Genomic DNA, 117,460 nt, shown 5'->3' with positions numbered 1-117,460 from the left:
CTCTAAATCATTATAAAATTTGTGTTTTGTTCTTAAATTAACTTATAAATTTATGTAATTTGGTGTTTAGGTTAATTATCCAATTTTTTTATATTTATTTTTTACTGAATTGAGTCTTTGTTTCTTTTAAAAAATTCAATTTGGACTGTGGAAGTATTTCTTTTATTGTTTTTCTCTTCTTTTATTTCTTGTTTTATAGTGTTACCATTCAATATTTCATTCAACCTTCTAATATCTCATTAAATCTTGCAAAAGTTAAAAAAATGATATTTAATCACCTTTTAAAATAGTGTTAACACCAACAAATGACAAGTGAATGGTTTCTAACGTGACAAACAAGTTCTACTCTGAATTATAGTGTAACATTATTCATCATTTGTTAAAGAAATGTTTTATCTAACTTTCATATAGTGTTGAAAAAAATATTTTATATATGATTTTCATAATCTGCAAAGACAATACTTTATAATTTAAATTAGTTATAAAACACAATTAGGAGGCTCTTTGCACACTAATCTCCAAATAGGTGATAAAAGTTTTTATATTATAATAATTATAATTAATTAATGAATTAGAATCTAAATTAATCTCTAACATTATTTGTGAATTATGAAGGTCTAAACTAAATGAATGTCTAAACTAAGCTATTACACCTATGTCTCTTTAACCAGATCCTATCTGAAAAAAAAAACTTTTAATTACCAAAATCTATATATTAATGATAATCAATTTCGCTAAAATTCATTATATCAATAACATAACATATCAAAATAGAAACATAAAATAATTTTGAAAAATCAATATCAATTTCAACAAATCATCACTTATCTAACTTCATAATCAAACCTTGTTTAAATAAAAACAAATTGAATACCTTATTTTATATTAATTAACAAAATCATCAAATTTTGATTTTTTTTTTCAAATACAAGTCTAAACAAAATATTAAATTACAACAACATACATAAGAGTTTATTGGTTAATTAAAAAAATTCAAACCATGATTCATCAAACATCAACTCAAAACATCTCTACAACCCACCAAGATTGAAGAGAAAACATTGTAAGCTGAAGAAACTTAGTAAATGATTTCTTTCCTAGTGTTTCATATTAGGGCATGGAGAGAGGAAAAATGAAAAGAAGTGAAAAAGAATTGGAGAAAAAGGGATTCTTTTGTTTTTGTTCTAGAAAAATCAAATTATTTCATTGAATTGCTATATGCACCCTTACCTTCATAATCTCACCCAATTTTTCTGTTATTTTTTATTGCAGCCCAAACCTCGTGACCAAACTGTTTTTAATATATACACTTAAAAATCACTATCTCCACCCCTCAATTAATAAATCTTTTATCTTCTAATACAATTTCTAAACCTAATTCACAAGTATTATATATACACTTTAAATACAAAAAAATAAATAAATAAAGTTTAAGCATACATTAATTGAGACACTGTGTAAAAAGGAAAAGAACAAAGGCAAGTAGAAATAATATAATGTATTATGATAACTAAAAACTGAGTATGCAATTTATTTATCTTATGAAGAAAACCACGAAGAAAATGAATATAATTGATTATTTTAATGCAATATTTTTCTCTCATTTTACCAAAAAATTGCTATGATAGCTTTCACAGTTTTTTTTTTTAAATAATTTTCGTTATTTAATTCTTTTTGACCATTTATCTTGTGTTTCGGGGTAGATATTTTCCAGTGTGTCTTTGTTGCTCCTGGCTGTTTGGGACGCTTGTTCTTCTCCAATTGTTGTTGTTCATACTCTCCAAAGAGGGGGAGGTACCTGCAAAGATACTCCGACGCTCAAGTCAGATGTGAGTTATGGAGCCTCAGCTCTCAAGAGAGTGATTATGATACTGCTCTGAAATATTATTTAGGGTCTCTAGAACATAGAGAGAACGTACAGCTCCTTTCTTGTCATTGTATTTATAAGCCAAATAAAAATAAGCTTACCTAAAAATGTGGTTAGTTACTCAGAAATATCTTAACCGTTTAAAATATCTAAGATATTTTATGTAATAAATATAATATCTAAGATATTTTATGTAATAAATATCTTACTACATAACATGCCCCCCAAGTCCGAGTTAACCGTTCCGTTTTACGAACGTGGTAACTATAGGACTTATGAGTTTGAGGGAGGCTGTATTCGCTGTATTAGAGAGCGTGTTTCTGGTTGTTGCTCATCTGTGGTCTGAATGTTTCAAACCAAGGATGACCGAGCGGTTGAGTTTGAAGGACCAAAAAGATGTGAAGCCGAACGGCAAAAAAGCTGGAACGAGTGAGGCCGAACGTGAGGACCTGGATGGCCGAGCGGTAGAGGCTGTATAGCCGAAGGTCATAGAAGCTGAATGCTGGAACGCTTGAGGCTACGGACGGTAGAGGCTGAGTGGCATGTGAGGCCGAATGATTGAAGCCAAGCGGACGAATGTCATTGAGGCCGAATGGACAACATCAGCGGCGTCGAACGGCCGAATACTTTATCGTTCGAGGCCATGGATTAATGATTGACGAGCGGTTGAAGCCAAGGGGACGAATACCTTTGAGGTCGAAAGGCCGAATATCAGTACGGTAGAACGGCCGACTGCTTTAGTGCTCTTGGCGATGGTCGAGCGGTCGAGATCAAAGGGCGAATACCTTTTGAGGCCGAACGGCCGACTGTTTGAACGCTCGTGGTCGTGGATTGTCGAGCGCTTGAAATCAAAGGGCGAATACCTTTGAGGCCGAACGACCGACTGTTTGAACGCTCGTGGACATGGATTGTCGAGCGCTTGAAATCAAAGTGAACGCTCGTGGGCATGGATTGTCGAGCGCTTGAAATCAAAGGGCGAATACTTCTGAGGCCGAACGACCGACTGTTTGAACGCTCGTGGACATGGATTGTCGAGCGATTGATGTTCTGGGTGTTCTAGGGCGAACAACTACCAGAGGGAGTGTATCCCTTTTTTCAATGCTCTTGGGTGTTCTAGGGCGAACAACTACCAGAGGGAGTGTATCCCTTTTTTCAATGCTCCTGGGTGTTCTAGGGTGAACAACTACCAGAGGGAGTGTATCCCTTTTTTCAATGCTCCTGGGTGTTCTAGGGCGAACATCTACCAGGTCTAGGAGTGTTTTCCCGGTTTTGAGTGCTTCAGCATGGACAAATCTCTGGTGTCCGCCTATGCATGTAAGATGTGCTTATCTGCGCGGTAGAATTAGAGAAAAAAGAGTAGCGAGACAAACCAATGCATTTACAAGGTTTGGAAAATTTAACATAAAAAACATATTATGTTGTAAGGCCGATCGGTTTAGATAGTAGATCGCTCGGTTTTCGGTTGATCGTCTACTGTGACCTGCATAAGATATATAATATATAAAATATAGTTGAGACCGTTCGATCGCGATTTAAACCTGGCGGTCGAACGTCAGTAGGATCGAATGGTGGAGCGGTCGTGTCGATGGATGGCCGAGCCGTAGAGGCCGAGTTGCCGAACGTTAGTGAGGCTGAGTGTTGGACGCTTTAGGCCGAACGTTCGTGAAAACGAATGCTGGAATGCTTGAGACGCAAATCGCCGAACGACTAAGGCGAAAGGGTGGAGGCCAAGCGGCCGAACGTCATTGAGACCTACAGCTGAACGACTGAGGCAAACGGACGAACGTTATTGAGTCCGACTGGCTGATCATCAGTGGGGTCGAATGGCCCAATGCTTGAGTGCTCGTGTAGATGTATGGTCGAGCGGTAGAGGCCGAAAGACCGAGAGTCAATGAGGCTGAGTGGCCGAAAGCAGGAACGTTCGAGGTTGAATGTTTGAACACATGAGACCGAATGGCCGAAAGGTTGAATGTTTGAACACATGAGACCATGTGTGGTTGAGCGCTAGAGACCGAACGCCAATGATGAGCGAAGTGCCGAACGCTTTAGGCCGAACGACCGCGAGAACGAATGCTAGAACGTTTGAGACGCGAATGGCCTAGCGCTAGAGGCCGAACGGCCGAACGTTAGTGAGGCTGAGTGCTGGACGCTTGAAGCCGAACGTCAGTTAGGTCAAATGGCCGATCATGAGTAGGGCCGAACGTCCGTGAGATCGAATGCCCGAACGTTTGAGAGCAAGCGGCCGAACGTCATTGAGTCCAAATGACCGAATTCTGAAATGCCTCATGCTGAAATTGCCGAACGTCAATGAGAGCTATTGGCCGAACGGTTGAGGCCAAGTCGCCGAACGTCATTGAGACAGGTGGCCGAACGTTGGGGCCAAGCTGCCGAACGTCAGGGAGGCTCAATAACCGAGCATCATTTTGGTCGAATGACCGAACGCTGGTGGAGCCGAGTGTCCGCATGCTGGAGTATTTGAGGATGAAGAACCGACAATGGAGTGCGGCTCGTTCTTGGTGGTCGAACAGGAAATGGTCGTACGACAATGAGGAAGGTTTTGCCGATCGGTCACGATACACACTCGGTTTTGTCGGTCGACCAAGATGGACGACCTTGGAGTGCGGCTCATTCTTGGTGGTCGACCAGGAAATGGTCGAAGGTCGTTCGAAGTTTGAAGTTTGGGGAATAGGAATTTGGACGACGTGGAGGCAGAATCCGAAGGGTGCGTGGATGCCGTGGGTGCTGCGGAAGATGCGGAGGATGGGGCGTGTGGATGTCGTGGGTGCTGCGGAAGATGCGGAGGATGATTCATCCCCAGGTTTGGGATGGACTAACGGCGCCTCAGTGACAGTGGTGCCTGATGGCGCTACGGAGGCTGATGGACGGACCCGATTTGGGGGTTGTCTCTGCGCTGGGTCTGACCCACAAAGGGGTGCGATTTCGCAGAGGTGCTCACTGGTGCGATTTCGCAGAGGTGCTCGCGGTGGCGTCAATGGCTTGCGGAGGAGACTCCTAGCGGTGATGCGGCAGCTTCATCTTGATGGAGTAGCTTTATCCGAAGAAGTGATTCGTCGAGGCCGAGGCTCCTCTTGTGGCTTCTGTGGGATGGCACTCGCCCCCACGGTGGGCGCCAAAATGTTTCGGGGTAGATGTTTTCCAGTGTGTCTTTGTTGCTCTTGGCTGTCTGGGACGCTTGCTCTTCTCCAATTGTTGTTGTTCATACTCTCCAAAGAGGGGGAGATACCTGCAAAGATACTCCGACGCTCAAGTCAGATGTGAGTTATGGAGCCTCAGCTCTCAAGAGAGTGATTATGATACTGCTCTGAAATATTATTTAGGGTCTCTAGAACATAGAGAGAACGTACCTCAGCTCCTTTCTTGTGATTGTATTTATAAGCCAAATAAAAATAAGCTTACCTAAAAATGTGGTTAGTTACTCAGAAATATCTTAACCGTTTAAAATATCTAAGATATTTTATGTAATAAATATAATATCTAAGATATTTTATGTAATAAATATAATATCTAAGATATTTTATGTAATAAATATAATATCTAAGATATTTTATGTAATAAATATAATATCTAAGATATTTTATGTAATAAATATCTTACTACATAACATCTTGTCTTATTTTCATTTTGTTATTTCTTTTCTTCCTCCTTTTTCATATCCATTCGTAGGTTAAGTGACGAGTTTTTGTTGAGTTTGATTTTTAGAGGTGGAATTTAGTATCTAATCCACAAGAGATGGTTTTGTAACACTCTTTGTAACACTCATATTTAAAAAATATTCATATATATATATATATATATATATATATATATTTATATATATATATACTCATATTTAAGTTCTATATTTAAATACTAATCTGAAATAATTATAGTTTATTTTCACTTACAAATTTAAATTATACAAAATAATTAAATATTTTAAAAAGAATAACATTTTATAAATTATAGGATTTATGAGTGTGTTGTATATATATATATATATAATATATATATATATATATATATATGAATATTTTTTAATAGAAGACAACGTTGTTGATTTAGAATTATTTATTGAAGCCATCAAAAGTGCATTCTAACAATATCTTCCAATTTCACAGTGAAACATTTCTATCAACTTGCAAGAAACGAATCTTCAACAACCAACTCATCATCTAATTATTCATCCACTAGTGAATGACATTATCATGCATCACTTCATCTTTCGTCTTTTACATGAAAACCAACTTACTTCTTCTCATACCATTTTTTTTAAACTCTCACATAAATTCAAAATAATAATAACAACAATTTTTTTTAATTTTTTAAAATCTAAAAAGCGAAACAATCTTGAGAATGAATTATACAAATATCTTCTGATAAACAGTTTTCTAATGTCAACCAATCAAATATACTTTATATTTTTATCCGCATTTACTCTATTATTAATTAATAATCAAATTGAATACATTGGACTTTAATTGATTGTGTCACTAGAGTAATTAGTTATATGAATAAAAGAATTTATAAATAGTACTAAAAAAATTAAATTTAATAAAAAAGTATTAAAATAAATTAAATAATTTACAAATATATATTTTATAAAAAATAAATTAAATACTATAAATATACAAATAATAAAAAAAATAATAAATAAATGACATTATTATTAGTTAGTAAATGAAAATAGTGTGTAATTAGAATGATAAATTTACAATCATACGATTCTTTATAATTTATTTACCGTATTTTATATTTTTAAAATAATTTAATTCTTTTATTAAATATATTAATTTAATATTTTATCATTAAAAGGAAAAGAAAGCCATTTGAATTCAAAGAAAAATTTGGTTGTAGGAAAAAAGCTGAGAAATGGGAAGTGAGAAAGGAGAAAGCTCGTGCGCGTCGCCATGGCTGAAAATCTCGAAGGAAGTTGACCCTGCAGCTGCCTCCCAGACCTTGCGCTTCGTTGATCGCATGGGAGCTTCCACCGCCGTTCCCCCTAAGTGGGAAGCGCGTGGCACCTACGGCCACCTCTATCGGAACTTCATCAAAGTCCTTCACATCCAACCAGGACGAATTTCGATCTCCGTTCACGCCAAACCCCCCCTCTGTGTATGTAAACCGTTATGTATCACAAAATTTAGATTCAAGATTCGATGTTTTTACCACTGTTCTCCAATTATAACTTGGAACTCGGGTTGTACCTCGTAATTTGTTCGGTAGAAACTAACACATTAGTATGTGTTTTTTTTTTTCTTTACTGGAATTGCAGAATGGCTATGGAACTCTGCATGGGGGTTCTGTTGGGACTTTGGCTGAGATTCTGTCAATTGCTTGTGCTAGAACGGTAGTTGCTGAAGACAAGGAACTTTTTCTTGGGGAAATTAGCATTTCTTACATGTCTGCCACTCCAGTAAATGTGAGTATATAATCTGTCTTTATGCTTTCCATGGTTGTCTATTGCGATACATCGTTTTTACTTCAAACAATTAGATGCTGGATAAATGATAGAGTCCGCCAGTAGAATAGTTCGGTGGTGTGCTGCATGAGGAAATGCAGTTCTTTATCTTGAATTGTATTTTGAAACAGCATAGCAAAGCTTGAGGACATTAGAAAAGAAAGCAAACCACTTAAAACTTTAAGTAATTAGTTTGAGATGTTTGGACTCTTATAGTTATAAAGAATGTTGCTCAGCATCATTCAACTTCTGTTGCTCGGTTTCTTATCATTCGCTTAGGGGATTGCTTTGGATCAGTGTGATTAGGACCTCATTGACAATACTTCAAAGGTAACTATGCCTGCAATAGGATAACAGAATTTTAATAAGACAACTACAGACAACCATGAAAGCCTGATCCAAAATTCTGGAATTTCTTGTTATTATTGTCCTTATTTGAACTCTTGAGAACTTGTAAAACTGACCTTAAAAGAACTGCTCCCACAATTTCGATTATTATCCCCATTCCCAAACAAGAAGCTGAAAGGCAATAAGTTTATGACTTCTGGCACATCAGGAACAAGTTTCCTAGTCATTCAATGTGTTTTACAGGTGATCATGAATTGGATTTTTCAAAATTCAGATCCATTTTAACTTAATGGAATTGAATTGGACTTTTCCAATCCAATTTAAATTAGATCAATTCCAGTTTGTTTAGTTTTTCCAAATTAGATTTAAATTTAAATTTAAATTTAATTGGCATGACTTGGACTCAACTAGGCCATACCTAACCTAACATGGACTCAGCTCCGCTAAACCTACCTTGACCGACGAAGCCTAGCATGGGCTCAACCTAACCCAACCTGGCTAGACTTGACTCAAACTAATTTGGGCTCAACCTAACTAAGTCTCAACCTGATTTGGCCAGACCCAATCCATTTCAATTATACTTAGGGCCTAAGCCTGACCTAACCTGCATAAGCTCCTAGCTTGAGCCAACTTGACTTTGGCTCAATCTGACTGAACTTTTATTAACTTGGATCCAACCCAATGTTGGCCTAGGTCGACTCTGCTTGACTAGGGCCTAGGTTGAGTTGGCTCAACATGGACTGGGGTCAATTGGATCCCAACTAGGCTTGGGGCCGTCTTGGCTCAACAGGCCCCCACTTTACTAGGCATGATGTGGGCTGCATTGATATGGCTTGATGTGAACCTAGGCCAACCCGAGTCGACTCAATTCGATTTGAGCTTGTGTTTGTGTGTTTAGGCAAATTTGGCCTGATGTAGACCCAGGCTGATTCATTTTGACCTAGGCTCATATTGACTCGACTAGACATGGACCTGACTTACTTCGTTTGGTATGGGCCTTACTTGACTCAACTTAGAACTGGGCTTGTCTAAGCTCAACTTAGGCCACCTTGGCCTCAACTCGATTAAACATGAAGTGAACTTGCCTCAAATTAGCATGATATGACCCAACCTGTCTCAAGCTTATCTATATGGATTAGGTGCTTGAAGTGCTCAACCCGGTCAACTTGACCTTGACCTAGCCTGACTTGGGTCTAACTCAATCAAACATGACATGGGCTCAATTCTACTAACTTGACATATAACTGGTCTGACATGACTTGGGCCGAACCTGATCCCATTTTAGACAAAGCTTGTCTTGTCCTAGGCTAGCTTGACTCGAGTTTGGCTTGGCCTAGCATAGCTTGGGTTTGGCTTGGCCTAGCCTAACTTGGGTTTAGCTTGTGCTAACTTGGGTTTGATCCAAACTAGCTTAACTTTAGTGTGACCCACTTCGATTGTCCTGGACCGAGCCCAACCTAATCTTGCATTACTTGGACTAGTTGGCTCTACCTTTCTTGAGTTGGAGCCAACTTGACCCGATCTTGCCTTTTCATAACTTGAACTAACCTAGACTCATCTTGATTTTGGATTTTTAAAATTCGAAAAGTTATTTAATGTATAATCTCTAATCCAAATCCAATTAAACAGATTCGACTTAAAATCCAAGAATAGGAATTTGGATTTGAGATAAATATATTAAAATAGACTTAAAGTAATATGGATTGGGTTTGAAAATTTGAATTTTTTGCCCACACTATAATATGTGATGTTGGTGAGTTGCATTAACACTTTTGGTGGATGACTATTACATTTCATATTAAGGTTTCCTGAATTGCCCTTGAGTTTGTGATATTATTTTTGGATGAAGATCCTCTAGAGTTCACGGTTCAGCTTAGACGTGAACCAATTAAAAATCAAATTTAAATTTTGATTGAATAGACAAAAGTGCACGGATAACAAACTTTACATTTGTAATAAATCAATAAGCCCTTGGTTGCTTTCAATAGTAATTACTTCCTTCAGTTTACTTTCGAGTCACTTTGCATTTTATAGCATCCATATATATTAATACTCATATCACATGATGCTTCTCTTGCCAACTTTGTCATCTATTTATACTGTGCCATTTTCATGTTCATAAGCCATCTTCATGCTTGAATCCTTTGATAAATATATTTTTGCACTTTACGTTTATCCAGGAAGAAGTGTTAGCAAATGCCTCCGTAGTGAAGTCCGGCAGAAATTTGACTGTAATTGCAGCTGAGTTTAAATTGAAGAAATCTGGGAATATGGCATATAGCACTCGTGCTACCTTCTATAACATGCCTCTTTCCAGTTTATGAATAATTTGGATTCGGTTTAAACCGAATAAAAGTATACTAAAGAATAATATATTATTTTACTTATAATATTATTTGTTTTACATTGACAGTCAACAATTATATAAGAATGATTTGCTTTTAGATTTTTAAAAAGTAGGGAAAAATATTATGATAGCATTGAAAGCAGATTTTATCAAGTTCTTGTACATCTAATAGGATTGCTTCTCCAAAGTTTATATGGAACATATTTGAATTCACCCATTCCAGTTACCACACTATGAGGTTAATCCATCAAACATCTATGACCAATAAATGACTACTAGACTAAGAATCTCCTATTACTTTTCACGATATAATCATCCTTCTCTACTTGAGATTGAAAGTTATTAATAGTGTCATAATAACCTTTAATACAAAGGATCTATATTAATAAATACACTATACATAACCATCTTAAGGACTTCTACTTGAAATCCTTATAATATCATATATAATTCACAGTCATAAACCAATCACATACCACTTTAAATCATATCAACATGTATCATCCATTACACAAACAAAATTTCCAATATAAATAAGGGTGAAATTTTATACAACATATTTTAAACAAACATGAATAAATGATTAGAGAAAACATTCACAATATCCCTAATCCAACAAATTACTGAGAAAAACAAGATCCAGAACTGTTGGGAGAAATGACACTCAATGCCCTAAACCACCGTGCAACGCTCATAAGTTAGAGAACTCACTGACTTCGCAGCGCTTAGTGCCCAAATGGCCGCTCAACGTCCTGAAGCTTAGTGGCTCTCGAGTTTAGCAGTGTTTAGCACCACACATGATTGCTTAACGTTATACAAGAAGACACTGACTTTGAAACTTGATCTGGATGCACTCAAGACTTATCCAAATGACCAAATTGGTACTCTTAGCACAATAATTAATTTGAAAACATGTTTATAACTCATTGAATATCAATTTGCTCAATTGGCTAGGAATTTAGTTTACTTGATCAAACCAACTACTGAAAAACACAAAGAGTAGATTTCACATTGTTAAAAGTGGACTTTAAGCCTAACTCAACCCTACAAAACCGGCTTGTAGGGTGAGGTTTGCACCCACTTATAAACTATGAATTGGCCTTATCTCTAGTCGATGTGAGACTTCCAACACACCCCCTCACGTCGAGGTATATACATCTCGAGCGTGAGATTAGACATTTTTAATGGGTGGTTCGATAGCAGCCAGATAGCGAGTGGAACAATATGCCCAACAAACAACAAATATCGCTAGGATAGGCTCTAACCTGACTCTGATACCATGTTAAAAGTGGACTTTAAGTCTAACTCAACCCCACAAAACCGGCTTGTAGGGTGAGGTTTACACCTCACTTATATATTATAAATTAGCCATATCTATAGTCGATGTGCGACTTCCAACACACCCCCTTCACGCCGAGGTATAGACATCTTGTGCATGAAAGTAGAAATTAATGGGTGGTCCGATAGCGGCATGACGGGTGGAAACAGAAATGTCCACTTAGAACTCGTTAGGATAGGCTCTAACCATGACTCTGATACCATATTAGAAAGTGAGTTTTTAAGCCTAACTCAACCCTATAAAACCTGGCTAGACTTGACTCAAATTAATTTGGCTCGACCTAACTAAGTCCCAATCTGACCTGGCTAGACCTAACTCATTTCAATTAGAGCTAGGCCCGACCTAGCCTAACTTGCCTAGGCCTAACTTGAGCCAACTTGACTTTGGCTCGATTTATCAACTTTTATTAACTTGGATCCAACCGACTTGAGAATGTTATCAAAGTGGGTAGGGAAAAATATTATGATGTTGTCAAAGTGGGTAGGGAAAAATATTATGATGGTCTTGAAAGCAATTTTTATCAAAGTTCTTATACATCTAATTGGATTGCTTCTCCATAGTTTATATGGGACATATTTGAACTCATGTACTTGAGAATGTATCATATTTCATAGTTTTATTACATTCCTAAATATGTTCACATGGTTTAATAGTTATGATTAGAAATAAGAGATATTGAAGATAAGTGTCTCACTTGCCAACTATTTTAATGTGCTATTGAAAGGGGAAAACGGTGTAGAATACAAAAAAAAAAAAAAAATTAGAAATTGTTTTTAACAAAATGAACTTAACCCCTCAATGTAAATAATGTTTAATGTCATAAATAATCGCATTGAAATGTAATAAGTAGTTGATTTAATTACACATTTAATCAGTCAACTTCATCAACTCCAGGAAATTTATTATTAAACTTTTTTTAATATATTGTTCTGTGCAAATGTATAAATTGAATGAATTTTACCAATTCGTCTGGTCTCATCATTGAAGTGAGAAATAAAATATGGTCCAAATAAAAAGATTAATATGTAATTAATAATAAATTAAATAATATACATACAAATTTAATAAAAAAGTAAAATAAATTAAATGATATAAATATGCATTTAATACAAAATAATTAACAAATTAAATGACATGATTATAATATCTTAATTTAATATTTTATTATTAAAAAGGAATGAATGCCATTTGAATACATAGTGTTTGTCAAAGAAAAAATCGGTTGTAGGAAAAAGGCTGAGAAATGGGAAGTGAGAATGGAGAAGGCTCGTGCGCGTCGCCATGGCTGAAAATCTCGGAGGAGGTTGATCCTGCAGGTGCCTCCGAGGCCTTGCGCTTAGTTGATCGTATGGGAGCTTCCACCGCCGTTCCCCCTAAGTGGAACGCGCGTGGCACCTACGACCCCTCTTTCGGAACTTCATCAAAATCCTTCGTATCCAACCAGGACGAATTTCTATCTCCGTTCACGCCAAATGATAGGAAATAGAGTGAACAATTATGGTATTCGAGGTACCAGGCCTCCAAGCAAAGAAGATAGAAATTTGGTAAAATGATATTCCCCTTTTCCAAGTTTTATTATCATATTTATATTCTCTGCATCACTAACGGTTTATTCGTATATCACGGTAACCATGTAAATACAGTAAGAAAAGGTTCTAATAGAAAAGATTCGCACAAAACGAACATAATACTCTCTCTCTCAGTGTACATATTCATCCCAATACGTGGGTCTCCTAGTATTTCTCTTGGGCCTAGCAGTTGATCCACTCTCCTCCTGGATGCATATTGTATCATTCCTCGCGTCTTGCAGAAGAACCTTGTCCTCAAGGTTGAAAGTACGTTGAATATCTTTCCAAGGCTCCCAAGTAGCTTCTTCTGGAGAAAGACCTTGCCATTGCACCAGAACTTCCAGGTGTGGAGACTCACCAGAAGTATTCTCACAGGTTCCTAATATGACTAATGGACTAAGTAAAGGCCCATTATTATAATTACTTGACGGGAGCGTTCCAGCTACTGAAGGTGGAGGCCCATGATGTGGTTTCAAAACAGAACAGTGAAATACTGGATGGATTTTTGAAGTCTCAGGAAGAGCCAAATGATAAGTCACCGGCCCAATCCGATTAAGGATTTGAAATGGTCCAAAATAACGTTTCGCCAATTTCTGTGGAGTCTTACCAACAAGAGAAGTTTGGCGATATGGCCTGAGTTTAACATAAACCCAAGATCCCACCTCATACTGAACATCACGGCGATGAGAATCAGCCATTGCTTTCATGCGATCCTGAGCCTTTTGTAAATTTCGACGTAAAGTGGATAAAATGTCATCCCGTGAACTAAGTAATTGATCCACAGCCTCCACTTGTGATTGACCCAATATATAACCCGGCAAAGAAGGAGGAGATCGGCAATAGACAATTTCAAAAGGGGTGTATCCAGTTGCCGAGTGAATAGCAGTGTTATAACACCATTCTGCCCAAGGAATGAATTGACTCCATTTGACTGGTTGTGCATTACAAAAAGCACGCAGATATTGCTCAAGAGTTCTATTTAGAACTTCAGATTGCCCATCAGTCTCAGGGTGATAAGCAGAAGACATCCGCAATTGTGTCCCACTAGCTTTGAATAATTCTTGCCAAAACTTACTGAGGAATATAGGGTCCCGATCAGAAACAATACTCTTTGGCATGCCATGTAATTTGCCCATGACATCAATGAAAAGTGTAGCCACTTGATATGCTGAAAACTGTGTAGGAAGAGTGGCAAAATGGGCTGCTTTGGAGAAACGATCAACAGCCACCAAAATGGAAGTGTGCCCACGGGAAGATGGAAGGCCAGTAATAAAATCCATGGCCAAGTCTTCCCAAACGCGATTTGGCAATGGAAGAGGTTGAAGCAAACCAGCCAGTTTTTGAGGAACATATTTAATTTGCTGGCACACCACACAGTTTCGAATGAAAGTCTTCACATCCTTAAGCATAGAGGGCCAAAAAAAATTCTCTTGCAATCGATGAAGTGTCTTAACAAGACCCACGTGTCCCCCTAAAGGGGTTGCATGAAATTCTCTCATAAGGGTCTCACGAAAGGGAGACGTTGCAGGCAACCAAATTCTGCTTTTATAAAAAATCAACCCATCTTTCAATTTATAATCTGAAAATGCAGCAGGGTCCTGATTTATATCATGTAAAAGTTGGGCAAAACTGACATCACCCTGTAAATTAGCCCTTAATTCCTCCAAAAACTGAAAGTGAGGAATAGTGATCACATAAGAAAGACCCAGATTATCTTCTGCAGTAATTCGAGAAAGAGTATCGGCCGCCACATTGGAACTACCAGCACGATATTGAATCGTATAATTATATCCAATGAGTTTACTCACGTAGAATTGTTGCTCTGGAGTCTGCACAGTTTGAGTCAATAAATCTTTTAGAGGTTTGTGATCAGTCTGAATGATAAAATAGTGTCCCAACAAATATTGACGCCACTTTTTAATGGCTGCAGTTATGGCATGCAACTCCCGCAAATATGTAGAGGCCTGCATCATCCGAGAACAAAACTTTTTACTAAAAAAAGCAATTAGTCGTTGATCTTGAGAGAGAACCGCACCCATAGCTATGCCAGAAGCATCTGATTGAATAACAAAAGGCTTCGAGAAATCTGGTAAAGCCAAGACTGGGGCTGTGGACATCACATGCTTCAGTTTATCGAAAGCTATCTGAGCTTCGGGAGACCACTGAAATGCATCTTTACAAAGTAAGTCTGTGAGAGGAGAGGCTAAAGCAGCGTAGCCTTTAATGAATTTGCGATAAAACCCCGTTAGTCCCAAGAATCCTTTCAATGCTCTCACGGAGGTAGGTGGTGGCCACTGTAACATTGCCTCAATTTTTGATGAATCTGGTCCTACCGATCCCGCACTTACCACATGGCCCAAGTACTCAACTTGTTGTAAAGCAAATGAACATTTGGATTGTTTCAAATAAAAATGGTTGGCATGTAACAATTCAAAAGTGATTTGTAAGTGTAATAAATGATCCTCCCATGTAGTGCTATAGATCAGTATGTCATAAAAAAAACGATGATAAATTTACGCAGATGCGGTCGAAAGAGGGCGTTCATGGTGGCTTGAAAAGTTGCAGGCGCATTCGAAAGACCGAATGGGAGAACCCGAAACTCAAAATGCCCATCGTGGGTATAAAAGGCGGTTTTATGAATGTCGTCCGGCTTCATGCGAATCTGATGATATCCTTGTAGTAAATCCAATTTGGAAAACCAAATGGCAGATCCCAATTCATCCAATAATTCATCAATGGTGGGTATGGGAAAACTATCTGGAACAGTGATGGCATTCAAAGCCCTGTAATCAACACAAAAGCGCTAAGTGTTATCTTTCTTCTTAACCAAGAGGATCGGAGATGAAAATGAACTGGTACTAGGCTGAATCTCTCCTGAAACAAGCATTCGGGCCACTTGAGCTTCAATTTCTTGTTTTTGAGAATAAGGATAACGATATGGGCGAACCTTCACAGGAGCAGAGTTGGGTAATAAAGTAATAGCATGGTCAGTGGGTCGTTCAGGGGGTAAGGAAGAAGGCTCCTCAAATAAGGATTGGAACCGATTCAATAAAGTGGAAAGTTCATGATTATCGGTTGGAATCACACAAAAGTATGCAGCAGAATTTGACACAGGCGGCGGCAACACAGTAAGATGAAAACATTCAGCAATATGGCCCCACTTGGACAATTTACGTAAATGATGAACCGACAGTGGCAAAGAATCATTATTAACGTCACCTATCAATTTGGCCATTTGGCCTGACCAAGTAAATTGCATGGTAAGGTGTTCATAGTCGGTTAAAACAGGTCCCAAACTCTGAAGCCATTGCACTCCCAACACGGCCTCAGGCCCGCAAAGATCAATTAAATGAAAATCCACCATAAAAGCTTGATTCTGGATTAAGAGAGGGACCTGAGTGCAAACCTGAGAGCAAGTCAAGGCATGTCCATTGCCAACCATCACCGATAGTGGTTTCGTAGGCTGAAAAGGTAAACCCAATTCATGGGCTTGCTTAGATTGAAGAAAATTATGCGAACTTCCGCTATCAATGAGAATGCGAACGGAATGCTCCAGTATTTGTCCGGTGACGCAAAACATTTTGGAATTAAAGTGCCCTGATAATGCATTTAAACTCAACTGCGCAGAGTCAGGGATAGTGGAAGCAGTAGAATCGTCTGGAGGAAGATCGGAAGATATAGTCTCCTCATCGTCATGCACGAGAAGAAAGAAACGAGACTTGCAACGATGCCCAGGATTATATTTCTCATCACAGTTGTAACATAGCCCACGTTCACGACGATTTTGCATTTCCGAAGCTGACAAACGCTTAAATGGAACAGTTGGCGTAAGTGGTGTGGGGAGGAGAGCTTGGCGTGGTGTCGATGGTAGAGATCGTGCAACGGGTACAGTGGAACTCCGTTGAGGCTGGGCGATAGAGTTAAATTTGTCATCTTGAAGCTTGGCCAACTCCGCCACTTCCGAAAACGACACCGGCTGGAAGGCGAGCACCTCACGCTGAATGTCTGGACGAAGACCAGATATGAAACACTCGAGCAAAAAAGAAGGAGGAACGTCGGTGACCCGATTTGCAAGGCCTTCAAAATCATTGAGATATTGCAAAACAGACCCAGTCTGGTAAAGCTTGCAGAGTCGTCCCTTCACATTCTGAAAACGAGATGGAGCAAAGCGTGTTTCCAACGAGTGTAAGAAATCCTTCCAAGAACGAAGGAAGTGATTTCTCTCCATCCACTGAAACCAACTAAGTGCGGGTCCATCCATATAAAAGGAAATGATCTGAAGACGATCGACTTCTGGGGTTTGGTGATAGTCGAAAAAATGAGTAACGGCAAAAATCCAGTCTAACGTGTTGGACCCATCAAAACGAGGACAATCCAACCGAATCTTGGGAGTTTGCTTCGGAAAAGATGATTGCGTTACGAGTTTCTGTTTGATGGAAGTAACCTCTGAAGAAAGATCATCGATGCGAGCTGTGAGTCGTGACACTTGCTCAATGAGAAGGTCGATTGCAGACGGTTGAGAGGTCGTCATTGAAAGCACCAAATGATAGGAAATAGAGTGAACAATTCTGGTATTCGAGGTACCAGGCCTCCAAGCAAAGAAGATGGAAATTTGGTAAAATGATATTCCCCTTTTCCAAGTTTTATTATCATATTTATATTCTCTACATCACTAACGGTTTATCCGTATATCACGGTAACCATGTAAATACAGTAAGAAAAGGTTCTAACAGAAAAGATTCGCACAAAACGAACATAATACTCTCTCTCTCAGTGTACGTATTCATCCCAATATGTGGGTCTCCTAGTATTTCTCTTGGGCCTAGCAGTTGATCCACTCTCCTCCTGGATGCATATTGTATCACCAAACCACCCATCTGTGTATGTAAAACGTTATGTAAGCACAAAATTTAGATTCAACATTCATGAAAGATTCTATTCATATGATTGGAGAATATTTCAATGTTTATTTTCTTATGGAACTACATCTCTAAGTGTTGTGATTTGGTAGTGATTGCTTCTACCATTGTTATGAGAAGATGAGAAAATTGGAAATGGGGGATTTGAGGAGTATTAAAGATTACATCCAATTATATATTATAGAACTAAACATGTTTTTAATTTTTTTTTTAATTTTAAACTTTCATTTCTCATTTTTTAAATTATATGGATTTAGTTTTTTTTAACTAAATTTTATTAAATTTATTTAATGTTTTAAAGATTTTTTTAAATTAACATGGTAGTGAAAATGTGTCTATAAATAATTCTAATGCTATTTTAAAACGGTAAATAAATTTAATAAAATTTAGTTAAAAGGATTAAAGGAGATACGTCTAAAGTTAGAATACTAAATTTTGTCAAAAAGTTTTAAGGAGAAATTATTTTCTAATTTTCAAGGAAAAAAACATATTCATATACTATAATCTTACTTTATTCTTATTGGATATCTTCTTCAACAGTGATGTGAGGTGGTTGTGTTTTTTTTTTTATTTGAAGTGTTTCATTATTCAATGTGGGGCAACGAACATTGTGATAATTTTGCATGTTAGTTATTAGAAATCGAGTTATTTGATTATGTTGCTCTCTGGAGGCTGAAAATGAAAAGGCTTTGTTGCTTAGGGTGATCTTTTCTTTTTTAGCCTAGGAAATTAAGAAGATCTATGTATCTATGCTTTGAATGTTTTGTTGGTTGGATGATGGCATTTGCTGATGAGTTCCTTGCCCTTTGAATGGAAGAGTTAGTAATACACTCTTCTAAATACACTGTCAACTGCTGATTAACATTTACTGGAAATAAAAAAGTTGTGAGTCTCACATTCATAATTCTATAGTTTCTTATAAATTCCAATTAGCAATATATAGTAGAGTGATGGTGTGAAAATGGTATTGTATTGAATGAAATGATTCTCTTACCTATTACACCCCTTCACTTAATCCTATACTTATAGGAGTAAGTGAGTGGTACACACCTCACACACACTCACATACAGCACACTCACAACTCACATCTAAATACAAATACAATAATTCTAACACTCCCCCTCAAGCTAGAGCATACATATTGTATGTACTAAGCTTGGAATAGATGAACTCGGTGTTGAACTAGATGATTTGTCTTCAAGAGTGTGAGGCAAACATAGATGGACAACAGCAGCTTGTGAAACTTCAACTTCAAAAGTGGATGAAGGAAAGCATTGGTGGCCAATGACAAACTGCAAGGACTGATTCTCCAATCAATGATGGATGAGTGACGGGATCAACAGTGGTAGCTGAAAGCTAAGAGCTACAAAACTGCAGGGACTACACTAAATCCTCATCAATGATGGCTGGGTGACGGGATCAACAGTAGTAGCTGAAATCTACAAAACTGCAGGGACTACACCCATATACATGTGACTTGCAGTGTCTTGGAAACGTACTCCCCCTTAGTGTGAACGGCGGAAATGTGGAATATCACAGTTGCTGGACCACTAAAAATAGAAACAAAATATTAAGCTATAATACTGAAACAAAGGCATCAAAGATCCAAATTGGAGGTCCAAAATTCTTTGCTGGACAACTCCCAAGTGGTGATACGTAGCAGTGTATCACAAGAAGATCGGGCTAACTCTAGCACCGAACAGCGGCAAACTGTGCAAGAAGATCGGGCTAACTCTAGCACCGAACCGCGGCTGTGCCGAACAGCAGCAAATAGTGCAAGAACATCGGCAAACTTCGCTTGGACAACGACAAAACGGCGCTGGACAGCGGAAACGGCACCTGGACAGCGGTCAATAGTGGCTGGACAGTGGTCAAAAGGGGCCTGGACAGCGACAAACGGTATCGGAAAGCAGAAAAACGGCGCGTGGACAGCGGCATACCGCGCGGACAGCGACAGACCGCGCGGACAGCGGAAACGGCACCTGGACAGCAGCAGACGGCGCGGACAGCGGCAAACAATGACTGGACAGTGGCAAACGGCGCCTGGTCAGCGGCACACGGCGTCGGACAGTTGCAAAACGGCGCCTGGACACCAACGGCAGAGACGAAGATGGCAGCAACGGCTGCTCTGATGGTCGAAACAAAGAGAGGGAGCTCCGACGACGGCTATGGAGGTGTCGCGGGGAAACTCCGGCACCGGGAAGGCGGCGCGTGCAGAACACGCGGCCGAGACTGGCCGAGAAGAAGCGGCGCGTGACAGCTGGTGCGGAGGTTTCGGACGCCGGCACCGGTGGGGTTGGTCGTCGCGTGAAGAGGCGAGCCAGATCCAGTGGTCGCTGGTCGGAACGGTGACGGTGGCCGGCGACAAGGCGGCGCGTGGCTATACGCGTCCGAGATCTACCGGAAAGAGGAGCCGCGTGGAGGCGCGTTGAGAGGAATCTGGTGTTGTCTCTGGCGGGGTTGGCCGTCGCTCGAGGAGACGCTCCAGATCTGCTGGTCACCGGTCGAAACGGTGACGGCCGGCGGCGGACTGGCCGGAAAGAAGAGCTCCGTGGCGGCGCGTTCGGAGGATTCTGGTCCTGTCTCCGGTAGGGTTGGCCGTCGCTCAAGGAGACGGTCCAGATCCGATGGTCACCCGTCGAAACTGTGACGGTGGCCGGCGGCGGCGGCGGCAGCGGCGGCGGCGGTGGCGACGGAGTCAGCAGCGATGGCAGCGGAAAGTGGCGGCGACAGCAGTGGCACACTCGGTCTGAACGGGTGCGCAGAGAAGAAGAGAAAATGGAATTTGAGGGCTGTCACCGGAAACTGTAGGGGCTGCCGGCGGCCATGGCGGCCGGCCGCCGGCAGACAGTAGAGACCCTAGAGGTAGATCAGAGAACCTGCTCTGATACCATGTGAAAATGGTATTGTATTGAATGAAATGATTCTCTTACCTATTACACCCCTTCACTTAATCCTATACTTATAGGAGTAAGTGAGTGGTACACACCTCACACACACTCACATACAGCACACTCACAACTCACATCTAAATACAAATACAATAATTCTAACAGATGGAATGAGTGTTTACTAAATATCACTCATCTGGAGTTCTAGTGGCTCTTTCATTTTAGGAAGGGTTTTCTGTTGATTTTGAATTGCATAAAACACTACGTTTGTTTACTTTGTTTCTAGAACTCAAAAGTTTGCACAAAAAAACATGTCTGACAAGGTTTCGTGAACAGACTCTTGAAGATCAGAAACAAAGTCAAAATGAGGTGACAGTTTTGTAATTAAAAGTGAAAACAAGATATAAAAAACTGAATCCCCCTCCCTTTTTTTTATATATATATATTGATCAAGCATGATTTTGTTTGTACGAAATATTTTTGGTTCGTTGCAAATTACAGTCAAGGGCTGTCATTTGGGTTTGTTATAGTTTCATTTTATATGAGAGCAAATAAATTCACTTTTCTCTATTCAAAGTTAACATTTTGTTCTGTGGAAACTAACAGAAAAGTATTAAGTGATAGTATGTGGATTTTTTTTTTCATTTTCTTTACCTCGTAATTTGTTCGGTAGAAACTAACACATTAGTATGTGTATTTTTTTTCCCATTTTCTTTACCGGAATTGCAGAATGGCTATGGAACTCTGCATGGGGGTTCTGTTGGGACTTTGACTGAGATTCTGTCAACTGCTTGTGTTAGAACGGTCGTTGCTGAAGACAAGGAACTTTTTCTTGGGGAAATTAGCATTTCTTACATGTCTGCCACTCCAGTAAATGTGAGTATATATAATCAGTCTTTATGCTTTCCATGGCTGTGTATTGCGATACAACGTTTTTCCTACAAACAATTAGATGCTGTATAAATGATAGAATCCGACCGGTAGAATGGTTCGGTGGTGTGCTGCATGAGGAAATGCGGTGCTTTATCTTGAATTGTATTTTGAAACAGCATAGCAAATTAATTTGGACCAACCCAACTAAGTCATAACCTGACCTCGGTTAGACCCAACCCAATTCAATCAAATTTGGTTCCTAACCTTAACCTAACCTAACTTGTCTAGGTCCACGAACAAATTTGACTTATCGACTCAACATGAACTTGGATGATATTGGTCCAATTTGACTTTTACTAACTCGGATTTAACCAGATGTGAATTTAGATTGATTCGGCTTGACCAAGACCCAAGTAGGCTTAGCCCGACATGGACTTAGGCCATTTGAACCCATCTAAACTTGGGTCATCTCAGCTCGACAAGGGTCCACTTTACTAGGCATGACATGGACCCACATTGACTTGGATTTATATGAACCTAGGCCGACTCGGTCTGACTCAATCCAACTTGCATCTGTGTTGAATCAGAACAAATTAGGTCTAGGCCGATTTCACCTAATGTAGATCCTAGCTGACTTGTTCTAACCTTGGCTCATATTGACTCGATCAAATATAGACCTAGGCTTAACTCAATCAACTTGACCAAGATCCATCTTGACTTAGGTCCAACTCAACCCAACATGACATTGGTCCATCCATAATTTTGCCTTAGGCCCAAGCTAACCTGATTTGAGGTAAAGCTTGTCCTATCTTGTGCCAGCTAGACTCGGGTCTATCTTAACTTAGCCTAACTTGAATTTGGTCTAGCCTAACTTAACTTTAGCATGATCTAGTTTGACTTGCCTTGGACCTGATCCAACCCAACCTTACATTACTTGGGCTCAATACAACCTAACATTGCATTACTTAGGCTCAAGTCGACTTTACCTTGCATGAACTGGATCTAACTTGATATGGTCTGGTCTTCCTTGACCTAACTTTTCATAACTTAAACTAACCTAGACTCATAATTTTGGATTTTCAAAATTTAAAAAGTTATTTAATCTATAATATCTAATCCAAGTCCAATTAAATGGATTGGACTTAAAATCCAGTAATATGGATTTGGATTTCAAATAAATATATTAAAATAGACTTAAAATAAAATGAATTTGGAAAATTATGGGTTGGATTTAAAAATTTGGATCTTTTGTCCACCCTACAATACTTTTGGTGAGTTGCATTGACATTTTTGGTGGATGACTATTACATTTCATATTAAGGTTCTTGGATTGCCCTTGAGTTTGTGATATTATTTTTGGATGAAGATCCTTTATTGTGCACGGTTCGGCTTAGACGAGAACAGATTAAAATTCAAATTTAAATCTTGATTGAAAAGATAAAATGTGCTTGGATAACAAACTTTACTTTTGTTATACTTATACGCCGTGGTTGTTTTGAATAGTAATTGCCACCTGCTCTTTACTTTCGAGTGCACTTTTCACTTTAAAGCATCCAAATCCTTCAATATCTCATGTTACATGATGCTTCTCTTGCCAACTTTGTCATCTAATTCTAATGTTCCATTTTCATGTTTATATGCCATCTTCATGCTTAAATCCTTTGATAAATTTGTTTTTCACTTTTCGTTTATACAGGAAGAAGTGTTAGCAAATGCCTCCGTAGTGAAGTCCGGAATAAATTTGACTGTCGTCGCAGTTGAGTTCAAATTGAAGAAATCTGGGAATATGGCATATAGCACTCGTGCTACCTTCTACAACATGCCTCTTTCCAGTTTATGAATAATTTGTATTCAGTTTAAACCGAATAAAAGTATACCAAAGTATATTACATATAATAATATTATTTATTTTACATTGATAACCAAATACTATTTAAGAATAAATTACTTTTAGATGGTTAAAAAGAAGGGGGGGAAATATTATGATGGCCTTGAAAGCAATTTTTATCAAAGTTCTTGTCCATCTGATAGGATTGGTTCTCCCAAGTTTATATGGAACATATTTGAATTCATGTACTTGAAAATGTATCATAATTCATTTCAAGTTGTCAATCTCTTCTATAACATTACTAAATATGTTCACATGGTAAGAGCTAATAATTAGTCTGCAATTTTAAATAAATTATAATAAAAAAATACGATAAAGCACAAGCTAATAAATTATAATATTATTCTCAAATAGCCATAACTAATTATAAGAAAAAGTATTAAAGTTAAAAAGAAAAATTCCCAGATTTTATTTACAGAATAGAAGAACAAAATTATCTTCACAAAAAGAATATGAAAAGAAAAAGGAAAGAATGTTATTATTTTCTAAATGAAAACTAAAAAAGAATATTATATTCACACTAAACACTAATAAAAATAATTATCCTTAAATTAAGTATTATTGAGGGGGAAAGAGAGAGCAACAAATACTGCGTTGGGAAAACAATGAGGGAGAGTGGGAGAGGAGAAGGAACGGATATGGAAGAAAAAGAAGAAGAGGAAAGGAGGATACATGTATCGGTAATTTAATGGTCATGTATGAAAACCTGATAAAAATAAAATTTTAAACAAAAGTAAAAATAAAGTGTTTTATAATTTAAAAATTAAAAACATATTTAACTCTAATATTAGATATAAAATTAAGAAATTGATAACAATACTATATGATTCAAATTAATTTAAATGTATTTGGATGAATTTCGTTTGGAATACCATAAAAAATTCTTCAAAACAATTGGTTTTATGGTAAATGCAAATCAATCCAGTCAATGAATTATAGAATTACCGTTAATAAAGAAGTATGTGATCTCTATACACAAGCTATTCAACTTGGGGTAATGAACAAATTTAGTGACTATTTAGATCAATATAACATTCAAGACACTAAAATTAAAATAACATTCTAAATTTGTTAAGTGTTGAAAATTCATTCAATCTTAATTAAAAAACAAGTAATTCGTTGAGTCTAATTGACTTAAAATATGTCTATTCATTAATACTATTTTTTTCATTTAAACCTTTTTATATTAATATTATTTAATATTTTACCTTAATGTATAGTATTCTAGTCATTTTTATTGTATTATCAATTTTATGATATGAAAATTCCTAGTCCACCATTCAGTAGACATGAAGTAAAATTTATATATAAAATAAGAAATCAAATAAAATTGTTACTGAGTGAATAAACTTACATCAAATTCTTTTACTTAATTAAATAAATCTTATTAAATACTGAGATATTTTTTCTGTTGCCCATATTTATCCTAGCCCACGTGACATTATTAGTAAAATATAAAAGGACAGCTTCTTTCTGTTTCTCTATAACTTTTTTTCATGCACCCCATAAATTCTTACATTTCAGATTATGCAGTTCAAAATCTAAGTTTTATATTCTCAAAACTATAAAAATCAAATTACATTTTTTATTTATTTTATACATACAGTCCAACATGTATTTTCTATTTTATATTTCAAAACATAATCTAAAATATAATTTGTATTTTAAATTGTACATTTCAAAATAAAAAATTTACAGAAAAAGTACACAAATAGTGCATATTTGATTTAACAATTAGAGTCATAAACTACTCAAAATAGCTTTAACTTAAATGCAGATCTCAGATTCAGGTTTACTATTATTTAATGTAAAACCAAACATGCGCGTTTCTCAAGGATGTATTTGTATGGACAATCGCCTAAATGTCAGATGCTAAGCACGATCAAAGAGTGAGAACATGTTAAGATTTTGAAATGTAAAACAAAATAACAAATATTCAATTCTATTTATTAGTTACCTGGTTGATGCTTGTGTTGACAGACAATGGAGGATGTTTACTGTTTACATTTGCCTTCAAGCATAATCTATACATGCACACCACGATGAAATGCTTTGGTTCATAAAAGGAGTGAATATAAACCTCGTGTCCCAATTGCACTGTCAGAAACTGCTTCCAGCCACAGCATGCAAAAGGAAGATTATATACACTCAGCGTGTCTCCAGAGCCAAATAGCTCTGGCACTTCAAAATCATGTCAACAAATTTGCAATGCCTGGCCACTCCCAAGAAGTGTTCCATAAGAAAGTGGCATTTTTTCCTATGAACTGGTGTTGCTATGGAAGAAGATTGTATGGATGACATTCAACTGCAAAAAAGTTCGAAACAATTCAAACTCGATTCTGAAAAGAATGAAAAGGACAAGTCGTGATGCACATACCAAAGCCACAATATTGGTTTACATAAAAATGGCATTGACAAAGGCATCCGCATCAAAGGGTTGAAGGTCTTCAACACCTTCACCAACACCTACAAATTTTACAGGGATTCCAAGCTCATCAACCACGCTGACCTGCCAACATAAATTAGTCCTTAGCATGATCACCCCACCCCAGAAACGAATAGTACTACCAATAGTGAAAAATCATTCCAAAAACTATTAAATATCCATTAAGAGAAAAATAAAATGAAGAGAATACCACACAGCCACCTCTTGCAGAGCCATCCAATTTGGTCAAAATTAAACCAGTGACACCCACAACCTGTCTCAAGATCAAAGGATTCAGAGAAATTTTTTGAATAAAGCCACAGCAAGTTAATACGGAACCATGAGGCAAATATAATACTAAATGTTGAGATACTATGAGCGAGAATATCTAAAAATATGTAAGGCAATGAATAATAAGACTGATTGAGGAACTCGTATACCTGAAAACTACAACATATTAGTGACTGACCACCACTCGTTTCGCCGTAGTATGTTTGCTAAATAAATAAACCTCTAAATCTTCATTCCCTTACTGATATTTTTTTTCAAGGATGTATTATGCTTTATATTCTAATGTATTCCTTTTGTCCCCATTTCAGGGTGTGTTTATACTTTTTCTTTCCAGATTGAATTGTGCACTACATCTATTAACTCTAATATCAGAATTGCATGTTTAAACCATAACCGTGATTTGGCCTCAGAAAGCATTGCACAAGAAGGACCAGAATCTATCATAGTATACATATTTTATATTCCCTAGTTTTAAGAGGGAAAAAAGTTAAAAGTTGGCCTTTAGAAATAAATTAAGAAATTGAATTCCATTACTACATAAATGTTCCCCCAGCATCAAATGATCCAGTGAAACTACCGAGGAATTTATATATATTTAACTCTAGGTACAAAGAAAGCACAACTCATTGACTACCGGTTGCAAGATTTGATCTAGATTTGTTCTACAATCTCTTCCCATTTTCTGTTTCAATTACAATATTGAAATGCAATCTGTAGTTTGAATGTCAAAGATCCAATAACTCTCCCAAAGAAACAATCTAAATATCAAATGGTATTCTCATATACTGATAGGAGGGATTAAAGAAAATTTTCCCCAAACTCAACAAATATAAAATTTAAAAGGCAGAAGTAGAATTTACATCATTGAATTCTCTTGCTTGTGGCAACATATTCAGACCAGTGGTCCCATCCAGAACCAGTAGGACCTCCTGCAATCATTGTCAAAACCCTCGTTTTATGATATACTTCTGAGTTTGTTCGGCAAGAGTGAAAAAGAGAAATGGAAAACACGTTCAAGGAAAGACGATTTTATTCACACATCATGATTTACTAAACTAAGAGAACTAAGGACAAATAAATAAGTACTACATAAAACATATACAGTAGTTATATTAAGAGATGTAGCAAAGGATGCTACAAAGATAATATAATAATAATAATAAAGAAAAAAAGGTGTTAGTTTATGTCAGGTTTAATAATGCTGTTCAACAATCGAACGAAGAATAAATTTAACAGAAAACGAAGTAGGTGTATTAGAATAAATCCTTTGACACCATCTCACCAAAACAGACAAAAGAAAAATACCATCCACGTTATAATTATTCATCAACTTCCACCTAAAGGTCTAAAAGCTTACTCCAAAAAGTTGCCGGAAAATAAAAGAAGATAAAACGTTTTTAAGATATTTAACCATAAGTATATACAAAAAACAAGCATAGATGATCGAGTGCTCAGCAGTTCCCAAACATTTACCAGCAGCAAGATTAAGTTGGGGGAAAAAGTTTAAAAAACTTGGCTTACATTGGGTGCACCGGGAATGACTTTAGCAACAGATTTTTTACAGGAAATCAACTCTTCCATTAAGCTGTAATTAGTGTGTAAACCTGAGAACATAACATGATCCCCATTGCTAATATATCTAGATAGTTCATTAAACACAAAGAGCAAGTGTAAAACTTGTACTTACGACCAGATGTATCACATAAAACTATATCAAAACCGAGCTCTTTTCCCTTTTTTACAGCCTGTGAAAGCACTGCAAGTAATACAGTAGGAAGAAAATTTAGTATCAAAGCCAACGCAAAATATATCCAAATAAAGATGCTATAAAATTTAAAAGTGATCAACAGCAGATCCAAGATCCAAATTTAACTCCTTTTGTACCTGATGATGCTTTTGCTTTCTGTGATTCAGCCACAACAATCTCACATCCAGTCCTTTCTGCCCATATTTCCAACTGATCACTAGCAGCAGCTCTAAATGTATCACCAGCCGCCATCAATATCTGGAAGATTTTTAAAAGTAAGAAAGGAAGACCACCATGGAATTCTAAATCCTAAATTGTGAAGCATAAATATGTGACAAAAGGTAATATGATACAACAAAAGATATTAAAGCTCAAACAAGAGAACACCAAAATCCATCAATTCCTTTCAATCTTGAAACGATAAATTGATTTTAAAATTATAACAGGTACATAGGAACATAAACAACATTTTCTATATTTAAAAAATGCAGACCAAGGAGTTTTAATGCATTCTCTTCTCTGAATAAAAAGAGGTTGATCCCTGGGGCAACAGTAGAGTTGCTTCCTTGTGACCAGGAGATCATGGATTAATCTTCAAGCACCAACTAAGACCAACTTCATATATTTTGATAATATCAAACCACGGAGGACTAAATATAAGCAACTAACAGTCTTCAAGGACTTCCCTGGGGAATTTGGAAGTATGATCACAACCAAACATTATCCCATAAGATAGTGTCTGATAAACTAATTCCAGTGGTTTCTGTTAAAAACCAAATTTCAGGAAAGTAATTAAGAAGAGTATTTTTTTTAATGGTTTCTACAAATATTTTCTTAGTTCTTCATTATCCCCTTGTGATTGCATTCTCTTCCTTATGATCCATTTTTCTTATTTGAGATACTCGGCATCTTTCAAGAATCCAAAGAGAAAGTTTTACTCCTGACTCCTGAATTAATAAAAGAAATAGTCATTCTGGATAAGGGCAAGGTATTGTCTACAATCAAACAAAATATAATTGAAGAAATGGAAGGAAAGAGAAAATTAATATTAATGAAGGATGGGCTAATCTCTCTGCAAGTCAGAAGTGGAAACCTCAAAAAAATAGTGGGCAGAAGATCAAAGAGAGGTGTAAAAGGTTCTTGGTCAAGTCATTGTTTATGATATTTATCTGAATAGTTGATAGGTACTCATTGACTCCCCAATGACATCACTATACAAGCTCTTAAAATTCAGAGAAGAGAAATCCCAGCAGGTCCTGTTGACCAACAAACTTTCAGTTGGAGATCAAAACAAAGACCAAAGCAACACTCAGATAATATAATACATAATCTAACCTTGGCCCCTTCATTCTTCAATCTATAGGCCAGCTTTCCTGCAAATAAAAGCTGAACAAGTTGGCATGGTTTTGGATATCTAAACAGCCAAAGAGAATTTGATTGATTATTGGAGGAGGGAGGAAGAGTTTCATCAAATGATTTTATGAATTTATAATGTATGCATAATAACACTAACAATAGTCACGGTGATCCATAGTTTTATTCTTTTATAATTTTACATCCAATTGACACAATATAACCTTTGTAGGCATATTCATTAACTCTGGAGAAATAAATCTGACGTGGAACATAAAGAAAGAAAAAAACTGCATGTTGTCTAATGTCCCAATTATTTATTTCAATTATCACGGAATGGAATCAACAACTTAAGAATTTTTCTTACCCAAAGATGTTGTTTTCCCTCCACCATTAACACCAACAATCATTATTACAGCTGGCTTCCTAAACACGAAAAAAAATTAACCCAATATAAAGCACAAAAGTGAAGACAATAAAATTTAGTCTCATAGCAAAAGTAGAAAATGCTCACACCTGAATCCAAGTTGAAGTTCGGTTTTACTTCCCTTGGAGGTTAACAGTTCCAAAACATTCCTCTTCAATGCTTCCTAATGCCATTCAAATTAATGCACAACACATTCCATTTCATAAAATTAGAAAATGCCTGATATATTATCAACTAACCTGATAAAATAGGGGAAGGGAGATTTCAGTAACTAGTTCTGACCATGTTAAGGCCCAACCACAACCCAGCAAAAACAGCATATCAAGCATTGTTAAACTCCGAGACAGAAATAAATCAAAATTACAAACTCATAATATAAGGTAAAATAGGAAGAACTAAATAAAAAGTAAAGCATTAAGTACATTAGGAGCACACAAAAATGCCCTTCCAATAATAATAAACATTTATAAAGAATTATCCTCTAATATATTAAATGTTCATCAACCATTTCAGCCCTTTTTCTCAAAATCTAATTTATTTTCAAAAACTCTTTCCCTCCATAGAATCCAATTCATACACACAACCAACAAACTCTTAAGCACGTGCTGAAAACAATAACATAACCTTGAGTCCTTTAAGCCATTTGAAGCACATTTGAGGCGTGTTAGCAATTAATAAAATTCAAAGACTGACTCTCTTCAATCAACTCTGTTCAATTTATACCTTTATCTCATTCCCTGATTTAAGCTTCCCTGAAAATATATCCTCGCGCAAATTCTCTACAATCTTAATAGTGATTCTCGGGCCAAAATCAGACACTAAAAGAGCCTGCAATAAACAAATAAATAATTTAGTTAAAATGCAAAATTTTTGGTAAAATCCTAACTCTGTAGTTTATGAAAACTATACTCAAAGAAAATAATTTAATTAGCATGCAATGCGTGTTTACATGAATTTTAAGATTGTCGAGTTTTATGATAGCTTTTGTGAAAATTCTTATAATTAGGATAATCTTTTTACTATGATATCAATTAATGTTGCATGAGAATCAATTTGGATCAACCGAAGTAAGACTACTTTAAACAACAAAGTTTAAATTCTCCATAAGAGTGATCAATGCAACTGCACACTCAGAAACTTGCAACTGAACTCGAAACCATTAATTGAGCTAGGAATTACATGCTAGTTAATTCATAAGGTTGGATAATTTTTTCCATAAACTACATATAAAAAAAAATAAAACAAGGTTTACTATGATCCAAAATAAACTTATGCATAAGAACTAAAAATAAATTCATAAAAGAATTTAGTCGAGAGAATTTATACACATAAATTAATATCAATTTATAAAGAAATTCTTAAAAATACAAACATGTTCCGTTCAGCGTTGCACACACACAGTATTTAGGATAACGTGAATGCATGAAAATTAAATTCTAAATAAAATATATAAAACTAAAAAAAAAATGTTTAGAAATGAATAAGAGGAACCTCTTCGAGTTCGTCAAGGACTCGGTCCGTGTCGGCGAGGTTCCAGTAGAGCAGAAGCTCGTCGATGACGGCGAGGTTGTTTCGGGTCTTGGAGAATCCCGTAAACACCTTTTCCACGTCACTCTTCGCCTTCTCCTTAATCAAACGCCCCAGTTTCGTGAAGAACCCGGTCTGTCCCGCTGAACACCTGAACCGAGCCGAGCCGGTTCTAAAATTGGGGGCTCCGGTTCGAGGAGCGACGTTGAAGAGGATATATTGTGAATTGGAGGAAGGTTGCGAGATAACGGGGAAGCGAGAGAGGGAAGAAGAAATGGTAGCCATTTCTGCAACTGCTGAGTTCTGCGCGCTGAACCAGAAGAAGATAAAGTGAGCCAAAGTGACGCCGTTTTGAAATCTTTTATAAACGTCCTTGTTACATAAAGTTTCTTTCTTATGTCTTAAATTTTGACATAAATAGCATTTTAATCTAATCTTTTAATAAATTATTTGTTCTCTATAATTTAAAATCTATTATTTTAGCTTGATTTTTTTTTAATTGGAGACTAAAAACTATTTTTATTCCAATATCTTTATCTCTTAAATTTAGCATATTTTTAAAAATTTAATAACATTTGAATAAATAAGGGTTAAATATGTTTTTCGTCCCTTAAGTATCAGACGATTTTGTTTTTTGTCCCTACTCAAAATTTGATGGTTTTTAGTCCTTATAGTTTTGAAACTCTGACTATTAGTCCTTAAAATTGGACGGTGTTAAGTTTTAGTGGATGTGGCAAACGGCGATGCCACGTGAAATATCAGCTGCTCTCTTCACTCTCTGCCACGTTGGATGTTTAAGTGTTGAACTGAGATTAAGTCTGTTAATTACGTTCTTTTCGTTCAAGAGCACTTCGTGATCTTTTATAAATGAGATTTGAAGAAGTTGGGTTCTTCTTCGTGGCTGCAGTGGGGGCAAAGAAGTTGGGTACATCTGAAGGTTGGAGTTGGTGTTCTTGAGGAGGTAAGTTCATATGTTTTGGTTTTGCTCTTCTTTTGTTCTTCGTGTCCATATCAGGATTTGGGATATAGGGTTTGGGTGGGCAGGAAAGCTGATGAAGGGATTGCTTTGTTGTAGTGAAATGAAAGGTGAGAGTGGAGGAAATGGTTGGACGCGAAGGTCAATTGGTTCGGGAAAGTCACAAAGCTGTGGATCATCTTCACGGTTACCTTCTAAATTGTGTGGTTGTGGTGAAACATTGTTGGTTTTGAAGGCAACTACTGTGAAGAACAAATGAAGATTGTTTTATAGATGTAGAAATTGGGCAGTAAGTGATTAAATCTTTCATTTCATTTGCTGAATTTTGAATTAATGTTGTGTTGTTTTGATTGCAGAGTAATTCAAGTTGTAATTACTTTGAATGACATGATGAAGGAGTTTCTGAAATTGAAGGAAGCTTTGAAAGAAAACGTGAAGAACTTGAAATGTGTTTGGAAAATGAAAAACTTGTATTGGATCTAAGGAAGAAGAACGACAAGTTGAAAAGGAAATTACAACAAGAGAAGAAAGTTGGGAAAATGATGTTGTTGTTGTTTGTCTTGTCATGGGCGTTAACAATTTTCTTTTGTATTATGTTTTTGTTGAAGATGAATTGTAATTAAGAATTATGGTTGAATAGAATGAGGTTTGTCTCGAAATTGTGGTTGTTGTTTGTTTTCCCTTTAACATTCAAGTGTTACTGTTACTGGTATTTTGATTTATGTTAATAAAGAAAACAATTGACAACATAAGAAAGTAGAAGCAGAGTATCTGTAAATGTGGAGTTGGAATAAATAAAGTTAACTTGGCAGATGGAATACAACACGAAGCAGGATATAATATGAAGTGGTCCCATACTATTAAATAAGATAAGTTAAGTGGTCCCTTTCCACTACAAAAAATATTGTAATAACAGTACTAAAGTAAGTTAAGTGGTCCCTTACAATTACATAGGATGGTAGATGTTAAAAACAACCAATGTACCCACTACTGCTATTGTTCCCTGAGTGAGTCACTGTGACTTACAAAATTCATTAAAATAAAGGCTTGGCTACAATAAATCTTCAATTGATACTAGCTTGGGACCCTAAATGTTGTGCAGTTAGTCGTGAGGATGTTCTCTTCCACCTTGGTGACTTGATGTAGGTCCTGCTCCATTGCCACTTCTTCTTCCCCGTTTTGATGTTCCTCCTCCTTGGTGACTTGATGCAGCTCCTGCTTCACTACCACTTGTTTTTCCCCTTGTTGATGTTGCTCCTCCTTGTGACGTTGATGGAGCTGGTTCTGGTTGAGAACCTCCTGCACTGGAAGTGGCCCTTGTGCTGCCAGATCCTCCTACAGTTGAAGTGACCCTTGTGTTCTGTAAATGGAAGTAAGCAACATTGCAATTATCATAGTGTAAATAAGTTTGAATGTGTAAATAAGTGAAGTTGTAAAAGATTGATTTTATACCTTTTTCTTTTCCCTTTTACATGTTCTCACATTATGACCAAATTCACCACAGCTGCTACACTTCATAACAAGATTCTTCTTTGACAATTTTGTATGAGTCACATATTCATCAGCCTCCCTTCTTAGTTTTTTAGGCCTCCCAAGGGGTGTTTTATAAATTGGAGGCAATAGGGAACCAGATTCAGAAGTAGACCACAATTGTTGTCCATTGATTGGAACAATTTCAGGGCCATAACAAGTCTCATAAGCCTCTCTCTTGTAATAAGGATGTACATAGTCCCTGCAAATCACAAAAGTTTGTCATTAGTCCCTGGAAATCACAAAAGGTCCTGGTCAATAATAAATATTCCAATTGCTACGAAATAAAAATAGGAAAACATTAAAATGAAGATACCTTTTGTTGATCAGAGATGAAAACCCAACGTTGAAAATCAATGCCTCCAATATCATCCAGAAGTAGTGTCAAAAACCATCTCCAACTTTCTTTGCATTCATTTTCAACCACAACAAAAGCTAGTGGGAAATATTGGTCATTCGGGTCTTTGCCCACTGCCACCAACAACTGACCCCATATGTTGTCTTCATATGACAACCATCTACCCCTATGAAGGGCCTACAACTTCCTAAGAAGCCTTGCTTACAGCCCTCTAAACACATATAGAATGACCCAAATCTTGGAGGCAAACTTGGTTGGGGTTGATTGACTTTAATTTTAAATGTTCCAGCCTTCACTCTTAGCAATTCACCCACATAATCATATAGACGACCGTATTGTCGCTCTCCATCACCAACCAAAGAATCCAAGGCAATTTGTTTGGCCTTTCCAGCTTTCCAACCAATTATTCCAACACTAAATGACTTCTTAATGTCATCAATTATTTGGTTGACTGTCATGTTAGCCACATTTACAAACCTATCTACTAATACTTGTGCAATCCAGTTAACATTTGCACTTTTGTTTCCAAAGACCCTTCCACAACTGTGTCGTCCAACCAAGGTTTTCACCCTAAATGTGTGCTTGCCTCCTACCTTGCTAGCCATAATCAGAAAACTACATTTGTTTTTACAAACTGCCCTTACTCTATTGAGATCATTCTTCACAAACTTAACCTCTTTTCCATTTAATACACTATGCTCCAATAGTGCATTTTTAAATTCCTTTAAAGAACAGAACTCCATCCCCAATTCAAATATGAAGTTCTTGTTCATATCATCTTTTCTATACTTTTTAAATTTCCCCTTTGAAAACCTCACATCCTCATCACTATCTACATTTGAATCCAATTCATCACTATTGTATTTATAAATGAACCTTCCCCAACATTGCCTCTTCTAGTCACACATTTCTTCTTCTTTTTCATTCTATTCCACCTATCCAAAACTGGATTAATGTTTCTCCGAAATTGGTCCACCCTATCATTCTGAACACCAAACCCTTCATCTTTATTAGCCATTATGTCTTCTTCACTGTCATCCATACATTCTTCAGCTGAAGCTTCTACTTCCCCCTCAACAACATTCCCCCTTCCTCTTCTTCCCGAAGATAATCATGTTCATCACCACCAACAAACTCTTCTTCTTCCTCACCCATTTGAACCTCTTCATGTTCATCATCACCATCACAGTCTTCTTCTTCCTCACCCATTACAACCTCTTCTTGTTCGTCACCACCATCACACTCTTCTTCTTCCTCACCCATTTCAACCTCTTGCTGTTCATGACCACCACCAAATTGTTCTTCTTCCTCATCCATTTCAACCTCTTGTTATTCATGACCACCACCAAACTCTTTTTCTTCCTCACCCATTTCAACCTCTTGTTGTTCCTCACCACCATCAAACTCTTCTTCTTCCTCACCCATTTCAACCTCTTGTTGTTCATGACCACCATCACAGTCTTCCTCACCCTCTTCTACAACAACATCACCCTCTTCCAGACCCATTCCACCCTCTTGTACAATCTCATCCACTTTGGAAACCACTTCCTTCGTGTCTATGTTTCCTTTTTCAACATCACCCTCTTCCACTTCCTCAGCCACTTCACCACAACTAAGAAAGTGAACTTCCACTGCCTCACTAGGAACATGTTGAACATAGATTTCTACCTCTTCCTTATTCTCCTCTGCATAGTTAGCCAAGTACAGTGCTTCACTGTCATCACTCAATAATCTTACATTATTCATCAGCCTTTGTTTGGACCCCTTCCACCATAGTTTGAAGTCTGCATCATACTTAAATTCTTTAACAATTCCAACTGCTTCAAAATACGACCAACGATTCGGATCAAGTCCTTTGATCACCTGTATCTTTCCTCCAACATACTGTAGCCCCTTATTACTAACAAACTTCCCCATGTGATGCAAACAAATGTCGAAAACCATTTCTAGACCTACATTCAGACATCAACGCTTTACGCACAAATTGGAACAACCATAACCGAAACAGAAAAACAATAGCTTAGCTTACCTTTACGCTTGTCTTTACGCTTGTCTATCATGACCACTGCAACGACCACCGCAAGGACCACCAAGATACAATGCTTCCTGTGAAAGGTTTCGAGTACAATGCTTCGAGTAAAACTACTTTTCCCCCCAATTGAAAAATTTACTTTGACAAATTGTGAACCCTATATCTGATTTCAATCAACAACGTAATTAACAGACTTAATCTCAGTTCAACACTTAAACATCCAACGTGGCAGAGAGTGAAGAGAGTAGCTGATATTTCACGTGGCATCGCCGTTTGTCACATCCACTTAAACTTAACACCGTCCATTTTTAAGGACTAATAGTCAAAGTTTCAAAACTATAAGGACTAAAAACCATCAAAGTTTTGAGTAGGGACTAAAAACAAAATCGTCTGATACTTAAGGGACGAAAAACATATTTAACCCAATAAATAAAAAAATCATACATTTGAATATTTGAAAGTTCATTTTCTTTGTATGAATCCCTCTCATTGTGGTGTATTAGAAACACTAATATTATATTGGTATGACATGGAGTTTTAAGTGGGTTTGGTTGTAAAGTAGTTTTAAATTTTTTATTATTTTAAAAATTGAATTGGTTGATTTTATTGATTGGAAAATGGAAATGGTTACTACCACACCACCCATGGTTGTAATGGTTGCTTATTTTGAACAATGGACGATGGTTGTGGTTGTATACATTATAATAGGCAAATAATATTGGAAGAATTTTACTAATATTTTGAAAAATAATGTCTAGCTTCTCCATGCATCTTTCTCTCTTCTTCTTACACCTTCCAAAATTAAATGTTACTTATTTGACCAACTAAATTAAATGAACTTACTATATTTATTTGTACTTCTTATCGTTCATCTACTCTTCTTCATTGTTCTCACGTTTTTCTTCTCTTCGTGGTTGTTTTGATGGTTATGTGTTCGCTGCTTTGGTGTTGGTTATGCTTCTTCATGGTGCGATCTTTTTATCTATGATAGTTCTTGTTGGTGTGACCTTTGTGATGGTTGATAACAGTTGAAAAACTGTTATTTTCATGATTAAAATTGACACTAAAAGCAACCTTTACACTTAGAAACTAGCTTGAAATCATGCTTTTCTTCATGTTTTTAGAAATAAGAGAGCTGGACAGGTTTATGCTTGATTTTAGTGTTTTTGTGCAGGTTTTAAGGTGAATTTGGTGAAAGAAGTGAAGAAGGAGAGAGTTGAAATCAGAAAAGACAACAAAAAGTGCAAAAAGGAGAAGCCGAAGTCACCGCTCAGCGGTATTTTACCGCTGAGCGGCACTCAGGAGCTTGCGGGAGGTCCGCTGAGGGGCAAAATGGCCGCTGAGGGGAGAAAACAAGTCACGCACTCACCGCTGAGCGGCACTTTAATGGGCTTGGACTTGACTTTTTGTAATTTACGAATGATATATAAACTTTAGGGTTTCCTAGGGTTAGGCATCTTTGGCAGAAACGAGGCAAACACTCTCTCTTCCACCCCTTTGAAGGAGGATCTTGGATGCTGAGGCTTCCTCTTCACCTTTTTAGGGTTTATTCTTTCATTCTTTCATTGTAATTCATCTAGGTTCACCATGAATATGGTGAACTAAACTCTGTATGTTTGTTGGGGAATCAATGTAATCTTTTGAAGCTCTCATATATGGAATCTGTTTTTACATCTTTTAATTAAGACTTATGCTTTCTTTTCATCATTAGTTAGGGTTTTTCCTCTTTGCTTAATGCTTGCATTGTTTAACTCATTCGATGCATGATTATTGGTTTTGTCGATACGGGCACGTACGGGGAAGTCTAGATCTGGGGAATTTCTCCCAATATGATATTGGTTGTCGTTAAGCTCCTGCACTTATGAACTGATCATTAGGAATGCTAGGAATTGTATGAACTCGTGATTAGGGAGAAGCCTTCTAGAAAGGTACTTTAGAGAGTGGCATTAACAATGATGATTTGAATGTTGAATTCCTAAAATATATGAGAGTGGATAAGATGAAATTGACCCCCAACAACATATTCATACATTAATATCATTGAAAGTGTTTATCTTTTGCTTTTTGCCATTGATCAAAATTCATGCATACATGTTTATTTTCTGTCTTGCATATTAAACCTCAAATAGTTCGTCTTTTAAGTCTTAACTAATCAGTAACCAACACAACTAAACTAGGCCGTGAGTCCTTTGGGAAGAACGATACTTGGTCTTACCAAGTTTATTACTTGAACGATTCGGTCATACTTGCCGATTGAAAACAAGTTTGTGACATCATAATTTGGTGTTCATAAATTTGTCAATCAATGGTCTGTGTTCGTGAGGTGTGTGGGAGGTTCAAGTAACACGCATAACCAAAAACCTTTATGGATTCTGAAAATCGTAAAACTCTTAACCAGTTTTTGAAATTCGATTAAAAAATTATTGGATTTCGAAAGTCAATTAAGAAATCAACGAATTCCGAAAATCGTTGAATCCTTAATCGGTTTTCAAAAGCTCACAAGCTCTATCGAATGTTGAAAGTCGATTTAAAGTTTAACGAATTTCGAAAATCATTGAATCTTTAACTAATTTTCAAAAGTCGACGAGCTTTAAACCAAATTTCAGAAGTTGGTTAAGAGTTTAATAAATTTTGAAAATTGTTAATAGTTTTCGAAAGTCGACGAACTCTTAACCAAATTTCAAAAATCGGTTAGGGGTTTATTGACTTTCGAAAACGGTTTTAACAGTTTTTGAAATCCGTTAATCTCCTTAATTTTTTTTATTTAATTTAATTTTTTTGTTATTTAATTTTTAATATCTAAACCTTTTATTATTAGTATTAATATTATTATTAGTATTTAGTGAGATATTGAGTAGTAAATATGTTTATCATAATGTATTATTTGAGAAACTAACTCTCAAAAATTATTGTCCATATAAATTTAAATATATGTTAAAATTTAGATGAATATAATAGTTTTATCAACAATTTTTTTTCATTTCTCTTTGTTTGGAACATAATAATTATGAAATTAACATAGATATTTTACATGAAGAACTTGTTTGTGATAAATGTAAGTTTAATTATTTGTATAAAAAATGAGTAATTTTGAAACAAATAATATCTTTTTAAAGTGTGCATTTATTATGGAATATCAAATGCCTCCAGCATTACAAAAATGACTAAAACAAAATAAATTTAATACTAATTAAAAAACTACAGAGACCATAGTAATTTAAACCAAGTTCAATTCATTTAATAGGATGAGATAAGAAGCTTATAAACATTTTATGCAAATGAGTAACTGAGTCCAAGAAGCACCAGTGGTCTAGTGGTAGAATAGTACCCTGCCACGGTACAGACCCGGGTTCGATTCCCGGCTGGTGCATTGTTCTGAGTGCTGTGATGATAAAAGCATATGATCGATGGGTCGATCACTGTTTCATCTCAAAAACATAGATGAAACATATGCACACCTGAGCTCTTTCTTTTATTATGTCTGTTCTGACAGATTAAGGATGTTCAGTTCTTTCTTTTTTTCAGTTCTGACAGAGATTAAGGATGTTCAGTACATTAACATTAGAAGCTCAGAGAGAATATATAGAGGGATTAGTTCATGGATATTCTGTATTAATGACATATAATATGACAGTACTCCAACCTAAAAGCTTACTTAACACTGAGTGTTTTTGGATCATTTTTATGTTACTTAACTTTCACATCTCTATTTAATATTAGACTTTCAATTCATATTTTATAACATGTCATATTCTTAAAAAAAAATTCAAAATCATTTAAGTAATAATATTCTTCACCATGGTTTGTTTACATCATAACTCTCTTTTTGTTTTTCTCTTTTATGACAATTCCAAACAATTAAGGTTTAATCCTTTACTACATCCCTATTTATGTACGAATTTCTCAATTGGGTCCTCGTTTTTTAAAGTATATCAAAATGGTCCTTAATTTTGAAAATTCATATCAATTGAGTCCTTTCCGTTAAGTTGGCTGGACGGCGTTAAAAAAATTGATGAGTGAGATGCTAAGATGACGAACGAACGCTCGTCCAGCAGCGAACGAACGCTCGTCCACCAGAGAACGAACGCTCGTCGACCTCTTACTGCTGGACAACCGTTCGTTCCACACTGGACGACCGTTCGTTCTCTGGTGGACGAGCGTTCGTTCGCTGCTGGACGAGCGTTCGTTCGCTGGTGGACGAGCGTTCGTTCGCTGGTGGACGAGCGCTCGTTCGTCATCTCAGCATCCACTCATCAATTTTTTTAACGCCGTCCAGCCAACTTAACGGAAAGGACTCAATTGATATCAATTTTCAAAATTAGGGACCATTTTGCTACGCTTTAAAAAACGAGGACCCAATTGAGACATTCGTACATAAATAGGGATGTAGTAAAGGATTAAACCAACAATTAATATCTCATGCAACCTGAGCTTTCTCTTCTTCTTTTTTCTGTTTACTTGGTGTTGCTTCAAAATCTGCACCAGTGATCTAGTGGTAGAATATTGTCTTACTCATGTTTCTGTTTCTGTTTTACATATTTGGCTGAAAGAATCTTATATTATATGATAATGAATTGAATATAGGTAACAAATAGGTAATGTGATACACTATCGTTGAAGGTATCAAATTAATACTACTTTTCAAGATAATTTCAGTATTGTCAAGTCAGTATTCAAGAAAGTAGATAGAGTTAAAGTAACCTTGAATCGTATATCAACGAATACGGAATTGATTTTCAATATTTGAATCTTATGAATGTTATACAATGCTCAGGAATGAAAGTGAGAAACTATGCTAATGAAATTAATGTTTGAAGAATAAAGAGGAAACTTAGAAACAATTATGATGAAAAAGGCTAATTCCACTGTTTTTCCAAAATAGATTCATCATCGGTTATACACATATAATTGTTCAATTGATTATTGTTCAAGTTTCAAATTAATTAAAGTACATTCTTAATTAATTTGAAGGCGATCATGCAATTAACCAAATTAGATTATCAATCAAATGCAAGACATTTCTAGATTATTCAGAATGAATACATTCTGAATCAAATTAATCATGTCTATTCTTAAATCTCCTAACCAAATTAAAAGTTAATTAATCAAAATAAATTCTCAATTAATTATAGATAAAATTATTACCACCAATCAAAGTACATTATCAATTGATAGCAAAAACTCGTTTAATCATATAAAAGTTCCTAAATTCAATCAAAGTAAATTCTCGATCAAACCTAGAAACCCTTGAACTCATATGATTAATATGCATGTAGATTCAAACACCTTATGATGCAAAGATTATTGCTTTTAATATGATTGAGAGATGAAAGACATAAAAAGATAGTAACTCAATTCAATAATCAAAAGAAACAATTGCATTAATTCAACATAACCTCAGAATCCATAATGAAATTATGGTGGAATAGCCCTAGGAGCTTAGCCCTCCATGAATGGAGTAAAATACATGATAAAATAAAAGTGAGAGGAGTGGTGGATGAATGCTTCCAAGTGGAGAAGTCTGAGAATGAATTGTTCATCCCCTGAGTCTCTTTATATACGCTTGATTGGACTTGCACTCTGAATCTTCTATTGATAAGATCTTTTATCTTATATTTAATATCTTTTAAATATTCAATAGATTTAATCAGTTTTTGATAATATTTTGATAATATCTTTTCTAGATTCAAAAAGATTTGGCAAATATTATCTTATGATTTTTATTGATATAGTTAAATAAGGTAATTATTTAACAATATTAAATAAAATATCGTAAGATATATTTTCTCCAAATTATCTTTTAAAATAAATTTGCCCAAAATTACATTTCAATCCTTTTTATTTTATTTAAAATTACACAGAAGTCTAGAATTTTTCTCTAATTGCACTTTAGTCATTTCTTTCTTTTCAAAATTGCATATGAGTCCTGAGTTGACCAGATTGAACCAGCTTTGACCATTCAAATTCTTGCTTTAAATGAATAAAATTTTAACTTCAGCTACACAAATAAACATTAGAACATCCAAAATAATTTATGCAACTAAGAATCGCATTTTAAGCATCTTTAATTCTCAAACACAATAAATTCAATCGTCACAAATTCACTTTAAATCTTTAAGCACATGAATCTCTTCGAAAATTTGAATTTTAAAACATAAATGTGGACATAAATATGCACTCATCACACCACCACAGTTATCCTTTTGCACTCCTAGGCAAAACTGACTAATTTCAAGACTTTGTTCTGGGTCATTTTGCATTTGGAGCAAATGAATGAACAACACCAGACATAGATCAATCATCTAGAGATCACTTTATCATGGACATGCAAATGAAATTGCTTTATTCTTCACACATGAGTTAACATTTTTGTGTTCCAACTCTTAAATAATAAATATACCACATATTTATCATAGGTTAAAATTAGATAATATACCTCAAAATAAATTAACAAATACATGTGTAAAGAAAATGAAAAAATATAAAATTAAATAAGATAGTTTTGAACAAAAATATTTATAATTATTGTCACATCATAAAATTAAGTTCTATTCATATTACATGATTTTAAAATTATTTGATGGCATGTTTATAGTTAAATGATTGATAATTATTAACTTAAAATTAACTTGTTTAATGAACACCTTGTTTTTTTTAACACATTCTCTTATTATTATATGTAGATACTTCACCTTTTGCCCTTGTCATTTTTTTTTTTTGCAATAGATCTTCCCACAAGGCTATAAAAATTCAACTTTAATGATATAGTAATATAGTAGACAAATCTAGACCGGGACATAAAACTCTTCAATCCTATGTCATAATTAAAATAACAATTAAGGTTTATTTTATACTCTTCTAAGATTCAATTTCACAAATTAGCATAAAATATAACCAAGTGTATTTTTTCTATTATTAGTGCAATCAATGATGTCTAGATTAAAGTAGTTTATCTCCTCCAAGTCATTACTTTATATATATATATATATATATATATATATATATATATATATATATATATATATATAAACATGTAATTTTTTTGTTCCTTGGAGATATTTCATTTTATTTGTAGTTTTTCAATGATCAACCTCATAATTACTCTTCCAAAACTCTAATTGTAAATGAAAGGTTAACATAAACCTAAATATACATAAAACTTTCAACAACTTAATCATATGAAATATTTTCATATGTTCCTATGAAAGGTCATCTTTCAAGACACTAACCTTATTCAAATCTACTTTTCACAATGAAAGTCACATATGGTGAATAAGATCTTATGTTAAATCTCTTTAAAACTTTGTTGATATAAGTATTGAGACAAATCCAACATACCTTGAGACATTTCTCAATGGATCTTAACGTCAATGGTATAACATGTTTCACTCATTGATGACATACCCCATAATCATGACCAATCATACTCAAGAAGAGTTAGAGTCATATGTGGAAGGTAGGCATAAACTCTTATCATCATGGGCCATGAGTGAGTTATTAGTTTATTAGGTTTATTTTAGACCTTGTTTAATGGTTCAAGTAATTTTTTTGGACCTTGTTTTTTAGCCTTAGGTTGTAGTGTAAGGTTTTGGGCCTAAAGGAAATGGTCCTATGGAGACACATGGATCTAGGTTAAAATCTCTAGCTTAGAGAGCAAACCTTATAGAAGCTTATGAGTCTTTGGCTAGAATGGTCTCTAAGTTGCTTTCTTTTTGTGAGACACATGCTCTTGTCATGGCATGCTCCTAATGGAGAGAACTTCTCCTTATTAGTGGTAATGTGTCATGCTCCTAATGGAAATAATTTCTCCTTAGTACTAACCATGTGTCATGCTCCTAATGGAGAGGATCTCTGGAGAGGATCTCTCCTTAGTAGTGGTCATATGTCATCCTCCTAATGGAGAGGATTTTACTTTGGTCCTTAAGTTAGAGTATTAAAGTTTTGCTTTTAGAATTTGGAGACACCTTTAGGGTTACCTAAGCTTATAAATAGCGGTCTCTTCCCTCGTGTAAATTCACCTTTGAATTTATTATTGTTATGCTACTAAATTTGTGTCATATTACTTAACTTACGTCACCAATATTAGAGCACCCCATCTAAGTTTTCTCTAATCACCCTTCCTTCTTAAGAATTGACCAACCCAACCTCTTTTGAGAGCACCTAAACACCGCCATATACCCTTTCTTGAGTTATATAGCTTGGAGGAGGAGTCACTATCTCACTACATCAAACCTACCATATTTGCACAATATTCCCACTGCCATTAAGTTTTCACAACCACCAACCCATTTGGAAGTATTCTTGCTAGAGTCATACAACTTGGAAGAGCTTATTCCATCATTTGGTAATCAGAGCTTAGGTTATTTTTGTTAATCATTGTGTTTTTCTAATCTTGTCTTGTTATTACTATCTTGGAATGGTCAAAATCAACATCTCTTTTTTGTGGTGTAATTAGATTTTAAAATAGAAAAGAATTTGAGATAAAAAAAATTGTAAGTGAAGAGAAAGGTGAGAAAGTTATAAAAGCTTAAGAGAGAGAAACGAAAAAAAGAAAGAAAAAAATATAGAGAGTGGAGGGCTGCGCTTGTTACTGTTTTTTAAGTTATATGTAATATCATTAAGAGCATGTTTGAAGAAAAAAAACAATTTTAGATATATATATATATATATATATATATATATATATATATATATATATATATATATATTACAAGACTTTTTATTTTGATACTTTTAGACATCAAAATGAATGAAAATTTTCAAGACTAAACTTATAAGTTATAACAGAAGAATACTTATTTTGGAATTGAATTCGGTTGTGATCTAAGTTGATCTTGATTTTATGTAATCATTATAGTAAATTCTAAATATAATATTTTGTGACTTAAATATATATTTTTGTCTTAAATTATTTTTAAAAAGTTGTATGTTAATTTTAAGTTAAATTGTATTTTTTTAGTTTTTATATTTTGTGAAATTTATATAAAACATTTGTTTAATAAATAATATGTAAATTTTATATTATAGTTTATTGTGTAATTTCGTTTATCAAATAAAAAAACATCTCATACCGTTTGCTTGAAAGTATTGTATATAATTTTCATGAAATACATAAACAAAATAAATATATAATTTAGTCTAAAAGTGAAACAAATTTTTTGAAAATAATTTGAAACACATCTAATTTGAAAATAATTTGAGTTTTTTTTTTTAATTTTTCTCTTGGATTAATGTTCTTATTAACTGTGAAAGGAATTAAATTGCACGATATCTACGTATTATTCAAATTATCGCCATTAGTCATCATATATGTCCGAATGAAAATTACTATAGACATTTTAGTTGAAGAACTTGTTTGTGATAAATGTAAGTAATATTGAAATTTTTTTTTTCTTTTTTTTGTGACGTATTTAATCTGGGATTTAAAATGTCTCCATCATCATAGAAAAATAGACATTTAATTATCTTTTTAGTCAAATAAAATTTTATTAGATACGACTAAAATAAAATAAATTTTATTAACATTTATTTATAATATAAAACAATGTTTATTGGTAATTGCAAACGAAAGCACCAGTGGTCTAGTGGTAGAATAGTACCCTGCCACGGTACACTGATGGGTCAATCACTAATTCGTCTCATAAACGTAGATGAATGCTAAATTTTGTTTATATTATGTTTTAATTTAATTTTATGGAGATCCAGCCGAGCCCAAGTGAAATTATTTTGACGCTCACTTGATAAGAATGCAAATGCGACTGAGTAGGTTAACCCAGTAGATGTCATACTAACAATCTCTAACAATGGCAACCGATATTTATTTGTTTTGTAAGTTGAATCTATTAGCAAAACAACATTAAATGCATTCAATAACTTGATTGCATAAGGATGTGTCCAAAAGAGATCACTAACAACTTCAAAATCCTCTGCACATCTACTTCAATGTATGTAATTATCCCGATCCAACATCATCATCAATTGTTGCAGCTTAGTTCTCGACCCTCTCAATGAGCGTTTATATGTATACCTTGCTGTGTAAACTTGTTTTATTGTAGTTACATTATGCTCATTATTTTGTTTCAGAGTCAACAAAATATTTGCTGGTGTTACTTGGATTTTAGTCATATCAACAAGTACTGCTTGTTCAGTAGGATTTAACCTACCAGCATAAGGATGCCCGACTAAAGTTTTTGCTAAATCGTGGTTATTGTATCCACATATCACTTGTAATACCCACCCATCGCCATTACCAGATGGTTTGCCCCTTAACTGGAAAGGACACTCACATTTTCGGGTGCCATATGCACTAGGTTGGTCGGGTTTGTATTTTCTATATTTTCTGCCTCTTTCACATCCTAGCAACACAAACGTCTTCCTCCCAGGTTGACCGGTAGCTTTATCGGATCTTATAGTCACCACAACAAATCCTAGATCATTTGCAATCCCTTTTATCCATTCAATTAAGTTTTCACGAGAAGAAAAACTTTCATTTGTTGTGAAATTATTCGTCTGATCTTCCTCAGCAACCTCATTTATAAATGATGAAAATTCTGATTGCATGGTACAATTTATTTCAGAATCGATCCCATAATGGTATTCGTCCATTTAAATTATAATCACCTATAAAAACTAAAAAAATAATACAATAAATTTATAATTTATAATTATATTATAAAATAAAAAACTAATACAATAATTATACAATTATAAATTTACTGAACAATATAATCTAACTTAAATCACCAAGTTAAATAAACATAAAACTATATAAAAAATTATTAAAAATTATATATTAACAACAAATAATAATTATAAAAATAAAGTTAACTAGTTTTATTCAATTTTTATATAAAACAAACCTACTTAAATAATATTCATAAAACAACATGGAAAATTATGAAAAAATTACATATTATCTAATTATATTATAAATTCATAAAAATTATACATATACTTAAATATAATTATAGAATAATAAAATAATATATAAAATAACTACAAATTATATAAATAAATGAATGGCTGTCAAATATCTTAGAAATTTTTTAAATAAATACTAATCCTTACTTGTAATAATTGAGTATTCAAATAGGTAACTCAGTTTTTTTCCATGAAAAATGTATTTTCAGCTGAATACCAAACACTCTTACTAAATAAGATAGGCGAAAAATTTTCATTCTCGGATATGGAAATCCGATATATATATATATATATATATATATATAAAATTGAATTTCCATATGCAATAGGTAACTGAGTTTTTTATTCTGAATTACTTTTATTAATTTTAATAAATTCAGAAAACAAAATTATATCAATGAAAAAATATATAATTTTATTATAGACTAATACAAAATCATAAATAATTTTAAAATTAATAAAATAAGTAAAACAATAACATAATTAAAATTTTATGTATAACATTAAACATGTATCGGATATTGATATCCGAATTCTCACTATCGGATCTCCAGGTCCGATTCCTATGCATTTCGTTATTCTCAATTTGTTTCAAAATCATATGTAAAGATAAAAATTAATTTAAATATTAAAAATAAATAAACTAAATAAGGTAAACAACATACATAATATTTAATATAATCTGAGTTAAATATTACAATCTAAGTTGAGTATCGAATATGTATATCCGAAATTTCATATAATCGGATTTCCACATCCGATGCGCATCAATCGGATCTCCACATCCGATCAACATCATCGGCTATCCGCAGTCGATCAACATCATCGGCTACCCGCAGTCCATGAGTTCATATCGTTTCATTTTCGGTAGCATGCAAACATATTAACGAAACTAAATTACATCTCCATCAATAACAATCCAACCATGAAATCTATCTATGCACACAAATTAAAAATAAATACTAACCTCTTTCTACAGCAAAAACACAAAGAAGAATGAGGTAATCCGAAACTGCACCAACACAAAGAGTCAAGCTGCCAATACACCACTCCAAACTACACACTCGGAACAATACTTCTCTTTAGATAATACTCAATCACTCTCAAGAAAAAAATATATTATCAAAGTCCAGTGAAGAGTTGTGAAAGAACCGTATGGTTTCTTTATAAAAAAAATGGGATGCAAGAGGTGTAGGGGTGAGGGGGTGCAGGAATGAAGGGTCCAAGGAAAGAGAAATTTAACTACTCCTAGTCATCTATAACGTACACATTTGAAGCAATGCCTTGCAACAATGATGTCTTGATGCCTTGAAGTAGTCTCCTAACAATCCTGAGATGTTTTCGTTTCTTTTCTCTATTTGGAACTTCTGTCAACCCTCTTTCTGTAAAAGCCAATTCTGATTTAATTAATTCGCTCAACGCACAGTTATCATTCGCTGAGCGAATGTTCAACTGCATATCCTTTAACTATCCATAATTTAACTATCCATAATTTGCTCAGCCAATTGTTTTGGTACGCTGAGCGAATAATAATCTTTTTAGCTGAACGATTTAATGATGGCTTAGCGAGAAACATCTGATAGCACTCCACTAATGTATAACGTGAAAAACACATTATTTCATGAATAATTACAACTGTGAACTCATTTATAAGTATGAAACAAGTATTTTTCACACTTATCAATTGTTTGATGGAAGATGTGACGGAAGACAATTAAAACATGACAAAAGAGTATGGTTTAAGTAGCCAAAGGAAGGTAAACATGGATGTCCCAAGGGAAGAGGAAATTTGAAAAAAGAAAATTGGAAGAGAATATAACAATAACGGTAGGGTTTTCATCCAATTATAACTAGAATTATATTACGAAATATAATTTTCTCCTAATTATAATTAGGAATTAAGTAAGATTAGGGTTGTATACTTTAATTAAACTCCAAATCTGATTTTCTTAAACTCTAATTAATTTTCTCTAAATTAGTTTTTTTTTAATTTCTAATTTTTCCTAAACGGGGATTCAAAAAGAAGAAAAAGAGCTCAGGTGTGCATATGTTTCATCTATGTTTTTGAGATGAATCAGTGATCGACCCATCGATCGTATGCTTTTATCATCACAGCTCCCAGGACAATGCACCAGCCGGGAATCGAACCCGGGTCTGTACCGTGGCAGGGTACTATTCTACCACTAGACCACTGGTGCTGCTTATTACTTGAAAGAAACTTTATTTTATATATATAATTATAATTTCATCTAATTTGTTTACAAATAAAAGAAAATGTAGAAATTATAAACAATCCAGTATATGTATTTTCATGATCAAAATTTAATATTTTACAAGTTTTTTTTTTATAAAAGATGTTTAAAAATTTTATAATGATGAAAAAGTTGATTTAAACCAAAATACAAACCATTGATTTTTTTCTTTCAGATTTTATATTTAATTTAAACCAAACCAAACGTAATTATGTTTTATGAAAAGCAAAAAACCTTGAACCTCTTATTTATTTTGTATGTTATATGATTTTGTCTCTTAAAATATCAATAATTTGAGTAACTATCGATAATTTGATTCAATACAATCAAACACTTAAAATTTAAACTTTAATGTAGTTATTATAAATTTTTGATTTCATTAATACTACTCTAATAGCGATTTTAGTTTTAAATAATTAATTTCTATATTTTCATATGAATTTTCTCAGTTTAATTAATAAATGATTACATATTATATTATATAAGTATTTTAGTTAGTTTGTTATAAGGACAAAGTTTTGAATATTTTCAAAGTTTTTAAGGATGAACACTTAGCCCTGAACTATAGCTCGTTCAGCACTGACTCTTACTCTAAAAATTGGTGACTTCCACAACAGAAAGACTTATCTGGAATTCTTCACACTATCTCATGATTTTACCCCAAATTTCTTATCCCCTTGCGTTCTCCATGAATGTCATGTAACCCTTGTTTAACACATTTCGTGAATTTTTCTTTTGAAGCCAAACCTAGAGCTCTTCTGAATCCTAGTTATCTATTCGCCTCGTCAAGACCTCGTTTCGTTCACCCTTACCTGTCGCACACTGGAACTTCTGCAAGAAACTTCAAGGTAATTTGAGTTTTATGTTTTCATGTACCAGATTGTGATTTTAGGCCTTTGTTTTAATGGAGAGATTGAATGCATTGCTGAAAACAGTAATTACATATTGATTACATACGTTAGTTTGAGTCTATGAAATCATACCTTAGTGGTCTAATCACAGTAGGAGAAACCCTGCTTTCTTCGGAGAAACAATTTCGAACTATTGAGAGGCTATTTGGAAAGACAGTATACTATTTTATATGAAACTTCTAAACTATATTTAGTTATCATAATCTTGAAATATAAGACATGAATTAAGAACCATAATTAGATTTTTTACAATAACAATATAATATATTTAAAACCTAGATTACGATCTAATTAGAGTTGCTAATTAAGGTTAATGAAACCATACCCGTGAGAAACAACCACTTAGGATAACTTCAACAACAAAGAAGGAGCCACTGTCTTGCACTCCACCCGTCAGTTGCAAAAGGAGAAAGAGTGTGTGTGTGTGCGAGTGAGAGCGAGACCAACTTGAAATTTTTCCTTCTCTTCGAAGGTAGGGAATGGGTTATCCCTCTCTTTTTGCTTTTCTTTTTTCTTCCCTTCATCTCAAAATCTGCTCATGGAAATAATTTCTAACCGAAGGCTGTTTTTTGTTGTTTTTCCTGTTTCACTTGGTGTTATTGTCCTTTGAAAAGTAGTGGATGATATTTAAATTTTAGTGTTGTTCTTTTTGTTTTGTTTAGTTGCATGGTCAAACCTAATTAGTTGAATTTGTTTTCTTCAGGTGAGGTATGGAAGGGTTATGGAATTCCTTGCTTAACCAAAGTTGCTTAAAACCCTTTGGTTTCACTCCAAGACTTGGTTATACTTTCCCAGTGGTTACAACTAGAACTGGGAGTTTAAATCGAAAACCTGAATCCTGCACCCTGAGAAGTAACTGCACACAATTGGGTAGAGACACTGGCGCTAGTTCCCAGAGGGTTGGAGTTGATGCACTGGATAATGGTGGTGATGGAGAGGAATCTAATGTGGAGTGGGAATCTGAGTTTCTTGGGGAAGTTGATCCGTTGGGTTACCGGGCTCCCTCTAAAAAAAGGGAAAAAGTGCAGAGGTCAAAGTTGCTTGAAGAAACTGATGAAATGGATTGGTGTGTGAGGGCGAGAAAGAAGGCCCTGAAATCAATTGAAGCAAGGGGCATGAGTCATCTGATTGAAGATTTGGTTACTGTTAAGAAGAAAAAGAAGGACAAGAAGAAGTTGGAAAGCAAGAAGAAAATAATAGTAAAGAAAATTGAGAATATAGAAGATCTTGACTTTAGCTTAGAGGACGAGTTCCCACAGCCTATCAATCCTCTGAATGATGTTGACGATCTGAAAAGGAGAGTGAGTATGTTTTCCAATGGAGTGTTTATAGAAAAGAAGGAAAAAACAAAGGAAGAATTTGTCAATAGGCTTTCTCAATTCTCTGGGCCATCTGATCATAGAAAAGAAGTCAATTTGAACAAAGCAATCACTGAAGCACAGACTGCAGATGATGTTTTAGAGATAACTTATGAAACAATTGTTGCAGTTGCAAAAGGCCTAAGCCCTTCTCCTCTGTCCCCCTTGAACATTGCCACCGCTCTTCATCGCATTGCTAAGAATATGGAGAAGGTTACTATGACGAGAACTCGAAGATTGGCTTTTGCTCGACAAAAAGAGATGTCTATGCTTGTTAGTGTTGCGATGACAGCCTTACCTGAGTGCTCTGCACAAGGAATCTCGAACATATCTTGGGCACTGTCCAAAATTGGAGGTGAACTGCTTTATCTTTCAGAAATGGATAGAATTGCAGAGGTTGCACTGACCAAGGTTGGGGATTTCAACTCCCAAAACATTGCTAATATAGCAGGTGCATTTGCTGCAATGCAGCATTCTGCCCCTGATCTTTTCTCAGAGTTGTCGAAAAGGGCTTCAATCATAATTCACACTTTTCAAGAACAAGAGCTAGCTCAACTTTTATGGGCTTTTGCTTCGCTATATGAGCCAGCTGACCTTGTATTTGATTCTTTAGACATAGTCTTCAAAGATAGTTGCCAATTGAGAGGTTGCACAAGTGAAAAGACATCAAGTAATGATGAACAAATCAGTGTTGACAGAACTGGTGCCTTAAATGGATCTCTGAGCTCTCCCGTACTCACTTTAACGAGGGACCAGCTTGGGACAATAGCTTGGTCCTATGCTGTCTTTGGACAAATGGACAGGAGTTTCTTCTCTCATGTCTGGAAAACTCTCCGCAATTATGAGGAGCAAAGGGTTTCCGAGTTTTACAGGGAGGATATCATGTTTGCTTCTCAAGTTCATCTTGTAAACCAGTGCTTGAAGCTTGAATTCCCACATCTTCAGTTGTCCTTATGTGGTGAGTTTGAGGAGAAAGTTGCCCTTGCTGGAAAAACTAAAAGGTTTAATCAGAAAATAACTTCATCGTTTCAAAAAGAGGTTGGACGCCTACTCATAAGCACTGGCCTTGAATGGGTCAAAGAATATGTTGTGGATGGTTACACTTTGGATGCTGTGCTTGTTGATAAGAAGCTTGCTTTGGAGATTGATGGTCCAACTCATTTCTCGAGAAATACTGGTGTGTATGTCAAATTTGTAACCTTTTGTTCTATAAGATCTAGTTGAATCTTAGCTAATGGGTTTGTTATTTTATATCTCTGCCTATTAGGTGTTCCATTAGGACATACCATGTTAAAACGTCGATACATCACTGCTTGTGGTTGGAAAGTCGCTTCTGTATCCCATCTGGAGGTAAGATCTCTAATTTCATAGATCAAACATATCTCATCTACTTAAATTCCCTGGTATTTTTCTCATACAAAATTAAGAAAAAAAAAACATATATCTGTGAAGCTGTCATAGTTTAACTCACATCTTTATTAGTTAGCACACATGCGGGATACGAAACAAGGTATTGTTTGAAAAAAAATTATTCCTGGCAATGTAAATGCCTTTTGGCATACTGTTGGAGGGATTATCTTTCAAATTGCACCCAGCAGAAACATTTTATCATAACCCTCTTGCATCTATATACACCTTTCATTATTCTAAATTTTGTTGAGGAATAACCAATCAAGTTCATCCCAGATGCACCCTAAATTGTCATTTTGTGTATCAAAAACACATTACCTCTTTAACGCTCATTTCTAGAGTAGGAGTTGTTCCTCAGCCAGACAATTTAAGTGTTTTTTATTCATAGGATATTGATTTGTCCCAAAATAATTTATTGATGATAGTGTTCTCTCTTGCAGTGGGAGGAAACTCAAGGGGCGTTTGAACAAGTAGAGTACCTTAGGAACATCCTAAAAAATCATCTAGATGAGGGATACGCCGAAACTACTCTGACTGGGGAAAAGTGATTGGCCAATGCTGCTTGTCAAGTGTAAGGAGATATCAGATATGTATTTTTTACCAAGCTCCTCTGATAAATTTTAGTAAAGGGGGTTGTATATTTCTTAGAAATATTTCATTTCAAAAGCATAAATTCCATTTCTCCCCATTTTGTTTTGCACTAAAATCACTCTAGTCTCTAAGTTCAACACCAAAATGAATTTGCTTCATAATATTACACAAGATCCAATTTGACAATTGACAATTCTTAATCAATTTGCTATTCAAGTTAAAATTGCCTGTAATTTGGACCCTAATATTACCAATTACCAAATTAATCTATTTCGTGTATTTAGTCCTTTGGCAACAAAGGATAGCTAGACCATTGTGTTCATTGCAATTTTATAGAGATAATTAAATATTAGACGAGAATATGTAATCAAGAAGAGTACCAGTGGTAGAATAGAACCCTGACACGGTTTAGATTCAGATTCGTTTCCTGTCTGGTGCACATTCAAAAGAGCTTTGATGAAAAATTCTGTCCAATTTGTGGGTCAATTGTTGGTCATCGCACTCAGGTCAATGAAGATAATGTTTCTGAGCTCTCTTATTTTTTTTTTTCTTGAGTTGTCTTTTTTTCACGCACACAACTCTGACAATATCTCAGGTCACAGTCAAAAGATAATCCATGTTTCTGGAGTGCAACTTCTCCTTACCAAACACTATTTTAACATTGCAGAAATCTGTCATAAGACCATCTTTTATTTTGTCTGGATATTGCTTGAGATTTTCCATGATTAAACATATTTTCTAGCAGGCATTATTTCTTTACTTGGTGGGGGATATAATTGTTGTCATCATGACACAATGGTGCCTACCAAATTCCAGAACACAAGCATACATTACTTTCAATTTTGTTATAGCTTGAAGCATGGGAGGAAAGGATTGGCTTTGAATTAACCCTTTAACTTCGTTTACGTTTAAGCCTAAGTAAAATTAGTTCCATAGTTTGATTGGGTTAAAGAAGAATATAAAAGAAGTGAAAAATATTATTTCAGAGTGGTTATTAAGAAACAAAGGAAGAAGCGACTTAAAGTTTTTGCTTAAATATATTTAGTACCTTAAATTTGGGACAATTTTTATTTCAGTCCCTCAATTTAAATTTTGTAGTTTTTAGACCCTCTATTGGAAAAATGTTATTTTTGGTTCTTTTTAGTCTTTCAAACTCATTTGGGATGACTAAAGACAGTATTTCGTGAATTTGAAATACTAAAATCGGCAAATTTTAAATTAGGGAACAGAAACTAAAACTAGTCTAAATTTGTGAGATTAAAACTAGGATTTTATTAGTTTTGGGTACCTTCAAAATTAATTTGTTTTGAAATTGGCACCATAAAAAATTATTTAGTATTTTTTATACTTAACATTTAATAGATATATAAATTTGATTTTTTAGTAACTTTATGTAATCATCCAAAATAATTATTTGCAAGTATGTTGGTTTTTGGAGTTCAAGATTGCCATGTTAACACCATTTATTCAAAATACCTAGAAAAATTACTATCTAAACCGACTTTATTTTGTTAACACCTCCCTACTAATGGTTTTATTTTAGTCCTTTATCTATTGTAATATATGTTAGTCTATCGTTAGACACAGTCAGAGGGCTTGCACAATGACAATGCCTAGCCATGCTCATAACATGACCTACTCGTATCTACTAAAATCTACACTCATCTGCATTACCATTGTTGTTTCTCTTGGCTCTTCCATTTGCTTCATTTTGCGACTATGAGCTTAGATTACAACTAAGGTAAGAACTGGATCTCTCCATTTTTGTATTTGTATTATGTTATTATATTTTTCTTCAATATTTTATCACGTTCTCTTGTTTTGTAACTACTGAGTGAATCGGTTTAGTATTGGTCCTTCATATTATTTTCCCCGTCAATTTTCCTTCTTCCATGGACCGTTGGACTGCCAATCTATTCCACCCCTGATGGAAAACCTGCAGTCGCTCTCACTTTCTCACGTGCCAATGCTCTCACCCATGTAGGTTCTATTCCTTCAGCTCTCAAGTAAAGCTTCTGCCTACTGAATTTTTTTCGTTGATGTTATTTTGTTTGTTTTTTTTTTTTTTTTTCTTTTTTCTGTTCTGTTGGATGCTCTACCCATGCACTAGAAGCAGCGCCATCTTACCAAATTCCGAACTTTATTGTTGCTTTTAATTATATTCTTTCAATTTCAATAACGCACGTGAATTCATTGAAACCTGATCATGAACACCGTTTCATGAAGTGGGCTCATTCAGTTTCGATGCAATGCTAAGAAACTGAATCTGCTGTGTTTTTATTCGTATTCTGATATTTCAATTAAATTTTTATGGTGTTTAATAAAATAGGTAATTTGGGAGGTGGTTACATTTGTGAATTTAAACGTAATATCTGATATTGATATATGGTTCTGGCCTGGGTCTTGCATAATATATCCCCTTCTCTGTGCTGATAATGGGTAAAAAGCTAAAAAGGAACCAAAGTTTGCTATTGTGAAAAAGGTTGTCACTTCCAGGAAAATCTATAGGTTAGGTTTTTCTTTCTCTCGCCGAATGCTGATTCCTTCATTGTTCTTGGTTTTGTTCTATTATCAATTCTTGAAATCCTATCTAATTCAGCTACAAAGAAGAGGTTTTGAACTCAAGAAAAATCTTATGAAGGAAAAGTTACCCAGAGACAAATAAGGTTCGATTCTCACTCCTTGCCTCCCCTTTTAATTGGTTCTGAATTTATTGCTTTCTCCCTTTCTCCGTTGGTTTGAATTTGTATTATTTAGTCCTAGTCATTCTGCGGCAACTTGCGTACCGGATTTTGCTGGATACCAATTTCTAAATCCAGATTAGAGTGAGCGTGCTTTGTTTTGCCTTAATATATTCCTTTTGTTTCTCTCTTTCAATTAAACAAATGATCATTCTGGTTATACATACGCAATTTTCCATGGAATACACAGTTCAAATTTGCAGTCTGTGATATGTTTACAACTGTATGTAGATAGCTTGCGCTAATGCATATGACGTTCATGATCTAACACTAACACTATTACGGGATAAAAATACTAAAGCATTTCAGTTATGTATGGCAGACTTTTGTAGTGTATGTCTGTTTCTCACACAACCTTTTATCAAATTCTCTTCAGATCAGTAGGGGCTCAGGTACAAATTTGAATAAATCACCTAGGGAATAACATCTTTTTAAACAAATTTACGAAGGTTGTCTCTTAATCTAGTGGAGGAAAGAAGTTATATTACTATCGTTTTATATGTCCCTTTTATGCATAACATGATTGCCAAGTATCCTCAATTTGAGAGAATACTAATAAATGTACCTATGCTGACAACGGCCTTGTTTAGAGTTTTACTCAGGTGTCTTTTTTTTTTTTTTGAGCTAAATTCCAGAAGCACCTGGTAGCAATTTGATTACTGATAAATGGCTCTTCAGGCTGGATGAGAAATAGTCTATTTACTGTTCTTTTTACTTGAATTAGGATCCTGAGGAATGGTAAAACAAATTTTCATTTATTTTTTGTTCAACAGTGAAGGCAAGAGCCTTCATAATAAGATGATGGTAAATTTTTCTGAACCTTGTAAATTTCCTACCATTTGGGATTATGATATCTTTTTAGATCTCAACAGTATATGGTCATCTACATCAGTAAACAAATGATTATTTCTACACTGAGATGTAAATTGAATAATTGGTAGTAATAACATATCTTTATATCTGCTCTCCAGTGTTGTGATTTGGAACTATGAAAAATGTAGCAATTTTTTTATCACAATATTGAATTCATAACCAAGACATACGTATCAGTTAGGATTACTCTCTTCATTCTTTATGGTAATGGAACTCCCCCAAATCCTTTGGCTTTGCAATGTATATTCAATAATCATTTAAGTGAACCATTTTTTTAATTAAAACACATTTGCTGCTTATTTATTGTGTTCCCCCTTTTATTTATGCAAACTATTTTCTAGGAAACAGGCACAAGTGCTAATTGTTGCAACATGTGATCGGGACTTGAAGAGTAGAATTCGGAAGGTAAAGTCATTTTTTACTCTTCATGTCTGTTTTGTTTTGATATTTGGATTTCTGTATTACAGATTCCTGGTGTTCCAATAATGTTCATTGCTAAATACAGATGCTCTATTGAGAACCAACAATTGGTGGTGGTAGATATTCTTTAGTGAAATTTATAACACGCTTAACTAGAAATTTTTGAACTTAGTTACCCAAATTTGCATAGCTTTTTTAAATAAACTATAGGTTTAAACCCTCATTTGGTCCTCGTATTTGTGTGTCAATCTCAAGTGGGTCATCGTGTTTTTTTCGGTCTCAATCAGGTCCATAAACTTGTAAAAATGAGCCAATTAAGCCATCTCCGTTAAGTTTTTGTTGACGCCGTTTACAGTTTCTGACATGGTGCCCACTTAATATGTTGATGTGTACTGTTTGATTACGTAGAATTTTTATTTAAATTAAAAGATTATGAAATGACAAAATTTAATTGGTTAATGTTAAAATTATAGGGTTTCCTCTTTGTGATTGGGGTTTCGAATCTGTGTGCAGGTTTCAAATGGAGGTGCAAGCTGTCATGGTTGCGTGAGATTGATGATGGAGGTCGCGATTGAGAAGATGTTCGCGGTCTGGTTCTCTCTACAAATGCGTGTTTACGGTGATGTGCGAAGATGGTGTTCAGGCATGGTGGAGATCGCGAGTAGGGTGGTCTCTACAAAGACGACTTCTACTTCAATTGGGTTTTTAGATTTCTGTATTTCTCTTGCAGGTTAAAGGCTTGTGTGCAGAGGAAAGATAATTGTTGGTAGCGCTAGAGCAGTAGAAGGGTTTCAGTGGATTCTTTACCAATATCTGGGAGGAGTTCCCTAATCTGAGGATGAAAATTCCAACATTAAAAGCTCTCGTAACTGAACATTAATATCAATAACTCAACATTAATATTCAAATTCTTATCTGCATGTGGCTTTTGGGTGTATAAGAAAAGTGGGAATTCCTCCCTGGGAACAACTTTCTTTGCCTCAACCTAGCGATAGACGAAACAGTATTGAAGATGACCCAATATCAGAATATAAAAAAATGTTGAAGATCTATAAATTGGTATGGACAAAACTTGGATACAGTTTTCCAAGTGTTAAACACAACATAAGTCCAGTATCTAAACCACAAGTTTAATTTGATATTAAACTTCTGTCAATCCATGATTGTAATTTTGTATTATCAATTTATCAACCCAGTTCATACCTTATTGTGTCAATACTTAATTGTAATATCAGTTTTTGCATCAGGTGACATTCTGCATTTCTGATATCATAATTGTATTTATACAATTCGCAGAAAAGCTTTTGTTTTGATGTGGTTTTGTTTTCATAGTGTCTAGATTTCATTTAGTATTTAAATCCAAAGAAACCATCTAATTTAATTTTAATCATGATTTGCTTATTAATTCAAGCCAAATAAAAATGAGGTATATCTGCCAAATGAAATGAATGTGGTAACTGGTATATCAGAATTTTTTTTCTATTAACAATATGTACGATCAGAACTCTTCAAATTACAACTTAGAGAAACCAGTATATGGCCAACATAATTGCAATTAACACAGCAAACTGTGAATTCAAATTAATTGTACTTGCAGTATATCCCTTAAAGTGGCAAGGAATTTTGACTAGTTTTGGCTTCTGAAATCTCCATGTACATATGTTTTTGCACTTGCAGTATTTCTGTTATGCAACTTTTATCAATGGCTGACTGTACTCATCAGCTCAATTTTGATTAGAATGTATGATTGAATTGATCAACTAGGAAGAAGCAAAGATGGGATTAGTTCAGGATTCCCAAGTGTTGATTCCTTGTTGGGAGACCAAGCAAATACACCAAGCAAAAAACAGAAAGGGAAAATCCCCAAAATCTCGCTCCGTCTTTCCTTTCGAAAACGATACAGTTCTGTTGTGACCGGCGGCGAGCTTGGCGGCGACCGGTAGCACCCTGGCTCGTGGCTCGTGGCCCGCGACAGCCGGCCTCGCTCAAGAGGCAATTGATGGAGGAACGAGAGAGCTCCTCTCTCACGCGTAAGAGAAGAAGGAGAAGGAATGGTTGATTATACAATAGAACACTCATTCAATTTAATACACATTGCCACGTCAACTAAAAAAATTACAGTTCAGCATCTGTAGACGGTGTCAACGAAAACTTAACGGAGATGGCTTAATTGACTCATTTTTACAAATTTATGGACCTGATTGAGACCAGAAAAAACACGACGACCCACTTGAGATTGACACACAAATACGAGGACCAAATGAGGATTTAAACCTAAACTATATTAATTAAGCTTCGTTGACGTTTGTTCGTGAACTCCAAAGCTGTTTCGTAAATACACAACATATTTGGCAATTTTGAAGAATGAAACGTTCACGATGACTTTTGAAATCAACACTTTATTGTGTAGAGCATTGTGTGAACCAAAAGCTGGGTGCTTTACTTTGAGATGTTGAGTTGTTGCTTCATTTTTTCCAGGAAAGTTCTATCATGCATCAATTGCAAGAAGACTTTTTGTGATCACACAATGGTACTGACTTTAGTAAGTTCCCTTTTAATTTGGATGCACATGCCAACAAACAAATGTGTCATAATAACTCTTTCGAAAAGAAGGAAAATATATATATATATATATATATATATATATATATATATATATATATATATATATATATATATATATATATATATTCTCTTTTAGATGTAATTTAGTTTCAAGATCCTCATAAATTATATATTTTTAATTGAGTTATTATTATTATTATGGTAATTTAAATATTAAATTTTGGTATATTTTAGTTACAAAATAAATCAGTAAATCCTAAATCATCCATTGGGGTTCCATATTTAATCACATCTTACATGCACAAATCCCAAACTAAATACCAAAACTTTTATTAACAAAATTTACAATAATCTCATTCTCAAACAAAAGAACACAATTTTGTTAATAGGATCTAAAAGATAGAATTACATAATAAATCATTATACAATAAATATTGTAGCATTTGAAAGCAATTAATCACTTGTTTTGGATGCTCATACCCCTTAAAACATTTATGGTATAATTATAGTGTGACTCTTGTCTCTTTACTCATCATTCTTATAAACATTTACATATGACACATTTTCATTCATTCTCTTATCCCGAACCAAGATATGGAACACTCCCATATGGTTAATCTGGTTTCCCTTATGATTTACTTAAAAGGCAAGAAATTGAACAATCTCCTATTTATATGCTAACAAGTTCTTTTTTTCTCATTTTTAACAGTCTAACTTTGTTATTTTTTTAATTTTATGAAAAAAAAAGATGTACATTTTTTGGTTTAGTTCCTAAAGTAATTTGAAAAGTGCTTGTTATGTAGGTGAATGAAGAACAAAAAAAAAGGTTGTATAAAAATAGGGCCATACGACCGTCTGGAAAAGAGGTGTTTGATTTTCAAGAATATGCTTTTTTAGAAAATGAATTAAAAATAATAAAAGTTTTATTTGTTAGTCATAAATTATTTTTAAATGTTCACATAAGTTTCTTATTACAAAAAAAAAAGGTGATTTTACTATATATATATATATATATATATATATATATATATATATATATATATATCACATTAAATGATTTTATAAAAGAAAATGGTATTTTTTTAATTTAATTACAATTTTTTTTTAAATTCGGAAACAAGATTAATAAATATTTCTTAAGAACATTTTCTAAACGTTAAATTAAAAAACATACAAAAGCAAATATTCTTATTTTCAAATTTTAAGGAAACTAAATGTTTTTTTTATAAAGTACCAACACCACAATCACATCCTCCCAATATTAAAATTTTCATCTTCAGTAAAATTCGTACTAAATAATTAAATACTAAAAAGTTATGAAAGTAATCATTATATTTACAAAGCAATTTATCTTATAATATATTTTAATTTTAATAAATACTTTTATTAATTTCCATAGTCAATATTTTAATAGTATTTGTGGTTTTTGTTTTTTAGTTTTGAGATAAACACATCATAAAAGAGAGTTTTTCTTTCTTTTTTTAAGAAGAGGGTATTTTTAGAAATACATATCCAAGCATACATATCTAGAAATCCATATGTAAATGCATAAATATTAAAATCATTACTTACCCAAAGATTTATATTGATTTACAAGGAAGTATTATTTTCAAAGGACATAAATAATTGTTATTAGGTGTCAAACTTTGACCCTAATCACATAATAAAATAACATTAGTGTATTCAACATGTAAGTTATTTGAAAATATGTTTGAAACAATGTTTATCACACTTTTGGTATATAAATTGGATATTTTAGTGACTGAAGATGCAAAATCTTATTTTAGTTGTGATTCATGGTAAACACAATGGGAATGTAGAAAGCAATTTAAAGAGAAGACGTAAAAGCTTTTTTATTTTTCATTCATACTTAGCCGAATGAGTCATCTCCTACTCAAAAGCTCACAAAATGTTAAAAGTTCAGATAATGTTAAAAAATTCAAAACAAATATTGTGCCGACATTTTTTTTTCTTATTTTGTTTCCTATCTTAATAATATGATATTTATTTTTTAGAGCGAGTTAGTATAACATTAATGCTATCAAATTACAATTAGATACTTATATATAACAAATAATAATTAAATGAAATGACATGTAAAATTCTGAAAGATATAATGAAAGATAATAAATAAATACACTTTTAAAGAATTGTAAGAGATTCAGGCATCTTTCAGGAAAATTTTCATAAAATTTATGTGTAAATTACGAAAATGAGATAACTAACTTAAAATTTATGAAAGTTATCATGAAGTCTGACGATTTATCGATTAAAGTTATCAGAGTTTGAGAATTTATCGATTAAAGTTATCTGACAAATTTTTCATAAAATTATAAAATATGAAGTTATTACAACTCATAATAATTATTTTATAAATATATAAATGAAAGTCATTAACAATAATGAGAATTTTTAATTTATAAGATATCGTGACAACTTTCAATTGAAACTAAAATAATTCAAATTTATAATAACTTTTATTTAATATATTTATAAAGAAATTCTACAGTAACTTCACATTTTCATAATTTTATAAAAAAAAACATAATTAGCAACTTCAGTTAAAAAAATGTGACGTACTCCTAATGTGTAATTTTAAATTAACTATCTCATTTTTATAATTTACAGAAGAATTACCCAATTTCTTTTAATTTCCGGTAAATTTAGCTATCTCCATTCTTAAAAAAAAAAAAAAGAGCCTATATAAATAGGGTTTAAACAAGGAGAAAATGCGGCGCAACGGTCGGCAGTTTGAAATTAGAAGTAAAAAACCTTGGCTTCAAAAAAGAGGATCCTTTCTCTTATTCCCTTTCTCACATTATCCGAACAAACAAAACCACTTCTCATGGCCACCCAATCAACTACTATCCAGCTCACCCTTCTCTCAGCGGAAGGTCTTCACGTCAGGGGAAAACCGGCCAACACCAACGTCTTCGCGGTGGTTCGCGCCGACTCCATTGCCAGCCACACGACGGCCACGGCCACGGAGAGCAACGGGTCGCTGTCCTGGGAGGAGACGTTTTCGTTGGAGGTGGGGCCTTACGCGAGGTGCCTGACGATTGAAGTGAAGTGCAGGACGGGAGCGGGAGAGAGAGACGTCGGCGTGGCAAGAATCGCGCTTTCGGATTTTCTTGGAAGGTCATTGCCCGGCAATAGATTGCAGTTGTGCTACAGGTTGAGGGACTGGGATGGGAGAGAAAACGGGACCGTTAATTTCTCCGTCAGAGTGGTGGCGCAGCCACAGCCTCACGCCGCCGCCGACGAGAACGGTTGTGAGTCGTCGTTGGGTGGAGTTGTTACCGGCATTCCCGTTTGGTTGGAGAAGTCATAGACAAGTAGCAATATTTGATTCGTTGAATGTGGTTGAAATGTTTGGTATCTTTTAGGTTTTGAGTTGATGGACAACAAACAAGTTGGTCGTTTTGTTTCTGTTTATTTGACTTTGAATATGTCGGAGCTTTCTAGGTGTTCCTTTAATGTTTTTTTAACTCCTTCTGTTCTGACTTTCTAGTTTTAAGTTAAAAATGATTATTTGAATTTTTTCACTTGATATTATTCTTTTTACATTTTTTTTAAAATATAAAAGTTCTTTTCTAAAAAAAAATTGTAATGTATCAATGAATATAAATGTGTGTTATTATTACACTTTTCTAAGTTTTAGTTTATATTTCACTTTTATTTATTTTTAAATAAATAAATAATTTTTTACATTTATTTAAAATTACTCTTTCTTAATTATTTTTCAAAAATATAAAAAATTATTCTTGTGATATATGTGACATTTAAATCTAATCCAACGATAATTTTATTAAGTACTGACATCAACAACAAAGTATAACATGTAAGTTTATTTATGGCTTGATACTTGAGAGAGAGAATTTGATACTATTTTCTCTTCTTGGTGTGAATATGTTAGTTCAAGGTTTTGAGATTCGATAACATGTAATATGGTGTGATCGATGTTTTTGAATTGGTTGAATTCTATAATAAGTAATATCGTTTAAGGGGCTAAGATGATGTTTAAATAATAGGTTAAGATTCAATGAGGGATAAATATAATCATATTTTTTCTTTTCTGAAGATGGTCATGTAAGTAGCAAAAAATCACTCAGATTTTTATCAATTCTCTTTTTTGAAGTAGATATTGTTTATACAAATTGTTCTAGTGAATAAGTTTTTCGGTCAAATTTAAGCAATGTGTTTTTAGTGGTGAGGTGTGAGTGTGTTGGTTTATACATGATGTTATGAGTTAGGATGCATTGAGACTATGATAAGATTGTATTATTATTGATGATTATTTGATAAAAGAAATGTATTTGTATGATATATATTTTTTATATTCTATGTGATATTTATGATGTGAAAGATTTTTACACAATGATCCTTCCTTAGTTGTGTATAGTAGTTTTTTTTATAAACATGTAATGAGAGATTTTGAAATAATATAATATTTGTATTACATAGTTTAAAATTTAAGATTTAAAATTATTTAAATATTTTTTTCGAAACGATTTTTAAAACCAAAATCGTAATGGAGTTTTTATTTTATATTTAATTAATGTAAGACTTAAAAAATTAGATGATAAAACAAACAAATTCGATAAGTTTAAGTGGTCTGTCAAAAATGAGTTGGATTAGATTAACTTATTAATTGAAAATGAATTGAATTTTACAATTCAGTTTGGCCTGCTATCGAGCTGATATATCTGTTTATTTTGTCATCCAAAGTTTAATATCACATAGAAATGGAATGAAATTGTTCATTTTTTACATGAAAATGAGTTAATCATCGACTATCAAACTAATTTTGAACTGAAAGGTCGGTCGTCAAAGTTGTTTCAGATTTTAACCAAGTTATATCAAATATCGACTAAACTATATCAAACATTGACCAAACTGTATTAAAGTCGACTCCACTGTTAGATACCAAATTTTTTTAATAAAGTTGAATTGAAAGGTTGATTCGACTAATTTACGAAGTTGGTTTGCCAAGCTATCAGATTTAGCAAGCCGAGTTAATTTAGACCATCAAATATTATGATCTACTTTTTTTTTTCTTAGAGTTGATGGACTAATCATCAAATTTGACCATTTTTATCATCTCTATCTAGAATGAAGAAAGAAAAAAACTCAAAAACGGAGTTGAATTGAAAATATACATATGAATATAAAAATAACCTATGATTTTTGGTATTGAATCTCTTCAATTTTTTCATCTAAAAAAAACTCATTAAAAAAAAGAAGGCAAGCAACATGCATATTCAAGTGGTATAGTTGGAAAGAAAACCATGCATGTGGATTAACAACTGGAAAGAGAATGATAGTTTCACACAACTGTGAATGATTCATCTTTGTGTCGCATTACCCCTTTGGTGGAACAACTTGACAACTAGCAATTGCTATTTGATTTTTTTCCTTTTTTTATTCGGTGGAAATCAATTTGATGTGTCCACATGCTGTCAGATTGATGTTTACAATTTCTTTACGTATAAATGTGACTTTAATTTTTTTTCGTAATATATTTAATTTTTTTATGATGAGTACATGATAAATTTCTATATTAAAAAGATAAACTTTTTGGAAAACATTTTTTTGACATTATAATTTTGATATTTTTATTTAATTTTACGTAACTTATATGTTGATTAATTATTGAAACTTTCATTTGTGTTTTCATTTTTGTAAAATGTTATTTATTAAATTTAGATTTTAATAATTTAGTTAAGAATATTATTTTTAGTTTTTTAATTTTAATTTATTTATATCATGAAAGACAATCTTATTTATTTAATTAAGATTGTATATTATGCGACTTATTTGTTTTGAATTGGAGTAAGATGTTAAAAGAAAAAAATTATTTTTTAAATACGATAAATAAATGATATTATCAAATTTATGATTAGTATAAAATTTTTTTAGATTTTAGTTATATTTAAGTTTAGAGGAAACATAAAAATATTAATATATTATACTAATCATGAATTTATTATATCATATGAATAATATGTATATGTATATTTTTGTCGGTGACATTATTTTTAGTGTCTATATATGAGGAGCTTATGTATTTAATTTTGGTGAATCTGGATGAATTTTACAATTGGTTTAAAGATTAATTTCCAAAAAAATATATAAATTTTTGTAGTTAAAAAGGACTCTTTCATACGAAGATTGATGTCTCTGAACAATCTTATTCAGAATTGATTATAGAAAACTTTGACTGATACCTCAGTTATAAACACAATTTTGAACAATGTGAGAAGATTCAATGCTACCTAACAAAGTAGAAAGTTAAGTTTTCAAGTTCACATTTGAAGAATCAAAATCACATTTTAATTCTGATAAACTCAACCAGTCATGCTCAACTCAAAAGCTAAAACAAAATGCACCTTTTACTTATATTATCCAACATATATATTAATGTACATAATTGTTTCTCATAAATTTTGGCACTTTTAAGTTTAGTTTTGTTTTATAAAACCTACTTATAGACAGGTATTTCAAAGAAGAATGATTGACAAGACACAATATTAATCAAATATCAATTTAATTCATATATATATATATATGGGATTGATATCATTTCTAACTTAAAATTTTAAGACCATAAATTTATGAATCTTTATCTGATATTTAACTATTATTTTCACTTAATATAAAACTTAGATTTATATTTAAATTTTCAATATTTATATATTATAAATGTATTTTATTTTTAATTGATATGATGTATTAATAAATAATTCAATAATAATAACATAATAAGTCTAACAAATAACAACTTTTATTAGAATAAGCTTTATATAATTTTAATATTATTTTAAAAAATAATTTTAGATCTAATTTAATTATATAAAATCAACTTGTTATCCAAAGATTTTCATGTATAGTAAATTTTTCTTATTTTTAGTTGAAAGGCGATTTGCAACATAAATAATTGTATTTTTGGATTTGAAAAATTTAACCATAATATCATATAACATATGAATATTAATCAGTGCTGAAAACTACAAAGTTTTAATAAGTGATGTAATGACATTTCATCAAAAAGTAGTCTTGTAAATTATATTTCTCAGGACGATGATATTTTGACAACATTTTTTTTACAACATTTTAACATCATCTATATGTCATTCTGTGATTGGTCTAAAATTACTCCACAATCAATAATAATAATCATAAACATCAATATGGACCAATCACAGAATGACACGTAGATAGTATTAAAATGTTGTCAAAATATCATTATTTTATTTCTCGTGCCCATGGGACAGAGTAACTACTCGAATTGATTTTGTCTTTTGCAGAATAGGCAGCCATTATTTAACTGTCTATTGTTATTTGACCTTTGAATATTCTAGAAATTTTAATAGTCTAAAAGAAAATAAATAAACGAAGGTAAATGTTATACATAGAGTTTGAACGATGCACTTCAAAGGAAATTGCAGAAAAATGTATCAGAAATTTAGGATATAGAAAGGTTGACAGTGCATGCATGCACGTCACGAAACCATACCACTTCGCCCTATATGTACAAATTAAAAAGCTAAGTAATTACGTGAGAATTTGGTAGAGATTAGATAAACTTTGATTATGATAAATAAAGTCTTAACTTTTAATCAAAATTTATGTCATTTTCAAGATAAGATCCTTTAAAATAGGACGTCCTTTATTATATGTTAATTACATATATGAATACAAAAATTAGTTTACTGATATTAGTTACATACGTAACTAACACTTTTCATATTTAATCAAGAATAAAATGACGGGTCAACAACTTAATCTCATTAGAAATTATCCGTATGAAATAGAGAATTTATTTTAAGATACTAAAAGCACTTTTACACGTGAAAGACTTTTGAAATTTTTTTGAACAGTGCATGTGACTATTTTATTTATTTTTTGTTTAAACTGGGAGGAAAATAGTTATATTCAGAGTGAACTAAAATGAAAAATCATAGGATAATTACTCATAATTTGAAAAACAAAAATTAGACGAAAACGGTAGAACATATGAACTACTACTCATTTATTAATCACACGACATGTTTATCTTGCTTTACATAGAATATTGGTTCTTGAGTGAATATATATATATATTGTCAACTTTTTATTATTATTTGAATTATAAATATGAAAAAAAAAATCTCATTCTTTTTTATTTTCAAAACTGGTCTTCTTTTTTGAAAGATTAAGGAATAGTGACAGGATGGATTTGAAATAGAATAGAGAATAAAGTGATGTTATTTTGTGATTTGGTGCTGAAAGTAAAAAGATTTCAAAGTAAAAATTATAGAAGTTTATGAATGATTTGATAGATTTGGGAGATAAAAAATTTAATAGATTAAGTAGTAAAATTATATACTTGTTCTTAATAGAAAATAAAATGTAATTAATTAAAATTAATTTAAAATAAAATCTGAATGATATTTTATAAAAAAATAATAGTGTAACTAATTTAAAATAAAATATGATTGATTAAAAATAATTTTAATGAAATATTGAATTATAAAATAATTAATACTATTATTAACTAATTAATTTTGTCATTATAACTTTTATTATTATTTTATTTAACTGTTGTATTATTTTTTCCATTAATATTATATTTGAATACTTTATATTTTATTATTATTATTTTTTATTATGATTATTAGTTATCATAGATAAAAAAATTTGAAAAAATCAAGGATCATTTGTTAACGGCATTCTCCATACCCTCAAAATATCTCATGTTAATTAAGAGAGATACAATCTCATATCTCTCAAAAACAGTAAATACGAAACAAGACTATATAAGATATGCATATATAAGATACGCATTGCAATGATTATTAGTGTAAGAGAATTAGACTAATATTTATTTTAACTTTTATTGTAAATTTGTATGTATAATTAAATTTCTATTTTTTTTTGTTTACTAAATAAAATTACTCATATCTCTTAATATATAGATGTCATGAGAAAATAATTTGATCATATAATACTAATTAGGGTGGGTAAAATGAATTTCATTGTTAAAAATTGCACTGAACCAAAAACTAATTTATCAAATTATACATAACTAAACTGCATTAACTATATATATATATAAATTGAATTGAAATGCTGTGTACCTTAACTTGTTTTCAAACTACACTAATTTTGAATTGGACTACACTATTTTTGAATCGTACTAAATTAATTTTAAACTGAATTACGATATTTATAATTAAAAAAAAAAGATAATATTTACATTCATTATTCATAATATAGGTTCTCGTAAAAAAACATAAAACTAAATAAAGAGAAAATGTTTGTCTCTACTAAAAAAACATAGGTTCATAACAATCTATCTTCTCGCAAAAAGCTTTGCTAATAAAAATTAAGAAAATAATTTTTTTTTTTACATTTAGAACTGTTCTTTAGGACTACTTGTTCTAAATATAGGAATAATATTAGAAAAAACATTGATTAAAAAATGTATCAGGTTGAGTTCACGATATTTGATCTCATTTGAATTTTTATCCTAATCAAGTTATATAATTTGAAATTTAGTTATTTGAAATGTTTTCATAATTGCATCATTCACTAAATCTAATCAAGTTCTTAATAAAAAATTAAGAAAGAATTATAAATAATTAAACACATATATAAGGTGGACAAAATTAATTAAACTGTATTGAAGTTTTAAAATGTATACTGAACCAAAAATAGTTCGTTTAAACTAAACTAAATTACTTTTTTTTAAACAAATGAAATTGAACTAAACTATTATTTAAAAACCTTGAAAAAATAAGAAAAATTAACTAAGTATTCAAGAAATATTTGTTTTCACTGAGGAATGTTATAAAAAAAATAAAAAAGTTGGAAAATATGGGAGAGGAGGTATTGTTGCTTACAATTTGAGATTTGAAAAGGGAAAGAAGGGAGAAAAGACAGGTCAGGTTAGATATTCATAAACTCATTCATTTTTCATTAATATTAGGTATAATTTCGTAATTACAGTCATCAAATTTAGTATTATTTAAACTATAGAATTTTTCATGAGATGGGATTTACATAAGTTATGGAGCAGTAAAATTATATAATTCCTTCAGCTATAATATAATTATGAACAAATGAATAGTTAAACCAGCATGTTACAATTCATTCAGAAACTTTTTTCTAACAAACTAAGAAATTTTATTAAAAATAATAATAAAAAAACTTGTATTTATTTTTATAATTCTAATAAACATGTTTTTAATTAAATATAATTTATTTTCAAAATAACCCAGGCTATTGAATATCTTATTTATTAATTTCGCAAATATTTTACCTTTCATTTTTAGTTTGGTTAATGAATTTTGTAGAGTTTAATCCTTTTCCTTTGTTGAAGGGCGGCTGAAAAACAAAAAAGAAAAGTTTTTAGATCTTGTTCATGACAAATATCTAAACATCAAATTAGAAACATGACTAATTTGAGCCATATATATAATGATACCGTTTTTTCATTAAATGTTTATAGCAACTCCATTTATATCACTCAAGCTTCCTATAACAACTTTAGGACAAGCCTTAGAATGGAAAATGATACTTGAACAACCATTTTTGACAACATTTAGACACGCGCACACGTGTCAAAATCTGAGGGGTCCAGTTGGAAAAATTAAATGAAAATGGACCACTCAGATTTTGATACGTGTGCGCGTGTCTAAATGTTGTCAAAAATGGTTGTTCAAGTGTCATTTTCCCAGAATTTATTTAACATATTTAGGAGTGTAAATGGTGTTTGGTAAGAGAAATATATAATAACAAAATATATTTAATCATAAAATCACTTTTTCCAACATATACTATTGTATGAACCAACCAGTTTCTTTTAGATGGAAACCAAGATAAAAAGATTAAACCTAACTTATTGGAGATTACACATTTGTATCATTTGCTTACTGGATCATTTTAAATCTAACAAAATAATAATAATAATAATAATAATAATAATAATAATAATAATAAATATATGAGGAGGATAGGTATCATCTAACAAATAGTAATAATAATATTATAATAAATGAGGTAGGTAGTATCTATTTTTAAGAATAAAATGATAGGGGAGGTGGGAGTTTGGGAACATAGCACATGGGTGTGGAAGAACTTAACATGGAGAAGAGCAAGACTAGTGTGGAAAACAATCCACGAACAATAATTATTGAAACTTATAAATGGCTAAACTCCTAAAATAATTATATAGATTATTGGCTGGTCATGGATGGAAATGACAAAAGTGTTTGTGTTTACGAGTATCCGTGGATTTTACAACGGTTGATTGAGATCCATAGGTATTTATAAATTCTAAGTAGTATTGTAAATAGAGAATATTTTAATATCCGTTTATAACACGATGTTGTATCATACTATTTATATTCACATTACTTATAAAAAATTAAAATTAAAATTATATTTTATTAAGTTAAATTTAATTAAAATTAATTTATATTTTATTAGATTAAATTTAATTAAAATTAAATTTATATTTATATTTAATTTAATTAATATTATATTATATATATATATATATATATACATATATATTTGGAAATTTTAAGATTTTATTTAAAAAAATTCTAAAATATTTTTTTAAAATATTTGTGATACCTACAAATTTTAAAATATTTGTGGATAATTTTTAAACGAAATATTGATAGATAACGAGACGTATAAAAAGTAAATTTTTTTTTAATAATCTAGATAGTGAATAAACATTATTTATCTCCAACCAGATCCGTCGTCATAAATAAAGAAAGCATCATATACAAAGTAAGATTTACATACAAAAGGTAATATAAAAAAGGATAATAAAGCATTGAAAAGCTTGTAAAGTTTAAATGTGATTCTAAAGAGAGAAATATTAGTGTGAAGAGTAATGATCGATAAAGTAAGAAGAAAGATAAAGCTTGGAAGAAAAGGAATAGCATTAGAAAAATATCTGACCTGACTTGGGTGGAGAAAGTGAGGAGAACGTTAATCATCCATTCTTTGATTGTAAAATAACTAAAACTATGTTGGATATGTGTGATATTAATTTCCAACATTTTCATCTTATACAAATAAATGAAAAGCAAAATAAAGTATGGAAATATTTTTTATATAAAAATGGAGTAATTTTAAATAGTCAAAAGAAATATTTTTTATGACAAATTAGCATGGTTTGTGGCAGCTTCAGTATCAACTCAGATAACCTCATGCACACCAAGCAACCAAGGACGTAGCTCTCACTTACTTTAAACATACTATGTACTATCTTAACAAAATCTCGATGAGATCTTAACAAAATCCAGTAATAACAAGATGAATTTATAATACATAAATGAAAGTAAAATTCGTTTTATAAACTAAGTAAACTTAAAATCCATGTTTCAAGATAATCTATTTAAAGAAAATCAACCCTCAACCTTCAAAAGTTTAGCAAACCAATTAACTGGAATGCCAACGACAACACGATTTGATTTTTTAGGGTTCATACGAAACCCTATGACTTCCCTGTCAATTCCTGTAGAATTCACCATCTTTACGTCTTTCTCTTGCTCCGTTTCCAAACACAAATTATCCACCATCTTCACCGAGAAATGAATAACTCCGTTTCGTTGACCATCCCAGCCCCTCAAACCATAGCAAAAACTTTGAGGAACATTTTCAGACAAAACACTCTGATTTTTTACAGTAACTAAATCCGAAAGAGCAATCCTTGCTACTCCGACAGGACGAACTTCTTTGTATTTCTTGCATTGCACTTCAAACGTAACACACCTTGCATATGAAGGAACCTCCAACAGCAATTTCTCATTCCATGCATGCACTCCATCATTTCCATTTACCATTTTGGTCGTGCAACAGTTCAAAGACTCAGCACGAACAACAACACAGACCTCGGAAACTGAATTTCGATCCAGTCTTATGTTTTCTCCGGACACGACGGTGATCTCCAAGGTGCGTTTTTTCTGGTATGCCTCCATATCTAGGAGAAATTTAGACTACGTAAGTACGTGTGTGTTTGTATGTTAAGGAAAGATTGTTTGAGATGAAAGAGTAGGAAAACCGTGAGGGCCTTAAATAGAAGAGTTTTATAGGAAAAGATGTGGAAAGAACACAGTTTTTCCTATATAACAATGGGTGAAAACTTAACTATTTGAAATCGTGTACAATTTAATAAAGATGTTGACCTTGACTTAGACCTTGAATTTTGTTGTGGTAATTTACGTGAAAACGTGCTTTGCCCAGTCATTAATTTCCACGAAGAGTTTTGTACAATAGAAGACCTTTTCCACACGTAAATTTCAATGTTTATAAATGTCCTTCGTGTGGAATATCTGCTTGTTATATAAGTTTTCTCAAGTTTAAATAAGTTAATTTCTATAATTTGTGTAAGTAATGTAGTGATATATATATGCAATTGAAACTTTGAGTTTATATTTTAAAGTAAAATAACTCTGTTGTTAGTTTTTTCTTTTCACCTATTTGGTTTCCAATGTGAAATGGATTAAGAAAATAAAATTTGTCCAGAGAGATAACTTCAACGACTAAGTTATATAATATGTAAAAGAAGTTAAACAATTTGAAGATTGTACAATAAAGAAATTTAGAGACCATGCCTTTACCTGAAATTATGTGTGTGTATTTGATTTACATTTTAAAAAAATGGTAATTTTAAGCGTAAAATTAGTAAAATAATTATTTTAATTTTAAAAAATATTTAACAGGTAAAATTGAAAATAAAATATATACATCAAAAGAAAATCCCCTTTATATAATAGTATAGATAAAATATATGAAGCAATTTTTTTTTGGAATTCAATACGGATAAAAAAAATTAATATTAATGAAACTATATTACAAGTTTTATTCCAATTTCTGACTCCGTATATAATCATGATGATGGTGATTTTAGCATTATATATGTTTGTCCTTTTCTTCTGCAATAAATAATAATAATAATTTAGTGGAGTTGTTATACTTATCAATTTGTCTATTTACTATTATTTTAATCATATGAACATACTTTAAAGCTTCCTTACTAAGAAATTATGGAAGAACTTGTATAACAATTTGTTGTGACAAATTAATAGAAGAAAAAAAAAACCTTAAATATCTATTCAGTCTAGTCAATAAAAAAAATACAGTTTGCATAACTTTTAAGATAAAGGTTAATATTATTTTTTAAGATAATTATTTTATACTGCTATTCAATCACAAATTATTATTATTACTATATAATAATATTTTTTAAACTAAATACCTTGAAAATCGGTAATGAAAATTGATAGGATAATACTGGAACCACTAAGGTCTAATTGAAAAAGTTAACATACAAGTAATCCATGATTATTTGGAATTTAATAATAGTGTAAAATTTATACTATCCCGTGTATAATCTATTTCTTTAATAAAAGACTATCATATGATAATCCAAAGCTTTCAACACCAATCTATTAACACAATTTTTCAATTTAAGTCTCAATTTATAATTAAAAATGGTATAGAAATTGGTAAATAGTGGACATTGTCTTTGTCTTTGTAAATTTTATAAATTATAAACATCAAATTAATGCATATATTTTAAATACATTTAATTATTTTAAAAAATAAGTATTGAATATTTTTTTTTCTTAACTAGTGCTTCTTCAAGCTATACAAACTTAATAAAAAAAACTAATTTATTTTTAGTTAACGAGAAGCTTTGATCTCATCAACTTTTAAATATGATTATATTTCAAATAGAGAAAACATAGGAAATGATCTTGTACTTTTACGTAATCGATGAATTTAACCTTACAAACTCTAAAGTTGTAGGCTATTTATAGAAGAAAATAAATTTGTTCAAAAGCGAGTAAAAGAAATAGATAAAAGTAATACGAGAACATGTGGTTACAAAATAAAACAAATTTTTAAAAATAAAACTAGTGCATTTTTTTAATGAAATTGATCAAAAAACGATTTAGAAATAAAGACATTATGTTTTAAAATTATAATTTTTTATCTTAATATTTAAAAAGAATTATGTTTATTTAGTATACTGTTTTAATTTGTTTTAAACTCTTTTCTTTTTTCTTTAATTTTTTTTGTAAATAATGTTTTTTATTAAATTTTACATGTAATTATATATATATATATATATATATATATATATATATATATATATATATTTTGAAGCAAAATGTTAATATTTTCATATTCAAATTTTAATTTATTAATCAAATAATTGAAAAAAATTAAAATAAATTTTTTTATCCTGAAATAAAATAAATAAAGTTTTAAGGTAAAAAAAGTGAAGAAACTGAAATTTATACAACTTAATTAAAAAAGGAAAATAAAAAGTAAAAATAGTGTATCTGATTTCTTTTTGAACATAGAACTCATATATTAAAAATAAATCATGTTTTCAAATCATCCATTTGTATAATATTCTAAAAGTTTATATATTTGTACAAATTTTTAAAAATTTATTACTTTCATTTAATAGAAAAACCAATATTAAAGTATTCAAACACATTGTTATACATTTCCTACTGAGCTAAGTTAAAATCATGTCTGTGTTTATATTGGAGGACCACTTTAAAGGTGTGAAGATGAATGAATTTGGAGAAGAAGAGAAGTTATTGTATGAGATTTTTGAATTAAGAGGAAGAGAATAAAAAATGAAGAGAAATAAGAATAAAGTTTATAACATTATTATTTATATTATTAATATTAGGCTTAATTACCTACTTAGTCCCCATGTTCGGAGGTAATTTGTTGTTTAGTACCCGGTTTTAAAAATATAGGCATTTGATACCTATGTTTTGAAATTTGTATCAATTGAATCCTACCCACTTAACGCCGTTATAAATCTAACGTTTTTCTGACTGTGTATGTGATTTGTGGACGAGCGTTTGTGGACGAGCGACGAGGACGATCGTCCAGCGAAGAGGACGCTCGTCCAGCGAGGCAGAAGAGGACGCTCGTCCAGCGAAGCGAACGCCCAGTCAGGCAGAAGAGGACGCTCGTCCAGCGAAGCGAACGCCCAGTCAGGCAGAAGAGGACGCTCGTCCAACGAAGCGAACGCTCGTCCATAACCGCTCGTCCACAAATCACATACACAGTCAGAAAAAACGTTAGATTTATAACGGCGTTAAGTGGGTAGGATTCAATTGATACAAATTTCAAAACATAGGTATCAAATGCCTACATTTTTAAAACCGGGTACTAAACAGCAAATTACCTCCGAACATGGGGACTAAGTAGGTAATTAAGCCTTAATATTATTATTATTATTATTAAAATATAATTTTAATTATATTAATATTAATTGTAATATTTAATAGGTTTAATCATTCACTAAGTCCCTATTTTCGCATGGAATCTCAATTTCGTCCCTTTCTTTCTGAAAATATCAATTGGGTCCCAATTTTATGAAAATTGCAACAAATCGATCCTTTCCGTTAAATAGTGTCAAACGGCGTTAAAAAAATTTATGAGTGGATGCTGAGATGACGAACGAACGCTCGTCCACCAGCGAACGAACGCTCGTCGACCACCGAACGAACGGTCGTCCAGTGTGGAACAAACGGTCGTCCAGCAGTAAGAGGTCCACGAGCGTTCGTTCGCTGGTGGACGAGCGTTCGTTCGCTGGTGAACGAGCGTTTGTTCGCTGGTGGACGAGCGTTCGTTCGTCATCACAGCATCCACTCATCAATTTTTTTAACGCCGTCCAGCCAATTTAACGGAAAGGATCGATTTGTTGCAATTTTCATAAAATTGGGACCCAATTGATATTTTCAGAAAGAAAGGGACGAAATTGAGATTCCATGCGAAAATAGGGACTTAGTGAATGATTAAACCTATTTAATAATATTATTATATTACATATATCAAATTATGTAAAACTAATATTTTCATGTGACAGGTTTCGCTGGTTTTCTTTGTACAAGAAAGGAAAGTATAAAGAAAAGATGAATCCATTTTCACCTGTTTTCCTCAGTTTAATCTCAAATCCGTGGACCCTTAGATGGATTTTATTAGGAAAAATGTAAAATATATTTGAGACAACACAATTATTATTTTTTATTAGTTTATTATTTATTTATTATTTTGTTGATATTTTTTAATCTCAATAAAAAATAACAGATACATTATATTAAAATATTATAAAAAAATCTCTATTAAGATATCATTATCCATTCTATTTACGTGGTTATAAAGAAAAAAGGACTACCATATTCAGCCGACAGAGCTTTATCAGTTTAGCTGTATGCATGCATGTACTATGTAGACCTTAATCTTTGTAAGAGTTCATCATTCAATTCTTGATAAACACCAACAACAACTTCATCAGAATGTTCAATTTCCACGAACTCATCGCCGGAATTCTTACTCAGCGGTTCCGGAACCGCCACTCTAACCGCGAAATAGATCACCCCGTTTCTCTTCCCTTCCCAGTCCCTCAACCGGTAACTAAAGACGTGCACAGAATTTTCCGGCGTAAGAAAATCGGAAAGTGCGATTCTGGCCACCCCAACAGGTCGAAGAGCCTTGAATCTGTTGCTTTGAACCTCGTACGTGATGGAGCGTGCATGCAGAGGCATGTCCACCATTAATTTCTTTCTAGTTCCACGAAAACAGACTCCTTTCGGTGCCGCCACTGTCTTTGCCATCTTGGTGGTGCAACACTTTAAGATTTTATAAGTGAACTTTAAGTGTAACTCAATCCCACAAAATCGATTTGTAAGATGAGATTTGTATGATAAATTTTAATCATGACTCTTATAACATGTTAGAAATAAACTTTAAGCCTAATTCAACCATACAAAACTGACTTATAAAATAAGATTTATATCTATTATAAATTATGAATTGACCTTATGTTGAATCGATGTAACGAAACATCAAATAAGTCTTCATAACACGAAGTTTTTCGTAACATATAACTGTAATCTCTAACATTATAACCGAGCTTAACCCATAGTAGGAAAATACTGAGTTAATATAAGTGTTATATAACTAATAATTATGATTATGTTATGATTTGTTGTCGGGGTGAAGTTTGTTGTATAGTAATGGAGCTTGTTACATCTGATATTACGAGGAAGCGAGAGGGAAAATTAAGTTCTTTAGGTGTTTTGTTTTTTTTTTAAACGTGTGTTGACTTTTTGACTACGGACTTTGACTTTCCGCCACCGCAAAATTTTACTGCGATGATGACGCCACATAATACGCTGTTACGATGCGGAATTATGGTTTTTGAAATTGAACGGTGATTTGCGCGGACAATGCACGAACCTTCGGGAACACGTTTCCTCGTTTTCACTCTAACTCATAACTTAAAACAATAATGAATCTTTTTTTTCTATCACAAATATATAAACTTATAATTATATAATTTACTAAATCCCATTTTGATCAATTAAATCTAATAATCATATCAATATAAGGTCAAATATATTTATCATAAGTACATTCATGAATTCTTATGTGTATTAATACAAATAAATAATATCTCAAGATATAGATGTGTAATATGAATTTTTTATGGAATATAATGTTAAGGTACTTAATTCTTTTAGATGCTGCTTAAATCATAAAAAATTTAAAGTTTAAATAAATTAAAATTGGGTAAAAGATCTGAACATTGTAAAAATTCTTGTGGAAGTATTAAAATAGTACTCTTTAAATATAAATTCATTAACTACACTTCCTTTTACAAATCAACAAACTATACGTTTTTCTTACAAAAAATTGACTTATAAGATCATAAAAATTGAACCCTCTAGATCTTTTTTGAATACCATCACATTAAATGTTTTTGTTACGAGCATACTTCTATTCCCGTCTCTACCACTCTTTTAATATGCCAAATATTAGTTAAATATTCTTTTAAAAAATAAAAATCAGAAATGAAATATGTAACATCTCATCCCATGATCTCACACTTAGCATTACAAGGTAACATATCATAATCTCAGACTTGATAATTCATAGTTGATATATATATATATACATATATATACATATATACATATATATACATATATACATATATATACATATATACATATATATACATATATACATATATATACATATATACATATATATACATATATACATATATATACATATATACATATATATATATATATATATGGGGTTTGCTAACGTGCGTACGCCTGTTTTTCAGTGGGTACATTTTAGCAATGTGTATCGGATTTTAGTAGACAAAAATATCCTAATATATAATGGATTCTAAGTTTTAAAGTTAAGGGTATTTTAATAATTTTCATTCTCAAAACTAAAAAAATAAAAAGAAACCCCCCAAACCCTTACTCACCTCTCTCATTCCTCTCAACCCTTTCTCTTTCATTTTTCTCACTCCAATCTTTTCTCTGTCATCCCTAATGTAGCTCCAATTGAAAAAATCAAAAACACTTGCCGTTAAACAATTTTACAAAAAAATGATTTTATAATGAGTTTTCATCTTATAATTTTATCTTATATAATTTTATCCAATTTTCACAAGCATAAAGGAATTGGTAATTGACCTTGAAAAAATCAGAAATACTCGCGGTTAAACAATTTCTTACAAAAACTGATTTTATAATGAGTTTTTATTTTATAATTTTTGTCTTTATCTAATTTTATCTAATTTTCACAAGCATAATGACATCCAAAAAAATTGATAATTGGCCTGGAGGGTTTTTTTAGAGATGTTGATTCAACATATGCAGGTGATGAAATTAGAAAGGTTAGTGAAGATGGTGAAATTGAAGAGATCTTGAATGAACCTTTGCCTGAAGGTGAATATGTCAATGACTCAACTCTTTACAAAGGCAAATTGTTTAAAGACAAATGTTTCTGATTTTTTCAATTGGAGCTATAGTAGGAATGACAGAGAAAAGGTTGAAGTGAGAGAGATGAAAGAGAAAGAATTGAGAGGAATGAGAGAGGTGAGTAAGGGTTTGGGGTTTTTTTTTTTTTTTTAAGTTTTGAGAATGAAAATTATTAAAATACCCTTAACCTTAAAACTTAGAATCCATAATATATAATGGTATTTTTGTCTACTAAAATCCGGTACACATTGCTAAAATGTACCAACTGAAAAACAGGCGTACGCGCGTTAGCAAACCCCTATATATATATATATATATATATATATATATATATATATATATGTTTTAAACTCAGATTTCAACTACAAACTCATAAATATAACTCGAATTCTTCTGATTTATTCTTCTATCTCTTTCTTCATTGGCACTGAATCAGACGACATTCCTTCATCTGCTCCCGTATAACGAATTATACGATCATTGCACATACACAAACACAAACAAGTAGGGTGAGCTAACATGCAACAAATCATTTATAAAACATGCATAATTACTTTGATACACTCAACAAACCCCATATAATAATTATGTCAGACACCCTCATACCATCATACAACAATCGCACCATAGATACTCATCCCATCATACTACAATCCCTAATAGACACTCATCCCACAATATCCAATAGACACTTATCCCACAATACTCAATAGACACTCATTCCACAATACCCAATAGACACTCATCCCACAATACTCAATAGACATTCATTCCACAATACCCAATGGACACTCATTCGGATGATACGTTGATGAGCGGTCACGGGAGGTTATGCACTTGGGATGACTTCTACTTCTTCTTACAAATACACTTCCAAAATACTACATATCATCCACAAGGTTAGTCCTCAACACTATGTCCAAAATCGGCACATTGTTAAACTGTCTTTTAGTCACCTAAGGCAGAACAAATCTGGTCCCCACTAATGTAGCATAGGGCAACCAGAATATCAATCCTAGGACTCAACTAATTAAGATTAAAGTGTAGGGTTAAGGTCTTGTGTTTATTTACTAATTATTTACTTACTAACTACTAAACAAGTGGGGATATTTTAAATGAATGAAACTAAAATAAAAGAATTGAAACTAATCTAAACTAACATCTGTTTAAAAGAATAAAGAATTTGAAATGTAATGAAATAGAAGAAAATAACAGTATCAAAACAACAACAAAATCTACTTACTACAACTTCCTACAATCTAAACAGAACTCAAATGCTAAAATGAATAAGGAAAGACTATCTTTGAAATAGAAATGCATAACAGAAGCAGAACCTAAATATAAAAGAATGCGTTAACAATCAAGATATATTTCTAAATTAAGCGTCAAATCTGAATTAGAATGTAAAACATAAAACCTAAATTGAATCATCAAATCCTACTCTAAACAGAAGTAACTAATAACAAACATGCCAATATTATTCTCAAATAAAACTAAAATCAAATGAGCAAACACCTAAACTAATGAGTAGAAACAGATTGGTTGATTGGAATCATGAATAAGAATAAAAGTGCCAATTTTAGTGTAGAAAAGCAGTCATTTACCACTCAAGAAGACATCCTGGATAGTCATACCCACTGTGTGGTATTTAAGTTCCAAATCAGAACCTAGATTGGGTAAATGCCCACTTACTATACCAAATCACAGCAAGTTCAATTCCTAATTCATGTTTCTAATCATCATCATATGCAAAACCTAATCTAAATGCAATTGAAACATGTAATATACTCTAAAACATACAAAACTCTAATCAAAATGAAATAATAGAAACAAAATACTAATTACAGTGTTTTTCTTTCATTAGAATCAAAATGAAATAATATAAGTTCTTGTCTGTTTGATTTTTTCTTGTCAACTAGTCAATGTGAGTGCTGTTATATTTGTCACTTTGCCTAATTGTTACTACTTAGTATTATTTTTAAATTTTAAATTTAAAATTTTATAATTTTTGAACCATTATTTATTTTACAATATTTTATCAACAATTTGAATTATCACAATTTCTCTCTTTCTTCCAGTTCATCATTAACAAAATTTTTAACCTCGTGCACTTCATCCGAAAAATCTGAACCACCTCTCTACTATCCCACATGGTTTTTTTAGATCAGTGTTAATATCGTTTAAAAGATAATAAGTGAATATTTATTAATACAATCACCCATTCTTTTTAGACATTAATAAACAAAATGAAAAAAATGATATTAAGACTGATTTAATGAAAAACATCACATTTAATGATATTATACTTGTTAGTATAATATAAATTTATTAGGAAAATTGATGTGATCCAAGATGAAGAAATTGTGAAGGTACAACAGAGACGTCAAGATGATAGAAAATTTACTTGTATGTGATCGGATAGTAAACAAATTATTCTTGAAAGGACTTTGTCAAACCATTGTGGTTTGATCTTAGAGAAAATATACTTTTACATATTTATATATTTATGCATTTATTTATATATTATTTTCTATTTCTTAATTATAAAAATTATATTAAATAAGTGTAGGTGGGTCAATTTAGCATTGTCCTTAATTTTAACTGCATATGTCTGTCAGCGACATGTGGAACTTTTGACTTTGACTTAGAACGTTTGGTTGGTATGATTTGTAGTACTTAGAATAATCGGATTGTGTTTTTGCGTAGAGATTGCATCAACCTTTGGGAACAAATTTCCTAGTACCTTATATCACATAAAAAAATTATGAATGTTGTTTATTTAGTAATTTTCTGACACCCTAACCCAGGAAACATATTCATTTTTTATAATTATATATCGCAATTTTTATTTATCACATTATGGCATGTGTATTATTAGTTAATTTTCGTTTTTCTTTGAGAACAAAATGTATTAGCAAAATAAAATATTTTCAATAACGATTGCTGAAAAAAAACAAAACTCATCACAAAAAGTTTATTTGAAAAGAGATTATTGATTTAGTTTTGTGGTTATTGAACTTGTGTATAGATTGTATAAGTTTAATAATATCGACTCAGATTTTTAATTTAAACCTATCTCAATTCTAAAATTTAACTTATAAAATAAGGATATTCCTAATTTCATTCAATGTTGATATATTTATATCGTAAAATATTATATGAATAGATGGTGTAAAATGTTTTTACACTTTCATTTAATCATAGTGTATCACGTATGATAAAATAATTAATTTAATAATAACTATATCTTAAAAGTTATAATTGTAAGTCATACTTTATATAAGCTTTAAAACTATGGGAAACACAACAATGAAAAATATGCAGCAGAAATATTTTTTTCTAAGAATATACGAAATACCAATATTTCTAATGTAAGATAATTTTTTTTTGTTAAAAATGCACGAGCAAAGTTAATAAATAAAAATCTACTAAAATCAAATATAAATATAAGAAAGTGAAATTAAAAAACACTAACCATTATTTACAATCAAGTAATACTTTCAAATATCGAAAAGAAAAAAGAAAGACCTAAAATAGGATAACAGCACATAAAACTAATTTATTTAATTATCTATCTTCAATTGACGATCCAATGATCAAAATAATGAATTATGGTTAAAATTTCAACTTAATTTAACAATTAGCAAAGTAGAAATCACAGTTATACTAAGGTGTCTCCATAAATATTTTAATAAATTTTCTCTCAGTTTTATTTATTTGAAAGACTGAGAGTTTTACTCATATTTTAAAACTAGGTTAAAAGAAAGTAGGTTAAGTGATGCAAATTGAAATTTACAATTTTCTATATTTCAAAAGTACAAAGGTGAGAACTCATCTTAACAAATTAGATTGAACTATTAATGCTATGTATTATGATGTTAGAAAATCCAACGAGCTTCAACTTGCTCAACACGTACTTAAAAGTCATTATGAAAGAACGAAGATTAAACAAAACAAATTTATTAAGAGATATTTCCATTACCTGCCACATTCAATTCCTTGCAAGTAACGTTTTGACAGATTTATACAGAAATTGAAGAGCTCAGCAACAACGACAAAACATTAAGGTGACAAGATCGAGGACCCTAATTAATAAAACATTAACTTAAATGAACATAATTAAGGTGACAGTTTATTTTGTTCTGTCGTGTACGAGACTCCTTAACTTAAGTTTTTGGAGAGAAAAAAATTATGTTCATAAGTAGTCAACTATGTAGTTGGTGCTATATATATATATATCAAACTGAAATTAATTATTATAGGACAATTACTCATAATTTGCCCAGAAACTATTAGGTTGAAATAATTTGATTACCTACAAATCACGACAGCTGAGTTATTAAAAATCTGAAGTTTAACTCTCACGCTTACCCATTTTGGATTAGCACACAGAGAAAAGAAAGAAGAAGATGATTCTTTTTTTAAATAAATTCTCACACAGGAAGTTTTCATGAGATTGTTTGTCTCATCAATTTTCTCTGCCCAAAAATTTATTTGGAGTTCGAGTTTGAGAAAATTACAACTATAGGATGTATTTTTACAAGGAATCTGAGTTATATATATATATATATATATATATATATATATATATATATATATATATATATATTAACATGTTGATAATTCTAAGTTTTACATGTAATAAAAATAGAAAAATTAAACACTTTATAAAAAATATTATTAAATTATTATTGTCGAAAACCCTTTTTGTTAAAAATAATGTCATTTTTTTATATAAAATTTTATTCGTGTTATCTCTTCTATAAACTCATTTCTAAAAGTTCCTCTCAACAATAATGTAATATTGTTTTTGTATATTATGAGAGTGGAGATGAAGCATTGAATTTTGCAACCTGTTTTTCAAAATTACAACTAAATATTAATTATTATTTTTTTACATTCTAATTTTATATTTTAATTCTAGCCAAATGAATTTATATTAAAATATACAGACTCGGATATTATGTAATATTTAATGTTTTTAAATAAGTTATTCTTAGTGGTTAATAATTTTAATCCACAACTGCATTATAATGTTATAATTTCTTCAACATGACTTCATTTAATCTAGTGAGACTATTAAAAGAACTAAACTTATTATAAAATATGTCTTGACTATAAATAAATTTATACTTACTTATCTACTCTTTAACTATAATATTAGGAATAGTTTTCATTTATCGAAAAACGGAGTTATTTAATCTTGCCTTACATATTTTGAAATGTTTACTAGGTCAAATTCAGCGTAATCCTATGAAGACAAGTATAAGAAAACTTATGACCATCATCTTATAAAACCTTTCTACATTTGACAATAGCTTGTGGAGAAGGAAAGAAATTGAGAAACGAAAATTAGTCTCGCGTTTAAATGATCGACTTCGTTTTAGATAGTAAGGTTGGAGAAAATTAATTTTGTAAAACAAAAGAATGAGATTGTTTTTATTTTTATATATTTTTATTGAAGAATTATGTTGAAAGAAACTATAGATTTGAAAATAAGAAATGAGATTTCACTATGAAAGTAAAAATTCATTTTATTCTCAAGTATGATATTTTTGTCTCATCTCTACTCAATCAATGAATAAAAATAAATATAAAACATTAATTATTTATTATTTATTATTTTATAAAAATAAAGATCATATCATTTTATTGAGTATTAAATGTTAAAATGGTACACATTTTTCTTCACATAAGAAAACAACATTCAAAGAACAATTTGGTTAGTGCACCAATTAACTGGAATGGCAGCATCACTTGATTTCTTAACTTCATTCTCGATTCCTCTGCAATTCACCATCTTTACGTCTTTCTCTGCCGTTGTTTCTGCAGATAAATTATCAACTACCTTTACTGAGAAATGAAGAACCCCGTTACGTCCACCGTCCCAGCTTCTCAAACCATAACAAAACATCTGAGACACACTTTCGGATAAAACATTGTCATTTTTTGCAACAACTAAACCCGAAAGAGCAATCCTTGCTACCCCAACAGGACGAAATCCTTTGTATTTCTTGCATTGGACCTCAAACGTCACAGACCTTGCATACGAAGGAACCTCCAACAACAATTTCTCATTCCAAGCATGCACTCCATCATCTCCATTCTTCATTTTGGTCGTGCAACATTTCAATGACTCTGCACGAACAACAACATACATCTCCGCAGCTGAATTTCGATCCACACTTATGTTTTCTCCCGACATAACTGTTATCTCCAAGGTCAGTTTTTGCTGTCTAGCTTCCATATCTATGACACTTTTACAGTACCTAACAAGGTTTGCACACAGCTAAGCAATTTATTTAGTGTTATTTTGAGTAGGTAGTGTTTGGGATGAAAGGATTGGAAGAGTGGAAGGGGCTATAAGTAAGAGGTTTTGCATATGAACAAGTGAAGAAACAACTTACGAAATGCAACTATGTTTGTTACCGCGTATTTGCACACAGAGAACGAGAGGTTGACGTTGACCATGAACTTTCTAATGTTCAAACTCATATAATACTATTTTTTTACGTTAAAGCCTACGAAATTTCATGATGTGTGTACAAATTTTGCATAAATCTCTATAATTGTATAAGTTATTTTTTATTTATACACTTGTTTTCTTGATAATATTAATAAAATATTATTTAAATGTATTTTAACGTATTGAAAAAGGAAAAGAGAATCATATATTTACGTGTCACCACTTCTCTCACGCAAAAAAAAATGGATAATACAAAACAAAATATACACAATTTGAAGAAGTGCAGTCACACCTTAATTTAATGGAAAAAAATATTTTGATATAAATTTTTTGACAATATTTTAAAACAGAACACCTGTCCATTCTTCACTAATTTTGTTATTTATTTATTGTTATATTGACTTACTCTAAATTTAATAAAAAATAATATATATACTGTATTAAAATATTATAAAAAATTTATGTTAAGATGTAATTGAATCTATTTAATATCTAAATGAAAAGTGACATGTGCCTGCGATGTCATTGTGTTAGGTTGAAGTAACTATAAAATTATATATATCTTTTGTAGGATAAAAATAAGGCAAAACTACGTTTACTTCCGTTGATCTTATAAAAACTGGATTCAAACTTTTAATAAAATAATAATTATATTTCCTTTAGTTTTTAATTTACATTCATACTTTTCCATGTTTTAATAAACGGTGCACTTTTTTTACATTTTAATAGAACCTACCATCACCTCCCTGGTTTTACTTCAAACTATTATATCAACTAAAAATTACGAAATTATAAAAGTTAAAAATAAAGATTATTTTAAAAAAAGTGAACTTTCTAATTATTATGTATTAAAAATATCGTAAAATCGTATTGTGATTAAATTATAAATTGCCTTATTAATATATAATCATATAGTTTAATATATAAATAAACAAATAACTACCAGATATGTTATTAAACTTATTTATTATTATATTTATATATACCAATATAAATATATATAAGATAAACAAAATATGATTATTATTTTTTATTAAATTAATAATATAAGATTATAAATATTTTTTTATCAATAAACGTTAGTTTTAGTATTTTGTTATTAGGAGAGTTAAATCCACAATTTCATTAAACTAAAATTAATAATATAAGGTTGTGAGTATATTTACTTTAAAGATAAAATGTTCTGTTAGATATTATTCTAAAATTAGAATGTGAGGTCAACATTAATCTATTTGACAAAATTTTCAAACACATGATGATAGAAGAAGTCCTACATTACAAGAACCGTTTTCACAATATGTGCACGGGTTTTTTAGAATATATTAAAAGATAAAAGAATAATTTTTCCAAAGTTGAATCATTCAATTTCTTTATCTACCAATTCATTAATCTTTTATTTTCAATTTATACTACTATTTATTTAACTTTCAATTAATACATATATTTATAATATATATATATATATATATATATATATATATATATATATATATAATCTAACTTTTGCCACATGTTATAATTAGAAAATCTTGAAGAAAAAATTAAAAAAATGAAAAGGAAAGAAACTTTGCTAAAAAAAACCTAACACTTCTCAAACACACTTCATTTTTCCTTCTCTCTTAGTCTTCACAGTTTAGTCTTCTCACTCTTTAAACTTTCTAAACACACTTCTCAAAGTTTTCAATTAAAATTTTAATATAATTTTATATTTTTTATCATTTTACATTCTTTTATTAATATTTATTTTTATAAGGAAATAAAATGTAAATCATGAATATAATTAAAATATAATAGTTAAGTAGAAAATTTGTAACAACATAGAAAATAGAGTATTATAGCTTATAGTTATTTTAAAATAATGAAGCTAGGTATGTTAAAATTAAAATAATTCAATGTTATAAATATGATTTCTTAAATTCGTTTCATTATTCAAAACACAAATAATCTCTCTAGAATTTTTCCTTAAGTTCTCTCTATTTTCTCTCTAAGATATCTTACTCATCGATCATCTATTTGACACTAGGAGATCACGATTGAGTAATCTCTAACATTTACCTATCATTTCTGCAATAGGCTAAATAAACTTAGACTCATTTTTGCTTTTCACTCTTTAGTTGAGATCAAGCATAGAAATTTTTGTTGCATGTGAGTGTTAATTAAATCTCTTGGTTTCTTGTTAATCAAAGGTCCTAAGGACTCTCTCTGATCTCTTTTCGATGTTTCGTAGGTATTTTTAGAGTTTCTTAAGTCGGAAGCAACGAGTGTGCAGTTCTAAAGCTTGATAAGTTTGTAAGGTAAGAGAATCTGGCATTATTTTTTTATGATTGGTTTATTTAGTATGAAAAGATATTTGATAGTTTGTGATACTAATAACTCTTGTTGATTTTGTTAAAATGATTGTTATTAACTTTGGAGTGTTTCAAATGATGACTCTTGGTTGAATAATGTTGGTATTTCTTGTCGATGTTGTTTGTGGATAGTTCTTGTTATGAATATTGTTGTGGAGTTTTAGTAATATCATTTTGGTTGTCTTTGTTTAAAGTTTTCTTTACATTTGCAATAATTACCCAAACTTGAAAAGCAACAAATATTTTAGTATAACACATAAAATTTATCAATACAAAGTATATATAAAAATTAAAACTGTTAAAAAAAAGTACTATTAATATTAGAGTTATCGAAACTAAAACTTTCAAAATCAAAATATTGTCCTAGACCGTTTTCAAGCAACCTGATACTATTATGAGTCCTAACTTCATCATTCCATAAATTCATTGTCTACTTCTATATTATTTTCTTCATAGTTTTAGTGTCACATGTCACTAATACTAATTTGATAGGTGACACTAATAACTTACACTGGGGATGACAAAAACATCTGCACCTGCAGATACCTATAGATAAAATCTGCGATAAGTAATTGATATCTGTGGATTGCGAATAACGGGTATTTTAATACTTGTTTATAAACAGGTTGGCTACGAGTAGTGAGTATGTGTTACCTGCAAAAAAATAAAAATAAAAATTTAATTTAAAATAAAATCAATTTATATTTTATTATATTAAATTTAATTAAAATTAAATTTTATTTTGTATTTTATTGATATTAAATTTATATATTTGTTTGTAATTTTATTCAAATTTTATTTTAAAAATATATATTTTTTAATATTTACGAATGTTCGTGAGTTTTAAAACATCTACGAATTTTTTTAAACGAATAAATGCCTTGATTGCGAGTAGCTATGGGTAAAGTTTTCATTTTGCTGACCTATTGTTATCTCTACTTACACGTGACATTGACATTATACATAACACAAAAAATGTTGACTTGACAAATAAATAATTTTTTTTAAAATTAAAATAATATTTATATATATAAATTAAAAATTAAAAATAATAAACTAATAGGTAGCATATCCGGATCATCTTCGTTAGACGGTGTGATTAAAAAAATAAAATTAAACACAATTTAAAAAAATAAAAATCATATTATATATTTAAAAAAAACAAAGTCTTACAAAGTCAATGAAAATGAGAATAAAAAAAGTTTTTAAATATACTATATATTTTAATTTCTTATAATTGTTGAGTGTATTTCAAATAATAAGTATATTTTAATATCTGATCTTAGTTACCTTCTCCTTGGTTTTCATTATAAATGCATAATGCGTGTACATTCACTATCGCAATCGGTATATTTCCCTCATATAGGCTCATGCAAATCATCATTCGATTTCAACAAACATACCAACATTGCACATTCTTTGCTGTCATCGTCAAAGCAAAAACACCGAAAGAAACTCATCATTTTCCGTGTTTTTCTCGTTCTTCGTATTCGCAGAACTATTATGACACGTAACAGGTTCTGCTAATATTGCAAAAACAAATACTGTCTCTTCTTATAACAACAACCCATAACATAACACGCTTAAATAATCATATTTACACTTAGATAATCATAATTAGTTATACAAAATTTATTACATTACCACACTTATTACGGAAATCTACAATTTAAAAAACATTTTTATGGGTTTTATATAGCTCTAATAAAATGTCAATAGATATTTATTCTTTAACTTTTTTTTATAATTATAAAAATAAGGAATACATCTTATATAATTAGAAATATTTAAATTATTTGTATATATCTATTATTTTATTGGGCATGTTTATTTAATCTCATTCCATATATTTTATAATTAATTTGATTTTTTTAAAATTTTAATTTATTTTTAAATAAAGTTTAACTAAAGTATTTGTTTCCAATAATGATGATCAAGAAAGGAATCAAATGTTTTACATTTGTTTTTTCACTTTTTTGGATATTAGATAAATTTATTACATTTTTTTTTTATGTAAGTGACAATATACTTAAATTGTTATATTTGACTAATGTTATTTATAATTCATTTTGAATACCTAAATCTTGACAGTAAATTTAAATAATTAATAATGATGTAATATATAGATTTGTATATTGGTATCTGTATTTTAGATGTTAGACATGTTGAAGCATATATGTGATGTTGGTGTTAATATTCCTCCTACATATAGCTCCTACTATTTTTTTTACTGTGAGCTTAAGCTCGGGTACAATGTCAGACATCATAATTATATGTTATGAAACCTTGGTATGCGAATGAATTTTGTTGAAGATCCATCTTGACTTATGAAAAAATAAATGTATTCTAAATATATGAATGTAAATCTTAATATACAAATTTAAGATTATTACATTTAAAATTCATTTTTTTAATAGTATAAATCATCCTAGTCTATATATATATATATATTAAAAATCTCGCATAGACTAAGTAATATAAATTTATAATATATAAATAAATATAAATGTGATAGTTGTTTTATGAATTGAATTTTCAGTAGACTTGCTTTATCATGTGGGAGGTTGGAAAGTAAGAAATGCAGCGATGAGTTTGTTGAAATTTTCAATTGTAATGAAGTTGTTGATGTTCCGTTTTGGTAGAACCTATCTTTGTATGAACTGTAATGCTTATTATATATCTTTTTGTTTCTTTAATTGGTAAGGTATGTCTACTTCCAAACTTTTATTTATTGGTGAAGAAGTTGCGAAAAAGGCCAAAAAGTAAGGTTGATTGACTAATATATTGTGAGAAGGTTTATATATATATTATTAGAATTGGTTATAAAGTGAATGTATTTAGTTTATTTCATATAAAAAATGTTAATACATTATTTTTTTAGTACTTAATAACAAATTGTAATATACTTTTTGCATCATGTGTGTTTGTTTTCAAATTTTCCTCATCACCACTTGAAAATGATTGTCTAACACCCTTAATTTTAAATTTATATTAAATACATTCATTCAATTTATTATTTTTTTAAAGAAAACAGAGAGAAAAAATGTAGATGAAATATATGAGAAAAATAATGTATATGAATGAAAATGATAAAAATGAATAAAACACATAAATGTATGTGAAAAGGAGATTAATTTGAATGAAAGACATAATTGTCATAATATTTATGTGTATAAATAAAAAATATGATTGCTAAAAATTTATATGAAAAGGAAAAAAATATTAAAAAATTTGTTATTTTAATATTAAATCATTAAATTAAAAATAACTTACAATTATGTTCATTTTTACGGATGCAAATAAATTCATAATATATATTTTAATATTGATTAATTTGACACTGACTTAAATAAATATAAATATTAAAAAATAAAATCAGTGTTTCTTGAAATATACATTAATTATATTTATTTTTAATATTTACTTTTAGTCTTCACTTATTAACTCTATTTATTTTTAATATTTATTTTAATTAATGTTTAAAACAGCATTAATTATTTACTTTTAGTAATTTTGTTATGTTGATGATTATTTATTTTAATTAATTTTTTTATGTTGATATTAATTTATTTAGTTTTAATTAATTAAATTGATATGAACACAAAATTAATTTTATATATGATATATACATTAATGGATAAAAGACATTATTATATTAAATATAACAATAATTTACTTAAAAAAAATTTCTGTGTGAATTTGTGTGGTCTTTAATTTTGTAAGGAAGGTTTCTGTTTTCATATATTTGGAGTTGCATGAGAGTGATTGTGATGTAAAGTTAAAGGTACTTCCTACAACAAGAGTTGAAAGGGTCTACGTGATTGCTTTATAACTTGTAAAACAAGTTAAACATATTAGTCAAACACTTATATATATTGCATTCTCTTGTTCCTTACCATGCTGACTTGGTGCGGATTCATATTTAAAGATAGAGAAAAATATTCATTTTTATTTTGTTGGTTAAATTTAATTAATATTATATTTTATACTTTTAGAATTTTATTTAAATTTTATAAATTAATATTTTAATATTCATGTGTATTTATGAGTATCTATAAATTTTATAAAAAACCTATTAATATTTTTTAAATATATATAAACAAAATAGGTAAAAGTTGATTTTTTTATTGAATACTGAATAGACTTATTCATACCTAACCTGTAATCATCTTTATTACTTGTTTAAAATAAATTAAATTCACTAATAAACTACTTTTTAAAGATAATTTTCCATTCTTTGGATTCAAAATAACATAGTAAGTAAGACATTGAAATTAATTAATTTTAAACTAAATTTAAAGCAAAAGTTTTATTATCAGTGAATTTAAAATAGCACTAAAGAACAAAAAAATATCCTTGGTTTTGGCTTTGGCACGTAAAATTACACGAAGCACACCATCCCTTTTAAAAAAAAAGTGCAAATTTTATATTTTCAGAGGGTGTTAAAGTAAAATAATTTTGTTAATTGGTTGTCGGCACCGGCCTGCATGTGAATCCTCCCTTGATCATGCTTGTTTGCACACTCAAATTTTCCGTACCAATAATAATAACAGCAAACTCTTATATTTTTTTAAATACTGAATTTGAATATGGACTGGTATGAGACTTCATGAGATAGGTTAGTCACAATTTTACAAGAGGAATATATAATACAATAAAAAATGAATTTTTAAATTCAGTATTTCACTTAAAATATTAAGCATTGTCATATATTATTTTTTGACAATATTTTGTGTCATATAATTTTTATATTTATTTAAAATTCTATGAATTTAGTACAATTACAGTATTTAGCACAATTTAGTGTTGAATTATTATTATATGTTATCTAGTATTAATATTTCATGTCTTGGAGTACTATATTTTAACTTTACTGAAAATTTTATGAATTTACTACTATTATATTTACCATAATTTAGTACTAAATTGAATTTATCGTGAGTAAACACTAAATTAATCTAATTATTGGAAATAAGTATATGAATTTTATAAATCTGATACAAAATCATGTTAGCTATATTGAAGAAGAGAGAAAAAAGTTAAAGAAAGATTAGATTGTTAAAAATAAAAAGTATACACCATAATTAGAACAAAATCCCTTTAATAACAAGTTAAGCTTGATTAATACGATATTATTGGAGGAAGTGTTATGGAAAGTTTCCCCAGCTCCTAGGCACACGCAATGGCCACGATAACAGAAGTGTTGCGAAAGCGATGAATCAAAAAGAGTGAAAGACGATGCGAGATTTAAGGTCAAAGTCCATACACGCATATTTCCAAACCATCCAATGGTGCAAGTAGTCAAATATTAATAATTATTATATCATAAAAATAATTAAATATTATTATTAACGTAAACACAATTCTTTTACAAATCAATGGATGATGTCTTATATTTCCTACATACTCCATTTATTCATATGTTAAAAGTGTCACTACGTTCCCAACTCATATAATATCATTGATTAATCACTATATTTTATTTTGGAATCAGAAATTTTTATTAATGTTTATTCTTAAAATATATATTTAAAGACATGAAATTTTTAGATATATAAAAAAATTCAAAGAAAATCTAAAAGAGTTTGTGTTTTTCCTATAAAATAATTAAAAATAACAAAAAAAATTTGTGTCTGGAGCCAATAAAATCTATTATAAGTGATACTTTAAACATATATGAATTATTTCTTAAAAGATAAACAAAATATATAGATGTTTCGACGGGATCCGAGCGGACGTTGTTAAAACATAAACTTTCTTGTCGAAGATCCGTAGACCGGGCGGACAATGCTGAAGACGGGCGGATGAGCGATGGCGAACGCAGGAGACGGGCGGACGAATCGATCACGAACGCTGGAGACGGGCGGACACTCTCTCTCCAGGTGATGCAAACAGGGCGGACGAATCGATCACGAACGCTGGAGACGGGCGGACACTCTCTCTCCAGGTGATGCAAACAGAGCGGACAATGCTGAAGACGGGCGGATGAGCGATGGCGAACGCAGGAGACGGGCGGACGAATCGATCACGAACGCTGGAGACGGGCGGACACTCTCTCTCCAGGTGATGCAAACAGGGCGGACGGTCCTTGAGGGACGAACGCTGCGGACGGTACCGTGAGGGACGAACGCTGTTCCTCACTTCCACAGATCGGGCGGACGCCCTCCTACGCTGCTCCCTGCTTCCAAGCCGGGCGGACGTCCTCCCTCTTCCGGTGCTGTTCCACACTTCGAGTTGGGCGGACGGCCTCCTACACCGAGTGCTCCTCCACACTCCCAGTTGGGGAGGGGCCGGGTACCTGCTAAAGGCACTCCGACGCTCAAGTCAGCAATATGACAGAGCGTTATATAATGCATGCATGTGTTGCGTTCTAAACAATCTGTCCAGAAATCATACCTGAGACCTTTATTTATACTGATCGTAATGGGCTTTTACCTTTTGGGGGTCCGGAAACGGCCCAATAATGCCTTAATCTTTATTAAGGACTTTAATGTGTCATTAGTATTTAACCGTGTAATCAGCAAAGTGCGGGTCGGTTGGGAATGGTGGTCGGTCAGGGATGTTACCCTGGGTGGGCGTCCGCCTGGTTCTACTTGTCACACTGGACGGACGCTCTTAGGTGGTCGTTTGTTTCATGAACGGCTGGACGCTCACCATCTTGGGCGGACGTCCCATCTTGAGCGGACGTCCCATCCTTGGGCGAACGTCCCATTTTGGGTGGACGTCCAGCTCTTGGGCGGACGTCCAGTCCTTGGGCGAACGTCCAGTCCTTGGGCGAACGTCCCCTCCTTGGGCGAACGTCCCATCTTGGGCGAACGTCCCATCCTTGGGCGAACGTCCCATCTTGGGCGAACGTCCCATTTTGGGTGGACGTCCAGCTCTTGGGCGGACGTCCATTCCTTGGGCGAACGTCCAGTCCTCGGGCGAACGTCCCCTCCTTGGGCGAACGTCCCATCTTGGGCGGACCACCAGCTCTTGAATGGCTAGACGTTCGTCCTCGTTGACATCATGGGCGAGCATCCATTTACTGAATGGCTGGGCGCTCGATCTATGCCGAGCGGACTCTGCTAGTACATAAGCCCCCCAAGCCCGAGCATAATTTTATTGTGCGAAGGGGTTGTGCATGCATGGATGGCCGACATTTGGAAAACCGCTGGATCCATGAAAACTCGGACAAGTGTTCATTTGGACGTTCGGTCTTTGGTGCTCGACACGGGTGGCCGCTCGTCATCTTGGACGGACGCTCCACCTTCGACGGACGTCCCTTCTTGAATGGTTGGACGCTCGTCCTATGCTGGGTGGTCGCTCGTCATCTTGAACGGACGCTCCATCCTGGGTGGACGTCCAAATGGCTGGACGTTCGTCCTTATTGCCATCTTTGGGCGGACGTCCCCTCTTTGGGAGGACGTTCTGTCTTGGTTGGTTGGACGCTCGCAATCTTGGACGGACGTCCCTTCATGAATGGTTTGACGCTCGTCCTATGCCGGGAGGACCTCGCAGTACATAAGCCCCCCGAGAGCCCGAGTGTAATTTTATTGTGCGAAGGGATTCTCTAGATGGCCCCCGAATTGCCGGGTCCACGTGGAGGTCGACCTGGCGTACCTTGGAGGACAAATGGCCGGTCGATTGCTGAATGCTAGATATGGCTAAGTTATGGACGACCGGTCGATTGCTGAATGCCAGATATGGCTAAGTTATGGACGGCCGGTCGATTGCGGAATGCCAGATTCGGCTAGGTTATGGACGGCCGGTCGATTCCTGAATGCTAGATTTGGCTAAGTTATGGACGGCCGGTCGATTCCTGAATGCCAGATTTGGCTAAGTTGTTGACGGCCGGTCGATTCCTTCATGGCCCAACCAAGCTGAGAGTTGTTCTCGTTGGAACACTCTTTTTCTCCAGCTTTGGTTTGGTAGGGTGGACGGTTCTTCGCTTCGTCGCCCAACCAAGCTGAGAGTTGTTCTCGTTGGAACACTCTTTTTCACCAGCTTGGGTTTGGTAGGGAGGACGGTTCTTCGCTTCGTCGCCCAACCAAGCTGAGAGTTGTTCTCGTTGGAACACTCTTTTTCACCAGCTTGGGTTTGGTAGGGAGGACGGTTCTTCGCTTCGTCGCCCAACCAAGCTAAGAGTTGTTCTCGTTGGAACACTCTTTTTCACCAGCTTGGGTTTGGTAGGGCGGACGGTCCTTCGCTCCGTGGCCATTGTTGCGGGTTACCTGCACTATGAAGGGAACATAGCGAATTTCAAGTTTAAAGGAAGTATGTGTCCGTACCTTGTAAGGCCGAAAATATGCTATGGCCAAATGGCCGAGAATAGGTTGAGGCCGAACGGCCGAGACTAGGCTGAGGCCGTACGTTCTTAAATATGTGGAGGCCGAATGGCCGAGACTATGCTGGGGCCGAACGGCCAAGGATAGGTTGAGGCCGAACGGCCAAGACAATGCTAAAACCGAACGTTCGTAAATGTGTGGAGGCCAAACGGCCGATACTATGCTGAGGCCGAATGGCCAAGGATAGGTTGAGGCCGAACGGCCGAGACTATGCTGGGGCCGAACGGCAAGGGATAGGTTGAGGCCGAACGGCCGAGACAATGCTGAAACCGAACGTTCATAAATGTGTGGAGGCCGAATGGCCGAGACTATGCTGAGGCCGAACGGCCAAGGATAGGTTGAGGCCGAACGGCCGAGACAATGCTGAGACCGAACGGCCGAGGACATATGTCGTGCGGCTATGAAGTACTGTCGATGGGGTTGTCTGTGCTCATTTCTCGTGGTCACCTTCGGGTAACCGAAGTCACACGGCCCCATGGTGGGCGCCAAATGTTTCGACTGGATCCGAGCGGACGTTGTTAAAACATAAACTTTCTTGTCGAAGATCCGTAGACCGGGCGGACAATGCTGAAGACGGGCGGATGAGCGATGGCGAACGCAGGAGACGGGCGGACGAATCGATCACGAACGCTGGAGACGGGCGGACACTCTCTCTCCAGGTGATGCAAACAGGGCGGACGAATCGATCACGAACGCTGGAGACGGGCGGACACTCTCTCTCCAGGTGATGCAAACAGGGCGGACGAATCGATCACGAACGCTGGAGACGGGCGGACACTCTCTCTCCAGGTGATGCAAACAGGGCGGACAATGCTGAAGACGGGCGGATGAGCGATGGCGAACGCAGGAGACGGGCGGACGAATCGATCACGAACGCTGGAGACGGGCGGACACTCTCTCCAGGTGATGCAAACAGGGCGGACGGTCCTTGAGGGACGAACGCTGCGGACGGTACCGTGAGGGACGAACGCTGTTCCTCACTTCAACAGATCGGGCGGACGCCCTCCTACGCTGCTCCCTGCTTCCAAGCCGGGCGGACGTCCTCCCTCTTCCGGCGCTGTTCCACACTTCGAGTTGGGCGGACGACCTCCTACACCGAGTGCTCCTCCACACTCCCAGTTGGGGAGGGGCCGGGTACCTGCTAAAGGCACTCCGACGCTCAAGTCAGCAATATGACAGAGCGTTATATAATGCATGCATGTGTTGCGTTCTAAGCAATCTGTCCAGAAATCATACCTGAGACCTTTATTTATACTGATCGTAATGGGCTTTATTAAGGACTTTAATGTGTCATTAGTATTTAACCGTGTAATCAGCAAAGTGCGGGTCGGTTGGGAATGGTGGTCGGTCAGGGATGTTACCCTGGGTGGGCGTCCGCCTGGTTCTACTTGTCACACTGGACGGACGCTCTTAGGTGGTCGTTTGTTACATGAACGGCTGGACGCCCGCCATCATGAATGGCTGGACGCTCACCATCTTGGGCGGACGCCCCATCTTGAGCGGACGTCCCATACTTGGGCGAACGTCCCATCTTGGGCGAACGTCCCATTTTGGGTGGACGTCCAGCTCATGGGCGGACGTCCAGTCATTGGGCGAACGTCCAGTCCTTGGGCGAACGTCCCCTCCTTGGGCGAACGTCCCATCTTGGTCGAACGTCCCATCCTTGGGCGAACGTCCCATCTTGGGCGAACGTCCCATTTTGGGTGGACGTCCAGCTCTTGGGCGGACGTCCAGTCCTTGGGCGAACGTCCAGTCCTTGGGCGAACGTCCCCTCCTTGGGCGAACGTCCCATCTTGGGCGAACGTCCCATCCTTGGGCGAACGTCCTATCTTGGGCGAACGTCCCATTTTGGGTGGACGTCCAGCTCTTGGGCGGACGTCCAGTCTTTGGGCGAACGTCCAGTCCTTGGGCGAACGTCCCCTCCTTGGGCGAACGTCCCATTTTGGGCGGACCACCAGCTCTTGAATGGCTAGACGTTCGTCCTCCTTGACATCATGGGCGAGCATCCATTTACTGAATGGCTGGGCGCTCGATCTATGCCGAGCGGACTCTGCTAGTACAATAGATAATTTTAAAATTTTGTAAAATTTAAGAGAAAATCTTTTATATATGCTTTCTAAAATTTCGCGTACATAATTAAGATGCTATACAATTATAATTCAACGTTAAAGTTAATAACTTCTCTTCTAAACGTATGGCCTTTTTTTCTTAATAAACGTTATGAGACTAATCTTCCATGAACATTCATTGAATTCCTGCATCTTTTCACTGTGAAAATATTTTCATGACTGAACTTCTAAAACATAAAGATTATCGATGAGATTATTCTTCTGAAAATATGCAAATTATTGAAATAAATTTTATTTCTCCTTACAGCTTTTTGTATATTGATCTAGGAATTGAAACTTTGTTAACATATTTATAAAATTTAGTTATGGCTTAATTAGTCAAATGATATTTACTTTGATAGGAGTGTTTGGTTTTTGTTCTTAAAAAATATTTAATTGTCTTTTAACTTTTGAACAAATATATCAATTAGATTTTCTTAAAAGAAATTACTCAATATGGAATTTAAAAAAAAATTATTACACGTGTCAAGTCTTTCATACGATACGTAGTATGAAATATTCACGTGACCAAAATACTGTCAAATTTTAATATAACTATTAGTATAAATATAAAATAATATTTATATAAAAATTAAGTTTGATTTCAATTTGAAAAGGAATAAAATTACTACACATGTTACCGACAATGATAGGTAATACTGAAATTGTCACGTAATATTACATTATCACTACTACGATAACTTGACAGGTGAACAATTTTTTTTTCAAATAAAAAATTAAAAAAAAAACTCAAACTAATATGTTTCTCATTCATTCACGTATTATTAACTATTTAAACAACATTAAAAAAAGCACGTTATAAAAACTGGGATCTAAAATAAAATTTAACGAAGAAAAAAATAATATTTAAACTTAAATACAATAAATTCATAAATTTACATAATACTTAACTTTCTTATAAGTAATAAACGTGAAATTTAAATTTACACTAAAAATTTTCTAATAATTTTAATATTGTTAAAAGACTAAAAATTTGTTAATGTGAAGTTGGGCGGATTGCTCCACCTAAAAGTTTCTCTGCAATCTTCAAGAAAAAACACAGATATAAACTAATTACCATGTGTGAACTTGACTGGCTGAACATAGAATTTCTTATAGTTATTAATTTAAATTAAAAGACCACATAACAGTGTTTCACTTAAAAAATGAAGATACGTTCACCTTCAGCAAATTTAAGAATGTTGTTGTCTGCGCCTGTTTTTGTATTGTCACAGTGCTGAGTTTCTGCGACTTTGCACAAGCAATTAATTCTTAGGAAAATTTCGAAAACGTAAATAAAGGGTAATGAGCTTAAGTGTATGTTCTTCTGTGATTTCAAGAATCACTTAAAATTGTTTGGTTGCAACTTCCATTAGTGGACTTTCGAGTTGTTTTTGTCTTTTCTTTTCTTTTAGGAAAAACAGAAATTCCTTAGCACCATACAAAAACCTGAGATATCATTTTGCGGTTTAATCTTTAATTTACAAAAAGAAAAAAAAATATTAATTTTATTTTCATTATTTAGAAGGGATATTAATGAACTAATTATACGTTGTTGAGTATTTATTTCCTACAACCTTCGTATTACATAATTGAATATACGTCCGCGTCTCCAAAAACAAGTACTTCTCACACACGTTATTAGAGTAAAGAAGAAGGTCAAAGTCAAAAACCAAAAGTTAAACATTGAAACCGCAAACCAATTTCGCTCTTTCTTTCTGCGTTCCATAATCCAAACCAGTCCTATAAATAATCACCTAAGAAGAAACCCAACAACAAAACATACGGATTTTCAGAACTGCATATTTACATTACTTCATTCTTTTTCATCATCTTTTTCAAACCTTAAAACATAAACATGACACTGAGATCACGTACGCTAGAAATCACCGTTATCTCCAGCGAAAACATGCGCATATCAGAGGACGCATACGTCGTCGTTCGGGCGGAGTCGTTGAACTGCTGCACTACCAGAACGGCCAAAGACGATGGCACCAACTTCCTCTCGTGGAACGACAAGTTCCTGTTGGAAATTCCCGTGCATGCAAGATCGATCACATTCGAGGTCCAATGCAGCAAATTCAAGGGCTTTCGCCCACTTGGGGTGGCCAGAATCGCTGCCTCCGACTTCCTCGGAGGCGCCGCCGGCCCGGAAAATCAGTTGCAACAGTTGAGTTACGGGTTGAGGGACTGGGAAGGAAAGCGAAACGGAGTCATTCACTTCTCCGTGAGAGTGGCACCTCCGCCGCCGCCGTCGACACCGGTGGAGAAATGTCTCAAACCCGCCGTGGAACAGGCGGTGACCAGAATGGGTTGCGGTGATCGAATCAAGGTCGGTGACAAGACCAAGGCAGTTGTCGTTGGTGTCCCATTTTGGTGGAACCGTAACCTTGTTTAGAAATTAATTTACATTTTTTTATTTGTTATAATTATTGATACCATTATTTGTACAACGGTCAAATATCGTTTTCATTGTGAGAAAGATTATCAATCTAGATTTATTTCTACATATGTTATAAATTTAATTTTTTGAAAGTTTCCTTTCCTCCCTCGTAACATACACTAGAACGCGCGTTAGATATGTAATGTATAATTTAGGAAAATGTTATTTGGACAACGAAATTTTGACACAGATTTAACAACGCCACGTGTCAGCTCTTGATTGGCCAAATAAATTGAAAATAAAACAGAGAAAGGGTTATGGGGCGAGGGGTATTTTGGGATTTCGAGGTTAAAATTTGAAGAATTGGGTTTCGCGGTTTAGGGTGGGAAAGACGTTCGTTCAACCCTTGTCACTCTCTCGCTCTCTCGCTCTCTCGCTCTCTCGCTCTCTCGTTAAAATTTAAAGAATTGGGTTTGGGCGGTTTCGGGTGGGAAAGAAGTTCGTTCAACCCTTCCATATTGTGTCTCGCTCTCTCGCTCTGTCGTTCGTCTTCGAAGCTTCCATCTTCGCTGTCGTTGTCTCGCTCTCTCGCTCTATCATTTTTACTTTGTGTTAATCTCACTTATAATGACAAAAGTAGTGATTGAAAAATGAACGCAGCATTATAATAAGAATTTGAAAAGTACGAGACCATTTTCAGTAAAATTAATGGTAATTAATGGGAAGGAGTTGATCAAATTCTGAGTGGGGAGATGGGTGTTGGTCATTGATGTAAACGCAAGAAGTGTGGAGTGACCCGTGATGAGTAGGGGGACGAAGTAGTGCAAGCGATGAGTCAGAGTGTTGAAAAAATGGTCTGGTAATCGTTTACAGAATCCTGGTAAACGATTACCCGAGAGAAAATTGGATTTTGTACATAAAGTCCAACACAGGTAGTCAGCCAAGTGAACAGGGGTCACCATTGGAAAAAAAGCTCAGTTTTAGGCAGTTCTGCACCTGTCTGAGGCTGGTCCAGGTGTTTCAGTGGTGGGAGAGGGTGGTTGGTGATGTGATGTGTGTCCAAGAAGTGTGGGGTGACCCCTCATCCGTTGGAGGAACAACCTCTGCAAGGGATGAGTGAGGGTGTTGAAAAAAGGGTCTGGTAATCGTTTACAGCATCCCTGTAAACGATTAACCGAGACAAAACTGGATTTTGTACAGAAAGTCCAACACAGGTACTCAGTCAGGTGAACTGGGGTCACCATTGGCCAAAAAGGTGAGTTTTAAGCACTTTTGCACTTTTCTTAGGCTGGTCCTGGTGTTTCAATGGTGGGAAGTGATGTTTTGGCACCCCATGATGGAGGAAAAAAACAATGTTTATGAGATGAGCAACTTGGGTGAGATAACATGCTGTCAACTTTGACCTTTGCTGGCTATTTTACTGATAACTTTTCCCACCGACCTCCAAATGATATGATTCTTTTTTTATTAGAAACTAGACTCAAAAATCTTTCCAATGACTACTAATTTGTATTTTTTGGACATCTGAGTTGGTACAGTTTATTCTTTCAAGTTAGCGTTTCATATATTTTTGCCAACTCTGACCTTTGCTTGTTCTTTTGCTCATAACTTTCTCCACCGAACTCCAAATGAGTTGATTCTTGTTTTGTTGGAATCTATACTCAAAGACCTTTCAAATTATGCCTTAGAAATCAAGTTTACACCTTTTTTGACACTGTAATCGATTACAAGGACACTGTAAACGATTACCCGAGACAAAACTGGAGTTTGTACAGAAAGTCCAACACAGGTACTCAGTCAGGCGAATTGGGGTCACCATTGGCCAAAAAGGTGAGTTTTAAGCACTTTTGCACTTTTCTTAGGCTGGTCCTGGTGTTTCAGTGGTGGGAAGTGATGTTTTGGCACCCCATGATGAAGGAAAAAAACAATGTTTATGAGATGAGCAACTTGGGTGAGATAACATGCTGTCAACTTTGACCTTTGCTGGCTATTTTACTGATAACTTTTCCCACCGACCTCCAAATGATGTGATTCTTTTTTTATTAGAAACTAGACTCAAAAATCTTTCCAATGACTACTAATTTGTATTTTTTGGACATCTGAGTTGGTACAGTTTATTCTTTCAAGTTAGCGTTTCATATATTTTTGCCAACTCTGACCTTTGCTTGTTCTTTTGCTCATACCTTTCTCCACCGAACTCCAAATGAGTTGATTCTTGTTTTGTTGGAATCTATACTCAAAGACCTTTCAAATTATGCCTTAGAAATCAAGTTTACACCTTTTTTGACACTGTAATCGATTACAAGGACACTGTAAACGATTACCCGAGACAAAACTGGAGTTTGTACAGAAAGTCCAACACAGGTACTCAGTCAGGTGAACTGGGGTCACCATTGGCCAAAAAGGTGAGTTTTAAGCACTTTTGCACTTTTCTTAGGCTGGTCCTGGTGTTTCAATGGTGGGAAGTGATGTTTTGGCACCCCATGATGGAGGAAAAAAACAATGTTTATGAGATGAGCAACTTGGGTGAGATAACATGCTGTCAACTTTGACCTTTGCGGGCTATTTTACTGATAACTTTTCCCACCGACCTCCAAATGATGTGATTCTTTTTTTATTAGAAACTAGACTCAAAAATCTTTCCAATGACTACTAATTTGTATTTTTTGGACATCTGAGTTGGTACAGTTTATTCTTTCAAGTTAGCGTTTCATATATTTTTGCCAACTCTGACCTTTGCTTGTTCTTTTGCTCATAACTTTCTCCACCGAACTCCAAATGAGTTGATTCTTGTTTTGTTGGAATCTATGCTCAAAGACCTTTCAAATTATGCCTTAGAAATCAAGTTTACACCTTTTTTGACACTGTAATCGATTACAAGGACACTGTAAACGATTACCCGAGACAAAACTGGAGTTTGTACAGAAAGTCCAACACAGGTATTCAGTCAGGCGAACTGGGGTCACCATTGGCCAAAAAGGTGAGTTTTAAGCACTTTTGCACTTTTCTTAGGCTGGTCCTGGTGTTTCAGTGGTGGGAAGTGATGTTTTGGCACCCCATGATGAAGGAAAAAAACAATGTTTATGAGATGAGCAACTTGGGTGAGATAACATGCTGTCAACTTTTACCTTTGCTGGCTATTTTACTGATAACTTTTCCCACCGACTTCCAAATGATGTGATTCTTTTTTATTAGAAACTAGACTCAAAAATCTTTCCAATGACTACTAATTTGTAATTTTTGGACATCTGAGTTGGTACAGTTTATTCTTTCAAGTTAGCGTTTCATATATTTTTGCCAACTCTGACCTTTGCTTGTTCTTTTACTCATAACTTTCTCCACCGAACTCCAAATGAGTTCATTCTTGTTTTGTTGGAATCTATACTCAAAGACCTTTCAAATTATGCCTTAGAAATCAAGTTTACACCTTTTTTGACACTGTAATCGATTACAAGGATACTGTAAACGATTACCATAGTGTTTTTTCTACAGATTGGGTCTGCACTTGTCCAACTTGGTCCCTTCAGTAAGAATGGCTTCTTTCCCACTTCTTGGGGTCACCTCCCATCACCTACCACCCTCTACCACCAGTCAAACACCAACACCAAGTAAATACAAGTGGACTTGTGCTTTAAATTAACAGTTTTTGCCAATGATCACCCAGGACACTACAATTGACTACTTCAGTTCAACTTTCTGTACAAAACAGTGATTTCTCTCGTGTAATCGTTTACGAGGCCACTGTAAACGATTAGCTCTGCACTTGTCCAACTTGGTCCCCTCAGTAAGAATGACTTCTTCCCCACTTCTTGGGGTCATCAAACATAACCTCCCAACCAGTAATGACCCTTAAATTCACTTGTATGGTTTTTTGGTCAACAAATCCCTTGCAGAGCTTGCTCCTCCAACTGATGAGGGGTCACCCCACAGTCCTTGGACTCACATCACATCACCAACCACCCTCTCCCACCACTGAAACACCTGGACCAGCCTCAGACAGGTGCAGAAGTGCCTAAAACTCACCTTTTTTTCCAATGGTGACCCCTGTTCACCTGACTGAGTACCTGTGTTAGACTTTCTGTACAAAATCCAGTTTTGTCTCGGGTAATCGTTTACAGGGATGCTGTAAACGATTACCAGACCCTTTTTTCAACACCCTCACTCATCCCTTGCAGAGGTTGCTCCTCCAACTGATGAGGGGTCACCCCACACTCCTTGGACACACATCACATCACCAACCACCCTCTCCCACCACTGAAACACCTGGACCAGCCTCAGACAGGTGCAGAACTGCCTAAAACTGAGCTTTTTTTCCAATGGTGACCCCTGTTCACCTGGCTGACTAGCTGTGTTGGACTTTATGTACAAAATCCAATTTTCTCTCGGGTAATCGTTTACCAGGATTCTGTAAACGATTACCAGACCATTTTTTCAACACTCTGACTCATCCCTTGCACTACTTCGTCCCCCTACTCATGGGTCACTCCACACTTCTTGCGTTTACATCAATGACCAACACTCATCTCCCCACTCAGAATTTGATCAACTCCTTCCCATTAATTACCATTAATTTTACTGAAAATGGTCTCGTACTTTTCAAATTCTTATTATAATGCTGCGTTCATTTTTCAATCACTACTTTTGTCATTATAAGTGAGATTAACACAAAGTAAAAATGATAGAGCGAGAGAGCGAGACAACGACAGCGAAGATGGAAGCTTCGAAGACGAACGCACACAGAACAAAGTGAAGCGCCACGAAACGCGACCTTCGACCTTCCAAGAGAACGCACCTTCGTTTCCAATGGAACAGAGAAAGGGCTATTTTCGGAATTTCAGTAAAAATAAGGGTTACGGACTTCCGTTTCGTAGGTTTTAAAAAAAATTTATTTTTAAAACAAACCAATCAAACAACGACACGTGGCGTTGTCAAAACAGTGTTAAATAATGCGTTGTTGGAATATCGGGGTCCTATAATTTATTGCACTTTTTTTCGTGGTTAAAAGATGTTGTGTAGTAGAAAATGATGTTATCGATTCTAATTATTACTCGAAGAAAAATAGGTTGAAGTTCCACGTGGTGCAAACGTGTAATTTTGTTGGATATGTGGGGTCCACGTACTTAACTCTAATAGTATTGAAACATAGGACGCAAAATTTATAGAAAGATGGAGTAAAAGCAAGATTGGCATAGTTGAAAAGGTTGGTGAAAGAGCGTTAAGAAAGCGCGTTAAGGGTGAGACCAATTCAAAATTTTGCGAGCTTTTGACTAGGTATGTTTCAGAACATGATTACGTAAACATACACATGTTTGCTTTCTTGTACTTTAAGTATACATATACTTTATCAAAAGCTAAGGCGGTGGGAATATCAATATGTAATATGAACAAGAAAATCATAAATTTATGGATTCACTCTATAAGGTTTGATGGGTCGAATAAGGTCAAATTAATCCAACCAATTTTGAATCATCATTTTCACAATTTAAACATTAATCTCATCTCAAAGCATAATCAAACATAAACAATTACTTTAATACCATTTATTGTTCATATAATATTTGAAAATCTCATTAATGTAGTTTCATTTTATTTGGCAATTTTATATCTAAAAAGAGGTTCCGTTTTTCGTTAATTGTATATATCATTAGAAAAAAATTAAATAATTAATAATTTATAATTCTGCCATTAAAATATTCAAGCTTTTAAAGTAAACCAACTAACACCTAATTAGTGAAACGCATATATATTTTTAATTAAAAGCAAGAGTAAATTATATAATTTTAAATATTATATATAAAATGCCCCTAAACTTATTACATATACTCAAAGATTTGTCGATACACGGAAGAATGCTTTGGTTTAATCTCTTATATGCTTTACGCTTTTATGTAAAATTATGACAGAAGAAGCAACTACATATTGACTGAAAATTTGACATCAATTTTAAATTGAAGAATTGAGACGACAATTGAAGGATAAAGTTTTAACAAGCAGAAAAACTTTTATAATGTGCGAATATTTGGTAAAAATGTAAAATACGTGGATATTAAAGAGAAAGATACGACACTTATATTTAACTTAGGTTTATAAATAATTTTATCAAACAAACATTAAGATATATATATACAAGATAGATTTTTATTCCATTTTCTATATGTTTCGGTGTACATTTTCCTGCGTGTCTTTATTGCTCTTGGCTGTCTGGGTTGCTTGCTGGTTGTCCGGGACGCGTGCTTTTCTCCAATTGTTGTTGTTCATACTCGCCAAAGGAGGGGGAGGTACCTGCAAAGATACTCCGACGCTCAAGTCAGATGTGAGTTATGGAGCTGAAGCTCTCAAGAAAATGATTATGATACTGCTCTGAAATATTATTCAGGATCTCTAGAGCATAAAGAGAACGTACCTGGACTTTGGTCCTGTCACTGTATTTATAAGCAAAATAAAAATATCCACCTTACCTAAAAATGTGGTTAGTGGCTTTGATAAATATCTTAACTGTCTAAAATATCTAAGATATTTATGTTATTACATAAATATCCTTACTACATAACACTGTACATGGTAGATATATCTTAGGCAACACACAACAGTTTTGGTTTATTTTTCCAGATATATATGCTGTATAATTTAGATTGCTTATTTACTTTTAATTGCGTTTTTCAGATAGATAATAATTTAGACAACGACTTAATGTTTAGTAATTATATTATGTTTGATAACAAATAACATGAAGCACCAGTGGTCTAGTGGTAGAATAGTACCCTGCCACGGTACAGACCCGGGTTCGATTCCCGGCTGGTGCATTGTTCTGAGAGCTGTGATGATAAAAGCATATGATTGATGGGTCAATCACTAATTCGTCTCATAAAAGTAGATGAAATACATGCAGTTCTGAGCTCTCTTTTTTTTATGGGTAAGCTACTAAAACTGTATTGCAAGGTTGTGATTTTCTATTCCAATTATTAAATTATAATCCTGTATTTTTGTTTATTAAATTCAAACTACATATATATATATTGACCATTTTTAAAAATGTTTTTTATCTGAATTCATAATAACGATTTTGGAAAAACCTTCTACATGAAATTGATATGCTGGGTAAAGTAAAATAAGATAGAAAATGAGGTTAAATAATATTACATATACCTTAGTTTGTATGCTCTCATGCACTTCTCATATGTTGATATTTTCTTTTGATTTTTTATATTCTCTATTACGGGTAATGTAAAGACGTGAAAAATAGAGTGTTATAAAGGAGATAGGTGTATTAAAATAATGAGACAGATTATTTTAATTTAAAATAATCTTATAAAATAAATAAAATTTTATAAACACTTCTCATTATTCTAAGAACACTTCATCTCTCTAGAACTCAATTCCTCAGAGTTCTCTGACTTCTCTCTACAATCTCTCTCTGCTGAGTTATCTGTTCGACGATCAGGAGGTGCCTAGGCGATCCTGACGTTGAGGACTTTGTTTTGGACCGATCAATTTCGTGTTCTTCAGCTAGTAAGTGGTTTCCACTGTTATACGTTTTCTGTGGACTGTGAACATGAACTGTTTCCGCTTTGCATGTGGTTAACAGTTCTTCCTTCCATTTCCTAGCTCAATTTAGGTTCTAAGTGTTGTTCTCTATCACCAATTGGTGAGTTGTAGGTTTATGTTGAATTCCCTTGCGGTGCAAGGTACAGTTGAGGTATCTGTGAGTTGAATTGTCTGTCCCTAAGGTAAGGGGAGCTAGAAACTTTATCTCAATTGATTATATGATATGCGTGTATGATAAATTCTGAATTAGTATGTTGTTTTGTGTCACTAGTTGTATCCTAAGTAATTAAATAGTATGTACTGGAATGTGGAATGTATGAAACTGTAATGTGTTGTTGAGGAACTGTTTTGGATGAATTCTAAATGTTGTAATTGAGTATGTTGGAGGTAGTTGATGTGAGCAATCTGTTGTGATAGTGATGAATTATGAAGTGAAGTAAATTGTGCTTGTTTAAAGTCAATTTATAGGAAGTGAGGTAGTGAATTTGAGTATTAGAGGTCAAGTGTTGTTAGAGGATGCTTGGGTAGTTTAGACAGGTTATTTGTGACTTGTTTGAATCAACAAACTAGTTAAAATCAGGTTCAAAGTGGTCAATTAGGATTTAAGTATCTAAGTTGATGAAATTGAGGTTTTAGAGTGGGATTTGATGCATAAATACTTTAGATGGAGGTTAGGAAGGTCTAGAATCACTTAGTCAAGTCTAAGTAACTATATACAACTGATAACGGTAATTCTTACCATTATTTAAGCATAATTTTAACAACAAAATGACCTCCTTTCTAGCTTATAACTTGCTTAATCCTCTAATTTATCTTAGTTTTATGAATAATTGTGTTTTGGGCTACTTTGATGTAATTTAATCTATAATCCCCTATTTTGTAGCTAATAATGTGCTTGGAAGGGTCTCCAATAATGTCTAAAGTTGAACCAACCACTAGAAGCAAGCAGATCTGCGGAAAAAGTGAAAATGATGCAGTGCTGAAAAGTCAGGCCCGGGCCCCCCTGGGTCAGGGGCGCCCAGCGCCACCTGCACAGAAGCCAGTTTCTGCGTGCTGGTCGCGCCCGGGCGTGACAAAGAGGGCCCCGAGCGCGACTTTTCCAGAGAGGTTCACGCCCGAGCGTGACAGAGAGGGCGCCCGGGCGCGACTTTTGCTGATGTGTCAGATTGAGTTTATTTAACCCTAAAACGCGAAGGGGTTGGGATCTTTGGCTGCCCAAACACGATTTCTCTCATTTGGAGCTCTTGGAGGCGATCTAGGAGCTGTGGGAACAGTCCTTCTTCACCCTTGGGTCTTCTTCCTTCTTCCATTTCCACCATTGTTGTAAGCTTGAGCTCTCCATTCATGGAGAGTTAGTTTCATTATTGTTGGGGGATTGATGTAGCCACTGAAATCTTATGTAAACTACTATGTTTTGAATGAATATATGCCTCTTTCATTGATTGTTAGTGTTTAATTCCTTTTCTTAATGCTTGTTGCGAAGTTGCTACCCATTACATGATTTTAGGGTTTGCTTGATATTGGGAAATGTTGAGTAAATCTGGACTTGGATTAAACACCTAAAGGAAATAGTATCTAGGGATAGAACTAGGACCTTTGGTTGTCTTAGATCTCAATTCTTAATGCGGAAATAATTGTTAGGTCTTCCAAGGGATTGGAGCCTAATAAGGAAGTCTAGGCTCTCTCTACCAAGGGATTGGGTTTGAGTAATTTAGTAGATTGACATTGGCATATTAATGAAGAGGAAGTGATTTTCTATACATAAGAGTGAAGTAGGTGAAATCATACCCCCAACAATATCATTCCATATCATTTCTAATCTTTCCATTTCCAAGTGTTTGAGTATCTAAGATCACTTTTATCAATTATGTTTCATGTTTACTTTAATTGCACAAAAACACAAATTATGAAGCATTCTTTAGTCTAAGTTAGTTGGAAATTATACGATTGTTTGGTGACACGAGTCTCTTGGGAAACGATATCGGTCTTACCGGTTTTATTACTTAGAACGATTTGGTACACTTGCCAAAGTCTCAACAACAACGAATTAGGAGTGTTAGAAGTTGGGAAAGTTGAGTGGAATTGGTAAAGAGACATTGAGTTGCATAATTCTGCAGAATTTCGTTCTGCAGATTATGCAGACTCGCTGTGCAAATGGATTCGCATAGCGAGTCATCTTGGCGAGGTGCCCTCTGCCAAGGCACTCGCATAGCGATGGGTGCGTTGTGCGAGTAAAGTGAGAGAGGTTCTCTCTGTTTGTCAATCCGCATAGCGAATCAAAACGCTATGCGACTGGTTGGGGTCTGGAACCAATATTCTTTTTATTCGAATAACGAGTGGGTTTCGCTCTGCGAGTGTTTAAGAAGTCTGAGTCTCTGTCTGAGGTTCTCGCATAGCGAGTTAAGACGCTATGCTAGGGGTTAGGGTCTGTTACATTCACAGTTTATTCGCATAGCTAGTTTAGTCGTTATGCGAGTGGTTATGAGGAGTTGGTCTATGTCTAAGGATTTCTCAAGGCGAGTTAGGTCGTTGTGCGAAAAGCTTATGGCTTCGCTATGCGAAAGTGTGCGCTATGCGAGGGGTTCAGTTCTAGTTCGATTCTCTTGTGATCTTAAGTTGTTTTAAATGAACAATTGAGTGTTGTATGAAGTAAGTTGAAGTTGTATCATGTAATATCCGTTGTGATTTATGTATTTTGTAATTAAAAGTGTAAAGTTCAAGTGTGGTTAATGGACGTAATTTCATGATCTTCAAGGAAAGGAGACATGGTGGTGCCCTATCTTGTGATTTAAAGTGAAATCTCTAGTTGAGATTCAAGTAAGTTTAGAATGGATGCAGGAGCTTAGTCGTGGGGGTTATCCTGAAACTCCAATGTTCTTTCATTCTCAAGTAGAGAGGATTGATCCATGTCGTGAGGAGTAGCAGGAGGTCCTAGTCTTGGGTGCTTCCAGTATGGCCTAAGGTGAGTGATAACGGACTAACCTCGTGAGTGTTGTAGGGTGAAACCCATTGGCAACGGCTTTGCAAAGCAGTAGAAGCCACCACGAGTGCACGACCCATCATAGCTCGACATTCATTCTAAGTTCGGACAGTCAAAGTCAGTGTGGTGTTATGTGTAAAGGATTTAAGTGATGTGAATGAATAATATGTTTGTATAAAGTTAAATCAATTGACGTATGATTAATCTTTGTTTAAACTAGCTTACCCTGTTTTGTGCTTGTGTTTTGTATGTTCTGTTCTTCTTCTTCTGCAATGACCATCCTTTGGATGTGAGCAGCAGAAGAAGAAGTCTCTCTGGAGAAAACATTGGATGGAGGTGATACTGCTGAGTAGTTGGATTAATTATTAGTGATTGTGTGTATAATTTTGAGTTTCTTTGGTTTGTCTGTATATAAAGTTTTAAATTTATAATTGTTTTGGATGACTGTAAAGGAAACACTTTATACTCTAGATGGATAACTGTATTACTTTATCATAGCTTCTCTTTAATATAGTCTATACTATATATTTTGGAGATGTTACAGGTAATATTAAAATTATGTTTTTCTTCATTTTTTGTGTCATGGTCTTTTTGTTTCATCACTACGAGGGTATTTGTAAGAATTAAAGTATTAAAAGGTGTAAAAATGAAAAGGTTAGCTGACAAAAAAATTTACAAATGCTTATATTTTAGCTAAAGATGATGTCATGATTAATTTTGTTCTAATGAAATTTTAGTTATGCGTAACTATTTAGCATTTATATAATTCTTTGAATTTTTTTAGTTGTTATTTGATACTTTAATTTAATATTTATATAATTATAATATTTTTCTTAATATTTGACATTCTAAAAAAAAGATAATATGTTATTTTAATATTGTATATCTTGATACTATCATGATTTTTTTTTGTTTGTGGTTTTTAATTTTTTTATAAAAATAATTTAATTGATATTTGGAATAGTAAAAAAGTGGATATGGATGTACAGTTATATCCTTTATCTGATAGGAATGATGTGGGACTTTCTAACAATTAGGTATGGGTGATGTGAGACTTTGCAATACTCCAAATGTATACCGAATCAAACGAGCATACTAAATTTTACGTATATTATAGAAAATTGTATTATAGAAAATATAATTTTACGTATACTTGTGATTTTATGAAAACTATAACATCAATATTTTTCAAATGTTTAGAGGGAAAGTACATTGGAGATAGAAGCACTTGGTAAATATTAAAAAATTATTGAGAGAATAAAAAAATTATGTAACGAAATATGATTTTTTAAAATGAAACAAACATAAAAATATTAGAAAACAAAATATTAGTTTTTTATGTTACATGAACTAAGCGAGATTAATAATTAAACATTTCACACGACAAAACATAAACAACAAACAAAAATATAAAAATATCCTAAAAATGATTTAAATCAATAAAATTAATGTTTACAATTTACTGTTGAACAGCCACATTGATATAAAATTGCCTAGGTCAATTGAGTTGTTCTAGGTTCATAAATATTATTTTTTTATAAAAGGTTTATAATATTAAATTACATGTGCCATTAATCAACTTTGATAGGAACTTGGTCTTCAAATAAATCTTCCAAAAGCTATACCGTGTCTCTTCAGTTTAATGTGTTAGTATCTGATATATCAGGAATCTTGTTACTTACTATTCTTCAACACTTGTGATGCCTATGATTTAATAAAAGAAAATTGTGTTGCTAATAGAATTGATAGTTTTCTCAATGAACACAACAATTCATAGATTTAAAAAAGTGTACATATGCAGGTAGAAAAAACAAAAATATAGTACAAAAGGTTTAGTGGTAGAACAGTGCACTACTGCATTGTAGTCCCAGGTTTGATTCTGAGAAGGTACTGAAGAAAGCAACTGTAATGGGGGTCCATCATTTTCCTGATTCCATGGACGATAGATAGATGATACATCTGAGCACCATCATAATTATTGTCCTTTAATTTTCATCACTAACTTAAGAACCCTACCACGTTCAACATTTAGAAGTTATGCATCTTATCACTGACACTTGAATTATTGGGGAAAGAACAGTCACATTTTTTTTCATTCCACTATGGACCTTCTTTTCAATAATTTCAATTAGAGCTGGTAAAGGTAGGCAGGGTAGATATGGACAATTCAACTTATTTCATGACATTAACCACTGAACAACATTGAAGAAACCTTTCATTGCTGAGTAATGGGCTGGCTGGTGCAATAATGAGCCTTAACTATCAGCATCATTCATTTAGCAGCTTGTTTCATAATATAATAATGTACATCGCCAGTTGTCCCTGCATCTTATTGGCATAATTTCATGTTGTTTCATATCATGGTAATTTTATCTAGAAAGCTTCATGCTATTTGGAATCAGTAATTATAGTTATTGAACATTATGGGAAAAGGAAATGTCTTTTTTTTTCTTAAACTAGTAAATGAAGAAAAATATAGAATAAAGGGTAGTGGAAAAGCTGAGCCTTTTCAATTGAGGATTCCACTTAGTCCACTTCAAGGAATAAAGTAATAAACGAACTTGAACTATATGGAAATATGATTACAGAACAGTTAGAAATCATTATCTTTCACAATAGAGGCACCAAATTATAAACTACTTAAAAGGGTTGCTACCCTGTAAACCAGGCAGTGACATTTTATCCATTTTGAGTCACCTGCAGGTCTTTTATACATGTTCCTTGATAAAACTTTCAAGGGTTTGTTCAGGTTTCTCACTTGTGTAGTCACAGTTGTGACTTGTGCAGAAGAGGCTGAAGAACAGACCTGGTTGTGATGCCGGTGAGGGTATCTCTATTCATTCAAAACACATTTACAATGCCCTGGATATGTTTAATCTTTCAGGTTGATTCAGCTCCTTGCATGTTCAGGAATGAGGCGGCGCCGCAACTCTTCAGGTGCATTTGCCAGTTCTGCATTTTTTTCCTTACATTAGCAGCCATACACATTAAAAGTACCACGTAAGTTAAAGAGTTCAGAACTATATTACCATGAGATGTGAAGTTGAACAAAGGAGGTAGGGGTCGCCCATTTGGCAAGCATGCATTTGGATCCCGCAGATCATCAAAAAATGGATGTGCACAAGCAGCCAACTGTAAAAAGAAACCATTAGGACACAGATTAACAGCAGTGCTAAATATTTTCTCACAGCTACTATATACTTGGGTAGGTAATGGACAATCTAAATCATAAACAATTACTATCACATGTAAGAATGGCCCATCTTTCTTTTAGTGTAGCATAAAAATGTAGTGTGATTGAATACACATTATGCAATCTAGATACAGTGGGTAACATTTTTTAAAACAAATCAACTTACAGCAGTGCAACGTAGATTTGGAGAATACTGAAGCAGCCTTGACACCAGATCCACAGCTTCAGGTGGCATTCTCTTGTGAAAAACCTGCAAGCACTTTTCAGTCAGGTTTGAATGGAAGTACTCATCATTTATGGATTACATTGTACTTTAGCAGGCAGCAGCGGAGAAAAAATTGTTAACCTTGTGCCATGGATGAGCTTTAATCTGAGGAAACTTAAATTCATTGTAGTTGGGATTCATGCACCTTATTTCTTCTCTGGTTGGAGTTCCCAAGATCTATTCAGTATAAAATAAAAAAGCTGAGATTGAAGAAATAGACAGACTGTAACTTCGAAAAGTAAGCTCATAAGGCAAAACAAGGGGACCAGATATTAAAGAGCAAAAGAAAATGTACCTTGATTATCTCTACTAACTGATCAACCCCACTTTCACCAGGAAACAATGGCTGCAAATAATACAACATAGATCAGTTTAATTGGAAACTTTCTCACAATAAACAAACTAATGGAAATTTAAAATTTTGACAACTGTTATAAAAGCTCCTCAACATGCGAGAGAAATAACAAAAAGGCCTTTTCCAACATCGTTACAAGAATCAAATGATCTCATTGTATACTGTAATGGACCGAATCCACTGGAAGTCCATCAAGTGTGAGAGAGAAGAAAAATAACAGAGTCTTGCATATGCTCACCTGTCCTAGAAGTAGCTCGGCTAAAACACAACCAACAGACCACATATCAATGGCGGTAGTGTATTCAGTTGCCCCAAATATAAGTTCTGGAGCTCTATAATATCGAGAGCAAATGTATGATATGTTGGGTTCACCAGGCACCTGAAAAAGAAATAGTGTCATAAACCCGGAGTATAGCATCAAAAGCTCAGTCAGAAGGTAAAGAAACTTACCAACATCTTTGCACTCCCAAAATCACATATCTTTAACTGATGTGTCTGCGGATTTACCTATCATATGAATCACATGTCAAGACAAGTTTTAAGAAGTATGAATCACATCACATGTTAAACAAGCATGCAACACTGTTTCGTTTGCAGGCTCTTGTTCTCCTTCTAAAAAATACATTATCTACATCTCAAAAATTGTTTACCACCCGCTCCCCCCAAAAAATTTAATGAAGTTGAGCAATCCATACATCAGAATAATCTGGAAAGTCCAAAGGATAAACCTTTGCATGTAAAAAAAATATTGCAGAAATAAAGGAAACTTTTAAAACATAAAAGCGGACAGAAGAAGTATCACTCAGAACCAACTGTTGAAATGAACTTACCAATAGATTCTGGGGTTTGATGTCACGGTGACAGACACCGATAACTTGATGTAAATAATTCAATGCACGGCATATCTACAAGATGGGAGTATCGGGGCAAATCAATATAGACACAAAAACAAAAATCTCAAGCAATTAACACAATTAGAAATCCTGCAGAAAAGTCAGAACAGATCAAACTGTTATCAACTCCATTACAAAACTTACCTGGTATGTATACAGTTGCACATAAATCATGGGCATATGTTGGTGCATCCTAACATAGTGTTTTGAAACTTTGTAGACAGTTTCAGGTACATACTCCTGAACTAAGTTAAGGTATAATTCATCTTTCTCGGTGGTTGAAAAGAAGCAGTGCTTTAGTTTAACAACGTTTGGATGGTCAACTGTGCGCATAACCTGGAGTTCCCTATTCTTATATCTCTTGTCTTGCAGCACTTTCTTTATGGCAACTGCTTCACCAGTCTCAAGGCATTTAGCCTACAACAAATAAAGAATACTGTAAGCCAACAAGTATATGACAAGCCCGAAGCGCACAATGAAGTAGAGGAAAACTACATAATAAAATGACTGCAAAATAATATAAATACCTGAAAAACGACACCAAAAGAACCAGTGCCAACAACAC

The 117,460-nt window shown here is 33.3% G+C and overlaps 9 protein-coding genes, 4 non-coding genes and 1 pseudogene across 15 annotated transcripts in view; 8 read left to right on the top strand and 6 right to left on the bottom strand.

The window, feature by feature from the left end:
* The first annotated feature begins 6,695 nt into the window (after window positions 1–6,695).
* Window positions 6,696–10,233, top strand: LOC124828192 (uncharacterized). The gene is made up of 3 exons (XM_047301426.2): window positions 6,696–6,979; window positions 7,140–7,286; window positions 9,854–10,233. The coding sequence occupies exons 1-3, from the start codon at window positions 6,737–6,739 to the stop codon at window positions 9,995–9,997; spliced, it is 534 nt and encodes a 177-aa protein (XP_047157382.1). The 5' UTR covers window positions 6,696–6,736; the 3' UTR covers window positions 9,998–10,233.
* Window positions 10,234–17,619: 7,386 nt separating this feature from the next.
* On the top strand, window positions 17,620–23,576 carry LOC124828182 (uncharacterized). Its single transcript, XM_088102620.1, has 3 exons — window positions 17,620–17,824; window positions 21,468–21,614; window positions 23,308–23,576. The coding sequence occupies exons 1-3, from the start codon at window positions 17,777–17,779 to the stop codon at window positions 23,449–23,451; spliced, it is 339 nt and encodes a 112-aa protein (XP_087958746.1). The 5' UTR covers window positions 17,620–17,776; the 3' UTR covers window positions 23,452–23,576.
* A 1,837-nt stretch (window positions 23,577–25,413) lies between these two features.
* Window positions 25,414–31,601, bottom strand: CPFTSY (signal recognition particle receptor protein, chloroplast (FTSY)). 2 transcript variants are annotated; one of them, XR_015782995.1, is made up of 12 exons: window positions 31,234–31,601; window positions 30,466–30,570; window positions 29,832–29,905; window positions 29,683–29,741; window positions 29,298–29,335; window positions 28,100–28,220; window positions 27,903–27,971; window positions 27,737–27,819; window positions 27,076–27,144; window positions 26,147–26,198; window positions 25,877–26,008; window positions 25,414–25,804 (listed from the first exon to the last, which is right to left on the bottom strand). XR_015782995.1 is itself a non-coding variant. In XM_047301427.2 (12 exons), the coding sequence occupies exons 1-11, from the start codon at window positions 31,552–31,554 to the stop codon at window positions 25,895–25,897; spliced, it is 1,116 nt and encodes a 371-aa protein (XP_047157383.1). In that variant the 5' UTR covers window positions 31,555–31,599; the 3' UTR covers window positions 25,414–25,804; window positions 25,877–25,894. The 2 variants fall into 2 exon arrangements, 1 of the variants encoding a protein (XP_047157383.1); XM_047301427.2 differs by having other exon boundaries at window positions 26,136–26,198; window positions 31,234–31,599.
* Window positions 31,602–39,464: 7,863 nt separating this feature from the next.
* Window positions 39,465–39,535, top strand: TRNAG-GCC (transfer RNA glycine (anticodon GCC)). The gene has a single exon. It is a non-coding gene; the product is annotated as a tRNA-Gly (tRNA).
* A 9,677-nt stretch (window positions 39,536–49,212) lies between these two features.
* TRNAG-GCC (transfer RNA glycine (anticodon GCC)) lies at window positions 49,213–49,283 on the bottom strand. The gene has a single exon. It is a non-coding gene; the product is annotated as a tRNA-Gly (tRNA).
* Window positions 49,284–49,879: 596 nt separating this feature from the next.
* Window positions 49,880–53,722, top strand: RAP (RAP domain-containing protein). 2 transcript variants are annotated; one of them, XM_047295343.2, is made up of 4 exons: window positions 49,880–50,185; window positions 50,952–52,783; window positions 52,874–52,956; window positions 53,457–53,722. In XM_047295343.2, the coding sequence occupies exons 2-4, from the start codon at window positions 50,959–50,961 to the stop codon at window positions 53,562–53,564; spliced, it is 2,016 nt and encodes a 671-aa protein (XP_047151299.1). In that variant the 5' UTR covers window positions 49,880–50,185; window positions 50,952–50,958; the 3' UTR covers window positions 53,565–53,722. The 2 variants fall into 2 exon arrangements, with proteins under 2 accessions (XP_047151299.1, XP_087957967.1); XM_088101841.1 differs by lacking the exon at window positions 49,880–50,185 and adding an exon at window positions 50,605–50,720.
* Window positions 53,723–62,919: 9,197 nt separating this feature from the next.
* LOC124823168 (BON1-associated protein 1-like) lies at window positions 62,920–63,683 on the top strand. The gene has a single exon (XM_047295333.2). It carries the CDS (start codon window positions 63,052–63,054, stop codon window positions 63,535–63,537), a length of 486 nt encoding a protein of 161 aa, XP_047151289.1. The 5' UTR covers window positions 62,920–63,051; the 3' UTR covers window positions 63,538–63,683.
* Window positions 63,684–72,183: 8,500 nt separating this feature from the next.
* Window positions 72,184–73,347, bottom strand: LOC124823171 (uncharacterized). The gene has a single exon (XM_088102427.1). The coding sequence runs from the start codon at window positions 73,184–73,186 to the stop codon at window positions 72,614–72,616; it is 573 nt and encodes a 190-aa protein (XP_087958553.1). The 5' UTR covers window positions 73,187–73,347; the 3' UTR covers window positions 72,184–72,613.
* Window positions 73,348–77,470: 4,123 nt separating this feature from the next.
* On the bottom strand, window positions 77,471–78,169 carry LOC124823167 (uncharacterized; annotated as a pseudogene).
* Window positions 78,170–85,665: 7,496 nt separating this feature from the next.
* On the bottom strand, window positions 85,666–86,410 carry LOC148191219 (uncharacterized). Its single transcript, XM_088102467.1, has one exon. The coding sequence runs from the start codon at window positions 86,277–86,279 to the stop codon at window positions 85,740–85,742; it is 540 nt and encodes a 179-aa protein (XP_087958593.1). The 5' UTR covers window positions 86,280–86,410; the 3' UTR covers window positions 85,666–85,739.
* Window positions 86,411–101,046: 14,636 nt separating this feature from the next.
* LOC124836268 (BON1-associated protein 2-like) lies at window positions 101,047–101,790 on the top strand. Its single transcript, XM_047311394.2, has one exon. The coding sequence runs from the start codon at window positions 101,140–101,142 to the stop codon at window positions 101,677–101,679; it is 540 nt and encodes a 179-aa protein (XP_047167350.1). The 5' UTR covers window positions 101,047–101,139; the 3' UTR covers window positions 101,680–101,790.
* A 6,606-nt stretch (window positions 101,791–108,396) lies between these two features.
* Window positions 108,397–108,467, top strand: TRNAG-GCC (transfer RNA glycine (anticodon GCC)). The gene has a single exon. It is a non-coding gene; the product is annotated as a tRNA-Gly (tRNA).
* Window positions 108,468–108,476: 9 nt separating this feature from the next.
* On the top strand, window positions 108,477–108,563 carry LOC124827539 (small nucleolar RNA snoR114). The gene has a single exon (XR_007027950.1). It is a non-coding gene; the product is annotated as a small nucleolar RNA snoR114 (small nucleolar RNA).
* A 6,170-nt stretch (window positions 108,564–114,733) lies between these two features.
* The window catches only part of LOC124827538 (shaggy-related protein kinase theta), a 4,600-nt gene continuing 1,873 nt past the window's right edge, over window positions 114,734–117,460 (bottom strand). The window contains exons 4-13 of the mRNA XM_047300614.2: window positions 117,423–117,460; window positions 117,040–117,312; window positions 116,833–116,907; window positions 116,453–116,509; window positions 116,241–116,381; window positions 115,943–115,993; window positions 115,729–115,824; window positions 115,549–115,632; window positions 115,219–115,321; window positions 114,734–115,141 (exon numbers count right to left, since the gene is read on the bottom strand). The exon at window positions 117,423–117,460 is cut by the window's right edge and continues 22 nt beyond it. Coding sequence (XP_047156570.1) covers window positions 115,080–115,141; window positions 115,219–115,321; window positions 115,549–115,632; window positions 115,729–115,824; window positions 115,943–115,993; window positions 116,241–116,381; window positions 116,453–116,509; window positions 116,833–116,907; window positions 117,040–117,312; window positions 117,423–117,460 — 980 coding nt within the window. The 3' untranslated portion in view covers window positions 114,734–115,079. The remainder of the gene's footprint in view (window positions 115,142–115,218; window positions 115,322–115,548; window positions 115,633–115,728; window positions 115,825–115,942; window positions 115,994–116,240; window positions 116,382–116,452; window positions 116,510–116,832; window positions 116,908–117,039; window positions 117,313–117,422) is intronic.

The sequence above is a fragment of the Vigna umbellata genome, chromosome 11 (genome assembly GCF_029865625.1).
Source record: "Vigna umbellata cultivar VRB3 chromosome 11, Vumbellata_1.0, whole genome shotgun sequence".
NCBI lineage: Eukaryota > Viridiplantae > Streptophyta > Magnoliopsida > Fabales > Fabaceae > Vigna > Vigna umbellata.
Note: the sequence above shows the minus strand (reverse complement) of the source record. Positions and strands in the feature narration are given on the sequence as shown.

Coding starts and splice junctions, on each gene's coding strand:
- LOC124828192 (XM_047301426.2), top strand. CDS start 6,737: ATGGGAAGTGAGAAAGGAGAAAGCTCGTGCGCGTCGCCATGGCTGAAA. Junction 6,980..7,139: donor ACGCCAAACCCCCCCTCTGT/GTATGTAAACCG, acceptor CTGGAATTGCAG/AATGGCTATGGAACTCTGCA. Junction 7,287..9,853: donor TGTCTGCCACTCCAGTAAAT/GTGAGTATATAA, acceptor ACGTTTATCCAG/GAAGAAGTGTTAGCAAATGC.
- LOC124828182 (XM_088102620.1), top strand. CDS start 17,777: ATGCATATTGTATCACCAAACCACCCATCTGTGTATGTAAAACGTTAT. Junction 17,825..21,467: donor CTGTGTATGTAAAACGTTAT/GTAAGCACAAAA, acceptor CCGGAATTGCAG/AATGGCTATGGAACTCTGCA. Junction 21,615..23,307: donor TGTCTGCCACTCCAGTAAAT/GTGAGTATATAT, acceptor TCGTTTATACAG/GAAGAAGTGTTAGCAAATGC.
- CPFTSY (XM_047301427.2), bottom strand. CDS start 31,554: ATGGCTACCATTTCTTCTTCCCTCTCTCGCTTCCCCGTTATCTCGCAA. Junction 28,221..29,297: donor TGAAGAATGAAGGGGCCAAG/GTTAGATTATGT, acceptor AAAATCTTCCAG/ATATTGATGGCGGCTGGTGA. Junction 26,009..26,135: donor CTGCAAGAGGTGGCTGTGTG/GTATTCTCTTCA, acceptor TTATGTTGGCAG/GTCAGCGTGGTTGATGAGCT.
- RAP (XM_047295343.2), top strand. CDS start 50,959: ATGGAAGGGTTATGGAATTCCTTGCTTAACCAAAGTTGCTTAAAACCC. Junction 52,784..52,873: donor TCATTTCTCGAGAAATACTG/GTGTGTATGTCA, acceptor TCTGCCTATTAG/GTGTTCCATTAGGACATACC. Junction 52,957..53,456: donor CTTCTGTATCCCATCTGGAG/GTAAGATCTCTA, acceptor TCTCTCTTGCAG/TGGGAGGAAACTCAAGGGGC.
- LOC124823168 (XM_047295333.2), top strand. CDS start 63,052: ATGGCCACCCAATCAACTACTATCCAGCTCACCCTTCTCTCAGCGGAA.
- LOC124823171 (XM_088102427.1), bottom strand. CDS start 73,186: ATGGAGGCATACCAGAAAAAACGCACCTTGGAGATCACCGTCGTGTCC.
- LOC148191219 (XM_088102467.1), bottom strand. CDS start 86,279: ATGGAAGCTAGACAGCAAAAACTGACCTTGGAGATAACAGTTATGTCG.
- LOC124836268 (XM_047311394.2), top strand. CDS start 101,140: ATGACACTGAGATCACGTACGCTAGAAATCACCGTTATCTCCAGCGAA.